The 144179-nt window shown below is 36.2% G+C and overlaps 5 protein-coding genes across 5 annotated transcripts; 2 read left to right on the top strand and 3 right to left on the bottom strand.

Moving 5' to 3' along the window:
• Positions 1-23248: 23248 nt before the first annotated feature.
• LOC129262246 (DNA-directed RNA polymerase III subunit RPC3-like) lies at positions 23249-42591 on the bottom strand. The gene is made up of 10 exons (XM_054900332.2): positions 42043-42591; positions 33594-33849; positions 33017-33196; positions 31357-31442; positions 30282-30386; positions 29517-29684; positions 28516-28695; positions 26678-26913; positions 25696-25845; positions 23249-24457 (listed from the first exon to the last, which is right to left on the bottom strand). Exons 1-10 carry the CDS (start codon positions 42187-42189, stop codon positions 24373-24375), a joined length of 1593 nt encoding a protein of 530 aa, XP_054756307.1. The 5' UTR covers positions 42190-42591; the 3' UTR covers positions 23249-24372.
• LOC129262247 (NAD-capped RNA hydrolase NUDT12-like) lies at positions 41983-53663 on the top strand. Its single transcript, XM_054900334.2, has 4 exons — positions 41983-42677; positions 45200-45873; positions 46889-47050; positions 51428-53663. The coding sequence occupies exons 1-4, from the start codon at positions 42469-42471 to the stop codon at positions 51751-51753; spliced, it is 1371 nt and encodes a 456-aa protein (XP_054756309.2). The 5' UTR covers positions 41983-42468; the 3' UTR covers positions 51754-53663.
• Positions 53664-67247: 13584 nt separating this feature from the next.
• On the top strand, positions 67248-98435 carry LOC129261648 (uncharacterized). The gene is made up of 10 exons (XM_064100061.1): positions 67248-67414; positions 80142-80479; positions 81200-81334; positions 85664-85831; positions 87143-87412; positions 88984-89057; positions 91054-91345; positions 91718-91798; positions 93418-94843; positions 98012-98435. Exons 2-9 carry the CDS (start codon positions 80371-80373, stop codon positions 93465-93467), a joined length of 1179 nt encoding a protein of 392 aa, XP_063956131.1. The 5' UTR covers positions 67248-67414; positions 80142-80370; the 3' UTR covers positions 93468-94843; positions 98012-98435.
• Positions 98436-100043: 1608 nt separating this feature from the next.
• LOC129261649 (uncharacterized) lies at positions 100044-112890 on the bottom strand. The gene is made up of 8 exons (XM_064099394.1): positions 112692-112890; positions 111167-111325; positions 108862-109020; positions 107271-107540; positions 104558-104631; positions 102855-103134; positions 102451-102531; positions 100044-100598 (listed from the first exon to the last, which is right to left on the bottom strand). Exons 1-8 carry the CDS (start codon positions 112798-112800, stop codon positions 100555-100557), a joined length of 1176 nt encoding a protein of 391 aa, XP_063955464.1. The 5' UTR covers positions 112801-112890; the 3' UTR covers positions 100044-100554.
• Positions 112891-124447: 11557 nt separating this feature from the next.
• Positions 124448-135778, bottom strand: LOC129261651 (uncharacterized). Its single transcript, XM_064099393.1, has 8 exons — positions 135536-135778; positions 134099-134251; positions 132943-133104; positions 131480-131749; positions 129991-130064; positions 127587-127866; positions 126562-126756; positions 124448-126074 (listed from the first exon to the last, which is right to left on the bottom strand). Exons 1-8 carry the CDS (start codon positions 135648-135650, stop codon positions 126031-126033), a joined length of 1293 nt encoding a protein of 430 aa, XP_063955463.1. The 5' UTR covers positions 135651-135778; the 3' UTR covers positions 124448-126030.
• Positions 135779-144179: the final 8401 nt, after the last annotated feature.

Here is a 144179-nt window from a genome sequence, read left to right as displayed (position 1 = left end):
TTTTTTTATTTTTTCTTGGGGGGGAGGTAAGGCGACTTAATCAGATCGATAAAAATATCATAACTGTCTCTACCCCCCCCTCCCTCTTTCCTTATTTTTACGAGCGTGTAACACCTCAGTCACATTTTGATCTGATTTACGGCAGCCGTACGGTGGTCGAACACAGCAGTTTTATTCATTTATATTCAAACTATTAGTAACCAACCCACCTAGTATGATATAGCTATTTTTTAAAATCTTTAAAACGGCTGTTTTTTTTTATTCACCGTTCTGCCACCATAGAGCAAATGTGACTGTAGTGTATCTGATATAAAAAGGAAACATTTACAGAAAATAACAGAAAAGGAAGAGGAACAAAAATAACCTATATAAAAATTTTCCTCCAACCATAATGTCCCTCAACGCCCCCACTCCCAATACAGAGCTCCCTGTCCCTACCAGAGCATTCTCCTATAGCGTATTTCTTTGTTCCATACGAAAGGGGGGGGGGGGAGAAAAGAAATATGAGAACATCGAGTAAGGTCGACATTCAGTGGGAACAATAAAGGTGAACATATTTTCCTGGGAGAATGATCTGGTAAGGACAGCTAGGTGTTTTTTTTTTCTGGGGGGCGGTAATTAAGATCGAAAAATGAAAAATAAATAATGATCACTATTTTGACTTGGTCTTTACCCCTCCCCCGCGTAAGCCACTGGAGCCTACAACAGTCCTCTACCTCGGTCACATTTGTTTATACGACGGCCGTTTTATTCATTTTTATTCAAACCACGGAGCTATTTAAAATGTTAAGACGGGCGTGTTTTTTTTACTCGTCGGACGGCCTTTGCATGAGCAAATGTTCCGAGGTAGTAGGCTGCCAAAATTAAGAGACAGAGCTCATGACATGATTATCAGTTCGATGAATTTAATAGATGTCAAATATCACCATACTCTAGATCAAATTTAAAGTAACTTAGTAAGGAATCAAATCATAACAATGCAACAATAATTTAACGATCAAAATATCTGCATTCTGCTCTTCTTCGAGCTTGATGACTTCACAAATTAATGGCACACAAGCAATATCTGAAAACAATTTAAATACTACTTTTCCCTCTCTGTTTTCTCTCATTTCCTTGACTCACTCACGCTTTCTTTCTGTTTTATCAATGTTCGATGGACGTACATTAAAAGTGACTTTAACTGGGTGGAAATATTTCGGGACCGAGATCATTTATTGAATAACGGCGCGGGACGCGACGTCATTTACAAGACTATATTTTGGGGTCATCGGACTTACGCGATGCGCCAACGATCACCTGATATTTTCGCGCAGCTGTCTCCGTCCCAAACTGTCTAAAACTGGCCGCAAAGCCTTATTGACACAAAGCAGCGCGGACGGAGTCAATGGGGAAATTGAACGTTTTGGGCCAAGTTTGAACCCTTTTTTTCTAATTTCATTTACATGTTGGAATAACAAGACTTATTTGAATGGATAAGTACCACTTACTTTAAACAAGTAGCCTAAGTGATTTTAATATTATAAAACGAAGGAGATTTGTTTTTGTTTTGCTTCATTGGGGTCCCTACATGAGTCATGACTCATGAGTGACTCATGAGAAACAGGAGTCAGAATCAAAATTCAAGGTAACTAAGACATCACATTCACACTTTTGTCTTTAAAATGTTGGCGGGCCTATAGATTATAACAAGGGCTCCCTTGCTTACTAAAAAACATTGAAATTAAAATAGCGCAGTGCGTCACGCTCAGTCATACTCATACTCATGCACGATTACTTCGTGTACGACTCGACTGTACTGTAAGTATTGAGCAACTCTGCAACTCATTCATTCACTTGCCGGTCGATTTAGTTAATGAATTACGAATATTTACAGATTTCCCCAATCAAAAGCGTAAAATCAACATTACATAAACATTGTAAATTAGTTAAATATAATAGATGTCGGATGATTTTTCAATGATGGGACTTACCATTTTGGATATTTGCTTTGTTTCTCCCACCAGATGTCAATAAAATGTTACTCGGTTTACGCCGGTAACTGAAAAGGATGCAACGTATGCAGCTTAGCAGCTATGCGCTAGTGCACAGCTGCAGTGCGATATATGCGTGCGATTTAGCTTGCGTATACGGTCCGTGTGTTAAATCTTGGTCGTCGGGCGATCGACGTTAATTGTCTGCCGAAGTCGCGCGCTTGATAAGTGTGTTTCGCTAGCGAGCGATGTGTGGAATGTGTAGTGCACACATAGAGATATATATAATACATCTCTATGAGTGCACACAGTCAAATTGTGACATTGCGCAACATCCGTGACACACGCGTGTCAGGTGATGTCGCAATAGCCAGGGGAAACACATGTTGTTTTTCTATATTTTGAGCCTATATTATTTTATCAATAGGGGCCGCGGAACCAGAGGAAGGGGCTTCAGAGTCAGACCCAAATTTTGTTCAGTAATGTAGGCATGGATGTCGATAGGTGTTCATGGTATAGGTCACATGGATGGGGTCCCATGGAGGTGTTCCCCAGAAGGAAAAACCAGTAAGACCAGTATTTTTTTTTACTGGTTTCCAGTAGATTTTTACTGGTTTCCAGTATATTTTTACTGGGCCAGTTGATTTTTAACTGGACCAGTAAAAATCAACTAGAGACCAGTTCCAACAACTGCATTCCAGTTGAAGCAATCAGTAATACCAGTTAAATTGTTTTTCATCAAACTGATGCTACTGGTCCAATAAATGGTTTCCAGTAGATTTTTACTGGTTTCCAGTATATGTACTGGACCAGTTGATTTTTAACTGTACCAGTAAAAATCAACTGGAGACCAGTTCAAACAAAGTAGTAATACCAGTTAAATTGTTTTTCATCAAACTGGTGTTGTACTGGTCCAATAAATAATGATTTTATTTCAAGTCAGATCATATGACGAATTATGGAAAATGAATCTTGCAATTCAGAGAAAGTTATTACCGTTATCATTTATCATTGTTATCATCATTCTTTTTATAATTAATATAATTATTATGATTATTATGATCATTGTTGTTATCATTCTTATTACTGTTATCATTGTTATTGATTTTGTAATTATTATTATTAATATTATCATAATTATCAAGTATGAACATTATCATTAAAATAATTATTTCCTTTTTTAAATGATTAAGATAAATCAAGATATATTCCTCTGATAGAGTCAACTGGTCTTAAGTAATTCATTGTTTGAAATTGAACTGGTCAAGACCAGTAATACCAGTAATTCTGATGATGCTGATCACATGGTTTACCTCATTTGCATATTTCCTGTTTTTTAAAGAAAAATCAGGATTTAGAATGGAATATCCTTGCAATGGCACTCATTGTTGTTTAAAAACTTTCTAAATAAGTGTGTGAACTAATTCACAATGAAAATGTGTAATTTCATACATCACATTTAAAATAACAGCAGAAAGATTAATTTACTAACCATTTTTTTCATCACATTTCACTGACCATGGTATATAACAAACCAAATGCATGTAATAAATTGATCCAGTAAGACCAGTACGAGGACCAGTTCGACCAGTTCGAGGACCAGTCAGACCAGTAAAAAATACCAGTAAAGACCAGCTGAAATTGGAAACCAGTACGAAGACCAGTGAGACCAGTAACAGCCACCAGAAACAAGACCAGTATAAAATTCCAGTAGTTCAAGACCAGTTAATTTTTAACTGGACCAGTAAAATTTTAACTGGACCAGTATGACCAGTTAGACCAGTAAACCGATGTTCCAATTTCCAGAGTTACCAGTTAAAATTATACTGGTCTAACTGGTCCAGTGGAACTGGTTTTTCCTTCTGGGTCGACTGACACTATTTATTTAATTTTTTTTTTATCAAAAAAATGTTTGAAGATTTCAGTACGCTCCAAACTGTCACATATCATAATATTGGTCTTTATTGACTTTCTTTAATTTTAAAAAGCCATTATTGTTCCTGAGGCGCACCGTATCCCCGCCCCATTTTAAAGGGTACGAATTTCGGCGACCTGCTACCATCAGTGTTGTGTCCCCTCTATCGGCTGGCAAAAAAAAAAGGGGGGGGAAGAAGCGAAAATAATGTATTCGGAGAGCTTCTATACTAGCGCAGTTCTACACTCTATATATAGAGTGTAGAACTGCGCTAGTATATAGAAGCTCTCCGAAAATACTTGTTAGTCATAGACGTTTCCGCGCTTTAAAGGAAAATTAAAATTGAGGTATAAGAGAATCAGGCGCGTAGCCAGGGGGGGGCGGTGGGGGCGGTCGCCCCCCCCCCCCAAAAAAAAAAAAAAAAAAAAAAAACGTCCCCAAAAAGAAAAAAAAGAAGAGAAAAAGGAGAGGAGAAAAGGAAAAGCGAAGGGAGGAAAGGGAAGAAAGGTAGCTTTGTGTGGTTTTCTTTTTATTCTTTATTTTTTTCTCAAAAGAAAAACTCCTTCACTCTTGCTCTAAATTTATATATATGAATTTTGCTTCCGCGCGCAGCGCGGTTAAATGACAATATTGCAGTTCTCCTTTGTTTCTCTAACCCTGTTTTTCGACCTCAGCTACGTGTTTCTTGCCAGTTAAAGTTAAATGTATACATTATGGCATGGGATATAGAGTAAGGTTAGGCCGAAGTATATGAAGTTATCTTTTTTTTTTCAAATTGATCGCGCAACTTCTGGTCGGGTCGACTCCGGGCGGGTAAAATCTTTATATCAATTTCTGCCGTCACCTCCATATAGGCAACTTCTCCCGCTTTTCAGCTCATTACTAAACAACCATAATTTAGGGGCAAACAGGTTCCTAATTTCAAAAGAGGAAGGTATAAAATTCGTGTCGTATTAAATAAAAAAAGTACAATATTTTTTAAATCAAATTCTATTAAAATTTCCCTGCACATTCATCTCCTGTCCGGTTTTGCGCCCTCAGTTTGAAATTTTGAATGACACTTCAGTTTCTTTATCATTCAAAATTAAGCGCTTCAGGATAAATCAAAGAGATTATACATCATCCTTTTTTATATAATTTCAATAAATCACAGAAGTTTCAACTTTTTGCGCATTATTTTCCTTGTAATGAAGTTCAATAATCTTAGAAAATCAATTGAATTAGAGCCGATGGGGTAGAGATATCTGCATTTGATGAAACGTCCGCCCTTTAAAATTTCAGAGTTTCGTTGCTCTGCACGGGGAGAAATATCTTCCTCCCGGCATATACCCTTCTTGTTTTGCGAGTTAAAGATATGCCCTGCCGCTAAATTGTTTGTAATAAATTCTGATCTTTCCAAGGGAAGCATTCAGTATAACTTAGGGAATACCCTTATCTCGATCGGGACCCTTTTCTTTAGAAAAAACTTGATAAAACGTTTTAGCTTTCGCGCTTCGCGCGGGGTAAATATTATTTCAATTTCCTCCATTGTATCCCTTTTTGTGCGTTCACAATCACTTTTAAAATCAAGGTTCACAATCAAAATATAGTCACTGAATTGGAGCTGATATAGGTACTAGAGACAAGAGAGACGGCTGCTTTTCATTTTAATTTAAGAAACATCGAAAGCTTCGCGCTCCGCGCGGGAGGGGGAAGCTCCCCCTCCCTGCACCCACCCCCCAAGGGAGCGCGCTTCGCGCGCTCTGTAAGTGTTGGCACGCTTTGCGTGCATTTACCGCCCCCTCCAAAATGAAATCCTGGCTACGCGGTTGAAAAGAATTCACCATCGGTAGTTGAAAATTTCATCAAAATTGTTTACAATATTTTGTAAAAACATTGAATTGCACGCCGTCTTGAATAGGCCCTATTCATTAGGTGGGCTGATGTCCCACTTTCCTTTTTCTTATATTGTACTAGTTACATGAAATCCTAATTATTTCATGCGTGTATGATACATTTCCCTTCAAATGCAGCACTATCTTATAAAATGCAGTTGTCAATCAAATCTATTCATTCTTGATGGGGAAAAAATACATCATCAGCTCACCGAAATAACACAAAACTTTGAAATGTCGTAACTTTCTAATCCTTTTACCAATTTGATGAAATGCAGCAGTTCTGTTCTGTTCTGTTCTGTTTATCTGATTTTACTTTGTCTGAACAAACCCTATCTGGTTCGTAAGAACAACGCAAAGCCTTGTACCCCCTTAAAAACAACTTGAGAAAACTAACAGGCGCGGTTCTAGGCTATAAGGTTTTTTTTGGGGGGGGGGGCTTCTGGTGGCTTGAGAAATTTTCGACGTTGGTTTATTCTATTACAATTAAAATGGCTTATTTTGGGTAGCCTTATGCCAACCAAGCAGCTACCCCCCCCCTCCCCTTCGCGCGCTCAGAGATGCAAGTTAGCCCCCCCCCCCCATGCAATGAGCCAAGGTACGACACTGAACCCTACAATAAAGGGGGGGGTAAAAGAAACAAAGAAGATGGAGAATAATGAGAAGAAAGAAATTTTCTAGCAGAGCTTTGCCACTTTTGATTCAGCAATCTGAGTTTTTTAAGGCCGTAATATAAACTTGAAAAGGCCAAAATCAAGGCCGAACAGCCCCTGGATAAAGGAATTCTAGGTAGGCCTACTTCTAGCCCCAACCCCCAAAAGGTGAGCTCCCCCCCCCCCCCCCCGCTTCTCCTATAATTTTTTTTGCGCTCGTGCCTGAAATGTCAGGCAGGGGCCGCGAATGGGGGATGGCTAGGTGACCCCCCCCCCCCTCTAAACGTATACATAAACGTACTTACAATTTCATTGTGATTTTCTTCATGTTCAGCACATAGGCGGATCCAGGGGGGGTTGAGGGGCCCGGCCCCCCCCCCCCCCCCCTATTGGCGGAGCAAAAAAAAAGAAAAAAATGGGGAAAGGAAGAAAAAGAAGGGAAAAGAGAGGAGAAAAAAGAAGGGGAAACGTAAAAGGAGGAAGACGAGTGGATAAGATGAGGGGAAGACTTGGAAAATGATTTTTAAAATCTTTCATGTCATTATACAGTATAAAAATTTTGCTCGCGCTTTGCGCTCGCATTGCCTTTTAGGTGATTTATATGTTTCTCAATATCGAGCTTAAATATCAAATTTTGAAGTCAATATAGATAACATATTTCAGCTCGGAAATCGAACTTTCATTATTTTGTTTGATTTACAAATTGATTTTTTAAAAGTACTCCGTAAAAAATTTATATTTCATCTTCTGAATATTAACTTTTACTGCTCGCACTGCGCGCTCGCAAACTTTGATTTGTCATGTACCTATTATTTTCCTGTATTCCATAAAGTTCTCAAATATCCCTATTCAGGTCAAATTGTCAAAACGTAACAGCTATAGCACTGCGCGCTCGCATTTTGATTGGTGATTTGATATGTATATCTCCCCATTTCATGAGAGTTTATCACACATTTCGGCTCGCGACTTGCGCTCGCATTGATAGTTGAAAATATATTAACTCATGCATCTTATTCATAATTACAAAAGTGCTCTAAATGTACAGTTTTCAGGCCATAATAAATTAACAGATTTCGCGCTCTCATTATAGGCTTATTAGATTAATAAATAAGATATTGATTTGATAATCAAATTATCCCTTTTTTTCAGAATGGAATATCGACAAGTTTTATCTCCCGCTTAGGAAGAGAAATAGGAAGATAGTCATCATTTTCATATGATGACATAATGTTCTTAGAATGTCCCTGTCCTATGTCAAAACTCAAAATAATTAAAATGAATCATATCAGATCTTTTTTTTTAACTGTGATTCATATCCACCTTACAATTTTGTTACAAAGTAGGAAATACAGAGCTTAAATTTACCCTTTTTTCAGATCGGAATGTCAAATATTTTAAGCTCGCGGTTCGCGCTCGCTTTATTGATTTTCAGGATGAAAAAAGGTGTTTAGAATACCCAGATTCTAGGTCGAAATCTGAAACACGCGCACGCATGTTTATTCAGATACGCAGCTTGTTCTCTATTTAAATTATGAGCCTATTAGTCCAGTCAATATAGAGTTTGACCCACCACTAATTGCAACACGAGAAATTCCACTGCAATTCTTTCAAGGAAGGTCCCCTAAACAACATACTAAAAGTCCCAAGAAATCCAAGCAGTGGAAATTTATGAAATTTGCATATTATGCAAATTAGCCATAAAAAGTTAGAAAAATAAGGAAAATAGCCCAAAGATTACAAATTGAGTGTCCAAAACAATTTAATTTGAGCGAAATTTCATGATAAATAACTGTATTCAATGTTTTTAGTCAAAAGTGCAAAAAAATCTACCTCATTTGCATAATATGCAAAGAAGCATCCTTATGTGGAAAAATGTCAAGGTATTGTGATTTTTCTCTCATTAACTGCTTGAAAATTTCATTAATATTGAAATGTCCATGCTGCTATCACTAAGGACGTTAAATACGTTTGTATTCAGCTTAGTGTCTGTAGTGTAATTTGCATAATATGCAAATAAAAGTATCTAACATATTATAAATATTCAAGAAAACACACTGGTGATACATCCCTCAAAAATTGCAAGTAGATTGAAATTGGAATATGGCAATACCTTACAGTAAGGTTTCCTAAACACCATATTAAAAGTCCTTAAATATACAAGTTGTAAGCATATAGGAAAATCACAAAATTTGCATTTTATGCAAATTAGCCATGATAAATTACAAATAAGGAAAATAATCCAAATATTGGAAATCAAGTGCAGAAAACCATACGAATTGAATTGAAGCCCATGATAAGTTTAACAAATTTAGTTATTTTTTAAATAAGAAATCGTAAATAAATCTACCTCATTTGCATATATATGAGCATTTTTATATGGAAAAAATCCAGAAATTTTGATTTTCTCACAAAAACAGTTATGAAAACATTTCAGTCTAGATCAATATAATGTGATCACTAAGAATGGCAAAAACATTAATAATCAGCTTAACATCTGAAGTGTAATTTACATATTATGCAAAAAAGCATCCGACATGTTATAAATATTCAAGGAAACACATAGTGATAATTTCCTCTAAAATTCCATGTAGATTATGTGTATTAACCATGATGACCTTCCCTACACTTCTTGCTTGGTTGATATTGACTTTTGTCACGAGCAGTTACCCCACTCATATTGTACAATGATGGGTCCATTCTACATGGATCCCACTGCTTGAATGTTTCATTATTTCCATCCAAGTCTTGCTCTCTTTTTGACTTTGTAGAGACTTTGCGTTTCTTGCGAGTATAGTCCACGCTAGCAAGCTCCTGGATTGCCAAGTGATCAGCACAAGATGTCACACCCGTACAAATAAAAGCCCATTAGCTTCGAATATTTGGTCCTTGTAGCACACCACTTAGCTTATAAACTTGGGGTCCTTGTATTTAAAGCGATAAATCTCCACCCTACATATCAGAGCTCTTATCTCAGCATAGACCAACACACAGTCTCAGATCAGCAGATCAAGCATTGCTGAGGGAATCTCTCAGCCACACAACCTGGGGTGACAGAGCCTTCTACATCTCTGGACCAAAGCTGTGGAATAGCCTTCCCCAATTTATCAGGAGAGCAGAGACCCAATCAACTTTTGAGTCTTACCTGAAGACCTTTCTGTTCCCCACTCCAACATTATCCCAAGAATAACTCAATTGGAGCATTACTAGAACAGTACTTGAACTGAATGATGATCCTAAGCACTGTTTGAAGACATTGACATTTGTGAGATATTTCCTATTTTTGAGCAAGCGCCATGAGCGCCCAGCTGAGGCGGATACTGGCGCTTTACAAGAACCTATCATCATCATCATCATCACTTGTCTTGGTGGTGAATATGAGTACTTGCTTGGATCACAAGATCTCTGGGCATGCTTAATAAGAGTAACAATGGGCATTTGCCTATACGAGCAACATGAAAGCCATTCATAAATTTATGATGAAGGCTTAAAGTGCATTATAGGCATCTTTCTCAGATTAGACGTTCTTGCTGAATCCAGTTGCTGCTTCATGATGAAGCATCCATTTTCTGTTCTTTCCTCTTTGATAAATCTCCTATGGCAACCATCTCCAAATATTAAAGCTATAGTTTCCAAGTCGTATGCAAATAATAATATTAATGTCCTGATATTTATGGTAAACAGAAATTCCTCAGTGAGACAATGAACAAACCAGATGGAGGACTAAGCCAGATTATTGCCTTTCCAACAAGAGGACACAACATAATGGAACACCCTTAAAATCACCATCAAATACCATCCAAAATTGATTAGACAGTGTGTACCACTTCCAGGATTTATTTGCCACAATGTGTTACTCATGGGTATACTGTGAGGTTATCCAGAGGAATAAACCTTTTAGTAATTATGGTACGACTAAGGATGTTCTTTTGGAGGAATGCTGACTTCAATAGTGTCATGCAGATGTACTTTGGACAATCATACAACTCTCTGTACTGAAATCCGACAAGTCGAGCATAGGAGACTGAATGCCAATCAAGAGGACTTTAACAAGAACACACTGTTAACCATGTCTTCTTCCGACACAAGTTGCCTCAATGGACAATGGACATAACTGTTGTGTCGGAAGATGTCAAGAGTTTTAGAGAAAGGCTTGCACATTTTAGAGCTCCAAAAGCATCAGTAAGGTAAAGCTCAGAATTGCTACAATGCATTAAAGAGGACCATAAGAGGGTTTGTAGACAAGCCTATAATACATAATTTGTTGACCGGATTGACAATGATCCAGGCTGTAACAATTAGCATGTTGGGAGCCCTTAATATCAATAGCTATGACTACATTGGAATAGCATTATTAAAGGAAGGCAAAGATTTTTAGTCTTAGTATTCACCACTGATCATGATGATGATGATGATGCTCTACAAGTCCTGGGACCCAGTCCTGATCCAGATATGGCCAGATAGCATTGTTTAGTCAAACAGGTGTAGCCAGACTACTGAAGAAATTTTTGAAGAAAACACCCTGCATGAAGCTACTAGGCCAGACGGAATCTCTGCTACACTTCTTAATGAGACTACTCATCAGATCTTACCTGCCATACGTTTGCTTTTCCTGGCCTCCCTTTATCATACGGTGAATTTTCAACAAAGTATAAGTCGTTCCCATCCATATAAGAAAGTGTTGTCAACTCTATTAAACAAACTACACACCTATTCAAATACTGTGCTTTCTTCTTGCCGATCCCACCATCTTGTCAGACTAACAACGCGGCTTAAGGAGCGAAGAACATATTTCCAGTATTTTTCCTTAAATATAAATCATATAAGGATAGATTTGAATGCTTAGTGATAGCAGCATATTAATTTGAAAAACTGATATGTTTTCACTGCAGTCAATGTGATAAAAATCAAAATTTCTTGACATTTTCCATATAAGGATACTTATTTGCATATTATGCAAATGAGGCAGATTTGCTAGCTTTTTTAAATAAAGACATTGAACTTATTTATTCATCATGAACTTTTGTTCAAAATTACTTGCTGTGGACATTTAATTTGTAATCTTTGGATTAATTTCCTCATTTTTTTTAAATGGCTAATTTGCATAATATGCAAATTAATTTTCAGGCATTGGGATGAATTCTCATGCTTAGTGATATAGTAGCATATTAATGTCAACATTAGTGAAATGTTTTCAAGCAGTCTATATGAGAAAAATCACAATATCTTGACATTTTTCCATATAAGGATGCTTATTTGCATAATATGCAAATGAGGTATAAATTTTTGCACTTTTGATTAAAAACATTGAATTCAGTTATTTATCATGAATTTCCATTAAAATTCATTTTTTTTTTACATTTAATTTGTAATCTTTGGATTATTCCCCTTCTTTTTCTAATTTTTCTTGGCTAATTTGCATAATATGCAAATTTCATAAATTTCCACTGCTTGGATTTCTTGGGACTTTTAGTATGTTGTTAAGGGGACCTTCCTGGAAAGCATTTCAGTGGAATATCTCGTGTTGCAATTAGTGGTGGGTTACCCCCCTATTCTGGCTAGATTGACTGGACTATATATCAGTGTCGGATTAGAATATCAAAAATTTTCTGCTCACGCTTTGCGCTTGCATTATCAATGTAGGAAGATACCAAACTATACCAACATTTTTTCATCATTTACAAATAATGAAGAGGTTTTTTAAGGTTTAAAAGGTTTTAAGGTTTAAAATCTCAATTTTGTCTGCTCGCGCTTCGCGCTCGCATCAATTGTTTGGTTATATACTTATACCGTTCATGATTACAAAAAGTGCATAGAACGTTACTTTTTTTAGGCCGGAACGTCAAAAAAATTTCAGCTCGCACTATTTAATCATTGAAACATGTATTAATGGCTAACTGCAAAACGTCCTTAACAGGTACCTTTTCGACAAGGCCAGAACGCATTGTAAAATGTTTTGCTCGCGCTTCGCGCTCGCAGTAATTATCTAGTTACATATGCATCTTGTTTAGGTATACAAACATTGCCCAGAATGTTCAATTTTTCAGGACAAAATACATAAAACTTCAAAATTGTTTAGCTCACACTTCGCGCTCACACTATTCAAATAGGGCTTATGAAATTATTACACATTTATGTTGTTTATAAGAATAAAGCTAAGAAATTACTGTTAGGACATGGGTGTTTTGCCCCCCCCCCCCAAAAAAAAAAAAAAAAAAAAAAATTCACGATCAAGAAAATAAAAGGGAATAGGAAAGGGATAACGGTGAAATATAATAGTATTTTCCAAATGTTATGTCAAAATCTATCACCAATTTGGATTTTTGTAATAAAAATGTCAAATTTTTGCTCGCTCGCTTCGCTCACTCGTAACATCTTATTAATTTTACGCGATACGCCATATCGAGCCCCCTCAATTTTTTTTGCTCATTACGTAACTGGGACAACCCCTTCAAAGAAACAAACAAAAATCAACTTTGAACGGCCGATCGGGGAAAATATGGGGGAATTTTTTTTTTCGGGCCCCCCTATTGGCGGAGACTGGATCCGCCCTTGCAGCACCCCACCCTACTTTCAAAGTCGAGGCCCCTGTTGTGTATTCAGAAAGGCCTTCATATAAATTTATGATATGAAAGCTTATGTTGGTTCAAAATGATGTTTTACAAAAATAGAAGAGTCAATACAATGTTTTCAATTGATGGTTTAAAGAGGTACCCAAGGTTGAAAATAATATGATTTGAAAAGACATAGTAAAATCCGACAAACAGAACACCAATACTTTCATCAAAACTAAACGAGGAATAAGTAATGATATTTTAAAACTTCGAATTAATTTTGGTGAAACAGTTTTATGCATATCTTCTTGCGTTGAGCATGCCCAAGATGTCATATCCCCGGCCACTAATTCTTTCTATTTTATCATGTTATTGTTTTTTTTTTTTTTTTCAAATTTGTTCAACAATGGATTGACAACCGATTTAATGCGTAAAATATTCATTTCTGCTACTTATATTGTTACAAGGGAGACATATCATACACCATATGAAAATATCAAATAATTGTGATTTCATGGAATCACATTAAAAGAAAAACGATAGTGGAGACATGACATCATCAGCTCACCTAATGAATATTCATGATGGCTGTTTTCACAAAATATTGTTTGAATTTAAAATTCAATAACTTCGTTATCACATTTTGAAAAAATTATCAGCATTTTGCTCAATGAATATTTCTCTATTTTTTGTATAAATATTTAAAACGTATCTCACAAAAATTTCATTTGTCATTAGAGGCTAACAAACTATTTTCACTTCTTAAATAAGTGGAACGCCTCTGGCAGTCTCGCCTGCATTACATAATTCGATATAGCAGCAGTGCTGAATAATTAATTCACAGTGAATAATTATTCACAGAAGACAACACTAATGTGATAATAAAATATTATGTCCATTGACCCAAAATGACCTTTGACCATGATCATGTGACCTAAGGTATGTGCAAAACAATCATTCATATACTTGATTACCTTTATGTCGATGTTTCATGAACTAGATCCATAAACTTTCAAAGTTATGAAGACAATTCCACAAATACCCACAACATTACCAAAGTTTTTTTTACTCTAAATGACCTTTGACCTTGGTCATGTGACCTGCAACTCGCACAGGATGTTCAAGGATACTTGATTGCTCTTATGTCCATGTTTCATGAACTAGATCCATAAACTTTCAAAGTTATGATGACAATTCCTCAAATAATTAACCCCAACATGGCCAACATTTGTTAAACTTAAGTGACCTTTGACCTTGGTTATGTGACCTGAAACTCGCACATGATATTCAGGGATGTGTTTGCTCTTATGTCCAAGTTTCATGAACTAGATCCATAAACTTTCAAAGTTATGATGACAATTCCTTAATAACCCCCACATGGGCAGTTTGTTGACCCTAAGCCCCTTAGTGACCTTTGCCCTTATAAACCTTTTTTTTTTGCTTGTCAAATTTTTTCCTACGAAAAATGTGCCCCTCCCCTTTGAAAAATCATGTATCCGCCCCTGATCATCATCACCATCATCATCATCACCACCAGCGGCACCATCATCGTCATCACATTTCTGGTTGTCAGCCACGATTGAGCTCGACTACCAATGTATGATATATAAACATACCCCAATATAAACGACAGCTGTCAAGACATTTAGCATAATAATTTAGCAAAATATTTCTTCATAATTTCAAGTGGAATACACAAGAGGATTGAATATAAAACAACTTTATATTTATTCATCACTAACATAAAATATTATTTCATTGTTATATTATTTCAGTCATTGTTATAAAATATGATTTCATTTCAGGCATTGTTATACAAAACAATTTCATTTCAATCAATGTTATATAATATCGGTCGCGACCGCACAATGAGGGATAATAACCATCCTCCCACCAAATTAAACCTAGATCAATTATTTAAAACTCCACTTTGAATTGCATATGAAATATAATAATTCAATACACATATCAAAGTAGTTGAATAATTATGAATAATCATGTTTTTGACAACTGTATTGGGGAGAAAAACTGATCCCCCCTCACAAATCATGTGAATCAGAATCGTATGAATTGGTATCACATCAATCGAACACTGGCAAAAATCCGTGGGGGGTGGTAAATTATACTTTACCCCATCCAATCGACTCCTTATTTATAATGAAAAAATAATGAATTGGTATTATCTACATCACACCCATCGCTATATACATGTATCTAGCGACCCTACCCCCTCTCCCAACTTCTCTTAATCTAAATATTCTGGAACCGCCCTTGAATCTTTCCAAACCAACATAAAACCTCTCATATGTCTAGAGTGTACAGTGCGTCCCAGAAAAAAACGAAACCGAGATTTAGCGATGATATATCAGGGGCGGATCCAGCTTTCGCCAATAGGGGGGGCCGAAAAATATTTTCATCAACATTTTGCTCGATTTGCCGCTATAATCTTATTTTTTTGTTGATTTTTCAGGGGGTAGTCCTAACTAAAGACTGAAGTTTTAAGAATATGTTAGTTTTTATTGTTATAAACAAAATAAGGTTTCACATGTGGTCTTAATATATAATGCGAGCGCGAAGTGCAAGCTCAAATTATTTGATATTTTATTTCCTTAGACCTGAAGATTCTGAGGAGATTTTATAATCATGAAAAAAGATAAGTATCCAACTAAACAATGAGAGCGCGAAGCCCGAGCCGAAATTTTATTATAGTAACGTGAAAAGGGACTCAATTAGGACTGTTTTTAGTGATTAATGAAGAGGGTAGAAGTATCACCCATTAAATAATGAGAGTGCGAAGCGCGAGCTCAAAATTTTTTGATATTTCGACCTGAAAACTGGACAATCTAAGCGCGTTTTTATTTAAATAAAGAACAAGTTGTGTTCACAAACAATTACATGCGAGCGCGAAGCACGAGCTTAATTTGTTGATATACTGACATGATAAAGGAGCATTTTGACAAATTTTGGTAAGAATTTTCAAAGAGGATGGGTAACTCCCAAATCAAACAATGCGAGCGCGCAGCGCGAGCCGAAAATTTTGATAAACAATTTGTTTAAATCAAACAAAATAATGAAAGCTTGATGTGCGAGCTAAAATATTGTGTGCAAATTGATTTCAGAACTGGATATATAAGTGCCATTAATCCTCTTGAATGGGATTTATTACACAAGCAATGCGAGCGCGAAGCGCTAGCGATTTTTTTTTATATAAAGCCTATTTTCCAATTGATCCCCTCACCTTTTTCTTGTTTCCTTTCGGGGTTGGGTCGGGCCGGCCGTTACGAGGCTGCAAATTACACATCATGGGTATGATACCTCTTTTTCTTTCTGTTTTTCATAGTTTCTATCAAGTTAAAGAGTACACTTTTTTCTGCAGGTTGTAAAAAAATAGGGGGGGCCGGGGCCGGCTCGGCCCCCTCCCGGATCCGCGCCTGTATATCATAACTTAATCACAAATACAATAGACAAATGACCTACCAATGTAAAGCTTAGAATCTCCTCTTTCATCTGATATTACTTAAATTATTCCTCATTCACGCATGAGCGAGCAAAAACAATTTGAAGAAAGGATACCAAAAACTCATTTGGCGGGGGGTATCTGAATTTCAAAAAGAAAAAATTCTTAAAAGTTCAATATCTGCTCTTTAATTTGATACCTCAACTCAATTACAGAAAATGGTCAAGAAATAACAAAGTTCTGGTTATTTGAAATAAGGCTTGAATTTCCATAATATCATTAAATAAACTGTTTTCACCAGTTTCCCACAGAAGCTATCGCATGGTTAACAAAAGACTTAATGCATGGCTGATCGTAAACAAAACGGAGTGTCGAGTGAGTTTGAACGCTAGCCTGTAAAACCTCTTCATTTTATGAAATTATTGAAATTCAAGCCTTATTTCAAATAACCAGAACTTTGTTATTTCTTGACCATTTTCTGTAATTGAGGTATCAAATTAAAGAGCAGATATTGAACTTTTTAAAAATGTGGTTTTCCTTTAGAAAGCCAGATACAACCCGCCAAATGACTTTTTGGTATCCCCTCTTCAAATTGTTTTTGCTCACTCATGCGTGAAGGAGAAATAATATAAGTAATATCAGATGAATGAGGAGATTCTAAGCTTTACATTGGTAGGTCATTTGTCTATTTTATTTGTGATTAAGTTATGATAAATCATCGCTAAATCTCGGTTTCGTTTTTTCTGGGACGCACTGTATACAGAAATACGACGAAGATATATTCATGATTAATAAAGAGCCTCTTAACTGTCTCTACGCGAATATGAGAAAGATATTTTATACGTACATTACAAATATGAATGATATTGAGCAGAGTATATCAGGCCTTTAGGCAGGAAACCTGAAAAATCGAAGATACAAATGAAAGAGTTCTATAATTAAAGACTTATACAATAATTAACACATAATTAAGTACTTTAAAATCAAAGATACATTTAGGTACAACGGTCTCAGACTTTTTTATCAGCTGATGGACCCCCCCCCCCCGTTCTTGCTCTGGGTCAAGCAATTAAAAAATGCCTTTGTTTCTTTTCCACATTATCATACACACTATGCTGTTTTGTGGATCCCCCTATTTCATCAGATATTACATCTCGATATACAAGGTGTATGATTATTGAAGTTATTCATAAACAAACGAGAAACATATATATTTGTAAACTCATCTTGTTTTCAGTACCTCAATTGAGGATAAATAAAAATAAATCCCAGAGAAACTTGCCTCCCTTCATCAGATCTATTGTCTTACCATTCACTCTACCCCCCCCCCCCTACCCCTCCAAGCTAAATATAATCCGCGATCACTCCTCTGGCAATCCCAGAGAAACTTGCCTCCCTTCATATATCAGATCTATTAATTGTCTTACCATTCACCCTACCCCCTCATGCCCCCTCCCCTCCCTCTCCAAGCTAGTTATGATTCGTGATCACTCCTCTGCCAATCCCAGAGAAACTAGCCTCCCTTCATCAGATCTATTGTCTTACCATTCACCCTACCCCCTCATGCCCCCTCCCTTCCCTCTCCAATCTGATTATGATTCGCGATCTCTCCTCTGGCAATCCCAGAGAAACTTGCCTCCCTTCATCAGATCGCAGTGGTCCCTATGATAAATGAGAAATGAGAAAAGTATTTAGGTTGAGAATGAGATTTTATTCAAGAGACAGCATGTTTACACTATCGTTGTATAGAATTTGATATGGAATATCTTTGAATAAAATGATATGCCATATTGCCATTATTATTTAAAAAAAAACATGTTCTCGAAAATTAAGTTTTTTAACATTCTCTGGACATAATTCCATATGCACATTTACATGGATTTGTATTTCTCTACGCTAACGTTTGCTAAAATTGGCTACCCCCATCCCAAACACACACACAAGCCGCGGCAGAGAAGAAGACGAGGGGGTGGGCTAATAGAAGAAAATTGATAAGCGCTGTATACCGTAAGGGCACTAGTATTCAACCCGTTTGGAGAGTTTCCTCAAATATATAGAAATATAGAATTTACCTGAATTTCAGACCCGTCTCATTTCCAAGAGCAAATGCTGGTTATTCTTTTTCCGTTATTTTTTTCTTCAACCAGTTGACTGTGTGCGCGGGCGATCGAATTATACGGCGACGGATTTTGGTACTAGTATTCAACCCGTCGGTACTAGTATTCAACCTAGCGATGAAAGATGGCCCTGTCTCTCAATCTGCCCTTGTCCCATCCGACTATATATGGACTAGACCATTTGAGATGAGACCAAACAGGGAATTAATCAAAGCCAGAGATTTACATAGATCTAGATCTAATTTAGCAATCTAAACCCTTTCGAGATTTGCTATCAATCCTCCCTAGGTTGAATACTAGTACCATTCAGTGCAAAAGGCCATCGCCGCATAATTCGATCCTCCGCGCATACAGTCGACAGATTGACAAAGAAAATATCGACAACAGATTACCCTGGAAATAACAAAGGTGTGAAATTAAGATAAATTCCCTATTTTTAAATATTTTGGGGAATATGTCAAAATCTTTGAATTATGCCAGGTTGAATACTAGTACCCATACGGTACTTACAATTTCAGACATTATATCGTCATCGTGTCTCCCGTGTGTCTCCGACCCCGAAGTTTCGGGAGCAGTGTGCAGTCCCGCACCGATGTTTCTTTCGTCCTGAGGCTGTACACCGATTTTCAAGACCTCTTTTTCTTCCTTTAAAAGTAATGAGATGAAGAGAATTCTATTTCATAGTGAGATTTTCTTTCTCCCGTCATTTAGCCTTCACGAAAACTTAGGTGAAATGGGAGAAGGGATAGCATTCATGTATAATTATATAGGGCCTATTGATCGCTTCTAACAGCTTTTTTTCTGATAAACGCAAAGCTGGTATATAACCAACTACATATGGAACATTTTACCTCGAAATTAATCAAGCATAGTGGCTGACCTTTAGAAGACAGAGGACTCTCGGGTATTTTTTAAAAATCAAATTGGCAGAACGGGGTTTCGAACTCACAACTTTACGATGTTCTAACCACTAGACTACACGACCCATAAATGTCGTGACAAAATTTAGCACCAAGAGGAATTATACTTATTAAGGTTTGCAAATGAGGAGTGATTGACTTAAAATGAATATGAAAAATGAAAATTCGATAAGTTTATTCTGTGCAGCACTTGTCTGATTATTTGAGTTGGTCAAAGTCTTAGAACGACACGTAGAGGGCAGCATTCACATTAATCAACTTTGTATTTTCAAGTTTTATTCGCATCCGTAGCTTTATTCATATTGCTTGATTTGTTCAAATTTGCATTATTATGCTGTATGAAATTATTTGTTAAAACAATATTTTGAATATAAATATAACAGTGAATTTTAATTTTTTATTGATCTACTCACCTTGATTTTCAGCATGATTTCAACTTCATTTTTATTAATGGAGCAGGAGAATTTGGTCTGGCGAGTTGAATAAATTTCAAGACGAAAACCTTGGACCTTTATCGATATCTAACAAAATAAAAGAAAAAAAATTAAGATGCAAAGACTGATAAAATACAAACTGATAGACACCATAATCTCACATAAAACAAAAGTAAATGAACTTTATTTTAGTGAATTTCTACCAAATTAGATTTAAGCTTATGAAAATATCTCCAAACCAGTTTGCCCAAAATGACTTTTGACAACTAAATTATATCAGGTATTGAAGGGGAATCCAACCCAAATAAAAACTTGTTTTTATGAGAAAAAGAAAAATCAGACAAGTTGATAGGTGAAAGTTTGAACAATATTGGACAAACAACAAGAAAGTTATAATTTGTTTAAAGTTGTACATTTTGGTAATCACTATATCCATGGAGACTTCCAATTGGCCGCATAAGGCATAAGGGATGTCATAGTGCATGATGTAAGGCAAGGACCACTCTTCCATGTACTCCAATACATATATTATGGCTAAAATGTCATTTTCCCCAAAAGTTTTATTTCAAATTATATTTTTCTTTCATGAGGACATAAAAAAATATACTACCTGGATTATATTTTGATTACTGCCCCAGGGGAATTGGTACTTAGAAGAAAACCACAAATCCCTGATAATAAAGTACATGGCCTTATTACGTACGTACGTAGTATTTATTACGTACGTACGTAGTATTTATTACGTACGTACGTAGTATTTATTACGTACGTACGTAGTATTTATTACGTACGTACGTAGTATTATTACGTACGTACGTAATATCATTACGTATGTACGTAGTATTTATTACGTACGTACGTAGTATTCCCTTCATTGAGGTTCTTTATTCTCAGGCTCCAAAATAAATACATTATAATAAGTTGTAAAATACTTTTCTGCCACTATAATTATGGTCTGCATGTCCTTAATAACAAATTTATTATCTTTTTTCTCACCACATCTTAGCTTAATATCTACTAAACGGTTTTTTTTTAGTTATGAGCCTTCTGAACCAGTGCAATATTACTATACCAGTCTTATTTTTTTTCTTGTCGATTTGTCTCTTCTCTTATCTTTTCTAATTTACATTTAAAAAAAAAGATAAACCAAATGTTAGTTACAAATTCCATCGATATCCCGTGATATGATTTTTCTCTTTTGCCGAATGAGAGTCGATGGGGCGAATCAATACTACACAGGGGCCGCGGAAGCCGGCGGGGGGGGGGGGGGCCGGGGGCTTCAGCCCCCACTTTTTTCCAAAACTGTGTACAAAATGAATCGTAAAAAAACTTTTCTGCCATATAATTATGATCTGTCCTTACAAATTTATTCTTTTTCTTCTCACCACATCATAGCTTAATTTCTACTAAACTTTTTTTTTAGTTATGAGCCAGTATAATATGTTCATACCAGTCTTATTTTTTTCTTGCCAAATTGTCTCTACTCTAATCTTTCCTAATTTACATCCGGGGGAGGTACTTACATTGACGAGTGGATACCATGCGCGACCCCCAAAACACGTAAAAATGATGTCTTTTTCAAGAAAGGGCACGTTACGTACGCAACATATTAAGGGTGTCAAAAACACTAAAATAATGAAAAAGGGTATTTATTTTTGCTAGGAAAGCTACGTGTTTATGGTCAAATTCGCGAGGGTATAAAAGATTAATACTAAAATGTTTTATAAAGGATGTACTTTTTGCCCCAAGAGTCGACACTTCGTATTTAGAGTACGATTTTTGCACGAGGTCATGGAGGTGGGGCCGTACTAACTACTATACCCAATGATGTAGGTAAAGGTAAAACCGACGACCGACGTCCGTGATATAATAACTGTACTTGTTTAGGTGTTCTTTCTGGGAATACTTGCCAATAGTATTGTTTTGTTTCCAATACTTTCCCCGAGGGTTTCACACGCCAATACTTGTTAAGGGGTGCATTTTCAGAATATGGAAAATACGTGTTTAGGGTGCTTTTCGAGACCCCATGGTGGCGCATGGTATCCACTCGTCAATGGAAGTGGCCCCAAAACCAAACGTTAGTTACAAATTTCATCGATATCCCGTGATTTGACTTTTCTCTTTTGCCGAATCAGAGTCGATCGGGCGAATCAATATTACATCGTATCGCATTTGATTTTTGTTTGTTAAAGGCGACCGCACACCTTACGATTGGTCTGCGACCCGATTTCAGAATAAAATGTAGTAGAATTTGATGCTAATATTGAGACTTGGAATGTCTTACTGTGTAATGTTCTAAATCATTGTACAAATACCTATGTTCAAATCTGTGACTATGCTATCATCCTTCTTAGAATAAAAGCGAATTTAATATCTAGTCGTAATGACGTCATAGTAGTCGTACGATCGTTGGCTACGATTTGAAACTAATTTGGCTTTACTCCTTAATAAAGGCTTGCAATCTTTCAAAATGGTTATATTAGTATTCTTTCAATTAACTTTAACCTCAAATAAAATGATATGCTCAATTAACTCTTTCAAAAAATGAGCAAAATGCGATTTGTTCCAAAATCGGATCGCGAACAGTCGTAAGATGTGCGGTGGCCTTAACAGGGTATACGGTCATGATCAAAGTCCATTTCAATACATATGCTGTACCAGTGGCGTACCTAGGATTTTCCACAGGGGGGGCAAAACCGTCCGCCAAAAAATTTTACAAGCAAAAAAAAAAAAAAAGGTCTTCAATCACAAATGAAGGATTTCGTACCAGAAAAAAATTTGACAAGCAAAAAAAAAAAAAAAAAAAAAAAAAAAAAAAGAGCTTCAAGCTCGTCAGGAGGGCAATAAAGGTCTTCAAGCTCGTCAGGGGGGGGGGGGGGGTTATGTTGATAATAAAATGGTTACATTCAGTCGTCTTTCCCGTAAAATCTCACTGTGATTTGCATGGTAATCATTTTCATTGCACTGTATGATGTCTAAACTTATTACATAAAACAAGTGAACAATCATGAATTCATGGGCTTGACTAACTGAATGAAGGGCAGGAAATTGTTTTGTCAATGCATCCCCCTAAAAAAAATTACAATCATAATCATAATCTTAATCATGTGACCAGAAACTCAGGCAGGATCTTCATACTATTTTGTATCTACTATATTCTATGGGGGGGGAGCGTTCACGTTTACCCTACAAACCCTTGGGCCATATTCTGAACTCTGGTTGAATTTCAATTCTGATTAATGTTGTGGTTTATCTATGGACAGCCAATTGTGACATTAATCTATTGCAGTACAGGGTAAACTACTCTGAATTAGGAAATAGCATAATAAATAGAAGAAACATGCAATGTGAAAATACTGCCATGCTCATACATCAGTTTGCTGAAATTTATTTTCAAAGTTATTTCACAAACAAAACTGTCAATTTACTCACATACAAGGTCTTGTTAGTCATGCAACATTATGTGATACTCCACTACAAAATGGTAATAGGCTATTTTTATTGTGTATATCAATCAATGGTAAAAATCAGCCCCAAGATCGATTGCTAAGCTTTATGTAAAAGGGCCTGTTGTTTCTATCTTTATCTTTCCATCACTTCTTGAAATATAAACAAGTTTCTTCAGCTTGGTATCTGATGTACCAAGCTCATGTACATTCCTCTCGCTGCCTCCCTGTTATACAGAGATATCAAAAGGCTATTCTAATCTTCCTACTACTTACATGTCCTTTATTAAAGAGCGAATTGGCCAACAGAGTGGATTATCTCTCACTGATTGTGTGTTACAAATAGCTAGTCTTAACCTGTTGGCTATTGAATTATGTAATTCCTACAAGTTTTGTACAGGGATTACCTGGTTCCAGTAGGCAATGGGTTAAAATATACCCTATGAGATAACTATTACTCATCTAGAGACGCTAAAATGTTTTTGAAAGGTACATGTAAGTACTCATTTTGCTACTTGGTAACATAATTACCGCAGTATGAATGAATGTATAAGTGAACAAGCACGCTGTCATTACAGTGGGCCTATATTACAAGACTACATGTGCTCACAATGTTTCATTATGGGAAAGGAACCTAAAATTCAACCTAGCTAGATTTTAGTGATAAAGAGGGCTTGAGATGGCTGGTAGTTCATATCTGCTCTAAATGAAATGTTTCAGCCAGGATCCCACACATAGAAATACCTTCTATTCACCTTCTACCATGTCTTCTGTGAAGTATTAAAAAAAGTACTTTGAGTTCAAATGAGATGACCTCTAACTATTTTTCTTTTCTTCTTCTCTTTTCACATACATTTTTATGCACAGGATGTCATCAAACTTCAAAAGGAACTTCATGTAGGAAAGGGCTGTTACAGTTTTCTCTGAGTTGATATAAATAATGTCCTTCAAATATTTTCCTTCTTCTTCATGAATGTATGTGCGGGTTCGTCAAGGTACAAAAGTTCATACAGTTCACAAAGAAAACAGGTGTTATAATCTTCCCACTGCTTCTTGAAGTAAGAAAGAGTTGAGTATAAATATTGTTTGGTCTGCCTGTAGCTCACTCTGTTCTAACCTATTGTTGCAATAAAAGGAAAGAATAAAAATCAAATTATTGAAATAATCAAAATCAAAGGTAATGCAAGGTGTTTGTACTGGGTAAGAGTTGTCACCAAGTAAGTGTTCCATTTGGCACAGACGCAACACACTATTTGTGAATATATTAACATGAAATAAAGACTTGTGCAGTATCTGTTCTGGGCATGAATAGTATACAAATAATGAATGTTTTTTCATTCGTGCAATGGACAGAATACTTCATGAGGTGAAAGATGAAATGATCCATTCAACGAGGCGTAGCCAAGTTGAATGGATCATTATTTCATCTTTCACCGATTGAAGTATTCATTCATTATTAGGTTTATATGACACCTAAACTGCTCATGCAGTGCGAGTTCGGTCTGTTGATTGTTACGTCATTACAACATGCGCACTGCTGGTGCCTGCAGCTGCAGTCTCGGTGCGCGCGTGCAATGGACAAAATCGTATGGATCCAAAATTGCACGGTTGATGACGTCATTGCAAAATGGGCTGAATGAACGATATCAAAGAACCAATCAAATCACAAGAATCTATATAGGTGTCATATAAAATATGATAATTTCCTCATTTTCCTGTCAATGGATTTGCTAGATTGAAAATTTGATAAGTGACAAGTATCCTGTTTAGTTAAGGTCTAAAATTAAAAAGTGTGAAATTACAGGTATTGCCATCATACAATCTACAAACTGATTTACAATATTCATTGAATGATTCAAAATCGTTCCTTGTGTTTGTTTACAAAATTTCACACAGGGATATCCCGATAGTGTTCTCTTTATCTCGTTTTCTTCAGAATTGATTCCATCAAATGATGATTAAAAATTATAATATTCTTTGCATAATTCAATTTTGTTCCTTTTGTTTGTTACAAAAGGTCTCATCTTGGATGTCGCTATAGTGTTCCTCATTTAGGACTTTTTTCATCTAAAGTTGAATTCAACAAACAATGTACTGTACATGCTCCCCGCAAGCACCCCTCCCTCAATACTGATCATACATAATTCTTTGAATAATTCAAAATTTTCTGTTTCTGTACAAAACGTCACATCTAAGATATCACAATCATGGTGTTTTTTTTGTCAAAATTTGAATTTAAGAAATGATGTACATGTACCCCCCCCAAAAAAAAAAAGATGTTACCCCCCTCCCCCCCCCCCACCCTTGGGCAAATACCAATTCCTCACAATACTTATTTGATAGAATCAAACTCACTTAGCTATCCTTCCTTTGTATTTCTGTAGTTGTTCTTTCTCTAATTGTGTCAATGTCTTCTCTATCTCTTCAAGTTGAGCAGGATCTGCCCCTGATCCTTGCATGGATGCTGTTATGGCCTCCACCTTCTGCTCCTTCTCAATCAATCTCCTGGATAAAAAGAATCGTCCAATGCAACGTGTTTTCAATTTACCTTAATGGTGGTAGTAATAATAATAGCCAGCCTTTACTACACTCTTAATAGTGCACTATAACTATATTAAAAAATAAGCATTCTTCTACATAATCAGAATACAAGTATAGAAGATTTGAGGTAAATAAAAAAAGACTAATCAGAAGAGTGGTATAGTTTAAGGGATTTCTTAAATTGATCTGTAGAGTTTGCTGCTTTGAGGAAAGAGGGGAATGCTTTTCCATTCTTTAGATGCAGTGGCATTAAATGGATGACAACAGGATTTTGCACAAGTCTTTGGATGGCACATAAAATGGAACCTTTGGATAAGAGAGGATTAGGGTGAGATTGGTCTCTGAAAAGTAAGACTATGTGTTGGCATGTGGTTCTAAGGATTTTGAAACCAAAAAAGAAGTACTTTAAAGACAATTCTTTCATTTACAGGGAGATCACCTTCAAGAAAAGAGGGATCAAACAAAATCATTCTTTTAATGTTTGGGCATCGGTTCAAGGTAACCATGCTAAAACCAGGGGAAAATGCAGTGCTAAGAAACATTGTATGAAGTACTACATATTGCATACATTATGATCATTATCATATTGTGTCAAGTTCATTGAGATTAGGTCAAAATGCTGGGCATGCTTGGTCTCTGAATATCACAGCATATAATATTGTTGTAAATCACTTCATATCTGTTTGTGAATCTCTCTGCTAATTTACTTCTACAAGATCTCATCTTGTTTTGTTACACTCCATCCTCCTCAGGATGTCTCCCACCCTGCCTGTATATTAGGTTTGAATGGACTCACTTGTTTTCGGCTGATTCAAAATGGCGCCTTGTCATGAGGTTGATCAGTGACTTATAACACCTCTCTGCCAACATAAAGGTAACCTGACACAGGTCAACAGTGAAGAGGTAGAAGGTCCTTGAGGGAGCGTGGTCTGGAGTACGAGGGATCTCTTGGACTGTGACAAAGTTCTCTGTAAACATCTGATAAACAAGCTCCTTGGCTTCCTTTGCAGGGATCAAAGCAAAGTTCTCAATCTGAACAAAAAAAAATTACATTTGTCCATAAATGGAAATTTGTCTTGTTTACATGCATGCCGTTCAAAAACATAATAAAAAACATCAAATTGTATGAATTCATAAACATGTTTTCAATAACAATTCATTCTACATTTAGACAATGACAATAAACATATAACTAGTATGATTACTTACATACACAATCATTGTCTTTAATAAAATTCCATCAGGGTAAAATATAATTTAATATATTTATGGGCACATCCAACCTACAAAAGTTGATTTGAATGAAAAGAGAAAATCCTAACTGGCAGATAAAAATAAGAAAGTTATGATATTTTAAAATTTCACTTTATTTCACATAACATATCCTGATCAGTATGCAAATGAGAAAAAATATGACATATATAACATATATAACACCCACTAACTATTTCTTTTGTATTTTATTTTACAAAATATGACATATCTTAAGTTGTCATCAATATAAAGTGAAACAAGGTTTAAATCCTCCCTGAACAACCTATTAAGCTCCCTTATTGTTAAATCTGCAAAATATTCCATACTTCATACAATAACATACAAAAGAAATTTCAAAAGACTAGTGAAAACATTAAATCTCTCATTTGTGCATCACTGTGTTGTGCAGAAAATGTTTTGTAAACAAGTGAAACTTCAAAATGCTATAACTTTTTATTTTACATCCGATTCCAATAAAAAAAAATCAGCATTATTCTTGTTAAATTTTCTCTTTTTATCAAAATCCCTTTTTTTTTATGGTGGACCTAACCTTTAAGTATTTGATAAAAAATGTATATTCCTTGCAGTTACAAAGCTTAGCTAAAAGATATAATCTTACTGTGAACAGCTGTGATACAAAGAATGATGAATAAGCATGACAAAAGGTTTTTCTAACATCCCGTACAGAACTCCACTGATCTTATGTACTTGATATCATTATTTGAAGAGCAAGCTTGCCAATATTCATTTATTTATTTTATTTATTCTTTTTTTTTTTGGGGGGGGGGGACTTTCATTATCATTCGCACATTTGTTTTTTATATATACATTTGTGTTTTGATGCATACTTTAACTTTTAATCTATATGTAATGCAATTTGTATCAATCTAAAAAAAGGTGCTATATAACTGTTAAGGGTTTAATATTACTCCCCAGGGAATGAAGAATGTGCATACACTGTGATCAACCAATATTCTATCTGAAATATGGGTACAAATAATGGTGACACAACATTTGCTCCTGCGACGATTATTCTGGGCTTTATTTCGTCTAAGATGTAGGGTTAGGCATAGGGTTGCAATAGGGTTTTCAGGTTAGGTTTAGGGTAGGGTTTAGTGTTAACCTCCAGGGCTGAAGTTAGTCATTGTATTAGAGTGTGGAATTTGTGGCAGAGCAATAGTCTCCAGAGCAAATGTCATGGAACCAAAATAACATCTTCGAAGTGCATAGAAATATGACTTGCGCAACAAGGACTTTATTAAAGAAGATGAATACCATCGATTTCAGGCTACAATACTTCCAGTTGAATGTACTGTATATTTCATATCAAAATGTCACAATTCAATCAATTCAATACTTTTATGTATTCCACTGCTATACCTGTTTTTGCTCCAGGTACTTTTTCTTGAGAAGTGTCTTGAAGATACGGAAGCTCTTGGACCCGAATCTCTCCTGAACCACTGACTCAATGTTTGCCGTACATATGATCCTTGAAGCCTGCTCCAAGTCTATCTCATACATTCCGCCTCCAGCATCCCCATACTTCCTTACTATCATCGTCTGTTGAAATAAGAGAAAAAAAACAGAGTATTCAAATAAACAGTTTGAGAACTTAAAATCAATAAAGAAACAAATAACACGTTTTCGTTTTCTAGAAAACAAATATTACTTATATACACATAGATTACTGATTAATAAATGGTGAATTGTTTTGCTGCTGCCACTGATCTTATTGTCATCTATCCACTCTTTAGTATATAATCTCTTTATTCTTCATTATCAATATAATCACCATAAAGATCCCCTTTATCATTATCATCCCCATTACTCCTACATTATCTATGACTTACATCTTAACGCCCTATTTTAGGAAATACTGTGCATGTTTAATTTGGACCAAGCATTGTAAGAACAGCTTTCAGCTATTGCAAAAGTATTCCAGTGGAAATAAATAAACTACAAAATAAATCTAAAAACATAAATTATTTACATAGGATTGACCTCAATGAACAAGCTACATGTAGTTCCTCCTACCAATTAAGTATGTCTATCATGGATGGGATGGTATGTAAATCAGAATATAACAAAAGGTATGTAAATCGGAATATAAAAAATGGTATGTAAATCGGAATATAAAAAATTCTCCAGACACAGTACAGGATTAAAGATCCCATTTCGCAATAATTTTGATGAAATTTGTCAGAGTAGCCAATATCCGAAAGTATATGCAGCGATTTCATGAGATCTTTGGTCCATCTAGGGAAGAACGAGACAACCCCATGAGCTCCGGTACAAAGGGGTGGGGGCACACCCCTCGTTCCTCGGGATCGCCGTTGCCGATATGTTTATGGAATTTCCAAAGATATTGCAATACAGCATACCTGGTCATCAAGTAATAGTTTCATGTATTGTTCCAGCTGCCTGTTGTCTAGCTTCTTGGGCATTTGTCGTAAGATATCATGGAATGAGAGAGGTTTGGTTTCCCTGGCCATGATGTCTGTTGTGAGTTCACTCATCCTGAGCATTGTACCAACCACTTCTCCAGCAGTCTATCAACACAAACAAACATTATTTTCAGTCAGGATAACACATACAAATCTAATTTGACAGTAATACTTCAAAACCTATCAACATATTGTCTTAAGCTGAGATACTAAAGCAAATACTGGAGATATACAATTCAGCAGGTTCAAGTGGCAGCAGTATATGATCAAAAATAATGTACAGGTAGTTTTAAGAGTAGCATTGAAACTGCAATTTCTTGATTTTCAATAAAATCAATGCATCTGGCAAATTATTAATTGGGCATTTGCTTATGGGCATGGTTGACAAAAAAATTTCAGTAAATACAAAAAGCAAGTCATCTGATGGAGAAGGAGGTTCACAGATAGCTGTGCATTGTGGACTTTACAATATGCATGTCACCTCTAGGGGGAAATATTGTTCTTTTTTTAATAGCAAGATTAGCTATCAAGCAATGCTCTGTAGAAATCTGAACTCTTTATCTCAAAATAAAAAATGAATCTTTGCTACATGAAATTAAGTAGTATCCGATAGGACAGAGTGCGATGATCGCCATATTTTACTGAGCTGAACACTTGGAGGGAGAAACAGTCTTGTTTACCCAGCATCAAATTCCAACGTACCTTGTCTATTCTCTGTGTCATAGCCAAGATGATATCTTGATCTCTGAAATAACGGTGAAAACGTTCAAAGTTCACCTTCCAGTAGATTCCATCATCAAGAGGCACCTAGACAAAACAAAATAAAAATACAGTAAATTTACAAAATACTGTAACATGGGGGAGGAGAACCTGGGCAACCACCGCCTTCCCCATGATTTTTTTTTTATGTGAAAAAGAGCATGATTGAAAGAGAATAAGAAAAAAGTGAGAAAAAAAAACAAAGACAGCGGAGACAGGCCGGGGTCATGTGTCCCTAAATTACACTATTTATCCAATTGAGAAAAACACAATGTCAAATTCAGGTCATCTGGGTTTAATATCAAATACATGATAGTGTGTAGCTTTTTCACTGATCTCTCAATCAGACAGCTTTTGAGGAGTCACAATGAATGTGGTCATTATTCCTGGAGTATGCACAGAATGAGAGTCTATAGCACTGTGTAATATCATTGGTAAATGTGTGTTGGTACATGTATAATCCTTCAATCAGAAGTACAAATGGAACACCTGTGGCAGACTTATCTGCATTATGCAATCAAATATAGTGTTTGACTTTTAACAATATCAAACACTTTCTCTTTTTCTTTACCCCTCTGAATATAAGCCATGAAGGTGCAATGCTGGGGATGTCCTGTTGACGGGTCTCAATGTCCCTCTTTATATATTTCTTGGAAAGTTTTGGCGTCCTCTTCAGTCTTCCCCATTCATACAGCAACTAAAAGCCCCATAGCAAAATGGTCTTGCCAAAAAAAAAATATTGAAATCTGATCAACTGTATGTTTTGTACATTTGTTTGTGAACAGAAATTTTGATGGATACTATTTCCAACAAAAATAACCTTTGATATCATTAAATTGGCAATGACATAAAGCTGGAACTTAAAACTGAAATAAACATTACAGCCATGAAAATAGTGGTGTTGCCAATTTGAAGAAGACAGGATGACCAAACATGACTTCAAGCAATTTCTATCTTGAACCATTTGCTACAATGATTCTTCAAGGCAATTTACAGTGTGTACATAAATGTGACTCACCTCTGTATCTTGTTCTCTTCGTCCAGATGTTCTCCTTGCTTTCTTGCTACTTCCTTTATCATCATCCAGAGACCTCTTTCTCTTTCCTTACATCAAAACAAATCAAAGAAATGCTCCTCTTTGTCAATCAGAGAAAATAAATCTGGGTTCAAACCATGGGAGTATCTTTTTGCATCTCCCTGGTTCCAGAAATGCCCATTATTTTCTTGGTGTAAAGTAAAAAATTGGCAAATAGGCCTATGCACGCATATCCTCCTCCAGTTTCAAAATTAGAAAAAACAATCAAATTGGTATATTAATCCCCATGATCAATTTAAGTAATTCTATTGATTCGCATATAGAGTGGCACATAACACAATGCTGAATACGATGAATGCTGTCTTTGGTTTGAGGTAGAGAAACTATTCCTGAGCCAAGCAAAGTATTTTCCTGGTATTTGACTCACGTCTATCATGGAGGCTCCTGTAAGTATCTGCCCCTATACAAATAGGCCTACCTACCGCAATCCATAAAGATCTTAACACATAAGTTCAGGGACATATTTCACAGAGCTTCAAATATGTTCACGTTGCAATTTATAGCAACTGCAATAGGAGCAGCAGCAGCCATTCAAAATAAAGGATTCTTTTGAAGTTACAATAATGGCAAAGTTACAATAGTTTAAGCCTTTATGAAACAGGTTCCTGGTTGTGAGACTGAACTGTAGACAAAACTGTCATAAAGTTATTTAGAAAGTACAATTGACATGTATGGTTTATGATTATAGAATCACTAAATTGGATCAAATATTACGTCCAATGTAACGTTAGCTTAAAATAAAATACACACAAATGTTTGGCCCATTCATTTCAGCTGTTCTATGTCATATTTTGAATGCTGCCACATCTGGGCCCCGTTGTACAAAGAGTTACGATTGATCCGATCAATCATAACTATGGCAAGCCAGCAAAGTCTACATACGAAATGCATGTTTGATCAAAAAAAATTATAGATATGAATGCATATCCATAAATTCATTGATTTCTTGACAATTTGGGGTGTTCTCCTTTGATTACAAAGGACATTTTGCAAATTTCCTGTAGAAAAAATTATGACACTGATGGATTTCCATAGAGTTACGATTGATCGGATCAATCGTAACTCTTTGTACAACAGGGCCCTGGAGAGCAATCATTTTCAGTTGATCATTTTATTAAACATGTACATGGAGTCAATGTGAAAAGAACTTGAGCACTTGGCTGTCTTCACATTTCCCCACAATACAAATTACATTTCATGAAAAGAAATTTCATAAAACCCATCTTAATAATACTCAGTCCATATACGAAGCATAGCAAAAGATACTTCATTATTGTTTCTCATCATTACCCAGTGTATAGCTCAGCCAAAAGAATTCTAGGAACTTTATATCTACTGGGTAATAATTCATTCACCTGGATGGACAGTGGCAATTTCAAAACCTTATCAGAAGTTATTTAGACAAGAACAACACCAAACACACGTATACAATACATCCAACTGACTCCTAAAATCTATATGAGAAACGTTTTTTTGTTATAATTTCAGCATACTGGTACTCAAAATGTCAATTGACATTACACAAGGCGCATTCATTAAAAGCGGTAGCTTTTTATGATACCCTTAGGTTTAAAATTCTTACCTCCTGTAGTCTCTGGTACCCTATACAAGTCAGAATCAGAGATAGATAGACATGGAACAGGGGGCACTACTTTACTATCTTCATCATCTTCAGCTTCCAAAGATGGCAACCTCTGCAAGAAGTGGGTATTGACAAGGTCAATAAACTTATCTCTAATCGCTGTAGGTTCTAGTTGATTTCCTGAAAAGATATCAAATGTTAAATAATCATGTTGAAATACAGCGTCAAGAACTTTGTTATTAATTACCAATAAAATGGATTCATATTGTTGTTATATCAACCAATAATGTTTTATTTAACAAGATTCAAAGATCTGTTATTAGTTTTAATCTGCTTGCTCGCTGGCAATTATTAAGGCTTTATTCGTAATCAGGAAAAATATTGCAGGCATCAATATGTATAAATCTGCTCATACAGTGCAACCTACCAAAAAACATTTTTCATGCAGGTGTGTACACCTGTATTTCTTCTTTAATGTGAATATGTTTTGCATGAAGAATGTGGCAAAGGAATTAAAATGGCATTCATGACCAATCAAAAGCATCTAAAACCAATTACTCTAAAAATATATACCCACCTTCCAAAGCCTCTTTCAATCTGACCTTGACCTTTTCAATGACATTGCTCATAAGTATCTGTCCATGATGCAAAACCTCCTCCACAATCAGCTCTCCGATGTCGCCATACAGAGTCTTAGCACAGTAGATGTATCGTGGGTATCGGATTATCAGTAGAGCCTTCTCAACATCCGCAGTATACTCAACAATTCCACGCTTGCTCAAGCCAAACTTCACAATATTATGCTGAATTAACACACATAATGCCTTTTTGACCTGGATTTGAGTACAAACGTAATTTTACATTTTTTAATGATTTTGCGTGACAATTTAAATTCAGATACACTTGTTTTAGCATAGATGCTGTTGAAATAACATAATTCATAAGTAGTGAATTCATATAAGGCCTTCCCAATTTCTAAAAAAACCCAGTGCATTACAATATGTAGCTGCTGAAACAGGTGAAACAGGAAACAAAGAGTAATGAGAAAAATTAATATAATTATGAAGGGGGCCCCATGTCTGTGCACCCAACGATTTTAGTTAAGATTTTAAAATAGGCCTAATTTCTTTTTATTTCACAAAATCTTTCAGTTGATAATGTTCCCTATATTCTAATAAGTGTGCCAAAAATCTCATTTAAAAATTGAGAGAAATGTATGTTTTTCTAAGAAATAACCTTGACCAGTCATTTTCAGATTGAACAAACAATGATGCTGGGATTTTGATGAAAAAGGCTGCATTTCAAGACCTTCACATGAAATGCCAGAATTCATTGTTGTTTCACCATTTTGAGTCAGATTTGTCGTGTATCATCTTACTAAAATCATGCAGATACGCATATGCGCAGACAAGGGGGACTGCACAGACTCAGGGGACCTTACCATAGGTCATAGCATAAGGAAAATCATGGAAGCCTACTATATGTATCTCTACAAAATGCATCAAACAGAAATGTCTTATATTCAAACAAACAAGTGGAATGCCTCTTGCAGTTTCATGCATTATGCCATATAAATAATATAGCAACCGTGCTGACTTTGAAAACTATGAATAATAATGGAGAAAAAACATTCACTTTACAATGAATTAAGTGTGCTAACCTCAAATTATAAGACTTTGAAGGCTTTACTGAAAAAGTTATTAACTTCATATCATTTGTGATAAAAATCTCATGTAAGTTTCATTTAACTTGAATCTTGATCAAGTACTTTTTTTTTATTTAAAGCGACCTTTCATTGACAAATCATGGGGAAATCAAGGCTAATCTCAGAACAGAGAAGGGATTCAAGTCTTTTACTCGGCTGCATGCCAGGGGGTGTTATGTAATAGACGCCGGCATGTCTGGGAGGTCTATAGGAGAGCAATAGTTAGTAGACTAACCAACCAGAAGTAAACTGCGTGTTTTCACTTTGAAAACTGGAACTGCGATGATCCGAAGTAAATAACCATCACGAGTTCGGTCAAATTCGTGCTGTCCGAACTTTTATCACATCAGTCCGACGGGCGCTCATGACGGACAGATTATATTATGCAAGTCAATTGGCCTTTTGCAAATTTCATATTGATTCAATTTCCCCATGATTTGTCAGTGGCTGGGCCTTTAAGTGACCTAAACAGGGGCGGATCCAGGATTTTCCAAAGGGGGGGGGGGCATTTTTCCAAGGAAAATTTCACAAGTAAAAGAAAAAGTCTTCACTTATGTACGAGACTTAAGACTTCTGTCCCATTAAAAATATATGCTGTGACTTTCGAAAGGGGGTCACACTTGTGTAAGAATGGCATATTTACATAAAATGTTTTGATTATGGCTCTCAAAAGGGGGGGCATGGGTTGGATATACCCCCCCCCCCCCTCTTGATCCACCACTGGACCTGAAATTACCCAATAACATGAAATTAAACATATCTAGCCCTTAATTAACCCTAAAAGAGCCGGGTTATTTGGACCCATCTCACAGGGGGGGTGTGGGGCTGATTTCACCCCCCCCCCCATCTCGGCCTTCGATCGCACGAGTGCTGCGAAAATTTGCACGGTGGTAGAGTGCGATAAAATCTACAAGGCTGTATGGTAAATTATTTTGAAATAATGAATTTTTGCTCTAAGTCTAATCAAATAAATCAACTATCATACGGCCCCAAAACTGCTAATTTTTTATTCACAAACTCTTTGTAGGATCCCAATCAAATGTACTTCCAAAAAAATTCTTATAGTGTATTTTATTGTTTTTTGTATAATTTCTTATGTATTTCTTTGTTTTTCAACTTTTTAAATTATTTTTTCAATGGAAATTGTTGCAGACTTAAAATTGATAATAAACAAGACAAAATCAATTAAGTTTAATCAATAAAAGTAGAAATTATTATACATTTATGAATTTGGCTTAATACACAAGTACATGAATTCATGTTTTTGAGCAGTTTTGGGGCCGCCATACACTTACATAATGTTACGTAATTTCGTAAGGTTCCACGAACCCAAGCATCGCAAATTTGGTCTCAAAAGTTGTGTGAGAACTGAAAGTAAAAAGTCAGCGAGCAGCGCGGTTGAAAAATTTCACGCATTTTTCTGGGGAATTTTATCGTGAAAAATGTAGAGGCGCATGCATTCCGCGTCTGGTATCTAGCCTCTAGCCACTCCTAGTACCAATGAGGTCCAAACATTAACATGTATGGACCTCATAGGCGACAATGCGTTAAAAACAGGTTAGAACTTCTAAACGTACTGTTTCCTGCACCCAAGTATGATATTACTCCCAAAATATGAGTTTTGTCCTCGTTTGTTTATCATTTATTAAAAGATTGCCCATTAAATATATTCCTATTCCTAATTTGAATTTAATAAAATAAAGGGAAACTTACATTTGAGTCATTTTTCGATCTTTTTTTGGCAGTCAGTCCGGTCACCGTCGAGTGCGATCAAAGCGGTATGAAGCTGATTTTCAGATCACGTGATACGTGTGGTCATCACCTGATCAATCGACTATCCTTTTTTAAAGACCGCAACAATTATAAATTTTATTATAAAATATATATAGAATGAATAATTGCATGATATTATATATATTTCTACAATTAAAAATATTTTGTGATATGAATTTAATATTTGACGTAAAAATCGCTATTTAACAAAATATTTATTAAAAATAAAAAATCAAACAAAATAAAAACGCCTTGGACACAGTGCAAAAAACCTAACAATTTGGCCGCGTTCTTAACAACTATCGTAAGGGGCGCTCTATTTATAAATAAAGTTGCATATGTAGCTGTCTACCGCGACAGGAACAGCCGCAGAATTGAAGCCAGAAGCGTGGGAAATTGCCAGAAAATTCAAGAAAAGAACCGGTGAGTACCGATTTAACAGTACTAATTTATTAAGTAACATTTATTGAATCATTACAAGATTTATTTTTTAGTAAAACAAAGCTTAGTTCTAAGCTAGGGCGGCCCAAATGCGCGTGAGTGGAGTCCCAGTTTATTAGCAAGGGTAAGTATTGGGGTGTCGCCTAGAGTGGCCTCTAGCCCACTCCTAGTACCAATGAGGTCCAAACATTAACATGTATGGACCTCATAGGCGACAATGCGTTAAAAACAGGTTAGAAGTCCTGCACCCAAGTATTTTTATGATATTAGTGATTATTACTCGAAAAATGCAAGCTTTGTCCTCATTTGTTTAGCATTTATTAAAAAATTACCCATTAACTATAATCCTACTCATATTCTAAATGTTATAAAATAAAGGGAAACTTACATTCGAGTCCTTTTTCGATCTTTTCTTGGCAGTCAGTCCGGTCCCGTCGAGTGCGATCAAAGCGGTACGAAGCTGATTTTCAGATCACGTGATACGTGTGGTCATCACCTGATCAATCGACTATCCTTTTTTAAAGACCGCAACAATTATAAATTTTATTATAAAATATATATAGAATGAATAATTGCATGATATTATATATATTTCTACAATTAAAAATATTTTGTGATATGAATTTAATATTTGACGTAAAAATCGCTATTTAACAAAATATTTATTAAAAATAAAAAATCAAACAAAATAAAAACGCCTTGGACACAGTGCAAAAAACCTAACAATTTGGCCGCGTTCTTAACAACTATCGTAAGGGGCGCTCTATTTATAAATAAAGTTGCGTATGTAGCTGTCTACCGCGACAGGAACAGCCGCAGAATTGAAGCCAGAAGCGTGGGAAATTGCCAGAAAATTCAAGAAAAGAACCGGTGAGTACCGATTTAACAGTACTAATTTATTAAGTAACATTTATTGAATCATTACAAGATTTATTTTTTAGTAAAACAAAGCTTAGTTCTAAGCTAGGGCGGCCCAAATGCGCGTGAGTGGAGTCCCAGTTTATTAGCACGGGTAAGTATTGGGGTGTCGCCTAGAGTGGCCTCTAGCCCACTCCTAGTACCAATGAGGTCCAAACATTAACATGTATGGACCTCATAGGCGACAATGCGTTAAAAACAGGTTAGAAGTCCTGCACCCAAGTATTTTTATGATATTAGTGATTATTACTCGAAAAATGCAAGCTTTGTCCTCATTTGTTTAGCATTTATTAAAAAATTACCCATTAACTATAATCCTACTCATATTCTAAATGTTATAAAATAAAGGGAAACTTACATTCGAGTCCTTTTTCGATCTTTTCTTGGCAGTCAGTCCGGTCCCGTCGAGTGCGATCAAAGCGGTACGAAGCTGATTTTCAGATCACGTGATACGAGTAGTCATCACCTGATCGATCGACTATCCTTTTTTAAAGACCGCAACAATTATAAATTTTATTATAAAATATATATAGAATAAATAATTGCATGATATTATATATATTTCTACAATTAAAAATATTTTGTGATATGAATTTAATATTTGACGTAAAAATTGCTATTTAACAAAATATTTATTAAAAAATAAAAATCAAACAAAATAAAAACGCCTTGGACACAGTGCAAAAAACCTAACAATTTGGCCGCGTTCTTAACAACTATCGTAAGGGGCGCTCTATTTATAAATAAAGTTGCATATGTAGCTGTCTACCGCGACAGGAACAGCCGCAGAATTGAAGCCAGAAGCGTGGGAAAAATGCCAGAAAATTCAAGAAAAGAACCGGTGAGTACCGATTTAACAGTACTAATTTATTAAGTAACATTTATTGAATCATTACAAGATTTATTTTTTAGTAAAACAAAGCTTAGTTCTAAGCTAGGGCGGCCCAAATGCGCGTGAGTGGAGTCCCAGTTTATTAGCACGGGTAAGTATTGGGGTGTCGCCTAGAGTGCTCTAGCCTAGGTATCGATAACAAAGACGGTAAGATGGCGACAATAACAGACTGGGTAAGTAAACGCTCGTACTCTTAATTATTTTTCTACTTAACTATTTATTGAATAAATAGATGCACCATTATTAGATTCGGGGGGTAATTGTTTTGGCCCATTTGGGATTTTGGGCTCAAAACCTAAAAATTGTGATTTAGATTTAATTTAGGACTAGTTTCTTTCACTCCTAGTACCAATGAGGTCCAAACATTACATGTATGGACCTCATAGGCGACATCAGTGATAAAACCGGTTAGACATTGCCGTTTCTATTTGCACCCAAGAACTTTGGCAAATGTATGCCTTAATACATAGTGGATGGTAACAATTTAGGTATTAATTAGTTTTAAACATGATAAGGAAACTTCTACGACATTTGAAATTTAATGGATTGAGGTTAAACTTACATTTTCAGTCTTTTTTCTTGAATTCTTGGTGAGCGTTCCAAACGCTGTGGGGACTGATCAACTACGATGTGATTCACGTACTGGTCAGCTGATCGGTCAGGTGATCGGTTGGTTATCTTTTTGTCAGACGTTCATAATTTATATTACAATATATCAATCTTCAGTATCTTGATTTCAAGCATCAGTATTGCAGGGAAAAGTCATTATCGATTGGAATCAATGGCAGATCGGGGGGGGGGGGGGTTGAGCATTTCTGGCCCGTTCCACCTTTTGAGATTCATAGTCAATATTTTGGATGTAAAAAAAAAATGTCGTTCGTACAAAGTTAAGTCCCCCCCCCCCCACCTCCTTATGAGAATCACAGCAATATTTGTAATGGGGATATTTTGTTCATATTCTTTGCTCTTTTTTGTCCTTTTCTTTTTTGCTTCCCAAATTTATTTTACTTTGAACATATGACTTTCTATATTTAATGACAAACTTTTTTAGGGGGGTGGGGGCTTGCCAAATATAACGCGCGACAAGATGACCTTCTTTTTTTAGTGACAACTTTTTTTTTATTTGTCAAATTTTACGAGAGACAAAATGACCTTCGATCATTATTAATTAAACCTTTTTTTTGGAGGGTAGGGGGCTCGCCAAATAGTGACACACTTTTTTTTGTAAAATGTTATGCAAGAAAAAATGATCTTCAATCATTATCAGCTACCTTTCATTTTTTTTAGGGGGGGGGGGCTTGTCAAATTTTACGTGGGACAAATGACCTTCATTTTTTAGTGATTTTTTTTTTTATACTTGACAAATTTTAAGAGGAACAAAATGGCCTTCAATCATTTTTAGTTAAAACCTTTTTTTGGGAGGGGGGCTTGCCAAATATTTCACAAACAAAATGAACTTCAATTTTAGTGACCATCTTTTTATTACTTTTAAAATTTCACGCAGGACAAAATGACCTTCACTTTTTTTTAATGTTATGTTATATCGAGATTTTTTACCTGACTGCTAAAAAAGCACGAATGCCTGTGAGCAAGCAACCAGGGGACCAACGGCTTAAGGTCCTCTCCGAGGGACCTGGTAATGAGGATAAGCCTTCAGGGCACTAGCGCACCACTTGGGAATCGAACCCGGGTCACCGGAATCCGAAACCCCTGCTCTACCGACTGAGCCATCGCGCCTCCGATATGTTAAACTTGGGGGGGGGGAGGCTTGCCAAATATTACACGGACAAAATGAGTCTTTTATTTTTAGTAACCATCTTTTCTTTTTACTTGTCAAATCTTACGCGAGACAAAATGACAATTTTTCTGTGATAACCTTTTTGGGGGGGTTGTCAAATTTTACTTGAGAAATTGCACCCCCCTACTTTGGAAAATCGAAGATTAAGATCATGAGTATAGCCTACATCTCAGAGGCATAAACAGATGGGGGCATGGCTGGCCATCCCCCGAGTGGATTTCACCTGAAAAAAAACCATAGGAGCAACGGAAGGAAGAAAGAAAGAAAAATGAAAGAAAGAACGAAAGGAAATTTAAAAAGGAAAGTAATGTGAGAACAAATAATCCGGGGGGGGGGCTACTCAGATAATAAAAAAATCTGCCATCTGTAATTAAATTGGATTAGTTAATATCCAGAGGTCCCAGGGCTACCAACATACATGTAGCGCGGGCAGTGCATGGCGTACCTAGGATTTTCCACAGGGGGGCAAAATCGGCCGCCAAAAAATTTGACAAGCAAAAAAAAAAGGAAAAAAAGGCTCTTCAATGAAAAAGGTCTTCAATCGTACCAGAAAAAATTTGACAAGCAAAAAAAAAGTCTTCAAGCTCGCCAGGGGGGGGGCAAAATAGGTATTCAAGCTCGTCGGGGGGGGGGGGGCAAAATAGGTTTTCAAGCTCGTCAGGGGGGCCGGGGGGCAGAGATATGTAATTTGCATGGGTTTGTGACTCATCGGGGGGGGGGGGGCAGACTGCCCCCCCCCCTAGGTACGCTAGTGCTCGGGACTTACATTACGTAACTTTTATCTTCCACATGCGACATGTACTATGCCCCCTCTTATATACCCCTGTTATGCCCCTGCACAGACTCGTCTACATTGATTTCGATATTTAAGCGTCATTATAAAATTATAGCAAAAAGAACGCCTTGATTAAAGGCCATTACCCCTAGAGACTCGCGAGCGTCATGTGACAACTCGCCCTGGATTTGCACGTACAGGATCCTATGGCGACAAAATCCATCGCAAGAGTTGGCCAGAAGAGGCGATGAAAACACAAAATTTGGAAAGAAAAGAACCCGTGAGTACCCGTTTTACATTATAATTATGAAATTAGTATATAATTGATAACATAGACCTAAATTTAGGCCGTAATTTTGATTAATTTGCTGGAAATTCAAGGCCAAAACGTACCCGTCTGGCGTCGACTTTTCCAACACGCGTTGGAATAGCGGTGTAGCCCCAGAGTGGTTTCTTTCACCGCGTGGGAAAACCTACGGTGTGTGTAGAGCAATGGTATCCCGACTCAGGCTTCATGGAAAGTAAGCCTACGTATAGTAGATGACTTTTACTCTCCAGAAGCCTCCAGGCTAGGCAAACATGCCCCCCCCCCCCTTCTTCGAGTTCGAGTGCCCCGAGGCCTAGTCCAGAATCCAAATTATTACCAACAAAATTCTTAACACGTGGGACCGAAGTCAAAGAAACCCATCATCATCCATGGCATGACCATGATGTACTACCTCACCTGTTCTGGTTTTTCGTTTGTCGCACAGACTATACTCCGAAAATTATTCGATCCATGTTTCAGAATGTGTGAACAAACTTTCTCTACAGCATCTCCAAAATGGTCCTGAACAAGAAGAGAGACCAACTTTAGTTGCAGAGAAGACATTTCGGGAGTGCACGAATATCGAATGCACGTTGAGAATCAATGGAAACAGATGTTCCGAACAGGCGTTTACCGTCTATTGACTTTTAATCAAGCAAAGACACTCGACTGTTGGCTCGCACACGTACAACACACTGTACAGTAGTCATAGCGCACATTTATAAACGACTGCATGAAAGTCTAACTTTATGGGTCTTTTCATGTGTCAGCTGATTCACGAACCTTGTCCTTGAGATTTGTTTAACAACATCACATTTACTGATTTAGAACAGAGGTACAAGAATGGACTCCATCAGTACAGCCCCTCGGGACCAGCTATTGACAGAACTTCATCGCTGTGCAAGTCTTGGAGAAACGGCCCATGTTTCTCGAATGGTGCAAGGAATGAGGAAACTTGGGCTGGATAGTCGCAATGAACAAGGGTGGACAGCGCTGATGTTGGCCGCCAGGAACGGGCATGTAGATGTCGCCAAGATCCTGTTACAAAATGGGTTAGTATGAAGTAGACAGCTGGCAGCCGTCTGTTTCGAGGAGTTTTTAAACTTTTTTTTTTTTTTTTTTCTCCTCGTACACAGACGGCTCGCTAGCGTGCAGCCACCATTAGGGGACTTGCAATGCAAAATCCCCCCGTCGGGGCTCTTCAATTTTTGTCTTTAATGAATAGAAATTTTGAAAATTAACGCGACCAAAATGCAAATTAATATTCCCTCTTGGCATTAATTGCCAAAAAACGGAGAAAAATCAAGTTAAAAGGAACATAAACAGTGACTTACCTCGGCTGTCGCGCAGCGGCGTAACAGGGGTCGGTGGCCAGGGGGGGCAAGAGCCAAAAATTTCCCGGTCATATCATGGTATGAACAGGTGCAATGGTGTAATGAGGCGACTATTTTGAGAAGGCCAGATATTGCGTATCAGGCAGAATTTATCTTTAAAAAAAAGTTGCGAGTGAGCGAAGCGAGCGAGCAAAAATTTTTGACCTTTTTAATACAAAAATCCAATTTTGTGATAGATTTTGACATGATATCCAGAGAATAATATATTTCACTCTTCTCTCTTTAGATTCCTTTTTTTGTGGTCTGTACGCCACTGTGAACAGGATTCTGTGCGGCAGTAGCGTGAAGAGTAAAAAAAAAAAACGGAAGGGCGCATTATAACACATGTGCTAAAAAGCTGCTTTATATAAGTCCCGAGCGAGCGAAGCGAGCGAGAAAAAATCACCTTTTCCTGAGAATCTAACTTTGAGCTATTTTTTATTCAGTAAATAAAATCATATCTAGGTACACTTTTCCTTTGCTTTTCTTTCCTCCTTTTTTTGTTGTTCTTGTTTGTAGAACTTTTTGAAGCCATGGCCCAACCAAGGAGATATCACAGAGTGATATCTCCTTGGCCCAACCCTTCCATACGCTGTGCTGTGCGGTTGGGGTCCGGGGCGGAGCCCCCGGAACTTCTTGATATCAAAGCCATTTAAACCTCGCAGATTGCCGCTATTTTAATCAAATCGCGGGCATATACAGAATATAGCTTAATTTTACACAACAAATTTTATTCAACCCAGTTGCGTAATGAACCAAATATTTTGAGGGAGCAAAACATTGCAATGTGGGAAAAATTTGTAAAAAGTCGCCAGCGTGCAAAGCGAGCTGGAAAAAATGCCTATTGAAATTAAATTCTAATTATGTGATATATTTTTCCATTATATTCAGCAAATAACACCTTTTATTGTTTCCATTCATTTCATTATACGTTGTCTCATATAATTTATTTTCTTTCCTCTTGGGTGTGGAGCCAAGACCCCCCCCCCCCCGCCTGTCTGCCAGTGATTGAACGGGGGGCGTTATAGAGCCATTTGAAGGTTATAAATGAAGAGCCCCTACTGCGTGGGGTCTGGGGCAAAGCCCCGGTAGCTTATTTGCATAAAATTTAGCCCCGCATTTAGCAAGCTTAAAGCACAATGTTGTATGCAGTCCATTAGCTTTTGACTAATTACATTCTACCTTCGTTTCCCGCAATTGTTTGCCATTTTGTCATCTTTTGATTTATTTCCCACTGTGCTATTGCATTACATAGGCCTATTTTGGAATGATTTGCTCTTTCTCAGATGTTCTTCTTTCGTACATTTTCCCGCTTTCCTTCCTTTTCCATTTAAAAAAAAGTTTTTTCTTCGTTTTCTTTTCCCTTTCCTTTTCCTCCTTTCCTTTTCCCCTTTCCTTCCCCTTTCTTTCTCCCTCTTTTTTTTTCTTTTTCCCGTTTTTCTTTTATTTTCCCGGTGAAATCCGCCAGGGGGGGCAACTTGCCCCCCCGCCTGTTACGCCACTGCTGTCGCGCAAATTCACTTCCCCGTTTTATCCGATCTTAAGTACATAAACATATGGCCATTGAGTCCCCTGTACAGATCGCGCTAGAACTTCGGTCTCTGTATTTGGTGAGTGAAGCCAACGGAGTTCAGCTGAACAACCAACATAACAGAGACCGAAGCTTTTGGTCTAAGTATGAAGATGATCATGAGGAGGAGGATGGTGGTGATGATGATGATGAAAATTGATAAGGATGATGTTGATGATGATGGTGACGATGTTGATGATGATGATGATGATATGCCTTATACTTTTGATGTCAAAGTTTACAATAAATAATGAGCAGACAGCTATAATCAAAATTAAGTTTTAAACAAGGAGATAAGTTTGCATTTAATTTCTTGATGATGATGGTGTTGCAGGTGCATAGTTATACATTAGATTTCATTAAAAATGGTACATCCAAAGTAAAAAAAAAAAGAATGAGAATGATTGTATTTCATAACTTAAAAAAAAAAGCAGTTTAGAAAATTCATTGTACCGGTAATGACAACTAATGATGATGTACAATACCAATAGGAAGATATAGACCTCTAGTTCTTTCTCTTTGATTCTATTCAAAACAATTTTGTCATGCTGATTAGATTTTAGATCTTTGTGATTATTGTAGCTCTTGTGATTCATGTAGGCCTACATTTTTCTGTTCCCTTATTGCACAGGTGTGATCCATTTCTACCCAACAAATCAGGTCAGAACTCTTTGGATATTGCTGAGTTCTGGGACCATACTGAAGTCATCAATCTACTAAGGAGTGATCCTCAGATCAAAGAAGTTGCCAACAAGGACCTGGTCAACTTCTTTGGCCTCAACCCACTTGATCGCCAGAGCCACCAAAGAACCAACAAACAGTGGATAAGGGATGCCATGCAAGCACCCACAACTACCTATATCCTGTACAGATACTTGAATCCATACATCATCCCTTCTGAGGACAGCAATGGAATGTTCCAGTACAATCTTGCTGCATACTCCTATAAGGAAATCTCCTTTGCCTTGAAAGAGGAAGCTTCCATTATATTCCTAGGGGTAGGTCCACTGCACCTTCCAATGAACAAGGATGGAGACATGCAAGAGAAGAGCTCCGAAGGTGCCTGGTTTGCTGTGGATGTTACCGATATTCCTTCAGAAGATCTGCAGAAGATCAAACCTGAAGCAGAGATGTTACCCAAGAGGAATCGCATGGCTTTAATGCTTCTGAGTCCAGCAGATGCTGGTATCATCGGTCAGGGGAGGTCCATGTTGGCATGGCATGACAGATACAAGTTCTGCCCTACCTGTGGTGCATCTACTACCACGGCAGAGGCAGGATATAAACGAGTCTGCACAAAAGAAGGTAACATCCTGCTTTCATGTTGGTTAATATTGATCTTTACATGTTGGCCAATTGGGTTAGATAAATAGGTTGTAAACTTTACCATTTAGTGTACAAGCTTTATGTCAATATCATATTGATGCTTTGTAATTGACTCTAGAGAAGCATTTCCTTTTTAGGATTAGATCACATCATCCCATGGCTTTCTTGTCTCTCTCTCTCTCTTTTTTTTCCATGCGTTAAAGCATAATCATTGGCCAATAATAGGCTGACCCTTGTTTCATGAATATTCATATTCTCAATGTCCAATTCATCTTTATCTGCATATTGCAGGTTATTAAAGGACAAGTCCACCCCAGAAAATGTTGATTTGAATAAATAGAGAAAAATCAAACAAGCATTATGCTGAAAATTTCATCAAAATCGGATGTAAAATAAGAAAGTTATGACATTTTAAAGTTTCGCTTATTTTTCACAAAACAATGATATGCACAATTAAGTGACATGCAAATGAGACAGTCGATGATGTCCCTCACTATTTCTTTTGTTTTTATTGTTTCAATAATACAATATTTCATTTTTTTACATATTTGACAATATGGACCAACTTGATTGAACCATATAGTATTCAACAATTCTTATTCCACATGTTCAGGGAGGAATTAATCATTGTTTCACACAACAACAGAGAAAAAAATTGAATATTTCATATTTTTCATATAATAAAATACAAAAGAAATAGTGAGTGATGTCATCAGTCTCCTCATTTGCATACCACAAGGATGTGAATATCACTATTTTGTGAAATTTATTGAAATTTTAAAATATCGTAACTTTCTTATTTTACATCCCATTTTGATAAAATTTTCAGTATTATGCCTGATGGATTTTTCTCTTTTTATTCAAATCAACTTTTTGTTGGGGTGGACTTGTCCTTTAAATTATTATAGCTCAGTAAAGAAGTCTGTAACACCACTTATCCTACAAGTGTCAAACATGAGAATGAGGTTTTATTTGTTTTGTTTTAATGTTCTAGGTTGTAGAAGTCTTAACGGAGTTCATAACACTTGCTACCCACGCTTAGACCCAGTGGTTATTATGCTTGTAGTTTCTGAGGATGGGAAGAGCATTTTATTAGGAAGGAAGAAGGGCTTCCCAGGAAAGATGTATTCTTGCTTGGCAGGCTTCATGGAACCAGGTAGGTTGGCCCTTTTTGTAAGAGGCAAAATAAAAATCAGACAAGCAAAGAGGTGAAAGTTTGAACAATATATTGGACAAACAATAAAAGGTGTAATAAAAAGTTGTAATCATTAATCACCATCTATCTCTATGGGAAATTCAAATTCAAACTGGCTGCAGTGGTGGTGACATTGTTGTAATTTAGGGTAATGAGGAGGGGGGACTCTTGTATAATTTGGAATGGGGATACGCCAACTCGACTTGTAACATACATTCCACCACATGCTAATGTGGATATCGCCAGTAGAATAATATCTTCAAAGGTCAACGAACTTGAGACACTGTCACCAGACTCGGCTAAGATCATTCTGGGGGACTTTAATCAATGCAAATTAGATGAAGTGCTTCCTACATATAATCAATTCGTTCATCAGCCTACACGTAATGATGCTACTCTATGCCATTGTAATATTCCGAATGCTTTCACATCGAAGACATGTCCATAGCTGGGTAACTCCGACCATAACAACATACTGCTTCTACCATCGTATCGCCAAAAGCTGAAAAGGAGCAAACCAGTTGCTAGGAAACAACGCGTATGGAGCTCCGACGCTACCGAGGAACTGCGTGCGAGCTTCGATTGCACAGATTGGGACACCTTTCTAGATTCATCTGAGTCGGTAGATGAAGCAGCTACAGTTATATCTGCGTATATCAATTTTTGTTGTGAATCTTCGGATCCTCATAAAGAAGTTAAGTCATATCCAAATAGCAAACCATGGGTTACGAAGGAACTGAAGGTGTTGTTGAGACAGAAACGGGAAGCTTTTCTTTCTGGACAGAAGTCACATGTCAAAACAATTTACAGAAGGAAATTAATAAACAGGTTACGAGAGCCAAAGTGATATACAAAAAAAAGAATGGAAAGGAACTTTAATGAAAATAATCCAAGAGCTGCATGGCAGCAAATGCAGATAATGACTGGTTATGAGGACACTAAGAAGAGATTAATAGATTGTAATCAGGATTTTGTTGAGAGTCTAAGTGAATTTTACGCCCGATTCGATGTACATGATTTTTCGATTCAGAATAATGCAATTACAGATAGGTTGTCTGATGTAATGCTTGACGCCTTGACCCAAGTGAGGCTATTTTTATCAGTGAACATGAAGTACGGAATGTATTTGCAAAGACAAATGTAAATAAGGCATCTGGGCCAGATCACATGACATGTCTAACAAAGTTTTAAACAAGTGTAGTCAACAACTTGCTTATGTTTTTACATGTATTTACCAATTGATCATAAGTACTGGTAGGATTCCTCGTCTTTGGAAATCTTCGATTATTATCCCAGTTCCTAAGATTAAAAACCCTAATAAGTGAATTGAACCAGTACAGACCAGTTGCTCTCACATGCAATCCTATGAAATGTTTTGAACGTTTATTGTTAAGGCGTCTAAGAAACCATGATATTTTTTATAAAGCTAAGTTTGCATATCAGAACCATTTGAGACGTCAAAGACGCAGTGTTAGTCTTTCTTCAGGGCGTGTATCAGCATTTAGATATTCCCAAGTCTTATGTCAGGTCTGTTTTTATAGTTTTTTCAAGTGCCTTTAATACCATAGTACCTCACATACTGATAGATAAACTACTGAATATGAATGTCTCACCTTGTCTTGTCAGGATTATTTACAATTTCCTCATAGACAGACCACAATGGGTTAAGTGCAATAATTTGAATTTTGTCACCAAATGTTTGAATTTAGGTGCTCCTCAAGGCTGTGTAATTTCACCAACTCTCTTCTCTCTATACAAGCGATTGTAATGTCACCCACGATAATTGTTCAATAATTAAGTATGCCGATGACACGGTCATCACTGGTTTCATCCTAGGAGACAGTAGGTCATAGTTGATCAATTTGTAAACTGGTGTGATCAACATCACCTAGTTCTTAACGTAAACAAGACTAAGGAAATGGTATTTGATTTTCGTCGTTCTTCTCAACCCCATGAACCATTACTTATTCACGATGAAATGATTGTACAAGTTTCTGAATTTAAGTACCTTGGAACCACTATTGATGATAAACTGAATTGGAACAAGAACTCACAAATTGTAGCAGGCAAGGCATGTCAAAGGTTACACTTTTTGAGGAAACTCAAGGAGTTTCGTGTCGATAATAGGATCTTGGTTCTTTTCTACTGGTCAATCTCTTATTCAGAGTATCCTCACTTTCAATTTTTTGTGCATTTTTGGTAATCTCTCAAATAAGAATCTGAAAAAAATGGAAAGACCCAGGAAAATCACGCGAAGACTGATTCACTCGGATCTTCCCCCATCAGTACTTTGTATAAAAAACGGGTGTTACTAAAAATACATACAATCATGAATGATTCATCACATCCATTGCAAGGTTTCTTTGGTTTCAACCGCTAAGGCTTTCGCCTCCGTGCACCCAAGAGTAACCGTTCACGATTTAGACAATCGTTTGTACCCAATGCAATTCATATGTACAATGACAAAGTTAAACGCTGAGGCTTTTGTAACCACGCATGTCAGCATTCAATCCTTGACAACGTCTTTTCCTGTCTACCCTATATTATTATTAAGTAATTCAATTCAATTCGAGCACACTTGTAATCGATCTCCAGCCCATTCTTGCCTCTGTCCTTCCCAGCTTGTTATGCACTTCAAAGTCGGTTTTTAATGTGTTCTTTCTTATTATGTAATTACTTTTAACGTATGAATACAGCTGTGTATCTTCGCTGCAATTTTGTAATGCCTAATTATCATTCCGTTTAAGCTTTTTTCTTTCCCTCTCTATCTCTCTCTGTCTCTCTCTGCTATGATTTCCCTCTTTCTTTTTCGCTCACTTTCCTTCTCCACTGTGTCCACTTTTGTTTCTATCCAACTAATTCTTTCTCTTCTTGCTTGCATGGTCTCTTCCATCTATCTCTTAGTTAACTCTCAGCCGTTTCTCACTCTTTGTCTTTAATGGGTAAATTATTTGACATCTCCCTTATATGTTGTATTGCAATATATGTTTGAATTGTTTATGTATATTTTCTTTCAATATATTCGCCCAATGTATATGTCGTTTGTGTTTGTATATATACTTTATATCATTTGTATGTACAGCCAGTGGAGGCCAAATTTTTATGTATTTTATCATGGATCAACAATAAATGAATCTGAATCTGACAGCCCCATTTTTCACAACTTGATTTCAGTTCTCTCGATACTCAGTTCCAATCAGAAGCCACTTAGTCTGCTCCAAAACCAAAGGCCCCCACCTACAAAATATATCACTTGCGAAATGGAAGTGCCAAGGCAAAACTGATCTATGAATGTATGTGATATAAGAATGTTATTAAAGGAGTACTCCAGGCTGAAGTTGAAAATTATAGAATCTAGGAATATTTCATGCATAAATTAGCATAATCAATTCAATAAATGAAAAATCTTATTAAAAAAAAAATTGGCCATACAGCCTTGTAGATCTTATCGCACACTACCACTTTGCAAATTTTTGCGGCGCTCACCGTGAGGTGGGTACAAATAATCGGCTCTTTTAGGGTTAAGATCAGGTATGTTACTTTGATGAATAGCTTCAATAAATTCCCAGTTGATACTGATATAAGTAATAAGTAATTTACCACTTGCTTTACAAGTTCATACTTGCTTTGGAATAGAGCTGGCATCATTTCCAACTCTGACTTAGTTTCTATGTACACTGTACAAGCACCCTTGTCATTATAGATATTTTTTTTTACCTCTGTTAAATTTTCCGTAAGGGTAAGCCAGAAATTAGGATCCAGAGCTGTAGCGCTTGAATAAAGATTTGGGGGTCGAGCCAGTGTTTACACACAATGGTTTGTCCTTTCCTTTTGGGAATGATATTAAAAAGTTAAGGTTCAATAATTTTTCATCAGCAGAGTGAACCAGGGAGTTAAAGACCTGTTGGCCCTTTGTGTCTATCATATGGAAATTAGAGAGTTAAATATTCAATACTTTTAATTTTATAACATTTATAAGGTGCTTGATACAGATATTTCTAAGCACTCAATTTTCTGATTCTTAATGAGTTACTAGGATCATAAGACCAAAATATTATTGTATTCTAAACTAATAAATGAATAAATTACCAAATCTCAGTTTAAAAAGAAAGAAACAAATACAAAATGAAAGAAAGATGTGCACCTCCATATATACAAACCCACAATTGATACAGAGTGGAAATATCTAGATATTAAAAAGGTGGGTCTATAGCAAGGTCTTAAATTAATCAAGGGAGTTGGCATTATGGATGTATGATGGCAATTTATTCCATTGGATGGGGCACGGCAACCACTAAGGGGTAAATTGCTGATATTCCATAATTTTCCTGTACTTAGGCGAGACCATCGAGGATGCTGTCAGACGTGAGACCAAAGAAGAGAGCGGGATCATCGTTGGTAAGGTACAGTATCACTCCTCCCAACCATGGCCGATGCCTTCCCAGCTGATGATAGGATGTATCGCCAAGGCAACCACTTCCAAGATCACGGTAGATGAAGATGAGCTGGTGGATGCTCGTTGGTTTACTAGGCACGAGGTGATTGAGATGCTTGGATCATCAGGAGACTTGGGTTCGACCAGAGGAGGGATGTTTATACCACCGGGGTCAGCTATAGCTCATCAGTTAATCAAACACTGGGCAAAGATGTCTCCAAACCTCTGATAGATTCTTCTTTTCTATACCAGTAACAGGGATGTAGTCCAGGCCGGTTCTTCTAAGTCACAAGGCAGACTGAGAAATCCTTCTCCTGTAGACTTTGTACATGTGACTCGGCCCCAAGATTGGCCTCAACTACATCCCTGACCAGTAATCAGGCAAAATCAAGTAAATGGAATGAAAACTAGTGATACTCAGGTCAAGGAGATAATGAAATTGCTATGGGCATTAATCAGTGCATTGTGACAGATTTAGATACTATCAAATATGTTCTAAAGTGAAAATTACCAGGATATTTTAGAAAAGTTGATGAAAATTATGATGAAGTGTCAAGACTTTGTTTTTGCACATTTGAATAATGCTGATGTTTGTATACTAAATCTTTGTGATATGAATAGAACTTTGTCAAATTTATAACCGAGAACAGTGTGTTAGTCAATTTAAAAGATGGCAAAAAGAAGCTGCTGAAAACTGCTTATCTAATAAAAGAGAGCCAATGGAGTAAATTAGAAAGTCAAAAAGGGGCCTAAGCTTTCGATCCTAGCAGAATCTTCGTCGGAGGCAAAATGACAAACATATAAAGTGGAACAACCATAATATACATGTCAATTTAAAAGATGGTGGTATTAGATGGGAAATGGATCAGGTTTCGAGGGTAGTTGTTACAATCCACCAAGCCCCTCCCACTAAAAAAATCAGAGCATACCCATATATTGCAAAGTTATACAAAAATCCACCCTGTGCCAGATCCTTTAATTTCAATCCCGGATTTCAATATAATAATGCACAAAACCCTTCATGATCAACCCAGTTGCTTTGTCCCCTTTGGCCTTAACCCTAATTTAACTGGGCCATTTTCCTAAACTTCAAAGTAAAAAGACTTAAAGTAACCAAGCGGTGTGGAAACAAAAATTTACATGGCAGCATAGTCATGAAATTTGTCAAGTGGGGGTCAAATTGCCCTGCCTGTTCTCACCCTACTCTCCATAAAAAGTCCTGCTGTGATCATTGTATGTCATTGATGCATGCACTATTCAAGTTGTTAGATGAAACTCAAGAGTACTTTAAATTTCTTTGCTAGATATCCTGGCATTATTCCTCTTGTCAAATCCATGTACAGTACTATATTTGTCCATGAAGTCATTGCTCTATGTAGCACTACTCAATGAAATTTAGATTGTATCACTCAATTGTGCAATAATTAAACAATTATACTTATTATGCAATCTCACTCTCACATCACTGACAGCTGATATTACCAGTACAACGATCACTGTAGTAGTAGGTCCATGCTGTAGTTAACCTGGGCAATTCGTTTATACTGTGTAGCCTATAGAGGGCAGTCTTTCTCTTGATCTCAAGCTAAAGTTCAGTTTGTTTGGGTTTTTTTTTTTCAGAGGATCAGCAGAACAAATCCAGATATAATGGCATTGAAAACAACAGCCCCCCCCCCTGCTTCCATAGGGCAAAAGATATGAGGGAAAACAGATTTGTTTTGTTTCTCAAAGGACAATGTACTTATAAATAGGTTTGTGTCTCAATTACCACAATCAATAATCATGTCTTGACCCTGTATCCTGTAAAGAAATTGATACATATATATTTCATCGAGGTATTATGTAAACCAGTTTTCAAAAGACTTATCACTTAGAATCAAAAGTACTAGTATAATAAATGTTACAGGGGCTATGGGGGTTGTTTCATAAATTTGTCCATAAGTAATCCTTACTAGACTGCGACAGGTCTGGAAGGCCCCCCCTTCCAGATTTCGCACAATATTTTCAGAAAATGAAAAGCTCGAGTGACAGTATTTCATGACTTTTTTCGCTCAAGACTACCTCATCTCTTACGACCAAATTTGCCGTGCTGGGAATTTAAAAAAAGGCATAAGTTTGAACAGGCATGTCAGACCAAAAATTGCTAAAAATAAATGTGTTTTGTGTACACTGTCAATACAAATTGTGTGTACAGCCAATTGCTTTTACTGAATCAAATTACTTGATTTTCTGCTTTTTAAAGGTCAAGTCCACCCCAGGAAAATGCTGACATGAATAATACCCCTTTCATAAACCCATCCTCCAATTAGCCGCCTAAGAGTAATGCGGATAATTCAATAAAAATTGCGTTCACAAACTCCGAAAATAATCCGCACTATTTTTACGAGCGCCCGTCCTGAAAAAGGCGGATAATCGTCATGGCAACCGCACACACCCCCTCCGATGCGGTTGTGTTGGAAAAGGGTGACCTAATTGTGACCGCACCATGGCAATTATCCGCATTACTTTGGGAATGCGTTCATAAATTCAAAATCTGGTCCCGATGCCGCTATTATGCGGATATTTGCGGATAACTCTGGTCCTCCTCCGATTTTACGACCAAATTATGCTGCTATTAGCCGCATAATTGGGTTTATGAAAGGGCTTAAAATAGAGAAAAATCAAACTAGCATAGTGCTGAAAATTTCATCAAAATCGGATGTAAAATAACACTGGCGTAAATCCCGGGGGGGATGGGGGGGATATATCCCCCCCACTTTTCGAGAAGGGGGGGATGGCCTGTACAAATATCCCCCCCAGTTTTTACGAAAGAAATGAAAAAAAAAATCACAAGAGATAATTGTTTTATTGGTGAAAATTCTTCCTAAAATACCGCTTAACAAATAAAACAATATTATTGAATCATAAAATGCAAATAAACTTGAGAGCCAGTTCACCATTTCCAAACGAAATACTTATGTCCTTATTATATCATTGAAGAGAAAACCCCGTTTCTTCCAATTCATCAATGTTGGGGTCTTTGGGAAGGGATTAAGATGGAATGTCAAAACATTTTGAATGTAATCTCGAATAAAACCATTAACCATCATGGGGTAAAAAAGATAATAATATTGGAGGGTATATATTTGCCATATGGACATACAGTGGCGTAACTACGGGGGGCATGGGGGGCACATCCCCCCATCGGCTGACAAAAAAAAACGGGGAAAGTGGGAAAAGGAGAAAAGAGGGAGAAAAGGAAGAGAAGCGAAGTGGGAAAGAAGAAAATATTATTCATTATGATGTTATATTATATTATAATTATGTTATGTTACATTATACATAAGAAACATTTTTATCATAACTTCATGAAACATAATTTGCCCAGGGCCTACGTCTTCAGTGTTCCTGGTGCTCGCATTGTCTGTTTAACGAGATATATAATCATGTTGTACTAAAACATCCCGTTTTCAAGTCAATATAAACGAAATATATTTCCTGGCACTTGAGTTATCGTTGTTTTACGTAGTTACATATGTTTCTTTTTCATGACTCAAAAAGTGATTGCCTCATGTTAGGGTCTTCGTATATATGAAACATTTCCTGTCCGTGATTACGTTCGCATTAGTTGATTGGTGAGATATGTCTGCTCTTCATGAATTCATAAAATCAGTCCTTAAAATGTCCCTTCTTCTAATCTGAATATCAAAAATTTTCAGCTCGCGCTTCGCGCTCGCATCATTTGGTTAATGAAATACGTATGTCCTAGTTAATTCCTACAAAGAAACCTCAGAATGCCCCACTTCAGGTCTGAATTATCTTAAGTTTTCAGCTCGCGCTTCGCGATCGCATTGTTTAGCGAGACAGGTACCTATCATGATTACACAAATTTGATTATAATGTCCCTTTTTAGGTGTGAATATAACAAAATTTCAGCTCGCGCTTCGCGCTCGCATTATTTGATTAGTGAGATACATATCCGTTTAATGACATTGTCCTTAAAATGTCTCTATTAGGTCAGTATAACTGGCAACTGAGCGCGCTTCGCGCGCTCACTAGCGCACTCACTCAGTGATTCAAACATTTTGCTGGTGCACCCCTCCCCCAATGCCGTGACCTACGTACGGTACGCCACTGTGGACATATCAATGACAATTCCTTGCATATCTGAAAACATGATTGCAAAAAAATGCCAAAATATTTCAGTCATCCCCCCCACCCATCAACACGGATTTACGCCAGTGTAAAATAAGAAAGTTATGACACTTTAAAGGTTTGATTATTTTTCACAAACAGTGATATGCACAACTAGGTGAGTCAGTCGAAGATGTCCATCACTCACTATTTCTTTTGTTTTTTACTGTTTGAATTATACAATATTTGACAATAGGGACCAACTTGCTGGACAATGTCTCCTCAAATCTCAAAGACCTGTAAATCGGTTAGGTACTAACTACGTAATCTTCCACAAAAAATATCCTCCCGTGTTGATTTTGTTTTGCAATGCCTGGCTGTTCAAAATTCCCATGACCAACTCCCCCCTCCCCCTCCCCCCCCCCTTAAGCTTCAAGACACTATCAAGTTGGTTTAGCTGTCCAGAAAAGCCTTCATACTGCACTGGCTTCCTATCAAAGTCGGGTATTTTGTTGCTCACTTTTCTTCCCATTCTTGGATCAGCATCTTGGTCGAAAGAAACTCAATTGTAACACCCAAAAAAAGTCTCTTTAATCTATTTAGTATCTGGTTCTCTTGTAGCATTTGTAGGCTTAATTTCAAGTTAAAAAACCCTGAGGGAAATATCATTTCACCCAAGCTCCAATTGTTGGAGTAGCCTTCCTGAAAAGATTACAACTTATCTCTAAATTGGGTCTCTTTAAAAATCTTCTCAAAACCTTGTTCCTTACTTCACTACTCTCTACATGTATGTACCTTTAGCACTCTAATGAATGGATTTCGCGCCTAATAATAAGTCACATTATTGTTATCATCATTACAAATGGATATATGATCACTGATATTTATGTATATCCAGTATTCGATTTGGAATATACATGCAATTAAGCCATGAAGCATGAGACTAACCCACCAATAAAATTGCGTAAAACGTATTAAAACATTCCAGGCCTTTATCAATTTCTATTGCTCAATAATGATCAAATCATATAAACTTCTTTATTCCTTTTTGTAATACTAAGCCTCATTTCGACTCACTTCCACACATTGATGTATGTGGCATTTACACAAGTACAAACACACCTTACATGTCCAGTGGCGTAGCTACGGGGGGCCTGGGGGGCACGTGCCCCCCCCCCCCCCCCCCCCCAGGTGCCCCCCCCCCTGAAAAAAATTGGCAGAGCAAAAAAAAAGGAGAAAGAAGAAAAGAAAAAAGGAAAAGAAGAAGAAAGACAGAAGAAAAAAAAAGAAGAGTAAAATAAGAGGAGGAAGACGAGTGAATGAAATAATGTGAAGGGAAGACTTGCCAAAAAAAAAACAATTCTTTCATGTTAATATATAAAACTTTTGCTTGCGCTTCGCGCCAGAATTGCCTGTTCGATGAGATTCATATCTTGCTCAATAGGCTGATATGGAGCAAGTTTTGAAGTCAATATACAAAATATATTTTAGCTCGGACATCGAGCTTTCATCAATTTTTTTTCATTAACAAATTTAAGTGCTCTAGCTGTAAAATGTCCCTTTTATAGTCTACATATCAGCATTTTTAAGCTCACGCTGCGTGGTCAAATTGTTTGATTTGCCAAGTTTCTATTGTCTACGTGTATTCCATAATGTTCCATTAAACAAATGTATTCAGACTGCCCAGATTCTAGGTCTAAATCTAAAACATGCGCGATAGCCTGCATGTTCTTTATATTAAATGTACTTAAATTATCCAGTTTCACATCAGAATATCAATAATTGTCTGCTCACGCTTCACGATCGCATTATTAATGATACCCAATTAACTATATCCTATTTATGATTTACAAAGTATGAATAGAGTGTCCCGCTTTTATGTCTAAAATCTCAATTTTCTTCCTCTCGCGCTTCGCGCTCGCATCAATTGTTTAGTTACATACCTTTCCCATTTATTAATACAAAAAGTGCTTAGAATGACAATTTTTTAGGTCGGAATGTCAAAAAAATTTGCTCGCGCTTCGCACTCGCATTATTGAAATACATACCATCTTCGTGGGTAACTATAAGCAGTCCTTAACAGGTCCCTTTTCGATAATGCTAGAACAGTTAATAAAAATTTCTGCTCGCGCTTAGCGTTCACAGTAACCACATTGCCTCAAGGACAAAATAAATGGTTAAAAAAAATCGCTCGCGCTTTGCGCTCGCACTTTTTATAAGGCTTATGAAATTATTTCATGTTTATGTTGTTTTATAAGAATAAAACTAAGAAGTGACTGATCTGGGGGAAATATAGGTGAAGATAATTCAATTCGGGCCCCGTCCCCTATTGGCGAAAGTTGGATCCGCCCTTGCGACACATACACACACAACGGAAAAAATGGTGCCCCCTCCCCCTGAAAAAGCAAGGACCCCCCAGTGCCCCCCCCAGGAAAAAAATTCTAGCTACGCCACTGTACATGTCTTACCCATACATGTGTATGGCATCAACCGTGTACGTCAAAATACGCACAATCTGTCAAACGACACGAATACAGGGACACACACTCCAAGTACACAACATGTAACGTCCCCAATTTGATAGAAATTTGTCACATTTACGTCCACAGTTGATGGTAATTGCCCATGCACGATCTAAAGGGGAAGTTCGCCCTGACGAAAAGAGTTCATTGTAAAAAAAACATAAAAAAATATTGGTAACGGTTTGAGATAAATTCATCAAAGATTTTAAAAGTTATCAAAAGTTTAAGTTTGTTTATTTGTGACGTCATATGCGAGCATCTTCCGCAAATATCGAGTACGAGTAAAACCAATGAAGTGTAATTTTCTTTTAAAAATGACAATGGATTTCGTTTTAACTTCAGTATTATCAGCAGGCACATTATTCCGCACCTGCTGAAAGAACGTTTTTATCTACTTTTTATAGTCATCATGGACAAAGAATGAAAGAATGATATTTATGAATTTCATATTATCATGCATGGGGCAGCTGGTCGTATATGACGTCATAAATAGAAATACACTAATTTCCAACTTTCTTAATAGTTGGTGGATTTTCCTCAAACCTTTAACTATATTTTTTCTGGTATTTTTGCAACAAACTTTTCTTCAGAGTGAACTTCCCTTCTAGATAAACACACACTTTCTACTCATACTAACAAACACATAGCAAGTCTATTCACCTCTGGAAAGTCATAAAAGTTGACGACAAATATTGCGACAGCCGAAGCACAATCCGCTAGAGCCAAGTTGAAAATGAAGACATGACGGCCCTTTCTTAATTCCCTGTTCAGCAACATGGCGCACATCGACCACAGTTGAAGCATGCGCCCATGAAAGAGAACAGCAGCATAGCCGAATGGTAGATGTAGGTTCTCGCTGGTTCCCCCATTCTTGATTATAGATTTAATGCTCCAGTTTAAAATCATTCAATATATATATTGGTGTAATTTTTAATGTGATTTTAATATTATCACAGAACCGATTCTTTCTATAATTCTGTTTAAAATTTAAAATGTTGGTCTAGATAAGAGGTGTTTCAGCCTCGTACGGTACCAATAGGCTACACTTTTTTTGCGCACGCGACGTGCGTATTTTTGATTGCAGCGCTGGACAGTTGACATACGGAATACCGTACCACGTCTTTTTTTTGGAGTTGGTGCTAGTTTTTAAACAACATTTTACTTTTTGATTGTAAACATGGACCGTGATTTTTTTTAAATCTAATGCGAGGACATCTCGCACTACCTTAGGCATGGGGGTTATCTGTTTGCATACAATATCCCTTTTGACATATATTATTCTCTGAAAATTTTGTAAAAATATTATCACAAATTATATTTTTTATTAAAATATGTCAACATTTTGCTTGCTCGCAGCTTAGAAAAATTCGTACACCAAGTCTGCCCCCTTAAAAACTTTTGCCTCATTATGCCTCTGGGGTAGATATATAGTAGACTATATATTTTCTTTTAAAATTGTTCTTTGTTTTAAGTTCACTTTTCAAAAGAGGAAGTGCCCCTCCCACTTTCAAATTTGCTCCGCCACCCCTGATTATATTATTCGCCTTTTTCTTCATATGTATACATTTGGTGAAATATATAGCGTGAGAAATGATCCGCAGACAGAACGTCGGTGCCATATATACTTCAGTGATCAATGAAAAAAATGACAATGACTTAATAACTTCATTGCGCCAAGCTTTGATGATCATAAGAAGCTACGACCAGTTTTGAGTCGTCATAAATAAAATATATATACACCTGTGTGTGTGTGTGTTTGCTTATGTCAGCACCAAAGGCTCCCCCCCCCCCGAGTTTAAGGTCAATTTAGCGGCCCCTCATTTATACAAAGGTCAATTTGATGCCCCCTAAGTAATTTAATGTCAATTTGCCCCCCCCCCCCCCATGTGAAACATGAATGCGCCCCAGGACAAACATCAAATTGCCGCCCAAAGGTCGAACATATGATCAATTCGGCACCGCCTTACAGGTCACACTTCAAATTGCCGCCCACGCTCTTATATAACCTTTTTTAATCTCCCCCTTATCCCTTCTTTTTTTCCTTTTCTCCTCCCCCCCCCCCCCCCCCTTATTTCCCCCCCCCTTTCTCTTTTATACTTTCCCCCATTTTTTGCGATCTCTTCTTCGAATCTCCATTTTTTTTCCTCCCTTTTATTTTCATCCATTTCCTTCTCCTTTTTGGCACCTTCTTTTTGGTCTTCCCGGGGGCCCTTAGCCCCGAAAGCTCGCCCCACCCCCTCCCAAAAAATGAAGAAAAAAATAATTGCATGTGTGTGTGTTTGTCTCAATGATCGAGGTGTCACTGAGAGTTCCCCGTGTTTCTGGCAGCCTTGTTGAACTATTAAGCTTTTAGTTCTTTTATTGATATATATATTTTTTTCTTTTCTATTTACTTTGGGGGTTTTGGTGAGCGCGCAGCAGTGTTAACCCCCACCCACCCTCAGCACACCAGTCGCCATCCCATCCTATTTCTTGCCCCGGTTTCTTAATTACTTGAGTGTAGATCTATACAAAATCGAAGTTCACACCCCGAATAGCACAGGTGTACAAAGGGAGCACTCATTGTGAATATGGCTTTGTGGCCCCACACAGCTGTATTCAATTGGAAGTGTGCTAAAATAATGCATAAATTATATATTTCCAAAACATATATACATCTCTATGATTTGGAGGAGCCAATTGGTTGAAAAGGACTACTGGAATTTCACATTTTTGCTGTCGGGGTGTCAAAGTTGCATGAACGGCGTATAGGAACAAATTGCCTGGTCGGAACAAATGGGCTCTGACGATCGCATCACACAACAAAATTCGGAACTAATCGGCGGATAAAAGAGCCGCCGATTAGTTCCTCCGGCCCCGATCGGCTGCCCGGTTCAATTCGTCTGTGACACCGGCCAGGACGCCGGCGCGGTCAGCCATGCATGGCGCTTACACTCGAGCGATGGCACTGCCGCTGGATTGTGTAGGCGCATTTACGTGGTGCAGCGGAATTTAGATGAAGAATGTTCAACCTCACGTATATATTTTGTTATCATATTGGTATGCGAAAGTCATAAAATTGTTATCACCACCATGTAATATTTAAGGAGTAAATATTGAATATTTTCACGCGTGATATTTGCTGTAAAATTCTTTCAAGTAAAAATTTTGAAAATGAGGAAATGAAAAAAATCAACTCTACAATTTACTATAAAAAAAAGTGCGCTGAGTGAGGGGCGGAGCTTAATAGCGGTCACAAAATGAGCTTGACTAAATCGGGGTGCAATTAGCAGATTGGTTTATTTGATGGCAGAATTCAATCCTGTTTAATGAAAAAAAAAAAAAACATAAGACCATAATCTAGTAAAATTTTAAATTTTAAAATCTGGTACATCATTTCGGTCTAATAATGTTAGGTCTAACGATGGACTAGGTCTAGGGTTTGGCTTTGCTAACTCGTTTAGGGGCCTTATTCGATCTCCGCTTGACGGATTGAAAAAAGCTGGGTCGGATTTGTGTATTCATAGTTCTAGACTCCAATCTACACTGGAAGTTAAAATTAAGATTCTAACCTTGACCATTTATCGTTGCTCAGCAGCCTTAATAGTGCCACAGCAGTGACAGACCAAGTCCATATCTTTCGAGTCCATATCTAGCTTAAATCGCGTCGAGTATGCGGCCAGCACTGTTGTTCGAGCAGTGCGCGCATGCACGTACGTATATGGCGCGCCGTTTGACCAATAATTCATATAAACACTGTTTATCGCCGATAAACAGTGTTTATCGCCGAAAAACACTGTTTATCGAGCGATAAACACTGTTTATCAAGCGATAAACACTGTTTATCGAGAGAAACTATGTTTATCGACTGAAAAACACAGTTTCTCTCGATAAACAGTGTTTATCGCCGAAAAACACTGTTTATCGCCGATAAACACTGTTTATCGAGAGAAACTGTGTTTATCAGTTGAAAAACATAGTTTCTCTCGATAAACTGTGTTTTTCAGTCGATAAACATAGTTTCTCTCGATAAACAGTGTTTATCGGCGATAAACAGTGTTTATCTGAATTATTGGTCAAACGGCGCGCCATATAAGTACCTATATCTGACCGGCAAAGTTTCGGCGCTGTCAGGACAGATGATCAAGGTCTTGGCTCTGGTGTTGGCTGGTGTAATTTTGGTAGGGGCAGCGAAATTAAGCAGAAGAACGGTAAATACAATGTCACCAGACTATGTATTTTTATTGATGTGCACGCTACAAAAATCATGATTACCTTTTGTCTTACTTTTTTAGTAAAATACATTATCATTCTTAATATAACATTTTACATTCTTTAACAGGGGCCGCGGAACCGGGGGGGGGGGGGCTGGGGGGCTGTGTACAAAAAACCGTGTACAAAAATGTAAAAATGACCATATGATTGTGTTCTTTAAAAGACTTTAGCATGGTCAGCCCCCTCACTTTTGGCTCAGCCCCCCCCCCCCCCCACTTTGAAAACCGTTCCGCGGCCCCTGATTTAATGGAGTTCTCAATATCCATGAAAAATAATAAAATTGAACAAATGAAAAAAAAATCAACTCTACAATCTGCCTCAATTGTTCTCTGAGTGAGGGGCGGAGCTTAGAGTGGTCACAAAATCTGAGCGGAGTGGACCTTCCTATATAATAGCAACACGCTTGTGTGTTGCTGCCCTCTACGTTCGTTGGATCTGACCAATGCGGTAATGCCCTTTATACCGCATGCAACTCTGCATTAAAGTGCGACTCTAAGTCATACTTAAATCTTTGTGAAACACCCCCCTTTTCACTCATTTTCGACAATAACTTCCCAGCTGTTAATTGTCATTTGACGGTCATTTTAAATACATGTTCTGTGTTCTTTTTTCAATTCAATTCATTTATTACCATATTCAAATTCAAATCGTACAATATAAAAAACATGATAAAAAATACAAAGATTGATTAAAAATGACAAAATACGCAAAAAATATCAGTACCAAAAGCTACAAAAATACAAAAACAATCAAAGAAGCAGAACATATGTAATCTGAATACGGAGAAATTGCCAAAAAGCCAAAGACGCTTATCGAGGGCAGTCCCAAAATAAGAGTTTAAAAAATACATTTATATCATGAGATACAGGGAGTGCGAGACAGACAGGCAGAATGGGGATTAGAAAGAAAAGGGAGAAAGATGGAAAAAAGATGAGAATAGAGAATTGATATGAAAGATAAGATTACGAAGAAGAAAAACATGCTAAGTATATTAAAAATCTACACGCAGTATATAAGCCTTGTATTTACGTTTAAATATTAACAAAGTCAGACATAATTTAAGTTCATCTGGAATATTATTCCAGCATTTCGAACCAATGAAAGCAATGGTAGTTATTGAGAAATTAAGTTTTAAGAAAGGTAAACGTAAATCCCCTTGTGCCCTAGTACTATATGAATGTTTTGCACTATTCTTAGTACAAAGATCATTAAAACTCATAGGCAGTATACCTTTGAAATAAGAATACATAAATATGGCAACTTGTAGGTGATTAATTTGAAAAACATTTAAAACATTCATTTTCTTGAAAAGAGGAAGCTGTGACTTCAAGGTGGAGCATTGCACATAACCCTAATTGCACGCTTTTGTAGTATATACAATCGGTTTAAAATAGTAATTCCAATGCACAGTTTCCCCAGACAATATTACAGCGGTAAGACAAATGGGGTAAAATCATTGAATTGTATAGCATCATTAATACTTTAAAAGGTACGACAAGTACGGTTTATAACACCAATAGCCTTAGCTATCTTAGACGATATAATACATCTCATGCTATCTTGTCCCTAATCAACAAAGTAGCTAACTCTTTTGACAAAGGCTCCCACACGATAGGAATGTTTTTAGATTTTTCTAAAGCGTTCGACACAATAGATCACCAAATTCTTTTATATAAACTGTCACATTATGGTATTAGAGGCATTGTGTTAGACTGGTTCCGTAATTATTTACACGAACGCCAACAATATGTTAGCATTGAAAATCATGCGTCACAATTGAGAAATATTGATTGTGGTGTCCCTCAGGGTTCCATACTTGGCCCGCTGCTTTTCATACTTTATATCAACGACTTTAACAGATCCTCGGACTTATTTTCATTTATTATGTATGCAGATGATACCAATCTTTTTCTTTCACACACAAACATAGAAACTCTTTATCAGATAGTCAACTCCGAATTAAACTTTGTGTCAACATGGGTTAAGGCCAACAAATTATCCCTAAATCTAGAGAAAACTAATTTCATGCTATTTAGCAACACATTTAATGAACTACCTTATCCAATTCTAATAGATAACATACAAATAAAACAGGCAACTACAACAAAATTTTTAGGTACATTCATTGATGACAAACTTTCATGGAAATATCACATTAATAATATATGTAAGGTAATATCTAGAAATGTTGGTGTAATAAACAAGCTCAAATGGGTATTCCCCCCTAACATTCTGAAATCTTTATATTCAACATTAGTTTTACCCCACTTGAATTACGGAATACTCGCCTGGGGAAACAGTGCAACATATATGTTAAATAAAGTATTACTCTTACAAAAAAAAGCTATGCGGATCATAAATCAGGTTGATTTTAGACATCATACAGACGGTCTTTTCCAATCAAACAATATTCTAAAAATTTACGATATTTATCGATTGAATCTTGCGATTCTTATGTATCAGTATAACAACCAAGGGTTACCCTCCATTTTTAACAACATATTTCGAGTCAATAATGAAATTCACCGTTACCCAACTAGACAAATCAATTTGTATCATCTGCCAAGGACTCGTACAGCATTTACACAGAACACTTTTATATTTACTGCCCCCAAATTTTGGAATTCCCTTCCCCTAAATACGAGAGAGAGCTTAAGTATAGGTACATTTAAATTTAAGGTTAAAAAATCACTACTTGCCCCCTACTCACAACAAACCACAATTACTTGATAATCATACAGATCCCACCTCCCCCCGACCCCTTTCCCCCACTCCCTTTTCCTTATTTGTCTTTTCCTTATCGTTTTTTTTTTTTTTTTTTTTTTTTTTTTTTTTTTTTTTTTTTTTTTTTTTTTTTTGTGTATCTTATTCTTTCTCCTTGTCCCCCGTCCATTGTTCTGTTTCTTTTGTTTTGTTTTGTTTGTTGTTGTTTTTTCTTTGTTATATCATCCATGACCATGCCTTTATCTTCCATATGTTCAGCGATTTTCCTACTATTTATGTTCCCTTGATTCGAATGATCATTTACCAAGTTTACATTATATTACGTTATTTACATTATTTACGAATTCGAGAGATCAGCGTCCAACAAGCCTAGCTTCTCAGCTGGTCTCTCTTTTCATTTCACCCCTTTCTTTTTTAACATACACACGAATACTCATGCTTTTACGAATGTTAAGATTTATAAAATGAGGATATAAGTATCGTATTTTGTTCGTATAATTACCCAATCTTTGCAAATGTAAGGTCGTTACTTTTGTTCATTTTTGTAATTGTATTTATGTATTTGTATTTATGTATTTTTGACTTGTATGTGAAAAATGGAAAGAAAAGAAATGAAATAAATCAATAAATATAAATATATAAAATTATTAACATGTTCATTCCAGCCTTGTTCCAGGTAAGTTTTTCATCGATTAATACACCTAAGAAATTTGTTTGCTCTACTCTTTTGATATATTCATCACCTATCTGAATTTGTATATCAGAATTAAGTAATGAATATTTTTTAGATTTAAAAAGCATATATGAAGTTTTGTCAAAATTAATTATCAGACGGTTAGATATAACCACTTGTAAACATTTTGTAATTCAGTATTGACAATAACATTTGTTTCATTTAAGTTTTGACCTGAAATAAATAAATTAGTCTCGTCTGCAAACATAATTGGACAAAAATATTTACTAACATATTGAAAATCATTTACAAATATTAAAAATAGCAAAGACCCGAGGATTGACCCTTGTGGCACTCCGACAGTTAAATCAAGTTGATCAGATGATACATTGTCAATACATACAAACTGCTTTCTATTAAAAAGATAACTTTTAAACCAATTGTGTATATTTCCTCTGATACCGTAATATTCTAGTTTCTGCAATAATATATGGTGATCAATGCAATCAAACGCCTTTGAAAGGTCAAGAAATATTCCAATTAAAAACTTTTTCTTTTCAAAAACATTGTCAAGAGTGTTTGTGAAATCTAAAAGAGCAGTGCTCGTTGAGTGACCTTGTTAAAACCAAATTGTCTTTCATATAAAATATTGTTTTTGTCAATATAATTCAATAATTTATTATATACAATTTTTTTCAAATGTCTTGGTAAAAACAGATAAAAGAGAAATCGGACGATAGTTAGAAACCTTTTCTTTGTCCCCTTTTTTAAAAACTGGAATTACTTTAGCCACTTTGAGTTTATCGGGGAATATTCCTAACTCTAATGACATTGCACATCTTTAGGTTGTAAAATAAAACATAACGTTTTTTTAAAAACTTCAATATTGATATCATCAAATCCCGGACTTTTATTTACCTTGAATGACTTGACTACATCAATAACATCAGCTGGACTCACTGGATTTACAAACATGGAATGATCTATTTTTCTTTTCATAAAAAACGAAAAATTCAAGTCGCTCGATGGTAAACTAGTTATAAGTTTGGATCCAATTGTACTGAAGTAACTATTAAACTGTCTAACAATTTCAACCGTGTCTTTGGTTGTAACATTATCATCGCCCTTAATAACTGTACACTGATCTTTGACTCTACGTTTGTTAATAACTTCATTAATGGTCTTCCATGTTTTACTAATATTACTGTTAAGTTGAGTAAATTTGTTTACATAATATTTCCTTTTACATCTTCTAACTTCAGTATTGAATTCATTTCTGTATTCTTTGTATCTATTTCTTTTACTCAATGTTGGATCTTTAATGAATTTACGATATAAATTATGTTTCTTTTTACACATCTTCCGTAAAGTACTATTAAACCATTACATCATCGGTGTCTTCATTGGTAATTTCTTCGATGCCAAAAAATCGAAGGCAGTTTCGGCGAGAGTACTGTTCTTGATCATTTGCATTGCGTCTCAGGACATCGATGGTTGTAGATTGCCCATCCAACTTTGCTTGAAGAGATTTGATCTTCTGTTCCTTCTCTCTGCTTCCATTCTTGAGGTCAAGGATTTGACCTTCAAGTCTTTCTACATCAGCTGTAAGTTCATAAAATCGTCTATCCACTGCTTTCTCAATGATGGCGAGGAAGTTGTCATTAGACATGATGTCTTTAATAACAGCGGCAACAACTTTCTTGTGAGCAGCTTTCTCTGCAGTTGACCTTGTGCTCACTGAAGGTGAATTTGACATGATGAATAGAAGTATAGGGACGAAAGTGGTCACAGAATGAGCTATTCAGGTTTGCATTGAATAATGAAGAGCAAGTTTCAATGCTGTCCACTTCACGGTTGACTTGCAGTTGCACTTGAAGATTTGAAGTAAATATTGCTCCTGGCTTCTCTTCTGTAATCTTCACTGTAAGTTCATAGTCACTTTCATAAGCTTATACATAGAAAGTAGAAAATTCAGGTTAAAAATCTCGTAGAAGCTAGGAGATTCAAAACAGTATTGTAAAACAGTATTGAATTCGCTCTGCGTCGCGGTTGCGAATATTTCTAGGTATAACATGTACGATAACGTTGGTGAATGCTCCGATACGGACGCCGATCTATGAAAGCTTAAAGTGCCACCCAGATGTTCACATAATGATCTCGTCATGTCTGCATCTCTAAGGGAAAAGGATAAGATAACGAGATCTCGAATCTCGTCATGTCTACATCCCGTGTGAGAGATATTAAGATGACGAGATCTTAGATCTCGTCATGTCTACATCTTATAGAAGAGATGATCAGATTGTAAGATCTCTGATCTCGTCATGTCTACATCTTGTGGGAGAGATTTTCAGATGGCAAATTCTCGGATCCAAGATATTGCCATCTTATCATATCTTCTAAAAGATGTAATAATGACGAGATCCAAGATCTTGTAATCTGAACATCTCTTAAAAAGATGTATATGACGACATCCAAGTTCTTGTCATCTGATCATCTCTCCCACAGGATGTAGACATGATGAGATTCGAGATCTTGCCATCTGATCATCTCTTCTAAAAGATGTAGACATGATGAGGTCCAAGATATTGCCATCTCCTCATCTCTTCTAAAATATGTAGACATGATGAGATCTAAGATCTTGCCATCAGATCATCAATTCTCTTCTAAAAGATGTAGATATGACGAGGTCCAAGATCTTGCCATCTGATCATCTCTTCTACAAGATGTAGACATGACGAGGTCCAAGATCTTGCCATCTGATCATCTCTCCCACAGGATGTAGACATGATGAGGTCCAAGATCTTGCCATCTGATCATCTCTCCCACAGGATGTAGACATGATGAGGTCCAAGATCTTGCCATCTGATCATCTCTCACACGGGATGTAGACATGACGAGGTCCAAGATCTTGCCATCTGATCACCTCATCTCAAAGATGTAGACATGATGAGGTCCAAGATTTGGCCATCTGATCATCTCTCCCACAGGATGTAGACATGATGAGGTCCAAGATCTTGCCATCTGATCATCTCTCCCACAGGATGTAGACATGACGAGGTCCAAGATCTTGCCATCTGATCATCTCTCCCAGAGGATGTAGACATGATGAGGTCCAAGATCTTGCCATCTGATCATCTCTCCCACAGGATGTAGACATAATGAGGTCCAGATCTTGTCATCTGATCATCTCTCCCACAGGATGTAGACATGACGAGGTCCAAGATCTTGCCATCTGATCACCTCATCTCAAAGATGTAGACATGATGAGGTCCAAGATCTTGCCATCTGATCATCTCTCCCACAGGATGTAGACATGATGAGGTCCAAGATCTTGCCATCTGATCATCTCTCCCACAGGATGTAGACAAGACGAGGTCCAAGATCTTGCCATCTGATCATCTCTCCCATAGAATGTAGACATGACGAGGTCCAAGATCTTGCCATCTGATCATCTCTCCCAGAGGATGTAGACATGATGAGGTCCAAGATCTTGCCATCTGATCATCTCTCCCACAGGATGTAGACATGATGAGGTCCAAGATCTTGCCATCTGATCGTCTCTCCCACGGGATGTAGACATAATGAGGTCCAGATCTTGCCATCTGATCATCTCTCCCACAGGATGTAGACATGACGAGGTCCAAGATCTTGCCATCTGATCACCTCATCTCAAAGATGTAGACATGATGAGGTCCAAGATCTTGCCATCTGATCATCTCTCCCACAGGATGTAGACATGATGAGGTCCAAGATCTTGCCATCTGATCATCTCTCCCACAGGATGTAGACAAGACGAGGTCCAAGATCTTGCCATCTGATCATCTCTCCCACAGGATGTAGACATGATGAGGTCCAAGATCTTGCCATCTGATCGTCTCTCCCACGGGATGTAGACATAATGAGGTCCAGATCTTGCCATCTGATCATCTCTCCCACAGGATGTAGACATGACGAGGTCCAAGATCTAGCCATCTGATCACCTCATCTCAAAGATGTAGACATGATGAGGTCCAAGATCTTGCCATCTGATCATCTCTCCCACAGGATGTAGACATGATGAGGTCCAAGATCTTGCCATCTGATCATCTCTCCCACAGGATGTAGACAAGACGAGGTCCAAGATCTTGCCATCTGATCATCTCTCCCACAGGATGTAGACATGACGAGGTCCAAGATCTTGCCATCTGATCATCTCTCCCAGAGGATGTAGACATGATGAGGTCCAAGATCTTGCCATCTGATCATCTCTCCCACAGGATGTAGACATAATGAGGTCCAGATCTTGCCATCTGATCAACTCTCCCACAGGATGTAGACATGACGAGGTCCAAGATCTTGCCATCTGATAATCTCATCTCAAAGATGTAGACATGATGAGGTCCAAGATCTTGCCATCTGATCATCTCTCCCAGAGGATGTAGACATGATGAGGTCCAAGATCTTGCCATCTGATCATCTCTCCCACAGGATGTAGACAAGACGAGGTCCAAGATCTTGCCATCTGATCATCTCTCCCACAGGATGTAGACATGACGAGGTCCAAGATCTTGCCATCTGATCATCTCTCCCAGAGGATGTAGACATGATGAGGTCCAAGATCTTGCCATCTGATCATCTCTCCCACAGGATCATGTAGACATGATGAGGTCCAAGATCTTGCCATCTGATCATCTCTCCCACAGGATGTAGACATAGTCCGGCAGCCCAGGAGATTTATTCAACCGAAAGCCGGACAAGCAAATGACCCCATAGCTGGATGGCATGGACCCTGAAGTTTACAAAAATGCATTGCTGCCGGGTTCTATCCGTGGTCTTCCCTCCGAAATGACGTAATATATGACGTTACTACAAAATGGCCTTATTTCACCATTTTTTAGACATTCTACACATAGCATGAAGTCAAGGGAGAATATCTCACCCAAACCATGCTTGTTTTGTATGAAACTTCCAAAATATATTGAACAAGTAATGCACAAGAAACACGCAAAATTTCACGAACAGAAATTATTATTTACATATGCAAATTACGTAATGAAATTTGCATATCATTAGTTTGGGAGATTTCTTGCATCAAAAATTGTCGAAAATCGATTCAGAAATTTATTTTCTTTTTTAGTGTAATTTGATATATTTCCTCTCAAGTATAATATCATTCTCTTTATCTATATCTCTACTTTTAGAAAATATATGTCAGTAATTGGAAATGACATTATAGACTGTGATTTCAGCCCCCTTTTCAATATGGTGCGCACATAGAAATCGGGCGTTTTTGGCCCATTGTCACCATATAGCTGAGGTGTGCGAACGATATGCCTACTTTATTGATGTTTCCTGCATTTTGCATGATATTAAATCTTCGAAACAACATATTTTCATCTTCATTATGTCTCTGCTGATAAATAAATGATTTCAGCAAATGAGATTGATTGCCCACTGGGCAGTCTATAGGCTACGTTTTCAGCCTAGTTTTCAACAACGAACCTATACCATGACTGCATCGTTGTAGTCGAGTCGGTTATGGGGGTTCCTGTGTACCATCAAAATATTTTTCATTCAACGTTTTTGTATTGCCTGAAGTGTCTAGTTAATGAATCTTGATGTTCCCTTTGCAAAATCGTGTCCCATTGGGGTTCAAAATTGATATCTTTGGCGTCCCTTTGATTTTTTTAATGAAAATCAATTATTTTCACATTTTATTGCACAGAGTGTGACAATGGGACAATCTTAAATGGATACGCATTTCACTATGATTTGGATAGTAGAAATTGGTTGAAATCGTTTTCTGAATAGTTCGGTTAATACATTTTGAAAAAAAACAAGAATTCATCAAACAAAATTGAACCAAAATATTCATGTGCATTGACATCTATCTGTTTTATCTTGCATTGCCTTTGTTGATGTGCTTAACACGCAGAAATTCATGTAACGTGCTTAGCGATCGATAGAAAGGTATGTACATGTATTACTTGTATCATGTGTATGAGGGTAACAGGCGTTTTCTACACAAAGCAACTTTTATAATAGGGTCATTCTCAAAAAAATGTTACAATTCACAAAAAAACGTGTCTCGACTATCTTATGGCCGATAGCTTCACAACCCTGAACATTTTCTCCAAAAATATTATCAAGAAAATGACAATAATAGACTAGCTCCACAAACCATATGCGACCAGTGACTAGTAAAGCTCTAATTTTATTACAAAAGCCTTTTATTTTTGCTTTTTGTTAGAATCAACACTGTCTCTGGTCAGTTTTAGATTTTACTATCGTTCTCTTTTATAAGTACTCTGTATTTCTTACCTACATTAATGTCTGGTGAGGGCACCTTGGTGTAAACGTCTGAAATATTGCGCTTATCCTAGTATTTGATGATCACTTTGTGATTATTTTCACTTTTAACTTTGTCCCAAATTCATTTTAACCTCCGTAACGAATTCTGCCACAAGTTTTTTCTTCCTTTCAAACTGACTGATATTATATGATAATTTGTCTGCAAAGTAGAGTGATATTCATTGATAAATAATTGATAGGGAATTATCATATGTGTTTCCTGTATTACCTGGAAATAAAGGACTATTAAAAAAAATTGAAATGTATGACTAAACAGCTTTAACATCCGTAACGCACCTTAAGAACATATGCACTTTGGCAATTCTGTTAAGGATTCAGTATTATATAGGATAAGAGACACCTTTTATAATAAATACAGTTTTCAAAGGTAGGGCTGCTAAATAAGGACCATGTTGGACCATAAAGCATAAAAACAGTAACTTCCGTAACGCATTAACTTCCGTAACATTTTTTCTTGAATATGCTACAAATTTGTGCTATACTGAATCACTCCGGATCATACAGATATAAATCATATAAGGTACCCTCCACCTAGTTACCCATAAAAATAATAGCTATTCATCCTTGATAAATTATTATTACACACCTTATTTTCAACATCACTTTGAAAAGAGGGAAGATTGCCAACGAAAACAATTTCCCGAGAATTATATACGATATTTAATGCTTTTGGAATTTTGAATAATTCATACTACAAATTTTGAATATTGGCATCTTCTTTAGAACTTAAAATTGAGAACTTCCTTTGCTATATAAAGTGTATTAACTTCCGTAACAATTACTGTTACGGAAGTTAATACACTTCTCTGCTGTACTTTGCTGAGATTGATAGTACGATTCTAGTTCCAGAATAGGTGTCATGGCTTTGTCTAATGCTGAAGTCGGCAGAAACGGCGGAGAGAAAGGGAAGAAGGAGAAACAATTAAGTTTTCATGGACAAGGAAAGAGAAAGAAACTATTTGCAATGACTCATGAGGAGGATTAATATATCACCAATCAAAAATGTGAGCGCAAAGCGCGAGCTAAAACTTTTGTATAGTTTAACCTGAAAACTTGACATTCTAAGCATTTTTTGTAAAAAAAATCAGGATGTTATCTGAATAAACTATTAATGCGAGTACAAAGTGCTAGCTGATTTTTTTCGTATTCTGACTGAAAGCTTGATATTTTAAACACTCTTTGTACCAATTACAAGGATGGGTATCTTAATTGATGCGAATGTAATTTTTTTATATTTTGATCTGAAAAAAATAATTTTTGGACGTTTTTGTTTGAGAAAAAGATATATATCCAATAAGCAATTGTTGCAAAGGTAAGACGCGCGCTTTTTGAGGTTTAGACCCAGTTTAGACCCCAAAAAGTGACATTCTATTAACTTTTTGTAATCATAAAAATGATGGGTGTCTTGCTAAGGAAATGATGCGCAGCGAGTGCGAAGCGCGAGCTGAAAATATGTGTCATTCCAATATGAAAACCAGACATTTTAAGCACGCTTTCAAATAAAGAGGATATAAATTGAATAACAAATAATTTCATGCAATAAAACACAAAAGAACAAGCGGGGATTACATGTACATGTATGTACACCATCAATCAACTCTTTTAATATTCATGAAGATATGCATAGACTAAACTGTTTCACTAAAATAATGAAAATCTTTAAAATGGCATAACTTCGTTATTCCTTGTTCGATTTTGATCATATTTGCAGTATTTTGTTTGTCTGATTAGCATCTGTTCAGATCATATTTTTCTCAGCCTGGATGATCCCTTTAATGCGCATGAAAAGCGCTGAAATAATTGATATAGGCCTACTGACATGAAAACATGGAAAGGGATATTTCAAACACTCACGGTTTGTTGGAATTTAGAAATGAAATACGTTTTTCGATAATAAAACATTTTGGCTATTCATCATTTTTTTAAATCACGAACAGGATGCGTAATTGCGTATCTCGATGAAACAAGATAATTAAAAAAAATCGCGATTAGATCATATAGATTCCATTAATAATTTGTGTATTTGTGAATTTTTAGCCTCTTGTTTCATTCAACTTCCTTATTTATTATTCTTTTCCCCATGTCCTTTTTTAATGTTTTTTTTTTCTTTTTTTTCTCTCTATCTTTTTGGCTATTGGCAAGCGGCGGGATTCGTAACCCAGGAAAATCATCCTGGTTACGGGACTGCGATTGTTATATTTTGTTTATTGCCAGGAACTTTTAAGATGAACTGCAATTCTGTGGCCCGGTTATTCGGTTTTCTCATTCCAACTTTTTGAACAAGAACGACAACAAAAATTAGTTTCCGTTTCCTGTTCTGTTTTTAACTTTTTTTGGGGGGGGGGGGGGGCTGGCAAATTAAGCTATGCGTTCCACATTTATCTTTATTTATTAAAAAAAGGTTATACGAATACCTAAATATGGATTTTCTTAAGCTAACAAAATAAATATTGCAATTTGTGACTTGATTTAACTTCCGTAACGAAGATTGACACGGGTAAATGCCACTCGAGGATTTGATGGTAACGTATCTTGGGATTCCCAGAATTGGTCATGCATTGCTTAGGATCTTGCTTAGGATGACTTAAGGCCAGAAAATTTTAAGATGAACTACAATTATGTGGCCCGGTTATTCGGTTTTCTCATTCCAACTATTAACAAGAACGACAACAAAAATGACAGTTGTCTGTTTCCTGTTCTGTTTTTAACATTTTTTTTTTTGGGGGGGATGGAAAAATTAAGCAATGCGTTCCACATTCATCTTTAATAAATAAAAAAAATGTTATACGAATACCTTAATATTGATGTTCCTAAGCTAACAAAATAAGTATTGCAATTTGTAACTTGATTTAACTTCCGTAACGAAGATTGACAAGGGTAAATGCCATCGAGAGGATTTGATGGTAAACTATCTTTGGATTCCCAGAATTGGTCATGCATTGCTTAGGATCTCAGGTTATGGATGAAAAGTTATTTTAAGGTTGGCTTATTCAAATTGTGAACATTAAACTGAACGAAAGATGTGCAATGATTTTATGGTACTTTTTGTTATATGTTATTTGGTAAAATCCTGCTTCTGAAAAACAATAATGAATATTTTTTCTATCTTGCAAAAATTTTGGCCCAGTAAATAAAATTGCTGATACCACACTTAAACTAAATTGTGTGCATTTCTATTTCAATCATTTCAAAAGTGATTTAATCGAGTAACATAAGTGGGCAATGCTAACGATTAACCTCCGTAACATTGATATACAGTGCTTGAGTTAATCCGGTCAGTACTTCAAATTGACGCAACAGCGACTTGCCCCTTTTCTGTTGCCACTTTCTCATACATGGTACTTTCACAATATGCATCTTTCAACCCATTCTGTAGACTTCATTTTTACGATTTCTTCCCCCATCAATTGATGCATTTTTCTGAGAATGACCCAATAATGAAATCTCTTGAAAAAGGTAGAGGATCGAGGCATTGCTCTGCATTTTCATTTTGCATGCAATTACTTTCGGGCACCTTAAAGCATAGTCCCACAAGAGCCAGTAGAAGGTTACATACCACACCCTTATCCGTAGCTTGACTATTCTGATATCGTGCTTTTCGGAGCCCCCAATGTGGCAAAATTTCGTTTTGGGTATGTAATTTTTTTCCTTTAAATCACTTAGAGACAAAAGAGTAGGCTTTTCTCTATCAGCTACATATAAAGAAGATAGGGCATAGCATAAAGCCTACCCCCTCAGGGGGCTGCCAAAGTCACACAATCCTTTTTTCGTATTTTGCAAATTTCTCGGAAAATTCGTCATTTTGGAGAACCATTGAGGCAAAAGGTGTTTCTGCCTTGAGGTAAAGCTCTTGTTTTTGTTTTGTAACCACATAAAGATGACAAAGTATGATCTTCTTTATCAGTTACATATAAAGATGTGGTAGCACACTGAAGCCTTCCCCCTTCAGGGGCTGCCGAACTCTTCCAACTTTTATGTCTATTTTCCCTCTTTATTGAAAAAAATTGCAGTGTTTGAGCCCCCATTCAGGCAAATGGGCATTTCTGCTATATAGTAAAGCTAGTTTTGATTTGGGAAACCACTTGGAAATAAAAGAATAGGCTTTTTTCTATCAGCTACATGTACAAAAAGTGCTGGCACATCGACTTCTACCTTCTTCAGAGGCTCCAAGATTGGCTGATTTTCCCATATATTGGAAAAAATATGGAAAAGGGGTGGGTAACTTTGGGAACCCCCAGAGGGGATAGGCTTTGCTGCGCAACCACTTATTAGCAGCAGATAGAAGAAAGTCTACTCCTTTAATTCCACGTAGTTTCAAAAGAATAAAACTGGCTTTACTATATAGCAGAAACACTTTTTGCCTCAATGGGGGCTCGAAAATAGCATATTTTCCCATTAATGGGCAAAATACGTAAAAGGGTTGGGTAACTTCGGCAGTCCCCAGAGGGGACAGGCTTTGCTGTACCAGCACTCTTTTATATGTAGCAGATAGAGGAAACTCTACTCTTTTGTCTCCATATAGTTTAAAAACAATAAAAGTGGCGTTACTACATAGCAGCAACACTTTTTGCCTCAATGGGGGCTCGAAAATAGCATATTTTCCCATAAATGGGTAAAATACGTAAAAGGGGTGGGTAACTTCGGCAGTCCCCAGAGGGGATAGGCTTTGCTGTACCAGCACTTCTTTATATGTAGCAGATAGAGGAAACTCTACTCTTTTCCCTTCAATGGGGCTCCAAAAATGTTGAATTTTCCAAGAAATGGGAAAAATACGAAAAAAGGATGGGGGACTCCGGCGGTCCCATAAGGGGGGGGTGGGGTAGGCTTTGCTGCGCCCTCACTTCTTTATAATGTAGCTGACAGAGAAAAATGTACTGTTCTAGAGGTTGCTTTTTGGTGTCATTTTATCGCAATATCGAGTAATATATGGTATTTGCCCTTTAACTAAGCAAAATACTGTCATGAAGCGATTCAGTATTATCGGTATATTATATCCTCTTTCGTGTCGAATGTTGATATTTTGCTATAGTTGTTGATGTTAATGATTGAACAGATAGATATCAATGCACATGCAAATTTTTGACCAAAATCATGACAATTTCGGGATAAATTTTATTTCAAAATATATTAGCTGTCCAGAAAACGAATTCAACCAATTTCTACTATCCGAATCATAGTGAAATGCATATTCATTTAATATTGTCCCATTGTCACATAATTACTTTTCATTAAAAAAATCCAAGGGACGCCAAAGATATCAATTTTGAACCCCGTGGGACACGATTTTGCAAAGGGAATATCAAGATTCATTAACTAGACACTTCAGGCAATACAAAAACGTTGAGTGAAAAATATAGTATGATGATGCAAAGGAACTCCCATTTCCGACTCGACTACAATAATGCAGTCATACATGGTATAGGTTCATTGTTGAAAACTAGGCTGAAAACGTAGCCTATAGACTGCCCAGTGGGCAATCAATCTTTGCTGAAATCATTTATTTATCAGCAGAGACATAATGGAGATGAAAATATGTTGTTTCGAAGATTTAATATCATGCAAAATGCAGGAAACATCAATAAAGTAGGCATATCGTTCGCACACCTCAGCTATAAGGTGAAAATAGGCCAAAAAACGCACGATTTCTATGTGCGCACCATATTGAAAAGGGGACTGAAATCACAGTCTATAATGTCATTTCCAATTACTGACATATATTTTCTAAAAGTAGAGATATAGATGAAGAGAATGATATTATGCTTGAGAGGAAATATATCAAAAAAAATACACTAAAAAAGAAAATAAATTTCTGAATCGATTTTCGACAATTTTTGATGCAAGAAATCTCCCAAACTAATGATATGCAAATTTCATTACGTAATTTGCATATGTAAATAATAATTTCTGTTCGTGAAATTTTGCGTGTCTCTTGTGCATTACTTGTTCAATATATTTTAAAAGTTCCATACAAAACAAGCATGGTTTGGATGAGATATTCTCCCTTGACTTCATGCTATGTGTAGAATGTCTAAAAAATTGTGAAATAGGGCCATTTTGTAGTGACGTCATATATTACGTCATTTCGGAGAGAAGACCACGGATAGAACCCGGCAGCAATGCATTTTTGTAAACTTCAGGATCCATGCCATCCAGCTATGGGGTCATTTGCTTGTCCGGCTTTCGGTTGAATAAATCTCCTGGGCTGCCGGACTAACATGACGAGGTCAAAGATCTTGCCTTCTGATCATCTCTTCTCAAAGATGTAGACATGATGAGGTCCAAGATCTTGCCATCTGATCATCTCTTCTCATAGATGTAGACATGACGAGATCCGAGATCTCGTCATCTTATCCTCTTCCCTAAGAGATCTAGACATGACGAGATGATTATATGTACATCTGGGTGGCACTTTTAAGCTCCCATACCGATCGGTATTGTATGAAAGAAACCCAATTGGCAAGGGCGGAAATCTCTCCCCAAAGGTAGGGAGGGCCAGGGTCTGGTTATCACCCCCAATGTAAGGTCATCTCGTCCAAAATACATGTTTTATTTCGATTTCTCTCTTTCCATCATAAAAGACCGAAAATAGTAGGGGGACATTTGATATTGTGTCCCCCTACTATTTTGGGTAGGGAGGACGCGTCCCCCTGCCCCCCCCCCCCTGGGATTTCCGCCCATGTAAATTGACGTCTGTAGAGTCTAGACAGTTTTATGATCCATGGAGGTGGATAAATGTCTTCATACAGTGTGTACACCATGATTTACGAACACCATTTAAATTATGATATCAGAATCAGAAAGGTTAAATATTAACCTGAGAGCAAATGTTTCATTTTTGGCAGCCCGGCATTACATTTTAATAGTTTGACAACATAGTTTGACTTTCACTTTGTTGTATACGATGGCGTAAACCTACATATGGGAGTGCTAATAAAAAAGATAAAATGAAAATGAAATCAACCAAACAAATACCGAGAAATAAATGCGAAGGCAGAGAAGCTAAATTGAAAATATATATATATATGTTGTCTGGATCTGATGATAAAATCTGTCGCAAAATTAAATCGTCATTTAAAAAAAAAGTTGCTCGCCTGCTTGCTTTGCTCGTTCAATTTCCCCATGCGCTATTTTACGCCTGTTTTGTTTTACTTTATAGGCCACAGATCGTATATTTTCCCAACAAATTTTCTAACAATCCGTGATATGAACGAAGTTGACTGTAAGTCTGGCGAGGCTGTATATGAATATTCGCTTAAGTAAATATAGGCCTACATTTAAAAAAAATATGCATATAAAATCTGGATGATATCTGATCTACATGTTATTCATTGTTTTCAATAAAAGTCTTCACATCATGATTGAATTCGTGCTTGCAAACCATTATGTACCTCGCATAAGACATCAAAGTTTTATTCAAGAGACAGACTATTGAGGCACAAGAGAAGTTTAAAAAAGAAAAATTTATTCAGAGAAATAAACCCAATTCTCCGCCTAAATTTGTGTCTTTATTGCTCTTTATTTTTCTTTCAGCTATATACATGTATATGCAGAAATCGGAATTAATCATGATGTTCGAAGTCGCTAACAAATGAGTTTTTTTTTTCATTCTGAATAAACTTCACAAAAAAGCGAAAACATCTTTGGAATTTTGCAATTAAAATGTGGATGAAATATTTCGCTTTTATTTTGAATTGATTGTTAATCAAATTTGTGTTTGCTCTTAGAAATATTTCAAATACAACTCAAACTTTCGAAAAGGTGTGTAACATATTCCTGAATAGTTAACAGTATGCAACGTCTAAGCAAGACACATCCTAGGCTTACATAGCGGAACTTTCCGTTCAAGTCCACATAATGTAATATCATCGATTTTCCTTCTAACTTTGCCTTTGTCGCTCAAAAATGCATAAAATTAGTCAATGTGTACCTTTCCTCGGTCGTCATGGTAATATGTTTGCATTTCTTCTGGTATTCAAATAGATGCGTGACACATGTCGAGACGAATCAACAGAACGGGGTTCATGTCGAAATTGACTGCATCATTGCTATTTTGGGCACAGGCGTTGCCGTCGTCATCAACAGTTGGTGTTGCTGCATACTCCATCTTCCAGTTTAAACTCTTTCAAAGCTCCGTCAGTTTTTCTGTTAAAACTGATTCTAACTGACAAAATAAAAGATTGATCGGAAATAAGATTGCCCAAGATTCGGAATGGGGTTGCAAAACTATCTTAGAGGAAATATTTCAGGATACGTGATGCGTTTTTCGTCCCTATTTCTCCTACTGGCGGCATCATCATCAGCAGAACTACAAGTGATAAGTATGTACTTTAAATGTAATTCCTTGTTAAGAATTTACCAGCTTTGAATCACTCACCTATGACCGTTCTCTCACAGTCTTATTACTTACTTAAAATGTAATAAATGTAATTAGATGTATATTTCTCTCGAATGAAAAAAAAATACATCCGCTGTGGTCCTCTTTGAAAAAATGATAGTAAATCTTGGATCATGACATTAAAAAGAAAGTCTGGAGATAGGTACATACACAAAATATTTCGGTATTTCAAGAGACCACGAAGGCTGCTTATTCTAAAGTTGTTTTTCTTCAGAAAGGAGGACCAAAGTCTAGAAGTCAATAAGAGGTAAGCAAATAAAAGAGAACATGCATCAAAAGGAACAAGGGGCTTCGGACAATTTATATCCCGATTTATCCTAGATCAGATACTGGAGCAAGAGCCAGTGTCGATGCGATTGTATTATTTGCCATTATGGACTTTTATTTAGATATTCAAATAAATTATAAAAACAAGTAAGATGTGAGTTTTATCACAAACTTCCTGCTTGTGCATTCATTTCTAGTGGAATAAAGTTATCCATATTGTGTTCACTCATAATCTCATGATGTGTTAGCAATGGGCCTGAATCTGTTTTTCTTTTATATATATATACTTTGGGGGAGTGCATCTGCGTGAACTAAAGTAAAACAATGTTGTGTTTCAGATTTATTTATATTTTAATTATTCTCAATCAATTCTCAGGTGATGTGAGATTAGATGACGGCCTTTGGAAAGGAATCCCTACTGTTGACCTTGAGAACAAGACCAATCTTCAGATATGTGCTAATGAGACTTACTGGTGCGCCGATGCGGCAGACGCTATCTGTCAGTATTTCGGTTAGTACATGACATTTCAAGTAGTGAAAAAAGGGGAAAGAGAGAAAAGGAGGGAGAAAGGGAGAGAAAGAACAGTATGAAAATGAGAGATATGAGTCGTGTAACTTCATATTGACCCTGCTATTTTAACCGAGAAAATAATATAACGTCAAATCATTTAGATCGAACCTTCCCCCACCCTCTTTCAAACATCCGGGTGGCCTCACTGGGACTGTCAAAGTTTCCTTCATAACTTTTTTCTGTATCATTGTGAAGAATGGAACCCATGCGTACATAAATGTCAACAAACCAATCGGTTATGAGTACTTTTGAGTTTTATCCATTTTTAAACTGCAAGTGGCTGATGAAATCATTCATGAACGCTCCCATCGAGACAAGGGAGTTGATGAGTTTGGTATTTATTTTAGAGGGATGGTCCGGGCTGAAAGGATTTAAAAGCTTAATAAATAGAGTAGAATTCACTGAGCAAAATGCCGAAAATTTCATCAAAATCGGATAACAAATAACAAAGTTATTGAAATGTAAAGTTAAGCAATATTTTGTGAAAACAGTCGTCATGAATATTCATTAGGTGGACTGATGATGTCACATCCCCACTTGTTCTTTTGTATTTTACAATATGAAATTATGTTTATTCAATTTTTTTCCTCCAAGAACTAGACAAATTGGATTGACAACTGATTTAGTGCATTAGATGTTTATTGGTGCAACTTAATTCATTATAAGGGAGACATATTATTCACACAAGTATGGAATAATGAAAAAATTATGATTTTATGTAATAACATAAGAAAACGGAAGGTGGGGATGTGACATCATTAGCCCACCTAATGAATATTCATGACGGCTGTTTTCACAAAATATTGCTAAACTTTAAACTTCAATAACTTTATTATTTGGTATCCAATTTTGATGAAATTTTCGGCATTTTGCTCAGTGACTTCTACTCTATGTATTAAGATATAAATATTTTCAGCCTGGACCATCCCTTTAAGTCATTGGTTAACAATTTTAGATTTTAAAATCCTAATCTAACCTCAAATTTGAGATATTATAAACGAATTCTGTAGCATAAAAGCATCATTCTGAAAAGCCTTTGGTAGCAAAGCCCCATTACTAAAAATGTAGTTACCAAATAAAATTGCTCAGTATAGTCATGACAGTACTTCACATTTTGGCACCTGCTCATTTTGGCGATTTGCCAAAAACAGAATGAAACGTTACAATGGAATTCTTCTAGTTCACATAAGAAATCTGCATGGATTTAAGTTTGTTTTGTGCGGGGGTTTTTTTTGGGGGGGTATTTTTTATGTCTTGCACTTTAAAATAAAAACCTGGATTAAAATATTGGATGAAGAAGCGCTTAAACTCAATCACAGGTCGGCATATAAGAAAGGATATCATGAACAAACACGCTATACCTGCAGAAAGAATATAGGGATATATAGAAGAGGTAATACAGCACAAATATGAAGTTATTCAGGATAACATATAATAATAGAATTAAGGACAATCATAAGTGAATAAATAAGATAGATAAATTGAAATTCTTGATCATGTTGTTCGTCAACATTTGGGGACAGACAGAGGCGTCGATCCTGGGGGGGGGGCGATCGCCCCACCAATGAAAATATTGGGGGGGGGGGCAAACATATCGTTTTGCCCCCCCCCCCCCCAATAATTCCGCATGTGCAACTAAAAATTAAAATAAGATTGTAATGCTACACTGAACTCAGCAAGTGAGATTGAGATACCAACTCGATTTTTATTTAAAATCGTGCTCAAAATGTCTGCTTTTCAGATTGGAATATTACATTTTTCAGCTCGCACTTCGCGCTCGCATCATTTCTGTACCAAAAACTCATACTTTTCATGATTAAATAGGTGAATAAAATGTCTCATTTTCAGTTCTAAACCCCAAAAGAACTCCCGCTTCGATTTGCAATAATCTTTTGTTGGATATATATCTTGTTCTTTTTTAAAAGCGTCCATTAGACTGTCTTTTTTTCCAGATCGATGTATCAAAATTTTCAGCTCGCGCTTCGCGCTCGCATCTATTTTTCTTCTAGATACCCATCTTAATCATTGGTACCAAAAATACTTAGAATATCAAGCTTTCAGGTCAGAATATAAAGAAATTTCAGCTCGCTATGTTGTGAGATACATGTATCTATCCTCCTCATGAGTTATACAAACAAACCTAAACAGGTACACTTTTCCTGTTTTCATGTCATACTAAAAAAATTCAGCTCGCGCTTCGCGCTCGCATTGTTGTGGAGGATGAGATATGTGTCTCTTTCTCATGAGTCATATATATATACACTGTTGGTCATAAAGGTGGAATAAAATATTTTTGAATAAAAATCGACAGTTTTGTTGGTATTTGAAAGGCTACGCGTAGACAAAATGGTAATTGAGTGATTACATAATGTTTCCCCATTACACAGGTGACATTATAACATGAGAAATTTGGATTACGTAATAAATTATTTTGTTGTAGACTATAAAAGCCTATGCATATGATATTCTGTCCCTTTCCCTGATTTAGCACTGTGTATAAGAAGGTTGCATTTTTTCGAGTTCCTTGTACCGTTTGAAATAAAAATCGGTAGAGACGTTCCCTGGACTATGCCTGGTCCAACGGCAACAGCAACACGCGAGAGAGTGGTAGCACTGCGACAGGAGGGCTACAAGCAGACTGATACCGCAGAAGTCCTAGGGATATCACAGAGTGCAGTCTCTAAGATCCTGAAACGTCAACGTGAGGCGGGGAATGTGCGGCCACGGAAATCTCCAGGACGTCCCAGATTGACCACAAGAAGAGATGATCGCCAACTGTTGAATTTCAACCGCAGAAACCGGAAATTGCCCACGAGCCGTCTCCGTCGCTTGTGGAGGAGATATCATGGGATCAACGTTTCCCGGTCAACCGTTAATCGCAGATTGCTCCAACATGGTTACCGAGCACGACGGTTGACCAAATGTCCACGCCTGTCTGTTCACCTCAGAGTAGCTCGTCTTCTTTGGGCTAGGGAGCACAGAAGGCTTCATCCAGGACATTGGCAACATGTGGTCTTCACGGACGAGAGCCGGTTCATCCTTGACCGAAAGGATGGGAGACAACGAGTTCGTCGATTAGCCGGGGAAAACCTTTGTGATGAATGTATCCACGAGACGACTGAAGTCGGAGGCGGCTCAGTGATGATATGGGCCGGCATCCATTATGGAGGGAAAACGCCAATGGTGGTTCCGGACGGAAACGTCAACGCCGCCGCCTACAGGGATATCTTGGAGTCCCACTGTCTTCCATATGCAAGACGAGTGTATGGGCACAATTTCCGACTGCAGGATGACAACGCTAGACCGCAAAGGGCCGCTGCAGTAAAGGAATTCCTGGAGGCAGAGGGCGTCGTACAGTTGCCATGGCCAGCTTGTTCGCCGGATATGAACCCCATAGAGCATGCATGGGATGCCCTAGGCCGAGCCATCAACGACAGAGAGGTCATTCCTCAAAATCTGCAAGAGTTGGCAGATGCTCTGAGGGAATAATGGGACGCTATGCCTGTTGACGTCATCAACAAGCTAGTGGACAGCATGTAACGACGTCTGCATGCGCTGGTTCGTGCCAGGGGTGGACATACCCGATACTAGTGACTGAGTAAGAACAATGACTCAAGTTTGATGCAAATTTGTCCATGAAATCACAAAAAAAGTCATCTGGAAAACTGAGAGAGATTGAAAATAAATATCTCATGATCCTTCAATTTACTGTATATTGTCGTCAGTGTTGTTCTATGCTCATGACATCCATCGCTTAGGACATAAACTTGTAAAATATCACTGTCAAACGTGTGTAAAAGGCAGAATTATAAAGTAAAGTGGTTATCATGCACTATAAATGCCATATTCGAATCATGTTGTAATAATTACGCTGAGAAAATTTGGTGAAAAAAAATATTCCACCTTTATGACCAACAGTGTATATATATATATATATATATATATATATATATATATATATATATATATATATATATATATATGCATATATATATATAATATATGCCTATGTGTGTGGGGGTGTAGGGGTGTGTGTGGGTGAGTTTGTTCGTTTTGTGTGATCAGCGCCATTGGAACGTTGAGTCATGATTTTGCCCCCCCCAATCTGAAAAATGGATCGACGCCCCTGGGGACAGACAAGACACACGCACCAAAAAAGACATATGGTGTAGGCAATTGTCTTGACACGCTTATGCTCTGAATTGTCTTAAGAAAATTAATGAAATACGATGAAATTTTATTTACGGATGCATTGATAAATTTTTTCAGGATTCGAGGGGCATATGATCATCAATTTGGATGAAGTACCCACGGAACCTGAATCTGATGAAGAATATGCCTTGTGTATGGTCGATCGCAATATCACAGACTCTCGTCTTCAGCTTGCTTGTCAGATCACTACGAAATGCGAGAACCTACCAACAATCTCCTGTCTACGTAAGTATACCAGAGTACAGATTAGACATAATATTATGTGAATAAAAAAAACGACCTATCCTATTTCTAATCCTATCTTTCACTTTCAGAATTGCTTTCCTTTAAATTGCCATCAACCTCACATAACCTGCGAAGTGGTTAAGGATATATTCCTTTTTAAAATACCCTACTCTAAAACCAAAGCAACTCTTGGAGACTGTGCATTTAGCTACGCAGCTCTTGGTGGAACCAACTTCCCCTTATAATTAGAATGGCCCAATCTGTACCTGCTTTCAAAATATTATTCAAGACACATCTGGGTAGGGAAGCATTTAAGTAGACCGTCGTTTTTTGTTTGTTAGTAAGTAGTATAAGTAATAGGAGTAACCAAAGCACAACAGAGTATATATATACTGTATAGTGGCTGCGCTATACAAATTTATCATAATTATTATTATCATATCATTACGATCTTAGATTAAAAATTATGACATTTTTTTTTTTAAATATGGCTCAAATGGTTTCTAGCTTCATTTTACTTGCGTACTTTGTCAACTTTGAATGTATAATATTTGTCACGCATTATTGGACATTTTGAATTGATTTGCTTAATTAGTTTTTGATAGCATTGTAATAATTAAAAATGATATTGCATTTAAGAAGATTACTTTAAATGTCTCAAATTGTAATTCATATATGACCAGTGAATGGTGCTTTTAAATTGTGAAAAGGTTTGTAAACGATGCGCATTCTAACTAGCGATACTTGCAACGTTTGTTGTCATTTTTCTCCTGATAAGAATCGATATCGAATATCTAATTTTGTTACCCATATAAAGCGTTTCATTTATTTTTTTTCTCGGCTTCAATGGAATTTTATTCAGTAGATGTCCTTTTTTATCTAATCATATTATCTGAGAGAGTAATCGTATTACATGAGAGTAAATCAATTAAAAAAGCTAGTTTCATGAAATGAAGTGAGGTCAGAAATGATACCGTCCAATCTCGTTCAGCTAGTTTATTTATTCGTATCAAATAATTTATAAAGAATAACAATATATTCGCGGCTTCATGCATAAAATCGGAAACTACAGAAAAGAATTATATAAACTCGAACATATCGGAAAGAAGGGGGCAGGTTGATGAACAAGCCGAGAGAGAGAAAAAAAAGATATATGAGGTATTGAGCAGAAAAAGATTGAGTGAGACAGAGAAAGAGCACGTAAGGATGAAGTTTAATTAGATTTTTAAAAATAGAATAAAAGTGATAAGAATTCTTAATCCAGTTCTGAGTGAAAATTTATTCCAGGCTATTCACTCTTGCTTTCCTCAGTTCCCGGATATGAGGGCTGTTACAACCGAACGGATGACAAGCCGTTCTTTTCTGATGGTGTGAAATCAGATTTAGGAGATCAACTTCTTGATATCCAGACCTGCGCCATAGCCTGTAGTGATAGTCCATACCTAGGACTTACGAATGGCCAGGACTGTATCTGTGGATCAACACTAGGGGATCGTAGTCTTGTAGGAGATTGCGATGTGGGATGTGAAGGAGATGATTTACAGCAATGTGGAGCAGATGACGGGATCAGTGTCTACAGTGGTGAGGGCAAGTCGACGTAGTAGTTCTTCTTGGGTTTTTTTTTTTTAGTCACCATGAAAATTATATATATGATTTTTTTTTCAAGAAGGACTAACCTGAACACAAATCATTACTCCAGGGTCCCGTAACACAAAGATTAGCGGTTAATCGTACGTTTGATTTTCACGATTGATTATACATTGTAGTCTATGCAATCAATCGTAGAAAAATGTTCTACGATCATTGCTTACCTTACCTGGGGCCCGTCTTACAAAGAGTTGCGTCTTATCGGATCAATCGCAACTATGGAAAGCCAGCAAAGTCAACATATTAAATGCATGTTTGTTAAAAAAAATTCTAGTTATGAATAGTTATCTATAAATTCATTGATTTCTTGACAGTTTGGTGTGTTTTCCTTTGTTTACAAAGGACATTTTGCAAATTTCCTGTAGGATAAATTATGACACTGATGGATTTCCATAGAGTTACGATCGATTGCATGGGTCAATCGTACCTCTTTGTAAGATGGGGCCCAGATCTCAAAAAAACTTGCCTGTAATTAAACTTGTTCCGTAAAATGTATCCCTATATTTTAGTTTTAAACTTACCTCGCTTATGATGGGTATCTAAGATCTATATCCACCTTTGTCGTGTTATAATTTATTTGAATAAACTAACCAAGTATATATATCGAAAAGTCGAAAGTAGGAGATGACTTGCATGAGTATTCCAACATTCCAGATACGTTAAAATAATAATAATAATAATAAATAGACTTATATCGCGCCAAATCCACTCTGTAGAGTGCTCAAGGCGCTTTTTAGGAAATTATAAAAGAAATTAAGAAGAATTGAACAGAAATGTTTTGAGGTAATGTTTGAAAGTTTCAGAAGTCAAGCACTGTTTGATGTTTTGAGGGAGGCTATTCCATAGCTTAGAGGATGAGTAAACAAATGATCTTTCACCCCAGGTTTTGGAAATTTTGGGGGTAACAAGAGAATTGGAAAAGGAGGAACGTAAGGAACGTAAAATGATCAAACGGCAAAGAAATCGAAATGATGAAATGATTAAATTCAGACAAATCTATCGCGTAGATCATTTATACTTATATGCCTACCATGATAACAGCCCTGGTGGGTGTTTCATAAAGCTGTTAGTAAGTTAAGAGCGACTTTAAGAACGACTGGTGATCCTTTCTTGTGGTAAATGGTAATATCATAGGCGGTGGTTTAGCGCGTAAGAAAGGATCATCAGTCGTTCTTTAAGTCGCTCTTAACTTACGAACAGCTTTATGAAACACCCACCAGGGGGCCGTTTCATAAAGCTGTTCGTAAGTTAAGAGCGACTTTAAGAACGACTGGTGAACCTTTCTTACGCGCTTAACCATCGCCAATGAATATACCATTTACCACAAGAAAGGATCACCAGTCGTTCTTAAAGTCGCTCTTAACTTACGAACAGCTTTATGAAACACCCACCAGGATTGAAATATTTATAGCATTTGTTTCACCGTTCATGATTGTGATACATGAAATTCTAATCTATTGAATCTATTGAATCTATGAACATATATTTTCTCCCTATCTTTCAAGCTAACGTGATTGGTCAGTGTGATGGAGAACGAGTGGATCTGATGCCTGGCCAACCGCATTACATCACATCACCGGTATGTCCTGATCAATAATCATCTACATTTTTTTTGTATGCAAGTTTCCTCTCATGAGCATTATGCAATTATGATCATAGCATTGTGAAATTCATTGAATAGAAGTGCGTTAAAAAGGAACCAAATACTAAAAAACAAGGTCACAAAGAATGTCCTACGCAGTAAAAACGCTGTTTAAGATTTTATGCTACGCTGTTTACTATATTTATGAACCTTACAGTATTTGTTTAACCGTTTAAACAATCATGTTTAATTTATTGAAGATTAGATATTGAAAAATAAACTTTGTTGCTTAAAGGGGAATCCAGCCTTGGCCATTAAATGTTGTGTTGGGAAGGAGAAAAATAAATTAAACAGAATGGTGAAAGTTTGAAAGATATCGGACAAGCAATAAGAAAGTTATAGCTGCTTTAAAATTGAGATCACTAATACTATGTAGATTTCAAATTGGCAACTGGGTAAGTAAATTATGACAAGGGGCAAGGACAACTTTCCCATAGGCCATGTACTTTATTATTAGGGATTTGTGGTTTACTCCAAAGTACCCATTCCCCTGGGGCAGTAATCTAGATATAACCCAGGTAGTATATTGTTTTATGTCCTCATGAAAGAAAAATATAATTTGAAATAAAACTTTTGGGGAAAATGACATATTAGCAATTATATGTATTGGAGAACATGGAAGAGTAGTCCTTGCCTTACATCACTATGACATCCCATATGCGGCCAATTTGAAGTCTCCATGGGTATAGTGATTACCAATATTTACAACTTTTAAAAATTCATATTTTTCTTGTTGTTTGTCACCTATCAAATTGTCTGATTTTTCTTTTTCTTATAAAAACAAGTTTTTATTTGGGTTGGATTCCCCTTTAAGATTTAAACACTTCTTTAAACTGTTTAAACAATTACTGTAAGGTTCATATAGTAAAGAGCGTTTTATAAAACTTTTTCTTTACTGTGTACATAGTCCCATTACATTGGGAAAGTCTTGAAACATAAAACTTCCATAACCATCGAAAATATTTATGAGAACACTCTGCATAAAGGAATTATGATGGCTCTTTGGTCTTTATTTTTTTAAAGAAAGTTTGGGACCAAAATGTAAAAGATCTGCGCTTTTGATTGTCTATGCATATATATTTATACTTCTATTTCTATAGTGCTTTATTAGTAGATCTAGGCCTAACGTGCGTAGATCTAACAATGAATACGAGATTTTCCTTAAATAATTAATAACATTACCCAGACGTTCATTGCTCTAAAATTCCATTGAAAAACTTCAGATTTTACCTTGCCATGTTATACATTTTAACTTGACTCAAAATTCTAGCTATCTTGGGCAGATGTTGAAAGAGAATTACTAACAATAAACTAAATCATAAATGATGGCCTGTTTATGTCTTGGTCTACGATCTTACAGGTATTTCTGATTACTACGCGCATGCCAGTCTTGCATTTAAGACCCCAATATAGGCAAGTGCCAAAATTACATACAAAGTCAATGGCAAAATGGCATTTTTATATTTGTTGAGTATTTTGAAGAAAATAGTGCCTAATTAGCTGCCAATTGGGTTTTCAAGACAGAACAACATGACAGGCATTCATTCAGAGTGTTTGCACTCCTCCTTTTTATAGGTTTCCCTTCCAAGAGCAAAACATCCAATTAGCCCTGTTTCAATATCATGACCATGGTGTTTCGGAATCTTACAAGAGTTGGAAAAATATAATATATTGAAAATTTCAATGCAACTTTGTCATTGATAAATATTAATTTAAAACTTTAATAAATCATTTCAAACATTCTGTTGCAGAAGCAGACCAGCAATATATGTAAAGTTTGCAAATAATTGCAGGTTTTTAACATAAAATTACATTGCAATCGGTTGAAAGTTTCCTTCGCAAAATTCAGTTGTTCTTGTCCCGTATATATAACATGTATAATGTCTCTTAACTTGTTCAAGTTTCTCCCTGTCATGCCCGTACTAATTTACAGAAATTTCCAGACGACTACGAAGCAGACGTGAACTGCACCTGGGTATTGGGCATCGATGTTGATATCTCCCATGATCTGGAGATAATCTTGACCTACCGCTTTGCTGACGACAACGAAACTCGGTATCTTCAAATCTCCTCTGCATCCGATGTCTTAGAACTGAGCCTTCAAGGGTCAAACGGCACGGAGGTCCTTGAAAAGAATCCCTACAACGCTCTTCAAGACAACATTACGGTGTCTTTTACACCCCCAGAGAGTGGGACAGGTTTCGTCATGAAAATCTCTCTTAAGCGTAAGTTTCTTTAGTTTCCACTAGTCCTGGAGGTATTGACTCATAGAATAACGCTTATAAACACAAATTGCCACCTCAAATTGCATTTATTCCTCAAGAATAAGAAGGGTTGTGAAAGCAATTGGCGTCGATTCGGCGTTCTGTCCGCACCCGCTATGGAAATTATTTGTTTCCCAGCACGCAATGTCTGCAGATTGTCCTGGAAACAGTCAAGAGAAATGACAATTCTCATGACTGTATCATTACAAAGCACACACGTTTTTTGTGTAGGTTCACACAACTGTTTTATGCTTTCTGGTTTTTGGTCGTCCATAACATCAAAATGTCATCAATCTCAGAGTGAATTTGTATTTTCTCATTGTTCTCGTGCAGCTAATCCTATGTACACCACCGCTCCACCGGTAGCTATGACCACGTCCAAGGCTACACGGAATGCCAACATGGACAACCTAGGTGATTATTTTTTTTCTTTCTTTTTAATGATGTACTTTAAAAACATATTGTATTCATCTTTCTTTTGGTCAGCCTCGAAAAGACAAGTTAATACTGTCATATCAATTTATTTCAATGATTGTTTGCCCTGCAAAGATTATTACTCGATAAATAGCACTATATTTCATAATTAGTTTTGTGATCATTTTGAGGACCACCTGATAACAAGATGTATTACTATCCTCCCCAAAATATTCTGGTTACAAACCAATGTCTCAATTTCGTTAAAATGTGGGAAGATACATTAGAAAATCGTACCAGTAGAAATTATTGTACCTTTCGAAATAACCATTGACGCAGCCCATTGATAATATAGATACGAAACCTTCATTGTAGTCCTAGACAAATCTAGTTCCGATGTAATGCTTGGAGCAATGGAGATAGGACCAAGAGGGCAAAAAGGACAAAGCTAAAACGGCGCCTTTTAACATTTTAGATAAAAACAACTCCATCATAATTTTTTTTTAAATGTATAACGGACAGGCAATTTCCACCTCCTCTTTTATGTATCGTTTTAGGATAGAACATGTGCGGGAATGGCTACAATAGGCCTATATCCTTCAGTAATTATTAAAACAATTTTGATGAATGAAATTATATTGAGTTTCTTCACGTCCTCTCGAAATTCACATGCGAAATCACACTGCACTCTTCTTTAACACGTCTATTATTATGTCTATCCGCCTGTCTATACTTTTTTCCCACTCTCCCTCCTTCTTTCTCCACTCTTCCTTCCACCTTCTCTTTAAGTCTACCTCCCCACTCTCTCCCTCTCTCTCTCAGCCGATCATGCTAGATAACATCATGTTTATGTTTTTCCCCCTTTTCTCATTTTTTCTAAAATGATAAAAATGAAGTACTTTCTTTGTGTTACATACCTATTTTTTAGCATGGAAATTTACCATTTGTTTATTAAAGAAAGAACCTGGTACAATTTCAAGCTTCCACTTGTCTACCTGTACGTCTATTATTTACTTTAAATTAGACTTGTATTTATTTGATATTGTATAACATTTTATTTTTTCCTACTCTTTTTATAATTATAAAAATGACATCAACATCATTTGATTCTTGTAATTGCTGTTTCATGGTGAATGCTTATTTTACTATTATTATTAATAATATGATTATTATTACTATAATTATTATCACTATTTTTATTATTTTTATTTCTATAATTATTATTAGTTGTATCATTATTATTTTCATAATCAGAATTCTAATGCAGAAAACGATAACGTCAAGAACGTTTAAATGTAACTATATTTATTTTAATAAATAATTCGATAACATTTTCTTTAATCTGAAAATAGATACATGCATAGACTTCTAGTTATTCATAAGAAATGAAGGGAATGTTCAGAGAGAAAAATGAAATTAATGACTTACACCATGTGTCATCCAAGAATAAACATAATGCTTCTAGGACAGAATCTTGCAAAGATATCTCTAACCCGGTTACATAATAATATAAAGAACGATAGCAAAGAATTCCTCTGATTTACAGTAAGCTCATGTCGTCAAAGTATTTCTGTATCTGCCTCATTGTTTTCCAAGTATTTTCTTTTCTTTCATTTCAGCTATGTCAGCTGTTGTTGGAGTCATCTTTGTTGTTTTTCTTCTGATCTAAGAAGGAGCTACCTGATCCGTGATGTGATTTCTTATAATTAGCTCATTCTTAAGCATGATTATGATAAATCAAAATAATGATTAACTCGTTTTTGTATTACATAAAACAGCATCCATGCACTTGATAATGAACAGATAATAAATACAAATACAAATGATATTATAAGATAAATCCAGAAGCGAACAATGACGTAATAATAATAATTATGATGATTCAAAAATCATTGTAAAAAAATACAAGATTGTTGAATATAACACGACATTCAAATCATTATCTAGATCAATGTTTTTTCGACAGCATTTTTCTTTCCATGTGTATTTTAATGTTCAAAGAAAATATATAGTGTCCATTGATTTATAAACCTTTGCCAATCTCGGATACAATCATTTGTTTTTACTTCTAAGAATCTAAATCGTATTGTTTGAATTACATTTTGATTATTCTAAATGTGATGAAATATGGATATCATAAATCACATATCATTATGAATCGATCATTATTGTGGTTAGGGAATCCAAACGAGTAGTTCCTTAGGGGTAAGGTACGATACCATTATTCAAATTATTAGTGTTTTATTAGTAGCGGGTTTTCCAAACTTCAAAGTACTCTATATAATGAATTTAATGGTGAAGGTATAAATACAAATTGCTTTTTTACTTACAAAACCATCGCTGATATTAGAAACAGCCACCTATATTTACTTCTAATGACCCAATGTTATTGCTGAAATAATGTTTATGTAATGACTATTATGTAGCATATAATGTATAATGTGCTCTTTCAGATGTACTGTAGTTCAGTGTGTAAGATTTACAAAATCAGATCTGCTTTTAGTTTGAAGAAAACAAAGTTTCCCTTAGGCTTGATAGTAAATTATAAATATCTATTTATCAATTCGTTATTCATATATTACATTTGCCTCCCACGTAGTCTGCACTTGCGAACGCACAAAATTTCCGTTTCACCTCACACAAACTTCACCCTTTTCAAAATAGACAAGTTTTGATCTCTTAACTTCATACCAAAAGTTAGTGCTAAAAAAAGTTGTCTTGTGTGCTTTGTGATGAATTAATTAAAGGTATTTGTAGCAGTATTGACTGCATTATCTTATTACGTATACTGGTATTTGTTCCATGTAGCTTAACGAATAAACCAATTCGAGGGGAGGGGTGTTTCATAAAAATTTAAGTTTCATTCCAACCTCACTATGACAGAACATTCACGTTAGTTGCTTTCGTCCATGTTTAGGCATGTGCACACAGTTGGTGCCAGAATAAGAAAAAAAGAAGAAAAGGAATAAGTAGAAGAAAAAAATCGACTCATATTGGCAAAGCCATAAAGAAAAGATTATTTTGTCCATTCCACTCTCGACTCAGGTGCTAAATGGATACCCGGTAGGATGCGAAAGTTATTGTATGTTTGAATTTGCCAGCGCCACTATGAGGCTGCTATGAATGCGAGGAATGCTCCCCAGGGAGTGGAAATTGTGCACTTTTCGTGCGGGATTGAAATGAATCCAATGACCGGGGTAATGCTGTAAAGCGCGTTTACCCGTTATGGGGAAAAGCGCTATATAAAAACTAGCTATTTATTATTAGGTGGTCTGTCATGAATATGACAGATCACCTATTATATTCGTCAGATTTTACTTTATTTATTTTTATTGCCAAATTTTGTTCCCACTTTATCTCAAAATCGGGCTTGTCAAATTTCTTGATTTTCATGTCATGTCTGGAAAATATTATGGAATCGTGAAACGAAACTTTTCAAGGTTATCAAATCATGATGACGTCATCTAGGCGCCATTTTGTAAAAATGAATTATTGATCATATCACCGCAACTAATCATAAAAAATCATCCATATTTGCATCATATCAAGTTCAGGTGACAGCTCATCAGGACATGTCATCAGAGGTCATGCAAAGGTCACGACGCGCACGTACGCGCGCGTCAAAATTTAAAAATTCCCCAAATCGACCGTGGTCAAGTTTGGGTACGTTTCAGGTCATTTTGAGCATGTCAAGAATTTGCGCGCGCACAGGTATGCGTGCGCGTTCTTGCACCTACCATCGGTATGCATCTTCGAGTCATCATTTATTTTATGTCTGTCCATTGCCCATTATCTTCTGATTAATTTGATACCTCATTCAGCCTCTTACGACCAATAATACGGGAATGCGCGTCCATTCAAATTTGCATTACACGCGCGTAAATGGGCAAAAATATGCCTATATAAAATTCACTGTAGCTCTTCAGGGAGTCCGTTGACCCCCAATTTTTTCTCACTCTTTTATATAATCAATATCTCATTTGGAGATTTTGTAATTACGTCAATTTTAAGTTATTAGTGAAAATTACATATTTTCGCAACAAACGTCAACGTACTTGACCGTATCTTCGTTATTACTGGTCAGTTTTCTTCCAAATTTTGATATGATATAGTGAAGACAATTATCTACAAATAACATCTGAATAATTTTCACTTTTGACCCCAGCATCAGTGTGTTATAACTTGTTTAAGTTTTTGCTAATTTTTTCTGGACTTAATTTTTGAGAATTTTTTAAAGAAATTGCTTCATTAATCACTTGTACGGTCTTGCTGAAAATTTTTAGCCCACCTGCTTTGCGGTTACTTATGTAGGACATATTTTGTAATTTTGCCGGAACTTTTTAAGGGGCAATTTTAACATTGTAAAACATCATTTATGTATTTTTTTAGTAAACGCTGCAATATCTAAACGCTATTGGGTTGAAAATTTTCATTCCGGACATTTTGCGGAAATTCCTGGATTTTTTTTCTGTTTGTTCATTTTTACTTAATATAACGTATAACAAATTTTCAGGTACCTTCTGTGAAATGAAAAAATTGTGCAATTTAGTTAATTACACATGTTCCCGAAATTTTGCGGGAAAATTGCCAGTATTTGAATCTTTTACCTGACTTTTTTCAGTAAAAATCATCAAGAAAGAATTTTCAAGTAAATGTCAAAGTCATACACAATTAATAAATGGATATTGAAAATTTTTGACGGAAAATATTATTTGAAACGTTAAAAAATTTGCAGAAATTTGGCAAACATTTACAAAAAAAATCTACTTGGTTCTTTTATCAAATACATCACTGATGAGTTTTGATGTGAATGCTGTGAAATTATAGCATTGTGAAACTTCTCATTAAAATCTATTGAAATGTAGCAGAAAATTTGAACAAAAATATTTAAGATATTTTAGCTTTTAAAAAGTATCACCTATGAATTTTCAAGTATTCTGTGAAATTAATACCCACTGACATTGTGAAATGTCAGTGGGTGAAATCTTTTAAAAAAATGCTCAAAGTACAAAGAATTTTTGACAAGATTTTGCATAAAAAACATCAAACTGTCGATTAAAAATTAGCTGCTGTGAAAATTAAGGCGCCTTTCATTGCGCAATTTTGGAAAGCCAATTTCGGTAAAATCGTCTGAGATTTTTGGAGAGTTTTTAAGGTATTTTACGTGCTCCTAACTTTATTTCGTATTTAACATATTACATTATCACCACCATCATTATAATCATCACGATTGTCATCTCTACATTTATAATCACATTTAGCAATGGTCAAAATTTATTCCTTTGATGTCTATGATCAAGATTATCAATCATATCTAAATGATTCATTTCATACAACATTAGCCGACACTGAATGAAAAATCACATTTAGCAATGGTCAAAATTTATTCCTTTGATGTCTATGATCAAGATTATCAATCATATCTAAATGATTCATTTCATTCAACATTAGCCGACACTGAATGAAAAATCATGACAGACCACCTAATTCGTCCTCATGACGAATTAAAATCTAGTTTTTATTATTTTTACTATGATTATTATTATTATTATCATTATTACTATTATTTCCTGCACATGACTTACTTATGGGAGAAAAACTAATGTTTTAAGATGACGTAGATTGCCCGCAATGGTAAAGTGTATCTTTTCATCGAATTGTATAAACCTAGGTCTTTGTGAAACACCCCCTTGTATCGTCAGATAATCAATGACAATTGGTTACACCAGCAGTAGAGTGTGTAGGATTCTTTTAATCTTTCATGGATTGATAGCTTCGAAAAATGTGTTGTGCTAGTATCAGTGCTATAATCTGAAATAGAAATGAGATATTTGACATCGCCTTTTTGGTCGTGGGTTCAAATCCCAGCCATGGCGTAGTTTCCTTCAGCAAGAAATTTATCCACATTAATAATAATAATAATAATAGGCATTTATATAGCGCCATCTATCTAGAAATATTCTATTCCGAGGCGCATTGTTATTATTATTATTATTACCCCCCTATTGCCTCTCAGCGCTCATGCATTCAAGGAATTAATCCTGCCGGGTACCCATTCACCTCACCTGGGTCGAGTGCAGCACAATGTGGATGAATTTCTTGCTGAAGGAAATTACGCCATGGCTGGGATTCGAACCCACGACCCTCTGTTTCAAAGTCAGAAGACTTATCCACTGGGCCACAACGCTCCACATTGTGCTGCACTCAACCCAGGTGGGTACCTGGCAGAAATTTATTCCTTGAAATGCCGAGCGCTGGAAGCTAGCTGCTTGAGCTACAGCCAAGTCCTTTGAAAGCGCATAGAGACGTTATTCATAATGTGTTATGCGCTATACGAGAACTGACTATTATTATTATCATCATTATCTTGCTCCCCCCCCCCCCCCCCGTATCAATTGCACCAAAAAAGACCCATGACACAGTATAAATCAAGTTAGAATTCTATGTTATCCTTCATTTTCTGACGATAACCAACAAAACTAATGTAAACTTTATTGCACGATTTCAAAGATTATAATATCGAAGACCATGCCATTTTATTCACATAAACCTCGCATGTCAACCATAACAAGGGTAATGTCAAATATCTCATACGGTTCGTGTCATTGTGCGCTATCATTTATCAAAATAAAGTTTGAAAAAATTATGAAACTGAAGTTTTTAATGTTTATTTATATTGTGCGTATACAGTTACTAGTATTACTATTTTGCTATGAATTTTGAGTTTTTGAAAGACCATTGACCTATATCTCCATCCGAGTTGTATTCACATCCTCCTCCTCCTCCTGTTATATCATTTATCATGGACTTGGATCGGTCCTTTTTTGTCTGCTTTTAGTGTTTTTAATGATAATCATAAATATATAAAATATCAATAGAAGTGATTTAGCGATTGTATGTATTTTTTTCCATTACAACGTCAAATAAATTGACAAAGTAAGTACAAGTCAAAGCAAATATAATATACAGAAATGAAACGTGTCATATCCGATATTCACAAATTACATGAAATGCATAACAAAGTCAAGATCATATTACTCAAGTTTCTATTGAAAATTATGTACCTTGTTTTTCCTCACTTTGAGAAAGTTTTCATCTTTTTACTTTTTATGAAGTTCTATATGCAAGCAGTTTCAAATATCAGCAAAATGTATATCAAGGCTCGCGGACTGAGCGGCTGTCAAGAAAATTACTCGCTTTTAAAAACATGAAATTTGCATCGATTATCGGTTTTCTACTATGATTTGTCAGTTTCATTTTCTGGTTTCCGATAAGTCTTTTTGTACACATTTTGCATTTTTCTCTTTCTCAATTAAAAGCACACCTTTTCTCAACAGGTTTGTAATTAAGGATTTCGTCCAAAATCAAGTACATAAACTCAAGGTAAATAATTACAACAAAATTTTACAAATCTTCATTTTGCGTTAACAACAGTCTTCAAAAAATTTACTGACCACTGAAGGAAACTAATTAAAATTTGTACTACTTTACTAAAAAAAAACTATACGTAGCCCCGACCCTGTATGTAGACTTCACAATAATTAGGATACAAAGAGAAAAAAAAATCTGCAAATCAATTTCCTGAAAGAGAATGGGAAATAAAAAAAATAGTAAAAAAAAATGTACCCCACACACGCGCACCTGCGCAAACAAATCCGCCCACATAAACCCAAGGGCTCACAGGCCTTATTCATTTCCCATAGACTCGTGTGTTAAAGAGGCACTTAAAAAGAATTCATAACAAATAAGGAGGAAATTCGAAGGTTGAATGTTTACTACCAGTGGATAGGATAAATGTCTGACATTCCATATCTGACCAGAAAAGGGTACCTCGACCGGCTCATTTTAAAAATAAATCAGCATTTATGAAGACTACACCTGACGGGATCAAATTCATTACTTGAGAGAGTAAAATGACCCTAATTCTTCCGCCAGTAAAAATATAGTTCCATAGTGGTGATATATCTTTCCAATTTGGAAAAAGTAAGTTCAGTATAGGTACCCTCCCTAGAATCAGTGTTAGATTGTCAGTAATATTCATTCATTTTTGTCAATCAGCAATATCAAATTTAAAAATTGAGCAATGGGTTGGGTCGAATGAATATCTTTTGCCTGCCAGTTGTGATTAGGCCCGTGCAACCCCAACGTGATCTCTCATGTATCCTAGATGTGTATAAGCTATCACATTATGCTTAGAAACTCATAAGTAACAATAATATCAATAACAACAGCAACAATTATATTTCTGGACACTGACACAACATTCTAAATATTATTATTATCCAATCTAAGTTTACTCACAGTCTTGTGTAAGTCATTGTTATGTTTGTATGGTATGTTTTACAGCGTTTTATGTTTTGTGTATATGCCGTATACCATGTACAAACCAGAGGACGATCAATGCTCATATACATTTTTTTTTAGATATCATGCAAATTCAAGTCACCCTCTTCTTCCCATTTTAAATAATCGCAATTGTTTGTTGTTCATCGGCCGAGTGCCGACTGAATGTATTGCCATGAAATACTCACGTACTGTGTTAAAATGGGGTTAAAGGCATATATCAAACAACACACTACCTACATCATTATTTTACTTTGTCATCTTGTGTCGGTCTTTGCCTTGGCACCCAAAAAATTTTCAAAACATATTTTCCATGCAGAATGAGATAAACGGATTTAAATTCTTAGTCCGATCTCTTGTTCTTCGTCTGTTCATACTAATTGGATAGGTTGGTGGTGAATCGGATTGTTGCTTTAAACGAAAGGGAGAGAAGCGACTATTACTCCAACAAAGAAACCTACAATGAAATAGAATATACATGTATAGCATCATTAGTAAAGAATGATAAATTGCAAAGAGTGGTATAGACCACCAGAAGCGACGATTGGCAACGGGTAATGACAAGGGGAGGGGTAGGGAGAGGGAAGGGATGATATATTACGTTTTTTCCGATGTTTTTTTGTTTCCAGACAATATGCCAAATACTCTCCTTGAAACATATGGGGAAAGATCTCTATGCCAGTTGCTCTACGTCTTTTGAAGTTTCTGCCAATTCAACTTTAAGTCGTAATTGTATAAAACCATAAACATTCAAATCTGAACCAAAGACCCATCTTTTCCAGCAAATGTTGAAATAATGATGTGTGACATATTGTGAAAGTCGGCCCCTTTGAATGTGCTTCAAGATGATGGCGCTATACATTAATGTTGTTTATCATATAATCAATATGGGCATCTTGAAATATCTACGTTCAAGATATGGTTTCAGGCAGTGGCCATATTTATTCGAGCAGTTCTTTTATCAATATTTTGCTTGTGAGGTGGCTTATCACCATACTGTCCTACAAGGAGTGCTATATTATGCGACTCGATCGTGATGACAACTCCAATTAAAGAATATGTATATTCTTTTCGTCATTCACTTGCTTTGCTCATCGGTCGACACATAGTTTGGGTCGGTATATAGAGTACCGAAATAACATAAGTCGCATTTGGCAAATATTTTGATTGGAAATATATCTTGAATGTTTATTCCAACGCTTCGATGATGACAAATTTCTTATAACTCTTCACTTGCATGATTTTAAAAAGCAGGATGTTTTGGAAAACTAGTGAGGTGACGAAAGACCGATTTGGTTCTTAAGCTGTATCAGAAGAGGAATTCTGTCACATCGTTCCGTAAACGCCTTGCGGATGACTTGCGGGCAAGCACCCGCAACTTCATCCACAACAAAGTTTTGAGCCTGTTCTACGTGCAAGATACGTGCGAGATACCGTCAATGCGGGCGACCTGCGGGCAACCTGCATGTAGCAAAGTAGTCATCCGCAAAACTTGCACGGAAAGATGTACATCCGACCCCAAGCATACCAAGGGAGGTTCCTCCTGAAAGTACTCATCTTTTTCATGGATATAAGAATGCTTTGAATGTCCAATTTTCAGGTTGGAATATCACAAATTTTTGGCCCGCGTTTCACACTCGCATCAATTATTGGTTAGTTAGGTACTCATTCTATTCCTGGTTACAATAAATACTTAGAATGTCCCGTTTTCAAGTTGGAATATCACATATTTTCAGCTCGCGCTTCGCGCTCCCATTATTTGATTGGTGAGATATGTATTCTATCCATGGGTTCCTTTTCGGGTCAGTATATTAAGAAATTTCAGCTCGCGCTTCGCACTCGCGTTAATTCTTTAGTTAGATATTATCTTTTCATGATTACATAAACTTCTCGGAACATGAAATGTCCCCCAAAAAATCAGATTGCGATTCGCTCTGGCAACATGTGCTTCTAACAGTAATAAGCGCCATAATCGGCCAAAAAGCGAATTTTACAACTTTATATTTGAACATTCTACCACTACGCTCCCTCGCGGAAAATAGAAAGCATAAATATATTTCTTATCAATCAGAAATCACTGCAAAAAGGCTTTGTTTAACTTGATTACTACAAAAAGCACAACTACTGTACTCTACGCAGATGACAATCTCATAGTGAAAATATCAGTTTGCACCAATCAATGCCCATTTTTAATATAAGTGTCCTTTTTGGGCTTTGGTCACCCCAAACGAAAATACATTCTGCCGCCCCTGGCTACAGGTGTCATTTGTCCCGGAATGGATTACCATGTGAATGATATCAAAACATACCTATAAAGCTGCTAAGAGTACGACCAGCACTAGAAGTCGTGGAGTCCACCACTGGGATATTAGTTGGTAGAGGAGTGCTCGCTGTGGATGAAAATAATATTATGTAGTGACTACTGTTTAGCTCTAAGGTTCAGAAAACATGAACGTCACTATTTCCTTTCATTACTACATTATTTGGAAAAAGATTAACGCATTCTATTCTAAGAATTCTAGACTCTGGAATATAAGAAAATAAATATTTTAGTGGATGAACTTTATAATTTTTATACAGGAACGTGTTCATTATGATCGGTAATATATAAATAGATAAATAACTGACTCAACCTAACAAAGTAATAAAATATAAAGGGAGAGTAATTTTCAGATAATTTCACAACTTTTCGTTTCAATAAAATTATAGTCACCTGTTAGGCTGAATTTGATGTTGAAGTTTGTTGAACCAGGGAGAGTCGAGGCATTGTATGTGACCGTGATCGTGTCTTGGAGATAATCATAAGGTTTTCTTGCAACACGACTCCTTGCATTGCCTCCGTTGAGGGAGACTCGGATAACTTGAGATGTTATGTGAAGTTGGTTGCCCGAGGCTAGTGAGGCTACCGTCAGTACCTCGAGGTTATGTAAAGTTTGAACATTGATCGATACCTTCCACGTACATGACATCATGGTAGCCGCACCAGGAAATCCCTGAGGAGAAATGAAAAGAAGAACTGATCATTCGTAAACTAGTTTGTATGATTTATTTTGTTATCTTCATTTTGGAGTATGTAAATATAAGCTTGTATTTTAGAGGAATGGCTACCTAGCATCCTAAAGTCTGCCCGTCACTTTCTTACATATTTCTTTTTCATCTTCTAGATGTTAAATCTATAGGAATAGTACCTGAAGTCACTGAAAGCGCGAATAATTGCACTCATTGCGGACCAACGACTTTACGTTCTCTTCTAGGGGCATGGGGGTTCAGTTCGTAAGTTAAGAGCGACTTTCAAAACATCCTTTCTTGTGGTTAATAATAACCAATGAACATTTAATGGTAAATATCACCACCAGAAAGGATCACAAGTCGTTCTTAAAGGCACTCTATGTTACGAATAGCTTCGTGAAGCGGTCCCCTGGTTGTGTGAATGGGGTGTGAATAATGCATAACTAAAGGGCACTTGGTTTCGAGCCCAAGATCAAACATTCAATTTTCTGCTTGATATTTTGAGACTATTTCGGTACCTAATCTTAGATGGCCATTATAATTTGTGTTACTTATCTGTCAACTTATATATGCAAATAAATGCAATATTTGCATTGGGATGATTTCTCAATTCATTTGTTTTAAATTCAAACCACTTGGGTTTAATGACAATAAACATGATAAAGAAGAGCATGGAGCTCGAAAGTTGAAATCGTTCATTTTACTGAAAATATATGACATGGACTTGAGGTCACTTACATAAATACGAAATCACCAACGGCATAATTATAGAACTTACAATCGACAATTTTAAAAAAATAAAAGCAGAAACAAAAACCCATATGGGACATCAAAGATAAGATTTCAAAAATACATCGTGTACCCCTAGCATAAAAATGAGGGGGACTGGACTTGGGGATATGGACCACCGAAAATATTCTGGACTAAGAATAGAAAAAGAAAAAGGATAACGAAAAAGAAAAAAGAGGGTTGAAATATACTGTTATGTATTATTAAGTGAATATTGTGTAAAAATCTAACTCAATATTAGATTTTTGTATTGAGGAAAGTCTAAATTTTGTGCTCATTTGCAGCTTTTCATATTTTCCTCCATACGCCGTTTCCGACCCCCTCAGAACTTTTGGCTCATTACGCCAATTTCTTGTACTCCAAAACCTAATAAAACTAATTGAAAATTTTGTGTCATTGGGTAATTATGTACATGTGTATCATAGAATATAAACGTTATAAAGGAAAAAACACTCCTAGAATTTTGACATGCAGTTTAGAGTCCAAGTGATTAATTAGGTATGCTATGAAAATAGGAGAAATGTAAATTTTCAATCAATAATAAATTACTACTGCGATAAAAAAAGAGTCGAGGAATACGATTCTTTAAACAAAAATAGCAACGGAGTATAATTTTACCGGAGATGTTATGTAAAGTAGTTCATCGGGAATCAGATCAACAGGTTCAGAGATACAGCGACCAAGCGTATCCACTTTAAGAAAGGGGGAAGCAGGGCCGTAGCTAGAGGGGGGGTATGGGGGGGTGTGACACCCCCCCAACATTCGTGGCAGTCGGCAAAATCATGTACCAGTTGGCAAAATGGAGGATAGGGGAGAAAAAGAAAGAAAGAAAGAGAGAGAGAGGGGGGAGAGAGAGAGAGAGAGAAAGAAAGAAAGAAAGAAAGAAAGAAAGAAAGAAAGAAAGAAAGAAAGAAAGAAAGAAAGAAAGAAAGAAAGAAAGAAAGAAAGAAAGAAAGAAAGAAAGAAAGAAAGAAAGAAAGAAAGAAAGAAAGAAAGAAAGAAGGGAGGAAGGAAAGAAAAGGAAAAAAAATTGGGGTACTAACTTCGAAGAAGGTTACGACTTTTAGAGTAAAGACAACCAATTGGCAAATCCAAGTCCATGTAGCCAGGCTTAGAGCCCTACTAGTCAGCAAAATATTAAGTACAAAACAGATGAAGCTATAATAACACACAAAGTAAGCCCCCGGTCCACAAATGATCCAACAAACACATTAGTTTTGTAAAATTAGAGGCAAGACTAGGTACATAAATATTGGGTGGGATGAATTTCCAAGGTTTAAGTTGAATAATCAAAGCCAAAGTATAGTTGGCAAATTATAAAGTGGGCCTATTAAAGTGGCAGAACACTTTACGCTCTACCAGTCAGCAAAGTGATGTACAAGTACTGCCCCGTTTCAGATCTGAAAAGAACAGAACACAGGACTTAAAAAACTGGTAACTCTGCAGTTGGCAAATTCATGAAGACAAGTCTACAACTTGTAGACTTGTCTACAAGTTTGCAGTTGGCAAAAAACACAAAAATGTTCTAAGTTATTTTTACTAAACTTTTTTTTAATTTATGGTGTAAGAAGGTGCTTAGGGTGGGGATGGGGGCAGGTTGGGGTTGCATCATTCCTGGTGCTCGCATTGTCTGACTAATGAGATATATAGTCCTGTTGTATTTTAAGTCCATAAAGATTATGCCCCAAACTATCTCCTCGCACTTCAAGTTATCATTGTTTTATGTAGTGACATATGCTTTTTTCATGACTATATACTATATATATATATTGCCCCCTTATAAGGCCTAAATAAAACATTTCCAGTCTGTGCTTACGTTCGCATTGGTGTGGACCGATATAGATACCGGGCTGGTGTTAAATCAACACCGGCGTTTTTGCAGTGCACGAATTCCTAAAGACAGTCCTTAAAATGTCCCTTTTTCTGATCTAATTATAACAAATTTTCAGCTCGCGCTTCGCGCTCGCATCACTTAATTAGTGAAATAGTAAATTCCTACAAACAAGCCATAGAATGCCCCTCTTCAGGTCTGAATTTCAAAAATTGTCAGCTCGCGCTTCTCGCCCGCAATATTTCATTAGTGAAATACGTATCATGTTCATGATTACAATGACCACAAAAATTGCTTCATGTGCCAGTGTAATTCTAACAAAATCAGCAAGCGCTTGGCGCTCGCATTAGATGACTATGATGAGATACGTACGCACTTCATAAATTCCAAAAGATAGTCCTGAAAATGTCCCTTTTTAGGGTTAAGTTATACAAAAAATTTCAGCTCGCGCTTCGCGCTCGCATTGTTTATTTTGTAAGACAGGTACGTATCATGATTACAAAACTCTGCTTATAATGTCCCTTTTTAGGACTAAATATCAAACATTTTCAGCTCACGCTTCGCGCTCGCATTATTTGATCACTAAGATACATATCCGTTTAATGGCACAGTCCTTAATAATGTCTCTATCAGGTCAGTATACCTGGCAATTGAGCGCGCTTCGCGCACCCACTTAATGACTCTAATTTTTTGCTGGTGCCCCCCCCCCCAATGCCGTGACCCACGGTACGCCACTGTTAGCAGTAGCAATCTTGAAATTTTAGTTGAGACATCTTGCACAGAAGGTCAATTAAAAATTAACAAATCTTTGATTTTGATATTATTAATACATAGGGTATATCATTATACTGCAAGTTAGCAACTACGGCACACTAGCCTTTCTATTTTGATCCAAAATGTTTATTTTTAAAGTGCAAATATCTTTGTATATCTTTGTATAATTTGCCTTAAAGTATTCACCAAATGCCACTAAATCAATTCTAAAAATTCAAAATCTTTTAGCATGTGATTATTGTAGGGGGGGGGGCACATCCCCCATCAGACTCCCCCTGTGCTCACGTTGGCGCTGTCACGCCAAATTTAGTTGGCAAATTTAGCTGGTACACCCCCCCAACAAAATGCTTCTGGCTACGGCCCTGGGGGGAAGAAGACAAGAAAAGCTAAATTAAATTATCTCAATCACTTTTGTTAAATGATAATTATATTCATAGGAAAATGCTAGATCAAGCATCATCAAAGTTCACCATTGTCTGTAATAATGACTATCGAACACTTGTTTTCCCCCTTTTTAGTATGAGAAAAGGAGAAAGGAAAAGAGATACTTCTCAGAACAAAGTGGGTATATTGTGTTTTTTATGTACGTTTACTTCTTTTTGCACATGGTTACTCTTACAATGGGAATAATGACTTATAGACATATTACTCTGATGTCTTAGACGTGTGAACTTGGACACTTACATGTACATTGTCATCATGCTTTAACATACATAATATTCATACCATTGTACACTGATATACTAGTTGATCCCCCACAAATCTGTAGATCATCTCCTTGACATCCCAGATCACAATCTCCTACAAGACTACGATCCCCTAGTGTTGATCCACAGATACAGTCCTGGCCCTTCGTAAGTCCTAGATATGAACTATCACTACAGGCTGTAGCACAGGTCTGAATATCAAGAGACTGAGCTCCTAAATCTGCTTTCACGCCATTAGAAAAGAATGGATCAGTATATGTTTCATTGTAGCATCCGTCGTACCCAGGAACTAGAACAATGAGAGAACAAACAGTAGATGAATTCAGACATGCCAATATCTAGATCTGCCATTAAAAATTGGCGATCAAGCATGGTCGCGGCGCGGCGGTGAGGTGTGCCCCCGAAGTTGGATGCAATCTGAATTTTTGACTGTACACTTTGATCAATCATCTTTCAGTGGGTTACAACCGGGTTATAATAATAATAATAATAATAATAATAATAATGCTAATAATAATAATAATAATAATGAATCATATTTACTCAGGGTAGCCACTTTCAATTTTAAGCTATTCTTTCAGCGGGGCCCTGCATTTTATATTATTATCTTATTTTCATACGTCGAGCGCCTGACAAGAAGGCAGAAGGTCCCATTTAGTCTTTGGTATGACTCTGCAGAGTTGGCCAAAGTGTATAGGCCTCATACATGTCATAGAGGGATTTGAATACATCCATATATCTACCATGAACCGTCATCTAAACCAAAGTTTGGCAATTTCCCGGGAGATTTGGTATTTCCCGCCCATCTGAGAAATAGATGGAAACACATGTAAATGCTGGAACGTACTTACGATTTCCAGGAAGGTACAGGGAAATGAGTGCTTGCAAAACACCTGGGCAGTTCTTGAAATTATTCAAGAAGTATATTTCGTAGTAATAAATCCCCGCATTTCCAACAATTATCGAGGCAGTATTTACAGGTATCAATTACCAATAATCCAACTCCGACAAAACCTGTCTAAACCGACGATGTGTGATCGAAAATTTACGTAATCTGTACCTGATATGAACTGACTGATTGTTAAAGACATAGACGGGATAAACGTATTAGAGGTCATTTGCGACCAACGTCTCGGACTTTTGCAGATAGGAAGACTTAGAACAACATATGTAGGCCCGTGGAAAGTTTCATCTGAAATAAAACTTTTTCCTCTTCTATGACCAACACGGGATCTTAGAAGGAATGTTTACAAAGATATAGAAAATACTATAGAGTAATTAAAACGAGGCCCTTTTTGTAATCTTACAGGACCTGTCCGACACTATCTTGTATATTTATTTATTTGTTTTTTTTTTCTATATTTTTATAAGACTGTTTTTAGAAGGGTGGCTCCATCAGTAATTGGCATACTGTTGTCCTTGGAGGCCCTACAACAAAAATACAAACATCACAAACATATGTATAAAGAGTGCAATGTAAAGTTAAGACAGCAAACTGTAAAGAAGAGAACAACACAAAGGGCCGGTTTATAAATTGAGGCTATTATAACGCCAAAATAAAAGACTAAATGAGGAATATGATTGGGCTTTTCTTTAAAAAAAATTGGTACCTTTGCAAGATATAGTAGGAACGTTGTCACATGTCTCTCTAAATTCGCATTCCAACAGTACATTAGAGTTTTCAATTCTATTACAGACTGCATATCCATCAAAGATGAACCCTTGCGCTGGAGGTGTTGTTTCCTTGATCACCATATAGCTTTCGAATCCTTTGAAGATATGCATGTATATATATAAAAAGAAACAATTTACAATTTTCCAAGTATTATTTATATTTGAATTAGAATAATGTTGTTTATCATTATGATGAAAAATGTTTGCTTAATGTAATTTTTAGAAGTATGATTTCGTTATTGAAATATGGAAATAAATAATAACGTCCCTCATTCGTCTGCGTTCTACGCACCACCACGGTAGGCAAAAGATTTTATATTGGTTTTGTCGCACCGGCCATGCCAGACCCGGTTGTCAGAAAAGAAATTTAATATAATAATACAATATAAGTATAAGTATGTTTCACTTAAATATAAACATGTTAAAATAGTTACTAGATCCCGATTAGGGTATATACATGTTTGTATGTTTGGAATATTCCCAATCCCAGTTAAGGTATGCACAACTGTTGGAAATATTTATACCCCACCCCCCCCCCCCCTATACCGAGTATGTACAAGTGTTGAAAAATATCATCAGGTGGATGTCATATTTTGTACAAGTGTTATATTGATGAATTCAGTTTTGCAGATGCAAAGGAAGTTTATTTTATGATAGGAATTAGTTACTTTTTATACTCATTTGGTATCGAAATTCTCTGAAACGTTTTATAGAAATGTTACATCTAGTCTTGGATACGGCAGGGTATATTAGGAGGTTTATTTCAGTAAAGTGAAGTAAATCAATGCTAGAATAGACCGCAGATTCCACTTTGCAGTTAAAAATAAAGCTGAGAGAATCCACGTCGGTGACGAGATAACGACCCCAACTGCCGTCGATTCTCGACAAACGTGATTCGTCACAATATTCATGTCACCATTGAGGGCTCAATCTCATCCATTAATTCGTCGAAGACACATCTCTGATCTGGGGGCTACTCTGACGCTGCGGAGACCAAGGGCCCTACTACCAAGGCCGATTGGAAGAGAATTCGCGAGCTGCGGAGGCAAGAAACTGGACCGACTACCAATAGCCGAGGGGCATGTCAAGCCAAAGACAGATGATGAGGGCTCGTTTAAACTTGATTGAATAAGTTATATTTATTTATTACAATATCCATATAATATATTTCATGTACAACTCTATATAACAAATCAAAAGAGAACAACAGAAAGATTGAAGAGATTTAAGAATAAATCTTAATTTAACTGTACACAAAATGTTTTATATCCATCATTCGGTGTCAAGTAGCAGTAAGGAAAAAAAAAAGATCTATTATACAAAGAGAAAAAAACAGCTGCGGAACTCACGCACTTGCATTGTGCACTCTAAATTACAGGGATTTAAAATAAGTCCAGATGGACTGTAGCTAGGGACCAATCGATTTCTGAATTTAGTTTTAATCCTAACGACTTAAATTTAAATCTCAAATGATTTAAATTTAAATCTTTCGAGATTTAAAAATGAATCTTAAGGATTCAAACTAAATCCGGAATTCGATTGGTCCCTAACTACAGTCCATGTGGACTTGTTTTAAATCCCTGTAATTTAGAGTGTGGATTGGGTGTGGTTCAACAATCATATACCCCTTTCATAAACCCAATTATGCGGATAATATCCGCATAATTTGGTCGTAAAATCGGAGCGGGACCAGAGTTATCCGCATTATTTCGATGCTGCAATTATCCGCATAATAGCGGCATCGGGGCCAGATTTTGACTTTATGAACGCATTTCCAAAGTAATGCGGATAATTGCCATGGTGCGGTCACAAGGTCACCCTTTACCAACACAACCCCATCGGAGGGGGTGTGTGCAGTTGCCATGACAATTATCCGCCTTTTTCAGGTCGGGCGCTCGTAAAAAATAGTGCGGATTATTTTCGGAGTTTGTGAATGCAATTTTTATTGAATTATCCGCATTACTCTTAGGCGGATAATTGGAGGATGGGTTTATGAAAGGGGTATCAGAACGGAATCCGACACCCCCATTATCAAGGGCGGATCCAGGATCGACCACTGGGGGAGCTAGGGGCAGAGGTTTACATGCCCCCGGCCCCAAAGAGGTCAAGGGTCATTGTCATAGAAGCAGATTCCCTAAGTTAAAGAAGTTATATATAAAAAAAAATAAGGGGGTAAAACCCCGGCCACCCCCTTGATTTGCCTCTGGACCCCTCCCCGCGAAGAGGTGATTTAACACTAACCATGATACTGGCAGATGGCATCAGCAATTTCAGTATTCCAGTAAGTGTCATCCATACATATTTGAGCATTTCTGCGGTCATGAAGGCTTGTCCCGATGTCTACATGTACCTCTGGCACCCCTCTCCAAACTCCTGACGCATCTCCTAAACTTAGAGAGGCTGTAGGAAGATTAAATATAAAAAAAATACATAGTCAAATTACACCACCTATGTTTACTGATTTCAAGATCAATTTATCAGAAAATTTCACCTACTACTATTCGCTTATTATTTTCTTTGAACTATTCACCTATTACCCCAGTGTTTTTTTTTTGGGGGGGGGGTATTGTTACTTCAAGAAGTATAATCCAAGTTGGCCTGCTTTATGACAAAATGTTGTGCTTCTCAGAGGCCGCGGAGATAACTTGAAAAAAAAATGATTTGAAGCCGCTCCATTGTATATTTACCATGCTAGAACTCAGTAAAATTATCGTATACGCATGCACCTTTTGTCCTTTTACACGCATAACATAGAATATTGAAAGCAATATATGTAAAGGCCCCTCTTGCCCCTTCATGGTATTTATATAAAAAGAACATCATCAACACTTGCATTTCATGTCACTTTCAAAATAGAATATATTTCAATACATTATTAAAATGGAAAAGAACAATAATGAAGGGGATGCAACTGTCCAAACATTATATGTTTAATTGAGTTGTGTGGACATTATGAGCGCAGAAATCCTTTGCATTTTTAGTCTTGTGCATTCAAAAATCAAATCAAATCAGATTACTCGTGAGTGACGAAAACGGAAATTACCGTGTACATTTTGACAGAATACGTCTTATATTGCTTACACGTCGAAGATTTTTCAACACATAGTGCAGCTTTATATGATAGCATTTCATTCTCTTAAAAAAAAACAATTACTCGGATAAACCCATATACCATAATTGGGATCTTACTTAAAACAACCTATCCATAATCTCTATGTAAACCTCACAAAATGTGATAATTAATATTCGTGAATGATGAATAATTTGCCGAAAACTAATTGCAACATAATTACCATCGCCCCCGTAGGCCTATTCCATTTTACATCAAGCTTATACATATTATGTGAACATGCAAGCATTTAATTTTCTGTAACAAAGATATCAAAAAGCTACAAATTAGATTTCTACAAGAGAGGGGGATAGAAAAAACTACAAGACCACATGGCCTAATATGCACCAGTACCCACCCAAACACACACATACGCACACAAACATAATATGATATTTTATGAATATATTACCCTTCTTCCGCATCCCCACAACCATCCACACTGAATCTTTTCCCCTTCGTTTTCCAATTTCACTGTATTATTCCGATTTGACTTCAAAGACTTCAAAGAAAAGTAAATAATCTCTATTTATGTTTTCTCTTAGACTGTTGTATATTATTCATCAGAAGCCATGAATACCGTTTGAATGTGTCAAGGCCGTGAAGACCCGAAAAAACATAATCTTACAATCAAGGCCAGATTCGAAATAAACTCACTTATCTCGAAGAAGGCAGATGACGATGATGTTGTCAGACACGTTAAAAGCAGAATTTTTAGAAGATTAATGCCGCCACAACTCCCACCGACTTTCCTCTGGTTACACATTTCGAATCAAGAATTTTATTATCGGGATGAATCTAACGTAGGATAATTTTCTGTCACCCTTATGCCTAAATGTCAGAAACGAGTATGGCTGGATGTTGCACAAAACCTCGACGTTTACGTCAAAATTAGCTCCAGTGCCATAAATAGACATGACTTTGATGACGAATAATAGTTCAAACAACCAAAGTCTAACCTAGCCTATGCATATTTAACGACCTTTTTGCAAATATTACCACGAAAGTGATTTGGTGTGGATAAAGATAGGCACCTCACAAGTCCCCACTTTAAGGGTGAAAATGTGTCATGAACACATAATTATTATATATGGCCTGAAAGAGTGTATTCTTCCAAATAATTTGATACCATTATCTAAGAGGTATGTTTTAAATCTAGGATGATCGGGTCATCAGGAGATATTTTTTACAGTGATGTAAATTCTGATTTGCGCCAAAGTAAGGCATTCACTGCAATGAATAAATCCAGATGTCCATGATGTCATAATCCTACAGTGTTGCATTAAAATCCATTTCAGAACACCTTTGAATAATTTGCATTTTAATTCTTTAATAAACAATTTTCAGTATCTATTCTCAAATTGATTTCATGGGGAAAAAAAGATTTGCAAATATGTTTCCTAACTAATGTAGGATTATGACATCATTGTCATCAGGGGCCCGCTTCATAAAGAGTTACAACTGTTGTAACTTTGCCATTATGGCAACTACCATGGTAACATTGATTTTGATTGGCTGCTGAGCACTGTTGCCATGGTAGTTGCCATAATGGCAAAGTTAAAACAGTTGTACACTTTATAAAATGGACCGCTGGGCCCTGTCTTACGAAGAGTTGCAATTGATCCGATCAATCGCAACTATGGATGGCCAGCAACGTCAACATCTACACAATGCATGTTTGTTCAAAATATTTTCTGACTATATGGCATTAATTATTTTCTTGAAAATTCACTGTGCTTCTCGTTGTGTACAAAGGACATTGGGCAAATTTCCTGTAGAAAAAAATATGACACTGATGGATTTCCATAGAGTTACGATTGATTGGATCAATCGTAACTGTTTGTAAGACGGGGCCCTGGATTCAATCAATGCAGTCATGCCTTACTTGGCGCAAATCAAAATATACATCACTGCAAAGAATACCTACTGATTATCCAAGCGTGAAGACATACCACATAAATATGGTATCAAATTATTTGGAAGAAAATATTCTTTCCAGTCATATTATGCGATCGTGAAAATTTTTTTCCTTAAATTTTGGGATTTTTTAGGTGTCAAGCTTTTTTTTACTCACACGGTATAATAACATAACGTAATGCGACGCAAATCTTAATGAAAAACGGCATACAATACAAATCATTTCTCCATGATGGTGCTGCATGGACCCTTCTTCACAAAGATCCATTGAGTATATGAATTTAAGAACGACTTTTTGTAAGGTTTGGGTTACACATGCGATACTGTAGATTAGTGAAGTGGAATTAAAATACCGGAATTCCATTCAAAGGTGCCCAAAGTGAATTTTAAAAAATGACCATATCCTCACTTGACATGCACACAATAATTCAATTTCTTTATTTACTCGAAGTAAACCATTATTAACCTGGGTCATTCTCATTGTCATATACTCAATTGTCAGTTTGAAACTGTCCCCACATGTATACCTGAAGCCTTTTCATTCATCAATGATCGTAAAAGCATTGTGAAGTGATGTATTTTTCTCCATGAAAGACCAAAAATAGTAGGGGGACATTTGGTATTGTGTCCCCCTACTATTTTTGGTAGGGGGGACACGTCCCCCTGTCCCCTCTGGGATTTCTGCCCCTTTTGGGTTGAAGATGTCACATCCCCACTATCCTGTTTCTTGTGTTATTACATGGAATCAAAATGTTTCAGTTTTTCATACCAGTGTGAATGATATGTCTCCCTTATAATGAAATAAGTTGCAGCAAAGAATATCTAATAGACTAAATCGGTTGTCAATTTAACTGTTTTTGGTTCTTGAAGGGAAAATATTGAATAAACCTACTTTTATATAATAAAATACAAAAGAACAAGTGGGGATATGACATCATCAGTTTGCTCATTGAATATTAATGAAGACATGCTTAAAACTTTTTCACCGGAATAATGCCAATCTTTAAAATGCAATAACTTTGATATTCCTTGTCGGATTTTGATCAAATCTTTATTTTTATGTTCGTCTGATTTTTCTTTATCTGTTCAAACCATATTACATTCAGTGTGGAGTTTCAGATCAGAATATCAAAAATTTGCTGCTCGCGCTTCGCGCTCACATTATTAATGTAAGAATATATCAAATTACCCATCATTTTTTTTATTTACAAAACATGAATAGAATGTCCCGATTATAGGTCTGAAATCTCAATTTTGTTTCAGCTCGCGCTTTGCGCTCGCATCAATTGTATAGTTATATACCTATCCTGTTCATGTTAGAAAAGTGCTTAAGATGTCCTGTTTTTAGGTCTGAAATCTCAGTTTTATTTCCGCTCGCGCTTCGCGCTCGCATCAATTGTATAGTTATATACCTATCCTGTTCATGATTCGGAAAGTGCTTAAGATGTCCCGTTTTTAGGTCTGAAATTTCATTTTTTATTTCCGCTCGCGCTTCGCGCTCTCATCAATTGTATAGTTATATACCTATCCTGTTCATGATTAGAAAAGTGCTTAAGATGTCCCGGGGAGTGTTTCATCAACATTTTCATCCGACAAGTTGTCAGATCTGACATTTTTCTTTGATGTTGATTGGCTGAGAGGTACTGTTACTATGGTAACTGTCGGATAAAATGGGACTTGTCTGATAAAACGTCCGACAAGTCCTTTCATGAAACGCCCCCCAGGTTTTAGGTTTTAGGCTTCGCGCTCACATCAATTGTATAGTTATATCCTGTTCATGATTAGAAAAGTGCTTAAGATGTCCCGTATTTAGGTCTGAAATCTCATTTTTATAGCGCTCGCATCAATTGTATAGTTATATACCTATCCTCTTCATTATTAGAAAAGTGCTTAGAATGTCTCGTTTTTTTTGTCTGAAATCTCAATTTTGTTTCCGCTCGCGCTTCGCGTTTGCATCAATTGTATAGTTATATACCTATCCTGTTCATGATTACAAAAAGTAGTTTTGTAATCATGTCCACATGATTCAAGTTTGCACGATATTATGCCGAATGTCCAGTATTTAGGTCGGAATGTCAAGTTTTTCAGCTCGCGCGCTCGCATTATTTGATTGTTGATATATGTATCGTTTTAATGGGTAACTGCAAACAGTCCTTATAACACTTCCCTTTCGATCAGACCAGGGGGCCGTTTCATAAAGCTGTTCGTCAGTTAAGAGCGACTTTAAGAACGACTGGTGATCCTTTCTTACGCGCTAAAGCATCGCCAATGAATATATCATTTACCACAAGAAAGGATCACCAGTCGTTCTTACAGTCGCTCTTAACTTATGAAAAGCTTTATGAAACGGCCCCCAGGTCCCTGCCTTGAGGGGAACATCAAATATGTCGCCCGCAACAGAATCATATTGGCCCGAATCTTAGACGAGGGCAATATGGTTCTTTTAAGGGCGACATATTTGACGTTTCCCGAAAGAAGAGCCTGTCAATATTGTTATTATTACCTAAGGCTGTACAATGTGCAATTCAAGCTATTATTTGGAACAATTTATATGTCTGTTTGCTCATCACTAATTTTGATTTCAGGTTATTCACGAACTTAGCGAAGTAACCATAATAAGCAATTGTGACGTAAATTGTTGTAGTCGCGCATCATGCCTGGCGCGCACATACAGTCAACGAGTAGAAATCTTGTACATTTGTACAAGATGTACATTTGTATGATTGTTTCTCCAATACCAGGCGCGTAGCCAGGGGGGTGGTGGAGGCGGTCGTCCCCCCCCCCCCCCCCAAAAAAAAAGTCCCCAAAAAGATAAAAAGAAGGAAAAAAAGATAGGAGAAAAGGAAAAGCGAAGGGAGGAAAGGGAAGAAAGGTAGCTTTGAGGGTTTTTCTTTTTATTTATTTTTTCTCAAAAGAGAAACTCCTTCACTCTTGCTCTAAATTTACATATATGAATTTCGCTTCCGCGCTGCGCGCGGTTAAATGACACTATTGCAGTTCTCATTTGTTTCCCTCACCCTTTCTCTAACCCTGTTTTCCCAGCTCAGCTATATGTGTTTCTTGCCAGTTAAAGTGCAAATGTATACATTAGGGCATGGAATTAGAGTAAGGTTAGGCCGAAGTATATGAAGTTACCTTCTTATTTTTCAAATTGATCGCGCATGCAACTTCTGGTCGGGTCGACTCCGGGCGGGTAAAATCTTTATATCAATTTCTGCCGTCACCTCCATATAGGCAACTTCTCCCGCTTTTCAGCTCATTACTAAACAACCATAATTTGTGGGCAAACAGGTTCCTAATTTAAAAAGAGGAATGTATACAATTCGTGTCGTATTAGATAAAGAAGTACAATTTTGTTTTATTAAATTCTTTTAAACTTCATGTCATTTCTGCACATTCATCTCCTGTCCTGTTTTGCGTCCTCGGTTTGGAATTTCGAATGACACTTAAATTTCTTTATCATTCAAAATGAACCGCTTCACGATAAGTCAAAGAAATTTTACATCATCCTTTTTTGTATAATTTCAATAAATCACAGAAGTTTCAACTTTTTGCGCGCTATTTTCCTTGTAATGAAGTTCAATAATCTTAGAAAATCAATTGAATCAGAGCCGATGGGTATTAGAGATATCTGCATTTGATGAAACATCCGCCCTTTGAAATTTCAGAGTTTCATTGCTCTGCGTGGGTAGGAATATCTTCCTCCTGGCATATACCCTTCTTCTCCTCTGTTTTGCGAGTTAAAGATATGCACTGTGATTGCTAATAGAATAGATATAATCTCTTTTGCACATATTAATTGTACAAGAATAAAAAAGGATAAAAGATTATTTTAAAGGTTAATTAGAGGAAGGTTATTATCCTAAAACGTCCCTACACACTCATCTTACCCCCATACCCCTCATCTCTCACACAAGCTCACTTCAACTCACCACCACCCATAGCTCCCCCCCCCCCCCCCCCCCCCCTCTTCCCCGTCACAAAACTCACACATCCATCTACACACGTACACCCATACACGATGCATCCTGCTCTGGTACAACTATCTGTATTTGAACAAATAAACAAAACAAAACAGAAACAAAATGAAGCAACCAATACATCCATAGTATTAAGAAAGGTATGCATTGATTTGTTCCCATTTCCTTAAGTGCACCCCCAGCTTCCCCTTTTTAAACGCTATTTGATATTCCGTATCTCTACACTCTTTAATCAAATGTGTCACTTTCTGCACGGTTGGCAATATTCCCTGTTTTCTTGAACTAAAAATAATATCCTTAATTAAGAATATAATACAGTTTATTAAAGTTACTCTTGTAGTATTTCCAGATATCCCCATGAAAATTGTTTTCCAACTGTCACTGCCAAGTTAATTTAGTTGAAATATTTTACTCATCTCTTCCCATAATCGCTTAACCTCAGGACAATGAAAACATAAATGTTGGTAAGACCATAGACCTGTAATATGTCCATGGTAAGACTCAACTTCTTTTTTTACAAAAGGAACACAAATTATCTGTCTCAAAACCAAATTTAAAAAGTTCCCTTTTCGTGTACACAGCCCTTTGTAATTGTTTGTATTGAGATTCTCTGTGTTTATTGCATAGCATTGCATATTTCAGTCTCAGAAATACTTCTTTCAGTTCCCCCATTCCCAGATCATATTCGGATTGCCCATCTGTAACATGAAATACATAATCAATTTGAAAATTTTCAATGAAGTGGTCATATATTCGTCTAGATTTTATATCACATAGTTTCTGAACATGCCCACATATCATCAATTGAATTTCAAAGTTGTCTGTATCCATTTCCATAAAATCACCTTGTATCCACTCTTCTGTTATTACTGAAAATATCTTTTGAATTCTGAGCAAGTTTCAGATGAAAATTTCAGATTATACCAGTATGAAACTGGTCTTAATTGACCTCCAACTATTATATCCGAGACCTTAACTATACCTTTCTGAAATAATTCAATATCAAAAAAGGTTTTATTATTGAGGCATATACGCTTGTTATTAAAAATAATGGGATTACCTTTCCCTCCAAAATGTCTACACTTATCCAATTCGTGCCATGCCTTCAGCATATCTATGTAAAATAATGGTATACCTTTCAAATTCATTTTACTCGTATCATAATCACACAGAAATATAATTCGACCACCTAAAGAGCTAAAAAAATATTCGAAGGTTGCTTTCCAACCCGAACTTTTCCCTCCGTCTAGCAAACGTTTAATCCACATTATTCGTTGGGTCTTAACAAAGACCTCAATATTTGGAGCTCTCAGTCCTCCAACAGAATAGTCTTGATATAGAACCTTGCGTTTTATTCTATCTCTTCCTCCCCAAATAAAATTAAAAGAATTTTTTTTCTATTTCCTTAAAAACGTCTTTTGGAACTGTCATCAGGGAAGAAACATAATTTAATTTTGAAAATGCATACATTTCCAAAAGTTTTATTTTACCATACATCGTAAGATCTCTTTGCTTCCACCAACCAATAAGTCTTTTAATTTTACTCAAGATTTCCTTATAGTTCAAGTCATCTTTGACTTTACAATCCCGTGCGAAATATACCCCTAAGATTTTAATATTGTTGTAACCAATGTCCAAGAAGTGGTAAACCAGGGCCCCGTCTTACAAAGAGTTACGATTGATCTGATCAATCGTAACTCTATGGAAATCCATCAGTGTCATAATTTATTTCTACGAAAAATTTGCACAATGTCTTTTGTTTGCATACAAAGAGTGCAGTGAATTTTCAAGAAAACAATGATTGCATGAATATACATCATAGCTAGAAAATATTTTAAACAAACATGCATAATAGATGTTGACTCTGCTGGCCGTCCATAGTTGCGATTGATCGAATCAATCGTAACTCTTTGTAAGACGGGCCCCAGGTCTATCTCTTTCTTCTCCCAACCATAAAAAGTTTGTTTTATCCATATCAATCTTCAATCCACTTAAATTTTCAAAATCTGAAAATATTTTCTTTACTCTATGGATCGAATTCATATCTTTTTAAAACAATGTAATGTCATCTGCATACAGAACTTGTTTTATTTCCCGTTTCCCAAATCCTATCCCTTTAATATAATCATCTCTCCTAATATAATGAGCTAATAATTCAATCGCTATGATAAATAAATATGGAGAGAGTGGATCCCCCTGCCTTACTCCTCTATTAACTTCAAAATATCCCGTGGAATGACCCCCGTTCAACACGCAACTACTAACATTATTATAAAGAGTTTTGACCCAAGAACACATATTTTTCCCAAACCCGAAATGTTCTAAAGTTTTGAATAAAAGTTTATGAGAGATACAATCGAATGCCTTTTCAAAATCCACTGAAATTAAAAAACCTTAGGGTTGATACAAAGACTGAAAAAATATATCATCAATTAACCGAACTGCTTACCCAATATTACGATCTTTGACATAACCCACTTGATCACAATAAATAATATCTCCCAAGACCTCTTTCACCCTTGTCGCTAACACTTTTGACAAAATGTTATAATCTACATTCAAAAGAGTTATCTGTAGTTTTTCATGTGCAAAGGATTTTACCTTCTTTTTCAGTTAGAGTAATTACCCCCTGTCTCTGCGAATTTGACGACAACATTTTAACTTCAAAACCCTCATTAAAAAATTGAACTATGATTTTCCCTAAAAGTGGCCAAAATGTAAAGTAGAACTTTGCGGTAAAACCATCATTGCCAGGCGATTTATTTCATTTCATTTCCTTTAAAGCCTGAAAACATTATTCATGTGTTATCGGATATTCACAAAAATTTCTATTTTCTTTACTTAATTTGGGTAAATCATTAAAAAACATATATTTTAAATATCATCACTAGTTTCAAGATTTTTACATGCATATAAATACCTTTGCAATCTCACACCGTTTCCTGATTTTCATTATAAACCTCCTTAATCGCGCTTCTCCTTTTATTGGATTTAAGTAATTGTTCAAAGAACTGTGAATTTCGTTCTCCTTCTTCAGACCATTGGGCTCTTGAACGGACCTTTAGACCATGACGAGAATAGTCGAAAAGTTTATCTAGTTCCTCTTTTTTAAATTCAATTTCGTTTTGGATGTCAATATGAAAAGTGATCGTCAAGCGATATTCTAAATCTTTTATTTCTTTTTGTAATATTTCAATGTGAATTTTTCTGAGTTTTGCTCTTTCACGGGAAAATACCATTATGTATTCTTTTAACTTAATTTTAATAAATTCCCAAAATTTAATCTTGCTTGTTAATTGGTCCCGCCATATTCTTTCTATTTCAGAAATCTTCATCTTTACCCCGTCTACAAAATCTTTATCATAGCATAAACTACTGTTAAACTTCCAGTACGATCTCCCATATGCAAAATTATCGACTAAATTATTAAACTCAACCTGAACTCCAGCATGGTCAGGAGTGATAGAGGGTAAAATGTCTGAACTTTTCACGTTTTTTTCTAATTTCGAGGAGATAAAAATGTAATCTAATCTGCTCTGAACGAAGGGATTATTTTGTTTGAAGGTAAATTCTTTTTTTTTTGTTAGGATGCCGCTTCCGCCACACATCAATTAGATTTAGCCTATCAAGAAAATCCACCAATAAATCTTTATATCTATTTTTCGAAATATTACTTCCACCCATGTAATCTTAAGTTTCGATCAATAGCAATATTAAAATCTCCTACAACAATAAGAGAATATTCTTGACTAACTACAGAATCAGACAGAAAATTGCATTGTGAGTTTTCCTTATTCCCTGTGGGGAAATATACGCTTCCCAATATAATCTCTTCACCTTGACACTTTCCTTTAATTATAACATATCGTCCTTCTTTATCAATGATAATTTTTTCTTTGAGAAAATGAACCTTTGATTTAAACATTATGATAACTCCCCTACTATGGTTACTCCCATGACTGAAAAACATTTCCCCCTTCCAATCAGCCTTCCATCCACCTTCAGTGTCTTTTGTGCTTAAAGTTTCCTGCAGGAATATTATATCACCCATCATCTGACACCACTGAAATATTTAATTTCTTTTGATTTTATCTCTCAACTCTCTGACATTGACCGAAAGTAATTTTAAGTTACCCGTTATCAATAAACACAAAACGTCTAGTCCTCTGACAAAAACTTTGGAACAAAAAATATGAATGATAATGATGCTACTGCAAATTGGTAGCTTGGTTTATTTAAAATGACAAAATAACCTATTAAACTAAACTGGGGATAAGATAAATACAGACAGGCACCAGAACTGGAAAACATAACACCCAACATATCATTCCACTTCACCCCAACAAACACAACACATACACTTCTGCAAACATACTCAAACACGTGCCCATAGACTGTCCTTACTATGTAACCCAAAGAAGAAAGACTTTTCTACATTTCTACTTTTATTTACTACTTTTCTAAAAACTAAGATTAAAGAAGATTCAAAGTTATTTTTACTAAATTTATCACTCCCTTCTAAAAAAAACTGAATTACCTCACTCATCCCAGTGTTTATACTGAATATAACAAAACTGTTTTTTTTTTCATATCTTAACAATTGGTTTTAACATTTCATTGATAGATATACAAACTCCTTGAATATTTTTCAATTAAAAAAATATAATATTTGTAGATAGATAGATAGATAGATAAATGGTTTATTAATAAAAATCAATACATCATCGCGGCTAAGGCCGAATTGCGATGTATTCACAAGGTAATAAATACACAAAAAATATTCAAACAATAACACAGATAATTACAAAATAAATAATACGGATAAAGTATTTGTGACTTTTATTTCTCTTCATATAATACCTAAAATCTCAAAATCTTTATGCAATATCTTACATTAAAAAATAATTTACTATCTTTTTATGAACAGAACTAAAAAAAATCTTATTCCCATTAATTCGAAAAATTAAAAAGATTAAAAGAAAAGAAAAGGAAAGGGGGAAAAGGCATCCTTTACAAGATTTATCTTACATTTTGTCTGCTCTCGAACTTCTTAAACATGTTAAAGATGGCTGAAGGCCATGCAGCTTTAGGGACGAAAGTGTTGGCACGCTTCGCGTGCATTTACCACCCCCTCCAAAATGAAATCCTACCCACTCTATAGGTGACATGGGTATAAATATCATTGTCATTTTTCAAGATAAAAAAAAATTTCATCATCAAATGGTTAATACTACTCCCGCGGTCAATCGATTCTTACAAGAATTTGGTCGTGACAAATCCGTTTAGCTGTATAGCAAAGGTTATATCACTGCATCATGGGAGTTTAGTTATAATAGGTCCATTTATAAATATTTGATTCCAATTACTTTTAAATATGATTATAACTTATCATAACGAATCAAAATATACTTTAAATACACTCTCGTGAATATGGGGGGAGGGGTCATCTGGTATCTTTGCGGGCGGGGAATTTTGTTGAAAAATATTTGGCATAATCGTATTCTTCAAGTTAAGCATTTTTAAGTGTTCGATGAGTCATTGAAAAAAAAACATCCCAGTCTTGTCTTCAACCTATTTTCTATTCACTTATGTTCCTCCTCTTATTTTTCCTCTTCTATTTTCCCTTCCTGTTTTTAAAACCTGTACAAATATATGAAATTCTTGATATTGTGTCAAAACTTAATATAAACAAAAGTGTCGGATACGATAACATAAGTACAAAGGTTCTGAACAAATGTATATGCTTTATAGTGAAACCATTGTGTTTTATTTTTAACCTGTCATTGAACACTGGTTGTTTTCCTATTAGTCTTAAAATAGCAAAAATTCTTCCTATTTACAAAAGAGGTAGTAAACAGTCGCTTTCAAATTATAGACCGATATCCATTTTATCAACATTCTCAAAGATATTCGAACGTTTGATATACAATCGCTCCATGCCCTTTTTATGTAAAAATAACATTCTGTATTCGAAACAGTTTGGTTTTAGACAGGGCTACTCCTCTTACATGGCATTACTTGAATTCACTTCCACAATTGCAAAGGCCTTTGAAAACAAACAATTCACAGTTGGTATATTCCTAGATTCATCAAAGGCCTTTGATTGTATTAGTCATTCAATATTATTTAAAAAATTACAACATTATGGTGTAAGAGGAGTAGCCCTTGACTGGTTTAAGAGTTATCTTCAGGACAGAAAACAATATGTTTCTTTTGACACTGTCTCTTCTGAGATGAAACATGTCAACATCGGAGTGCCCCAAGGTTCTGTGTTAGGCCCGTTACTTTTTTTATATTTTTATAAATGATTTACAGCATGCTAGTAATATCCTACACTCTATATTTTTTGCAGATGATACAAACTTGTTTTTGTCTGGGGATGATATAGATGATTTAACTTCAACAATGAATTTAGAACTCAAAACAATAAATGAGTGGTTTCTTGCCAATAATTTAAAATTGAATGTTGACAAGACATGTTGTATGATATTTTAACCTAAAAATAAGAACATTTCATCTGATAACTTTGACATTTTTATTCAAAATAGTAAAATTCCTGCAGTTAATTCTACAAAATTTTTGGGTGTAGTCATATACAACAAACTGACTTGGAAAGATCACATAAATTATATATCTTGTAAAGTATCTAAATCCATTGGTGCAATAAACAGATTAAAACATTCAATTCCATTGAATATACTTCAAATGATATATCAATCAATTGTCTTGCCCTACTTCAACTATTGCAATATACTCTGGGGTAATTGTGCAATGGTCCATCTAAGCCGAATAATTATTTTACAGAAACGGGCAATAAGAGTTATTACGAATTCCTCCCCAAGAATCAGTACACAACCTTTGTTCAAAAAACTTAATTTACTCACTATCAGTCATATAAACAGCTATCAAATTGCAAATTTCATGTACTTATTTCTTCACAATTCTCTTCCCTCTTTTTATGATGATTTATTTGTGAAAAACAAATATATTAGTAATTACATTACCAGACAGTCTGACAACTTTTATTTGCCTAATTTCAAATATAATTTCTCACGAACTACAATTGAATATGTTGGACCCACTCTCTGGAATAGTTTACCCAATGATCTTAAATCATGCCCTTCACTCAACTCTTTTAAACGAAAGTATAAAAAAAATCTTATAAACTCATGAATTGTTCCTTAAGCCGTTTTGTTGTTTGCTTTTGTGTTTGGTTAGTTCTGTTTTTTTTTTTAAACACCTTTTTTTCTGCTTACAACCGTTTGGGATTTGCCTTTGCTAGGCCTTTGTTAAATTCCACACATTTGTATTCTCTGTATTTTGTGTGATCTCATGTATTATATGCCTTTTATCATTGTAATTGTATGTATTTATTGTCTTTTTTTATGCAAATGTGAAATAAATTGAATTGAATTGAATTGAATTTTTCCCCCTATTTTTTTTATTGGCTCCGCCAATGGGGGGGGGGGCCCTTTTTTATGAAAGGAAAAACAAGTTTATTACAGGATATTTTTCAGGTTTCTTACCCCATATTCCAATTTTCTGTGATTTTAAACGTGTAAGATTAGGCCTCTATGTTATCGAGGAACTTTTCTGTCTACTAATTTAAGGAGAAATTTTTGATGTATTATTATGTATAGCCTTCCTCTTCAAATCCCAGTGATATAGCGGTTATTTTATCCAACTAAGCACATAATCATAAACATAACTAATATTACAAACCATGATAATGGATAGTCCACGCTGATGGGATGCAATGCATTCTTAAATTAATTCCTTTTTTTAAGATATTAGTACAGCACATACTTTTCAAAAGACCATAATGGAAGCTTAACAGATTCACAATCAGAAGAAAAGTAAGTAAATATGTAAGTACTCCGGCACAAGACTATTGCATTTCCATAGGACCTTCAATTGAGTTCCCTTCCTTCGTGTCGGACTGTCGATATTTACATTAAAATATGGCTCATTGTAAAGATTATGTCAACATTCGATGATTATGTCAATTATATCCGAAGTGAAGTATAGGCCTATAGTCGAAGAATCTTTGTTCGTGTGTTCCTCGTCGTTTGCTTGGTTGCTGGTGAATAAATGTTGATTTAAACAGAGACAAGAGAAGCAACTACCATCCCGATCAAGATACCTATTGAAAGAAAAATATGGAATTATGATTATTAGTCAAGAGTCAACAGCCATGAAGCTCATGCGAAGTCCTCAATTTGTTTGCGCCTTGGGCGTATTAAGAAGAACATGCTGGCGATAGACACCTCTCCACAACCTTGCTTCTGGTCCACGATCCGATTACGGAACAAGTAGAAGTTTAATTATTCTCTGAAATTGTGAATATTTGAGGTTCACATTAACTGTACAAACACACTAATATAATAATGGTGTATGATTGCGAGCTTTTAATATTTTGTATTTTGAAATCTAAAGCAAATCGTACGATTGATATGACTTCATTATACGACTTTACATATTCAATTCGCTTTTATTCAGGGGTATCCACAGTATTGCTGCATCCACAGTTGTACCAGATTATTTTTTCTATCGGCAGGGGTATAGGATAAACAACTTCATTGACAATAATCCTAATTTATTACTGAATTGATCTTTCTGGAATACCTTACCTAACACGCTCTTAGGAGTATGACCGGCCCTTGAAGTTGTTAAGTCGACTGTTGGTTCAGTACGTTCATAAGGTCCTCTGGTCTCTCCACTCTTTATGGTAGTTGGTTCACCTGTAGTTCTGGTACCAGGTCCGCTAGCCGGTGCACTCCTAGTGGTGGTCAGCTTGCCAGGAGCGCTGGTATACGTTGGGTTTGCTGTGTATGAAAACAAAATGTTGCATCCACAATGAGAATTATATTCACACGTGCTTAGTTCAGAGTGTATTACCCCTCGTCTTCCTGCTTCTTATACGTCCAGAACACAAAATGTAAATCATGTGACAAAAATGCTTTATCATTATTGCTTTGAGTTTTCAATAGGAAATTTAGGAATACATGCATTAATTAATTAATTTATCAATTGATTGACCCAGTCTTATACGTTGTAGCTTGTTTCAGTTTACAAATCAGTTCCAGAAGATGGTCTGATATTAAAAATAACCGCAAAAAACGCACTTATAATGACTACTCGAAGTTTTATTTCTCACGTCTTATAAAATTGGTGAAGATCCCATAATCTAATCATTTCAAAATTTCTATGGTTCGGTCACTTTTATCCATTGCATTTTGTCCACTTCAAAGTTATTGTAAATCAATATTAGTCAATTAGTAAGTAAATTCTATGAATTTTTTTTTTCTAACAAGTGCACACGTAGTTACCAATAATGCGTATAGCATTTCCATTTATTGAATGCAGGATAGAAGAGCATTGTCGATTAAATGCCTTGCTCACGGGCATAGGTGCCGCGGCTGGGATCGAACCCCGGACTTTCCATGTATAGCTAGGCGCCTAATTATAGACCACTCGGTCCGGCACCTCCCATCACCTTTCTATAAAACGGCACCACCTTTCTATAAAACGATACAAAATATGCATAAGAAGAGCTACAGTACAGCACTGACGATGACACTAGCATCATTACTTTAATAGCTAATCACTTCATATCATGGAATATCCATGTTCGTTACTTTTACAATAAAATTACCTTCAAGGCTGAATCGGATGATGAAGTTAGTGGATTGCGGGATAACTAAATAATGGTTATATGTGACCGTGATTGTGTCTTGCTGGTAATTGTAAGGTGCTCTGAAAATATTCGCCCTTATATTGCCTCCTCCGTAAACCTCGTTGAAATCTTGAGATTTCATGGTCAGTCGCTCATTAGAATTTAATACGGCTATCATCAGGACATGGAGGTTGTGTAAAGCTTGAACATTGATCGATACTGACCACGTACATGACCCGGCCGCAATATCGGGAAAACCCTGAGGAAAATGAAACAGATGAGTGAACATTTTTTTTACTTGTGTCGTTTATGTTATCATTAATTAACCTTTTGTATGTAATGTACGCGGTGTTCTGAAGAACACTGCTACCTACCACACATAATTCTTTCTCTCTTTATTTTATGAGGGAGGTTCGTTATTGGCTACAATGATTTAGTGGATAAATACCAGTCAGACGGCAGGTCCCAAGAAAGTGGCTTCTTTCATCCAAGTGATATTCATGACTTGAGATGTTTTGCATATTTAATGAGCTTGATGCGGAGCAAAACACCTCTTTTCATTCGGTCATTGCTGCTCTAATTGTGCATCGAATTTCATGATTTTGGTATCATTGTAAAGAAGAAGAATCATTCTTTTAGGTCATGTGTTTAAATTTATTCAAAGATTTTGTAATATAGGTTAAAATTTTGATCTAAAATATGCTACAAAATAATTATTTTCACCTGCCAAAAGCTGCTATTTTTACACTTTATTTTTGTTTGAGCCCAAATGATTTTTAAATCATGATAAAGCTGAATATGTATGCTTTAAAATGGTATAGGTTTCAAAATAAGAATTGGTTTAATCGGGTCAATATCACACTTTTCATTGGCCAAGTACATAAAGCAGCTTGAAAACAAGAATACTGCACTCTGATTGGTCAAAGAGACCACACACTGGCAAATTCCAACGGTTCCAGTGCCTGGGTTCATGGGAAGGTCACACTTCCCATGTGGTAATCTCCTCAAATTCCCCGCGCCTGTTGTTCTGTGAACCTTATCCAGCCAATCAGAACTCTGGATTTCATGAAAGTACAAAATTTCAGAAATCTCGTCTTGTACCTTGGTGGGAAAAGTGTGATCTTGACCCGATTAAAAGGTGCCGCATATCAAGAGTGGGATTGTGAGAAAGTACAGAAGTTCAGCTTTATGGTGATATATATATCATTGAGGCTCAAAATAAAAAGTTTTGCACAATTTGCAAAAGGAAACAGAGGAAAAAAATTCAGTTTTGAGGCACATTTTCAGGCCAGAAACCTACTTATTTAACAAAATATTGTATACAAAATAAATGATCAATATGAAAGAGTAACATTCACTCTATCTAATGGTGCAATAATATTTCATTTAACTTGAGTTTAAAACAGGTAAATTCTTAGAGAAAGAAAATCTCACGAATCACGAGATTTTGCAAGGAGGAGGATTCAGCCACGAGATGATTTGGATGAATCTGGCCTTTTTGCTCATTAGCATAGGGACCTGCGATCTGACTGATACCAGGTGGGTGTTTCATAAAGCTGTTCGTAAGATAAGAGCGACTTTAAGAACGACTGGTGATCCTTTCTGTTGGTAAATGGTATGCACCATTGACGATGTTTTAGCGCGTAAGAAAGGATCACCAGTCGTTCTTAAAGTAGCTCTTAACCTACGAACAGCTTTATAAAACACCCACCAGGTCAACAGCTTAGCAATGGTGATAAAATTTGAATAAAGAACATTTAAAATCAAGCAAAATATCAATGACAGTAATAAATTATACCCAATCGCAGCATATGCACTCTGTAGATTACTTAAGGCGCTTTTTGAAAAAAAATTGAAAGAAATTAAGGAGAATAAAACAGGAATAAACTAAGGTTTTTTTAACCAATAAAGTCATTCACAATTTTAATCTGTTTACAAACTAAAGCAATGAAAATGTAAAGTGTATAAGTGATTTGTATGATTTTACATTTAAACTGGCTTTATAATCCTGTCACCCTCACGGGGCTCGTATATCATATGTATTTAATACTTCTTTCAAAGCACAAATACGTGTTCTCGTCGAGGACCGACGAATCTGCTTTCTCTCCTGTAGGGACTGAGTAAGGAATACCTTATCAGAAGCCTCGTGCCAAGTTTCGAACGCAAGTTACATTACCTTGTATATCATTATCAATATCCAACATCATATCATAACTGGCGGCATGACTCCCTTTTCTCTTGAATTTACGTAGTATTCTTAATTGCCAACAGAGCATGATTGTGTGATAAGAAAATTACCGGAGATATTATGAAGAGTGGTTCATCGGGAATCAGATCACGTGGTTCAGATTTACAGAACATGATTGTGTGATAAGAAAATTACCGGAGATGTTATGAAGAGTGGTTCATCGGGAATCAGATCACGTGGTTCAGATTTACAGCGACCAAGCAAATTGGCTGTATGAAATGTGGAAGAAATCAAATTCAATTCGATACCATTGATATATTATCTATACGAAATGACAGGATCACACATGTGTATTTTCCCGCATGACGACGAGATTAGTATACTTTACAGGAGTTCCGACGCAGCAAGGGAAAGAGCGCTTGCCCTGTTACTCATTTTGAGAAACCTATAATTTTGTAAAAATATTTTCATGCATGGAACACAGCACTCATCTAATGCAAAATGCTATTGTAGGATAAACTTGTCCTCACTTATTTGTAACCACGGCGAAGAGAAAACAGCCGTTTTATTCATTTTTATTCAAACCACCTATATTTAGCTGGTACAAAAAGTGTTAAAAGTGTTAAAAAGGATGTTTTCTCCTCGCCGTACGGCGAGGAGAAAACATCCGTTGGTGTGACCGAGATATAAATACTTAAATTCGGGGTACTTCTGTGGCAGCCGCAGGGTCGACGTACGGCAGAATCCTATTTTTTTACAGGCCCTAGCTGTGGCCGTATAATTATAGCGCGGAGTTATAATACCTCTGTCACAATTGCTGCGACTGCCGTAGATTCTAAAATTTCTACGGCGAGTAGCAATTCTACGGTCGCCGCAGAAATGCACGGCCAATTACTGTAGCATTCACATATTACGTTAGGGTCGCGGCACGGCGTATTTTTGAATTTATGTAGCTGGTACAAAAAACGTTAGAAAGGCTGTTTTCGACTCGCCGTTCGGCCGCCGTTGAGCAAATGTGACTCAGGTATTACGACCGCCTTAGACATGTTAGAGTAAATACGACTGAGGTATTATAAGTTTTCTTTTTTTTCATATCTACACTCGCCGTAGAAATTAGATTAACCGTACTTTGACGTAGAACGGTGTACGACGGCCGTACGTCGAGCGTACGGTGGCGGTGCGGCTGCCCCAATGTTCGTCTTCCCTCCTTTCCCTTTCTCCATTGGCAGTGGTGTATCGTGAATCACGGCATGGGGGGCACCTGCAACAACTTTGAGTCACTTAGTGGGCGCGCGTAGCGCGCTCAATTGCCAGGTATACCGACCTAATAGAGACATTTTAAGGACTTTTTGGGGGGCAGCCGATTGGGCTGGGGCACGTGCCCCCCCCCCCCCCCCCCGTAGTTACGCCACTGTCCATTGGTGTTCTTTGCTTGGGAGGCTTGGTGCGAAATGTATATTGTAAAATATCAAGATGAGTAGGGCCTAGATAAGTCATTCATCATGCGCATACTCACTGTATAGTCCCGCTGCGGCCGTCAGCCACAGATTTTCTGTCTCCATGATTATGTGATTGCTACTCGCCGTAGAAAATTTAGAATCTACGGCATATGTGACTGAGGTTTTAGACGAACTTGCAAACCTATCACTGTTATGTTGTCATTATGCATACATAATATTCATACCATTATATACTGAAATACCAGCTGATCCCCCGCAAATCTGTAGATCATCTCCTTGACATCCCAGATCACAATCTCCTACAAGACTACGATCCCCTAGTGTTGATCCACAGATACAGTCCTGGCCCTTCGTAAGTCCTAGATATGGACTCGTAGCACAGGCTAGTGTACAGATGCGGATATCAGGTGATTGGGCTGTGATATTTGGTTCTACGCCATCGGAAAAGAATGGATTGGAAGCTGTTTCGGTGTAGCAGCCGATGTATCCAGGAACTAAAGAATAACAGAAGCGAAAATACTGGGGAGTAGTTTTAAAATGTTCCACCTCTTTTTGTAAATAACCAAATGCCCACACTACAGTGTATGTTCCTACGATTCAAATCTAAAGAAGTACTATGTGGTCTCTACGGAAATATCTGCAATTTTCGCAGAGTAAGATACACTTAAGTGTAAATGTCATATGGCGCTTGGAAATCAGAAGAGACTATGACTTGGTATTTCTTTTTGTGATTCTGTCTGTCTTCTGATATATTAGGTCCCTGTAAGTTGTAAACATACGATTGTGTCACTTTTGTGATGTTTAGTCTGAGAAATCGAAACTAGGACATGTTCCTTTTTCTTCTGTCTTTGGGTTTAATGGCAGGTTTACCCGTTCCGAAAAAGAAGCCATAGACATATACAGTACGTCCCAGAAAAAAGGAAACCGGGATTCCCATGTCTTTTTCTTCAAAGGAAAATAAATTATGATATTTTATTTACATAGTCATATAATTCAACGATTCTTCTGTATTTTGATACCTAACATAAGACGAACACTTCACGCATTAATGAGCTAAACGAGTTTGAAGTTTTCATGTTTAAACCAGGTTGCGCAGAAAAATGGGACAAGATTGATTCGAAACACGACGGCCGTGCTTACTTGACGATTGGCTCATTAGCATTAGCTATTGGTTTCAAATTCGAGATGAGATGTCACTCTTGCCTTGAGTATCAAATTTATAGTAAAAACGGTTTAATAATTGTGAAATATATCTCTGAAAAGGAGTTCCTTCTTTGTGGGACGCATTGTTCCTACCTCCATGATCTTATCCAAAAATGGCACACGTTTTACAATTTCTTTCTCGGAACTGTTAGAATCATAAAACAAGCCAGTTTAGTTAACGGCGCACAAAAGTGTCACGGAGGAGCTGTTTTATCAACGCCTATAGTAGTGGCGTATAATGAACCAAATTCTTGAGGGGGCAGATATTGTGTGAGGGGAAATAATTTGACCTTTTTTAAATAAAACTCTAATTTTTGTGACAGATTTTGAGGCTATATAAAGATAATAATATAATTTTCACCCCTTTGCGTGTCCTTTCCTTTCCTTCTTCTCCCCTTTTCTCTTGGTCGTGATTTTTTGGGGGTGACGGGTCCATAGCCTCAAGCCCCTCCCCATCTGTAAACAAGTGCCCCCTTGTACCTACTTATGCACGATATGGTGGGAACTCTGTCACACGACTCTCTAAATTCGCATTCCAGCGGGAAATTAGAGTTTTCAATTCTATTACAGACTGCATATCCATCTAAGAGGAAGTCGGGTTCGGACGGTGTTGTGTCCTCCTTAATCACCATTGAGCCTTCGAATCCTTCGGAAATAAAAACAAAATAAGAATTCATTCTCATTAAACCCATTTTACATTTACATATTCCAAGAGAAGCAAACTTATTATTATAGATACACCTATACATGTATATATATTCAAATTAAAATGAAGATTAGTTTAAATTAATGTGGGGGGTTCTACAGGTATAGTCTAATGAACATTGCATCATTTTACTATAGGGTATTTGATTGTAGGGTTCAGAATGATAATTATAATATTTCTGCCCCCTTTCTAAATAAAAAACAATTTGTTATGATGTCGAAATCAGTGAATAAATGAAGAACAAAAACTAAATACGTTGATATGATGATATTGTACTGTAAAACATTCTATACTTATTTTATTTGCTCGAGAAAAAGCAGAAAAGGGAATTTATGCAATGCATACTATTACTACTTTACTACTACTACTACTACTACTACTACTACTTATACTTCTTCTACTACTGCTACTACTTCTACTGCTGCTACTTCTTCTACTACTTCTACTACTACTTCTACTTCTACTACACTACTACTACTTCTACTGCCACTATTGGATACCACCACTACTATACTGATGCTGCTGCTGCTACTACTGCTGATGCTGCTGCTGCTGCTACTACTACTACTACTACTACTACTACTACTACTACTACCACCGCCACTACTACTACTACTACTACTGCTGCTACTACTACTACTACTACTACACTGCTGCTGCTGCTGCTGCTACTACTACTACTTCTAATTCTAATTTACCCAGAGTATATAGCCAGTGCAGCTGTAAGCTGTTGTTCCAGCGGGCCCTGCATAACATAACATGTTATTTTTACCATTCTCATGTGAATTTTATTTTGGGTCAATTTACACATAGTCTATTTTTATCAAATAAATATTTCCAGAACCGTCAAATTCACAAAATCCTTATCGTCTCTGGCTACCTTGATAGCTCACAACTATAATTGTTATCTTTTTATCTCTTTCACTATACTGACCATGGTACTTGCAGATGTCGTCGGCAATGTCGGAATTCCAGTACGTGTCATCGACACATATTTGACAAAATTTGCGGTCAAGATCGCTCAATTCAATGGTTACCTCTGGAATTCCTCGCCAGACTCCGGGGAAGTCTTCAAGACTTAGAGAAGCTATAAGATAACATGGATATGTATATAGCAACAAGTGAGGCATGCAGAATGATGATTGTAAACTACGCAGACTTTATATGCCGGATTGGTAACGTCTTCCCGGGTGATAAATCACATTCCCAACCCTTTTCCCGTCAGTTCTATTTGAAATGTGATCTTTGGATATTATAATATTAATGTTATTATTATAACAAGCATCTGGAAGCAAAAAACATTTCATGTATCAAAGTTTGATTAAGGTTATAAATCAATAGCACACACCTATTATGTTAAAACAGGACACGTTTTGAAATATCTCAGTATTTTGGAACAGAAACCGCTTCATGAATCACCCTTAGGTTTCAGTTATACCCGTAATAAAGCCAAAATTAAGAAAGCTAGTGAATCTAGATTTTTGAAAATTAATTTGTAATTTCCGCCTATATATCTCCGCTGATGTGAATCTTCTATCTTCTTTGGTGGTCCCAAATCTACCCATTACCTCAACATCGTTGTTTTCGTGTCCTATAAGCAAGAATGAAAAGGGTGCATTATTGACCTCCTCCTCCCCCCCGCCCCCCCCCCCCCAAAAAAAAGACATGCCTAAATACAATAGAATTAAACGATTACTTCTTTACATTAAAAACTACTTAACTATCAGGCCTATATGCTGCCTTGTCTCTCTTTATGTGTGTATAGCCTATTGTCGTGCTTGATGAACATGTTCAAGAGAAAACTTTTTTAACTACAATTCAATTAAGTACAAGATACAAGATAGTAGTGTATAACAATGCAAACGCAAAATATTATCTCATTACCACCTTTGCAAACATACACACCTCACACAAAGATACACTCGCTCGCACCCGTCCCCACATAATCATATATCCACACTCGCACATGGCGTTATACCCACCCTCACACACATTCCACACACGCACAGCATGTCGTGTGTGGATGTCACAAACGCTGAAGCTGTTTCTTTCTTCTTCCTTTTGCGTTGAACAATATACTTCTTATATATAATACTCAATCTCTGTTTAACAACTAAGAAATTTTCGAAAGAATATATCTGTATCTTCATTCAGCTTTTTTGAGCTCGAGATTGAGTATCCATTAAACGTAAACCCATTAAACTCAAATTGTGGTTAACTTTACCTTGGATAGAGTTTGATACAAACGATGTTAAGAAATGCATATAAAAATAGATAAGGTATGTTACATTTCTTATTGTCATTCACATTGATTAAAAAGTATTTTTTTAAACACAATCTTCCAATCATATAATATTCGGAATATACTTACATATTGCGGAGAAGGCGGCTGACGATGATGATGTTAAACATGTTAGAAGCAAGATAAGTGACATGAGATGGCAAATGCCACCACGATGCCCTCCGACTATTCTCTGATAAAACATTTCGAATCAAGAGTATTATCTTCGGAAATTGTATGATAAGGTGTTGTATGTCAAACTGCGTGTTTCCTGATTTCAGACACGATTATAAAATGGATGTTTCTCATTTCTTATATACTCTTCAAACGAACGCCAGTACCATAAATAGACATGACGGATGAAGTTCAACCGAAAATAGGACTATAACTTGTGCATATTTGAATGGGATATTGTGCAAATATAGCTTCTTAAAGAAAGGAGTAATGGCCTTTATGCATGTTAAAATAAGTTCATTGTTGATATCGGATATCGAAAAATTTATTGTTTTCTAAAATGTAGACAATTTTTTCCGAATCAGTTGAAAATCTTATCTGGGGCTCGTTGTAAGAATGCGTTGCTATCAAAAGTAACTCTACAAATCAAACGCAATTTCATGTTTTAACCTGAATTCCTGGAAAGTTACAAGCCTATAGTTGTTTTTCATGATCTCTGGAACTTAATTTGCTGGGGATTTATATATATATTATATATGAAGTCCACTACACCTTTTCCTTCACACGCTCTCACATACACGCACACACACACACGACAGCACCCCAAACGGCTTAAAGCCCCAAACACAACCAATAACACTATTTCCCTTCTTTGCTTTCTTATCCACCTCATTTATAAAGTCACGAATGAATTAGATTTATCATTAGGGCATGAAACTTGAATTCTCTTGTTATAGGCAAGCCACCCTCTCAAATACTAATTTTTGTGCAAAACCCCTTCCCAAACAATAATGGAAATATGGAAATAAAATTACTTCACTTCATTAAAACGATATAATACATGGAATATGCTAATCGCAGTTTCCAATAGATAGGGATAACATATATTCATTATAAACAGACTCCAGATCATTTAAATAACTGTTTGACGCTGTATACTATACACCAACTAGGGCACTTTTTCATTTCATTTATTTCCATTTCCAACATTTACATTTTTCTTCGTACAATAATCATAATAATACAGAACATAATTATAAGCAATGAAACATAACATTTTTCTCTATTAAATTTGAACCAGACAAATCAGCACTCCGAAGTCCAGTCACTATACATGCTCTTTAAGAGCTAAATTAGCTCTTCGATTTTTAGAGTGTATAATCATTATTATTATGATTATTATTATTTTTGTATCATTATTATTATTATTATTATTATCATTATTATTATTATTATTATATCAAATCACAGCGAAAAGCTGAATTACATGGATTTGTACAGGGAAAGAATTCAGTATGTACAAACAAAATGCCCAATACCCCTATGTTAGGAATTGATATATATCTTATTTAACTATGATACACAGAGAGGGTAAATTAAAGGGAGTAAGTTGAAAGAGGGAGCATGTCTTTCGTACAAATGATATCTGAATAAAACAGTAATTCGGGATTTGATACGTTTGATATCAAGGTAAGGAAAGAATTATTTTGTCCGAAAAAGTGGTATTTTTTGTAGACAAAGCTGTCATTTCATAAACTTTAAGAAATAATATCACTTTCAATTAGCAAGAGAATACATTAAAGTTAAAAAGCACAATGACATTTTACCACAGTCGTCCATTTGAATAGATGCTGGGTAGGTATATATGAATTATTAAAATTATATACAGAACCCAAATAAAAATTGATATATAGTTCTACAGTTAGGGTGAAGCCATAACTACCTAAAAAAAATCAAAACGCTCCCCGTAATAATAGCAGGGGAAGAATATAATTTAAATGAGTCAAGCACTATAATTGTCGTGTTTTATTACATAATTTATGGAGCTATAAAGTGTTGTTTGAAATTAAGTAATAAAAATCTTGCACCGGTCAAGTGCAAAAAACTTTGATAAAGAAAAACAAATGTTACAATTTCGTGTGTTACAATGCCCCATAGGTGTGTTACAATTACCCCGTGCTGTGGGGCAATTGTAACACTTGACCTTTTGTTTTCAAATGATAATAGCTACTAGATTAATTTTAAACTCAATCCAAACCTATTCATATGTCAAGCCACGATATGCATCTTTTGTTTATTTAGTTTGAGCAGGTGATACATGTAATTCAGAATAAGTAAATTTTGTTACAATAAAATTGTCCCTGGTCTCCCCTACGCATGAATTAGCATGTTCAATTAAAACAAATTTTCATGAAATAAGAAAGGTCGTAGGCAATGTGCGTGCCGATTTTCTACCAGATCGTACGGTCGATGGTAGACAGGGGCCGCGGAACGGTTTTGAAAGTAATGGGGGGTGCTGTCCATGCAAAAAAATTACAATCAGATGGTCATTTTTTACGTTATTGTAAAGATTTCCGAAAAAAAGTAGGGGGCTGAAGCCCCCCCCCCCCTGGTTTTTTTTTTTTTTGCTCGCTTACTCCACTCTCTCGGTAAGCTACTATGCCCCTAAAGAGCTACTTTACAAGACCAGTGGTGTACAACAAGTACAGTAATTAAATTTTTTCCTAACAACTCAAATGAAATAGAAGGAAATAGTCTTAGAGCTGATATTGTAGCTATCAAAACCAAAGTAAATGACATAGAAGGAGCTGTTCAGTTCAATTCGGGAAAAGTTATGGAGATCGAGAAGGATATTATCCAAAAAATTACGGCCAACCTGGAGTCTCGAATTGATGACCTACAAAATCAGCTTACTTCATTGGAGATTTATAACCGCCGTTCCAATTTACTCTTCTATGGGCTACAGGAGAATCCTGAGGAGAATATCTTCCAAGTTATCCGCAACTGCATCGTTGACCTCGGCATTGACGCGAACGAAGCAGCCAACATGGCGTTTGTAAACGCCCATCGTCTACCCCGACGCACAACTCAAGACGCAAGCTCTACTCAACCCACAGCGCCCAACCCAATAATCGTCAAATTTGTGTATATGACCGACCGAAACAAACTTCTATCGGCCTTCGAGAATAGAGATCGACGACCAGGAGTCAACGCGCAACCCCTACCTGGTAGTCCTACTCCAAAACACATCTCGATCCGCACGGACCTCCCCCTGTCGTCAAGGCTAGGCGTGGTCTTCTCGCCAAGGTTGCATACGACATGAGGAAAAAGGATGGTGTGTCGACCAAAATATTTCTAAAAAACACCAAGCTTTGTCTTCAATGGAAACAAAAGGGAGCATCTACTTGGAATGACTACCAGCATCAAGATGAGTAAGCCATAATCATCTACACGCAATATAATTTGGAATATTTTTTTTGTGTTATCAAGAATCCTCAAAATCAATCGATATTAAAATATATATATATATGTAGTCTGCATTATAGACAAGACCAATATGGGGAGAACTTGAGTTCAAGGAGCATTTTTGGGTTAAATGTTGGGAACCGGTCTATTTCACCTAATTTGAATGTGCTGAATCTGATAAGACCGGTTCCCAAGCCAATTTTTCATATTTTGACCACCTAATTTGCATAAACAAAATGGCTGCCAAATTGACAATTTATAATCTTATTTCTACAATATTCTTTTATAATATTCGCCTTCACCGATATGGATACTGCAAAATCCTGCATACTTAGCATGTACCATTTGGGAAAATTTGTTATTTCTGTTTGCGGCTAATTAATTATGCAAATTTATGCATATTTTGCAATATGATGCTATCATTTGATAATTACACCTAAAATGTTTATTATTTTGGGTACAAATAGCATTTGTATCATATTTGTTTGGCCCTTAAATATAATACTCAAGTCAATTTTTATATGTATTTTATTGTTCTTTGATATTTCTTTTGTGTTCTTGTATTTTCTGCCATTTGCTTTGTATATGTTTGATATGAGATCTTTAAAAAACTAATATCAATGGCAGACAAATATTAAGCTTCAATGATTGAATCATTTGATAAACTTCTTTTGCCACAACTGTTAATTGTACTCAGGAACAAATACACACACATACTCCCACACCCACACCTGTATATAGAAAGTAATATACTTGCAAGGTATAGTAGACATGCCCATTATAAAACATTGATGTTGATCCTATAATCATGACAATTACCAAATCAGAAGTTTAGAAGTTGGAAAACCTGTAATCATGCTGAACTTAAATTTCTTGAAATAGATATATTAAAATAATCAATTAAACGTATGATTTACGCAGTGTGGTTTATCAATCGGATATAAGTATCAGTACATTGTTCCTTGTAGCAAAATTATATCTTTGATTCAGCTCCATCAGAACTGCAATCATGCCAGTTAACCAAAGAACAATTTTTTGTAATAAATGCAAAGAGTCTATATTACTGGATCACTTACTAGTTTTTTGGTCATTACCGATTTATTTATTTATTTGGCCACGATACATTTTCCCCAAGTCAACCATCAAAGTGATAACTGAAAACCACAGCTTTTATCCAATCCTTGCCTTGGAAGATTCTTTGACGAACGATACTGAATAGAGAAGAGGAAATGATAAAAACATGGGGCTAAACACAGATAAGCTCCATGGTTAAAACATGGGCAAAACAAGGTTTCCAGCCCAGTCACTGCCCAATGCAGAACAAATTTTCACAGTGTGTCCTATGGTTAAAAAGTGCTAGAGATGCCTGTTGAAGGTAAACCAGCATGGAGACAGTTGCAGAAGTCCAGTCTAGAGGTTATCCGGTCATGGATGATATTTTCTACACCACCTCATGTAGGACAATGTCTGATCTCAGCAATTCTGTGGAGCAGGTAATGTGCAGATTGGCAGACATGTGATGTGTGTTTCTTCATGCTCATTGTTATATCAAAGACTACGCCAAGAGATCTAGCCTTGCATACTGGAGATATACATGTATAGCTTCCTCACCTATGAAGACTGGAGTTGTAGTCATAATGATTACGCATATATGGAGATGACAGAACAAGATACTTCGCTTTTTATTGTTAAGCTCCAGGAAGTTGACCTTCATCCGACATCCAATCCTCAATGGCAGCACCAACAACGGCAGCTGCACGAACCTCTGTATATTTACCTATTTGATCAAAAGTGAGGTATACAGCTGGATGTCATCAGCATAGAAGTGTATACCAAGACCATGTTGCCACATTACAGAGCCAAGAGGAGTGATGTACAGTTTGAAGAACACGGGACAAGGACAGACTCCCAAGGAACTCCATATCAAAGGGTAGTCACAGGAGACTGCATGCCAGTGATGAATACAGCTTCATACAGCTCTGTTGGCAAGGTAAGACGAAACCTGCCATTTGAGTGCAGAATCATCAATTCCACAGACTGTCAGTCTCCCAAGAAGAATGACATGTTCACTGGTATCAAAACCGGTTGACAAGTTAAACATAACTTAGGCAACTGCTTTCCTCATAGAAAGAGAAATCCTGGCTCTACAATCGAAGAAATTCTCGACCTAGACTTTGATTGTGATATCTCAGACTTGCATGTAGCCTATCAGAGCTGGGTAAGCTATTGGATGCTGTTGGGTTAAATACCGATCAAAAGAAGTGGATTAATAATCACCTACAGGAACGCCAAACATGCCAGGAACCCACCATCCTCTGAAAGATATCTTCGTTATCAATTTGAAATAGTCTATCTTATGAAGATATGAAGATGTGTGAATATTAGAAGTTCGATAAATGGCCTAGAAGACATTACACAATTCCTGCGGTATTGAAAAGGTGCACTCCGAGCATTTTAACACCTGAAACAAGATCTGGTTAGACAGCAGATTCTCTCTCAAGACAAAAGTTTAGGTTTTCTCTATGGATCTGTGACATGAGAATCGGACATATCTCAAGAACACAAACACGATGACTTCGATACGAACTGCCTCGCAGAATACTTGTACTAAATTGGTTTGATTTCAACAATTAGAGATGACTTTTATAATATGAGGCTGCCCTATCAATCAAGCCATCCAATGGAACACCAAATCGATGATAACTGACATTGATCATTCAACACCCCGAAGTTACAGGTGTATATCAAGCTGGGGGAAGTTGGATGAAGCGGCAATCCTTGATAAGACAGGTGCAGTACTGCATTGGAAAAGATATATTATGGAGATGCACATGTTATCCGTTAATGAAGTCCAATGATAAAAAAATTGTTATTAAAAGGATATGCAGTGACTTATTCGTTGTGGAACTTTAGAACATCACATTCTGGCTTTTAAAACACGGAAAACGGTCTAATTGATAGGCAAAATGAGAAATTAGATAGATTATATGTGGGTTCAGTTCTGAGAATTTTTGTTCAATATTGGGACAATTTGAGGAGCGTAATGGAGAAAAACACAGGACATCTCATTTTCAGGAGACGTTTTTCACTTCATTTGCTGAAGAAAAACACACTAAATGTATATACATGTATGTGTGATCAGATTCTGTTGGTCGGGAACATAACTACTCCAAAGGATATTAAATGCAAGTGATTGACTATTAGGAGTTGAGAATTACAGTACTGTTATGATTCAAATTTAATCATTCATCATCTAAAATTGTAAATATGAATGAATTGATTGATATCATAATTCAAGATACCATTTTATAATAAAAATATAAGCAATTAATAATGACATTCGCTTGAATACAGATAGGTTCATGAAATTCGTTGGATCTCCACCAGTGTGCTTTTAAATGGGAAGGCCCTCCGTGCAGGAGTTTACCTTTGTATGCAGATGTGGGTGTGGGAGTGGGTGCATCTGTTTATGCCCATGGATATATGCAAATAAAAAAGTGATTACATAATTAAATCATTGAAGCTAATTATTTTCTGCCATTGATAATCAATAATTTTACAGATCCCATAACAAAACATGTACAAAACAAAAGTTACAAAATACAAAGAAATACATAAGAAATTAAAAAAACAATAAAATACATTATTATTCACTGTGATATTATATTCTAAGGGCCGTACAATTATTTATAATGATGTAAATGATATTTGTACCATAAGTATAAACATTTGAGCTGAAATTATCAAATTATAGCATAATGATCCAAAATATGCATAAATTTGCATAATTAATTAGCCGCAAACAAAAATAACAAGTTTTCCGGAAAGGTACACGTATGTATGCAGGATTTTGCAGTATTCATGTCTGTGAAAGCGAATATAATTAAAGAACATTGTCGAAATAATATTCTGAATTGTCAATTTGGCAGCCATTTTGTTTATGCAAATTAGGTGGTCAAAACATGATAAATTAGCTTGGGAACCGATCTTATCAGATTCAGCATATTTGAATTGTGTGAAATAGTCCGGTTTCCAACTTTTATCCCAAAATGCTTCTTAAAGTTTATATAGGCCTCTTTTTCCAGAATGGGTCTAGTCTATTATATAGATGAACGGAAAGTACATACTTACTTGACTGTACATGAATACAGTTGAATCTGCCAGACGCTTTGACTATTTCAATCAATTTTAAGAAATTGAGCTTTTGGTTTAATACAATGCTGAAAAACTGTCTAAATACCAGAGTTTTATTCCATACTGTCTCCTTTTATGAATTATTCATTGAAATCTACACTGTTGAATATATAGTGCTTATATTCCTCAAACCTGTTCGATAGAAATAATTTTCTTTTTTCTAACGATGTGTGTTTTGGATACACCGTTTCTGTAATTATTTATGTCAGTTGAATAATCTTATCATTAACATGTAGATGAATCATCTGACATTAGCAGAGTGAAATTTATTTTGTCATGTATCTTTTAGTAAAACAAATAGCCAAAGATGCCTTCTAGGCAAAGAGATATTACGAATATAGAAATTTTTATCAGAAAATAGATTTGATTTGTTAATACCTACATTCCACTAAAGTACATTATTTAATTGTACAAGACGGCATTTTTCTTTCCATTTTTTAAATTTACCTGCAATTAGTGCTGAAAGATGAACAGTTATAAAACGTCAGGTATCTTACAGAATAATGCTTTGCTTACCATGTTTACTTCGATTATTTCCTGAAACAAATTTAGTCGCTTTTGTCTACTACAACGAAAAAAAAATGAAACGTGTACATCTTCTGGAATATTTCAAACTCTTTTTTATTATTCATTGGAGTCTACCTCGTTTACATCATCGAGAAGTTGTCATATTCTATCACTTAAACTCTCTCGATAAACATTTTTTTAAATATAATTTAAATGCAATTACTGCTGAAAGATAAACAGATATACAATGTACGTCAGATATACTCTTTATATCATCGAGATACATGTATTCTATCACTTGAACTTTCTCGACAAATATATTTGATCTCTTTCTGAACGATAATTGTTTTGACACATTGTCTCTGCGATAATGACTGTTTACGACAGTCTCTGAAATATATAATATATTTTATGCAGACAAATCATCTGATATAAGGAGCTGATCCTTTGTCTTCTTTTCCATGATTTTTCTTCTAGTTTTTTTTTCTTTTTAGAAATGCAAATTGCCATAGATCCATACTTGGCACGTATACTTTGTGAATATAATGTACCAGAAAAAACATGCTTGCTCTGGCTTGGCCAATATAAAATTTATTTTCTAAGATGGGTATAT

Source organism: Lytechinus pictus, chromosome 5, assembly GCF_037042905.1.
Source record: "Lytechinus pictus isolate F3 Inbred chromosome 5, Lp3.0, whole genome shotgun sequence".
Taxonomy (NCBI): domain Eukaryota; kingdom Metazoa; phylum Echinodermata; class Echinoidea; order Temnopleuroida; family Toxopneustidae; genus Lytechinus; species Lytechinus pictus.
Note: the sequence above shows the minus strand (reverse complement) of the source record. Positions and strands in the feature narration are given on the sequence as shown.

Coding starts and splice junctions, on each gene's coding strand:
- LOC129261651 (XM_064099393.1), bottom strand. CDS start 135,650: ATGTTTTATCAGAGAATAGTCGGAGGGCATCGTGGTGGCATTTGCCAT. Junction 134,252..135,535: donor AGCCGCCTTCTCCGCAATAT/GTAAGTATATTC, acceptor GTTATCTTATAG/CTTCTCTAAGTCTTGAAGAC. Junction 131,750..132,942: donor TCCCACCATATCGTGCATAA/GTAGGTACAAGG, acceptor GTTATTCTTTAG/TTCCTGGATACATCGGCTGC.
- LOC129261648 (XM_064100061.1), top strand. CDS start 80,371: ATGGGGTTGCAAAACTATCTTAGAGGAAATATTTCAGGATACGTGATG. Junction 80,480..81,199: donor AGCAGAACTACAAGTGATAA/GTATGTACTTTA, acceptor ATCAATTCTCAG/GTGATGTGAGATTAGATGAC. Junction 91,799..93,417: donor TGCCAACATGGACAACCTAG/GTGATTATTTTT, acceptor CTTTCATTTCAG/CTATGTCAGCTGTTGTTGGA.
- LOC129261649 (XM_064099394.1), bottom strand. CDS start 112,800: ATGTGTAACCAGAGGAAAGTCGGTGGGAGTTGTGGCGGCATTAATCTT. Junction 107,541..108,861: donor TCCTACTATATCTTGCAAAG/GTACCAATTTTT, acceptor TCATTGTTCTAG/TTCCTGGGTACGACGGATGC. Junction 104,632..107,270: donor TAGTATATCAGTGTACAATG/GTATGAATATTA, acceptor CCTTTCTTAAAG/TGGATACGCTTGGTCGCTGT.
- LOC129262247 (XM_054900334.2), top strand. CDS start 42,469: ATGGACTCCATCAGTACAGCCCCTCGGGACCAGCTATTGACAGAACTT. Junction 45,874..46,888: donor ACGAGTCTGCACAAAAGAAG/GTAACATCCTGC, acceptor TTAATGTTCTAG/GTTGTAGAAGTCTTAACGGA. Junction 47,051..51,427: donor GGCAGGCTTCATGGAACCAG/GTAGGTTGGCCC, acceptor TCCTGTACTTAG/GCGAGACCATCGAGGATGCT.
- LOC129262246 (XM_054900332.2), bottom strand. CDS start 42,189: ATGTCTTCTCTGCAACTAAAGTTGGTCTCTCTTCTTGTTCAGGACCAT. Junction 29,685..30,281: donor TGACACAGAGAATAGACAAG/GTACGTTGGAAT, acceptor TTGTGTTGATAG/ACTGCTGGAGAAGTGGTTGG. Junction 24,458..25,695: donor TACAAAGGAAGGATAGCTAA/GTGAGTTTGATT, acceptor TTGCAACAATAG/GTTAGAACAGAGTGAGCTAC.